Genomic DNA, 126,740 nt, shown 5'->3' on the forward strand with positions numbered 1-126,740 from the left:
TTTAAAGCTTTTTGATCCCTAATATTTATTTTTTTATTTATGGTATCTCAAATATTATCTAAATTATTTTTTAAAGCATTATCTAAAAAACTTTAAATAAAATAATTTTTTATTAGAGAACAAAAAGTTAAAAAATATTATCAGGTACCGAAACAAAATATTAATAATTTATTAGAAACAAAAATATACTTAAGGTTTTTTATTGTTTTACAAAATAGATAATAATATTCATAATTTATTAAAAAATTTGTTAAGAAGTATTTTTTTAAAGGGTTAAGAAACGTTAATTTATAACTTAAAAAATGTTTTATTGATTATTTTCCTAAGATTTTAAAAAAAATGGAAATAGAAGTTTTTATTACAGCAGGTAAAATTTATTAATGTATCTAAATTATGATTTCACTAAAACATTTCCATATATTACTATCATTATCTTTAAAACATTAATTAACAAAGTTACCAACAAAATAAATATTAAACAACTCTTACTTTTTGTTAAAAAACAAGTTTTTATTTTTCAATAAAAATATTCTAGTATTCCTTCTAACAATAATAACTTTTATATATATTTAACAAGAGAAAATATTTTATACGACAATAAGAAAATTAAATCTAAATTTTATAATCATGAAATTAAAAAATAATAATTTTTTATGTAATTATATAATATTAAATTTTAACTTTTTATATTTGACTGTACTGTTGAGATTTAATCTTTCACCCTTCGATAGCATAACATCATCCTATGTACTCTCTATAACATAACTTCCTATGTACTATATATATATATATGAACAAACAATAAATCTATGCAGTAACAGCACACTTTTGATTTCATTTTGCTCAAGAAAAATAGAAACACACGCAACAAAACCAAAGCATGTGATGATTCAGTGCATAGTTGGCGAGAGAAAAAGCAGGAAAGCTTGAACTCCCATTCAATGGGGTTTGGCACACATCCAACTTGTCTTGCTGGAGTCAGCGAGAGAGAGAGACAGTTTTGCTTTGCTGAGTTGCTGCCAACTCCCATTCAATGCTCCTATCTTTCACAACCGATTACGCGCGCCTTGTTCTTCACGCTTTACTTTTAGTTCTAGTTTAGTTTTATTACTCCCTAAAAATCCACTCTCTGTGCTCCCGCACTCGAACTCGCAAAACCCTAATTTCTTCCTCGTAACGAAACCTTCTCTTCTTCAATCTTCTCGTCCCTTCCTCTGCCATCCCCGATTTCATTCCCACTGCTTTTTTCTTCGCTAGGGTAAGTTCTTTCACTTTCCACTGCGATCAATTTTCCTGTTGACGAATTCTGACTATTTTGCTCGAGTCTTAACACTGATGTTGATTATTGAATTTGTTGCCGTAGTTGCTTCAATTGCGAATTCCATCACATGTGCAGATGGCAGGGGCGGATATTAATAGTGACGGGAACGGGAGTGAAAGGGAGTTAGCGGGAAACAGCTATAACGGTTTTGCGGAAGCTCCAGAGGCTTCTGTTAGTGCTAGTGGTTGTGAAGGAAACGACAGCGTTTCCTACGCGAACGTCCTGCGTTCGAGGAACAAGTTTGTTGATGCTCTTTCTATCTACGAGCGTGTGTTGGAGAGTGATGGTGCGAATGTAGAGGCGCTGATTGGAAAAGGAATATGCCTTCAGATGCAGAATAAGGGAAGGCTTGCGTACGAGAGTTTTTCTGAGGCTATCAAGGTGGATCCTCAAAATGCTTGCGCTCTCACGCATTGCGGTATTCTGCATAAGGACGAGGGTCGCCTTGTGGAGGCTGCTGAGGTATGCCTACCTTTCACAACTCTCTGCTGAAACTGTTGCATAGTTTTATTTATTTTTTTCTTCAATATTATCATTTGTTGGAAAGGATAATGCAGCTCTAAGTTTGTAGTTTATGACCAGAGTCTTATTGTGCCTTGCATATGTGCTTGTTATGAAGTTCTCATAGTTGTAGTTCGATTGAATGTGACTGTTATACATCACCACAAAGAAATATCAGTGTTTGTTGAACTTGGATATTTATGAGAGTTTCTGCTACATAAAAAACTTCGTGCCCCATTGCCCAGAGGCTCTTCGCTATGCGAAGGTATGAGGGAGGGATGTTGTACGCAGCCTTACCCTTGCATATGCAAAGAGGTTGTTTCCGGATTCGAACCCATGACCAACAAGTCACCAAGGCACAACTTTACCGCTGCACCAGGGCTCGCCCTCAGAGTTTCTGCTACATAACTGAAAAATATTGTTTTACTATTTGACCATGCTGTTAAATTTCATTCGCAATTCAAATTGTTTATCATAAATTGAATCAAACTGTAAGACACGATGAAAAATAGATTGAACTTTATCATATCAAATTACCAAATGGAGTATATAGAATAAGTGAGTGCTGGAGTGAAACCCCTGTTGCAGAAGAATGAAAGCAGGCTAACAGAGAAATGGAATAATAAAATAGGGAGCATATAGTAGTGATCTTCTAGTTCCTTTTTTATTTAACAATTTGTGCTTATCAGATTTTCAATTTTTAATGAGAATTGTAATTGGTGAAAGAAAAATAGAAACAGCAAAAACTAATGAATTGGTGAATCATGTGATTCACATCAAATGACACAGAATCACGCTGATTCATTTATGTATCTCATGATTCAAAGTCATCTACTATTCATTACACGATGCAAATTGATCTTTACCATGGTAGTGTTTCGTAGAAGTTGAAATTTGTGTGGAATTTATCACTGTTAATAAAGTGATTTACTTGGAACAGTCATATCAGAAGGCTTTACAAGTGGATCCTTCATACAAAGCAGCTGCTGAATGCCTTGCCATTGTTTTAACAGATATTGGTACCAACATAAAGCTGGCAGGGAACACTCAGGATGGAATTCAAAAATATTTTGAAGCCCTCAAAGTAGATCCGCACTATGCTGTAATTTTCTTATTCTGAATACTTTGCTTTTATTGTTACACCATTAAATTTTATTAGCTTTCTGTTTGCATGATATATATTTTATTTTATATGGACTTTACAGCCTGCATACTATAATCTTGGTGTGGTCTATTCTGAAATGATGCAATATGACACGGCCCTCAGTTTCTATGAAAAGGCTGCATCAGAGAGGCCTATCTATGCTGAAGCATATTGCAATATGGGTGTGATTTTTAAAAATCGTGGTGATTTGGAATCGGCTATAACTTGTTATGAGAGGTACTCTATGTATCTTGAGCCCGGTCTTCTTTTTCTGAACCAAGTTTTCCATGTATTTTGTTAATTGTTATTTTAATGACTTGACTTCTACTGTTGGGCCTTATGATCAATTGACGTTTTGTGCCAGGTGTTTAACTGTTTCACCTAACTTCGAGATTGCAAAGAATAACATGGCTATAGCATTGACAGATTTGGGAACAAAGGTGACACATCTGAAATTCCACATAATGCTAATTTTTTTCAAAGTGTAATAGCTTTTTTTTTGGAGGTCCTCTTTCTTTTTCGACTAAAGGGTAAGATACTTTCATAACTTTGTTTTTGTATAAAACTTTTCTAGGGGAATTTTATTGTTGATATCTTGATGCAGTAGTGATAAACTTAACATTATGGACATTGTCAGTTTTTTAAAAAGATGAATATGTTGCAATGTAAAGTTTTGTGCTTGGTAGGGGTGGGAACAGTGGATGTGTTGCTTAAGAACTGACACTTTTGACTTGTGTCAGCTTAATTTAAAAGGGGCTTTTGAGGAAATGCAAATAGTTTCCTTGATCCTTTGGAATTGAGAATCAATTTTTGTAAATTTTGAAGTTATGACTTGAGAGTTGAGAACAATAAGTTACTGCTTGCCAATTAATGTTCCTATATTCCCTTGGCACAACAGTAAGTTGCTTCCTTGTGACTTGATAACTGAAACAGCCTCTTCACCTGTATACATTGGCCTTTCTAAACCTAACAGTGGTGGGAGTCTTGTCACTTGTGCACTGCATTGCCCTTTTAACTGCACCTATTGATGCTCTGTTTTGTTGTTCTCCTTGTTTCCCATCCTTAATGAGATACCATGACATCTTTGGATAATTTCATTTCTATCTTACAGAGATAATTATTTTGGTTCATAGGTTAAATTGGAGGGGGACATCAACCAAGGTGTGACTTTGTATAAGAAAGCTTTGTATTACAACTGGCATTACGCTGATGCCATGTATAATCTTGGGGTTGCTTATGGTGAGATGCTTAAGTTTGATATGGTATGTCTAGGACAAGCATGCCTATATTTTACCCACACTTTGCATGTATTTTATTATGATAATCACATGTGCATATTAGTCTGTACTAATTATATTGGTTGACATTCAATATACTATTTAGGCCATTGTATTCTATGAACTTGCCTTTCACTTCAATCCGCATTGTGCGGAAGCCTGTAACAATCTCGGAGTTATATATAAAGATCGTGAAAACCTTGATAAAGCTGTAGAATGCTACCAGGTAACAGTGATGATCATGTCATTTTGTTTCACTATTGCTGGATTGCATAGATTTATAATCACAATCTATTATTTTGGTTATGCAGCTTGCTTTGTCAATCAAACCTAATTTTTCCCAGTCATTAAATAACCTTGGTGTTGTATACACTGTCCAGGTTTAAGTATTGCAAAATTGCTGAATTTTGGAGTTGTTGAATATCTTCAGTAAGTGATTATCTTTTCTTCCTTCTCCAGGGTAAAGTGGATGCTGCTGCAAGTATGATTGAGAAAGCTATTATTGCAAATCCAACATATGCAGAGGCATACAACAACCTAGGTCTTTTTATCTCTTCTTTGGTTTTTTTTTTTTGGTTATGTGGTTTCACTGCACTTAGAAGTTATTGTCTTAGTCAAGGTTGTGCTAATTTAGGAATGGCAACTTACTGGCATAATTTTAGACTAGGTTATTCATCTTTGATCAGATGTGGATTGCATGATTAATGCGTTTTTTTTTTTTAAGAATCAGTTTAATGGTCGTTTATCTTCTAATGTAACCTGAAAACATTGTAGCAATATATTATTATGTTCAGATCCACTTGCAAGGTATGTGACTTTGGTCCTACATTGGAAGTATGATATTCAGGGATGGATCTACTTGGTGGAATTTGGGGGCAACTGCCCCCACAAACTTCAAATTGTTCCTCAATATAATTTACATTTATAATTACAAACTGTGATTATAATTTGAATGGATAAAAAATTAATCCATAATATGAATATTATCCTCCCCCCGCTATCTACACACCTACACACCTACACACCTACAACATAAAATTTCTGAATCTGTCATTGATGAGATTCTAGTATAGGGTTTATAAGGTCTTGAACTCTCCAACCACAGTGACTAGCTTGTGATGTGGCTCTCCCAAGGTTCTTATCAATTATATTGAAACTTTTCACTTCACCATGTCTCTCACAAGTGTCACCGGTGGCGATGTTGACGTTGTAGTGTTCACTTGGGAATAGTCAAAGGGCTAATGCATAGGATGGAACTTGAGTCCCACACTGGAAGTATGGAATTTTGATGTGGGATTTATGAGGCCTTAGGTTCTCTAACTTCAAATGCAAACTTTTGTGGTGTGGTTCTCCCAAGATTTATATAATGATTGAATTCCAGTTTAGACTTTGATCATCATGGTCAGAAAAGATGGCAAAGCATGCTCATATAAGTAAAGTTTGTTTGCTTTCTCTATGGTTAGGTCTTTTCTATGGTAGTTAAATAGTTATTTAATCGATATATTCCTAGAGATTAACCAAGTAGCTGGTTATATATGTTATCTTGAATTATCTAAGGTAAAATATAAAAAATCTTATGTGGAGATGATATTAGTGCTGTTGAAGCAAGGGTAAGATAACTAAAATTGCTGTGAAACATTATTTTGAGCAATATAATGTTCTGTGCAGTAGTTTTGAATAATGTATCTTTTTGTGTTTGTATTCTTTATGTTGATCCATGGAGGGTTCTGCAAGTCCTCCTTCCTTGAAAAAGCGTTCATTGGTTTTTCTTCATTGTCATTTCCTTTATATTTAATTACAAAATAATGATTTATTGCATGGGGATATGACAGTGAAATTCCGAGCACATCTTCAACCATATGCTTATCCTTTCTATTGATTTTGTGCAGGAGTTCTTTATAGGGATGCTGGTGATATAGCTCGAGCAATTAATGCTTATGAGCAATGCCTTAAGATTGATCCTGATTCTAGAAATGCTGGCCAGGTGTGGTGCATAATGGATGATTGTCTTGTCCTGTTTATGTTCTGTAAATTGTTTTGATACGTGCTATCATGCATTAAATACACAGCACTCTACCTTACAGACCTCTGCCTTCTATTAGGAATTGGTTTATATCTGAACCGGGATTCATGTTAAGCTAGATATACTGTGATGGTGCCTATTATGTAAGCATATTATGGTCCCTGTGATGTAGAGTGTAGAGGCTATGTTTTCTTGCTGGAGAGTGACCTTCCAGTTTGGGATCTAAGGTTATAAATTATAGATCTCCATGATCCTTCACCCTTTAGGAATTATTTGCTATGTCTTTGAAGGGCACTGACTATTTTAGAAATCCATGAAAGATGGGTATGGACATCCCTTCAGAATTTAGATTGTAATGATATTTTGTTCTGCTTAGTAAGTGGCAGCCCTGTGTAGTCTATTAAGATTAATGGCTCATTTGGCTGGGTGGAAAGAAAGGAAGGAAAGAAAAGTTTGAAATTTGAATTGAAGAGAAAAGTGGAAGGAAAAAATTGAAGTTTTGTTTCTTATAGAATTCCACTTTTCCTTCCACTTTTCTTTCCAACCAATTAGAAGAAAATACACCATGTTTTCTTTCCATCCAACTAAACACCCCAGAATGTCCCATTTCTGATATGCTTTTAGTCTTTTTTCTACCGGAATTATGTTTCTAATTTATTTAAATTTTGACACAGAATTTTAGTAGTTTAAAGCAGGACATTATATATACTGATACTGCCAAAGCCTATTTTGCCTTTCAATTATTGAACTTACAAAAGGCTGCCTCTTTTGTTTGTTCTGTAATTATCTTTGATTTATCCATTGATGATGGGAACCTGCATTCTATAGAGTAGGGAATATCGTTGAACTGTATCATAAAGGATAGTTCAGCAGCTTCAGCTGGTTGTTAGTGTTAGTGATATTGAGAATAAGAGTAACATTTTTGTTTTTGTTCAAACTTAAATAACTTGCTCATAATTTGAATGTTTATTTTTGTCATATTCAAATCAGTTCTGATACATTGGGTGGTGGATGAGTGGATTTTGTCCTTTGCAAAAATTATCTCACTTTTGATTGTTGGAGCGTTTTCCCTCTGTATTTGTCTCATTTAATGCACCATAATATGCAGAATCGCTTGCTTGCAATGAATTACATAGAGGAAGGACATGATGACACACTTTTTGAGGTTCACAGGTTGCAGCTTTCTCTAATGAACTTCTTTTATAAGTAAATTTTGATCATTGGTAGTTTTTAATAAACTTCATTGATTTTTCATAAATGTTTAATGACATATGTAACTTCCTCAGGTGATGAAAGAAGTTACTATAAGTTTTTGTCTGATATCTGCATAGTTTGTACCGATTTATTAGCAGTGGTCCAGTACTTATAATTATGATGGAAGCATGAATGAGTATTGAGTAATGACTAACATCCTTTTCCGGATAGATTCTATTAGGAAATAAAAGCAATAATATAGAGTGACACCTTGATTAAGTTTTGAAGACAAAAAAATTGTTTTAACTATAGGGATCAATTATATGTCATGCCTTGTTAAGATGGAATATTTTCTGGTTATCAACTTCTGAGCTCAAAAATACTTTTTGGCAAAATTCTGAAGAAAATGTTTTTTTGTTTTCTAAAGTTGAATGCATTGTATGGGACAATTTTTGAGATCTCTTATACTAGTCAATGTGCAGTAAACTGTATCCTGCAGCTTCTCAAATGTCTATTTACACTGAAGGAAGCTACTAGTATGATATGCAGAGTAGCAGGATAGAGTAAGAGTTCTGAATAGTAGTTTGCCATTTTATGCAGAATATAAACCTTAGTTAATATTTAATAGTATATGTTGCTTTATGTTGAATTTGGGAGTAATGCTTCCTGTGTGATTTATTTGTGGCATGGATTGAATGAAGGATAATTTCAATTACCAATTCTTCATTTGTAACATTTACAGTTCCTGTTTAGAAATTTACTTTATGTGCAAAAATAGGATACATAACTTGGAAACTATAAACAATCAAATGTTTACATGCAGGGACTGGGGTAGGCGATTCATGAGACTATATCCACAGTACACATCATGGGACAACTCAAAAGATCCTGAACGGCCCCTGGTGATAGGCTATGTATCTCCTGATTATTTTACTCATTCTGTGTCATATTTCATAGAGACACCCCTTGTCTATCATGACTACTCCAATTTCAAAGTGATTGTTTATTCAGCAGTTGTCAAGGTATCAATTGTGGACTCACATGTGCAAATTCCAATATAAATTATATTAATGCATTTGGTCAATTTTCAAAGCTTTTGCCCTGCATTTGATTGTTGCTCTATGCTATTGAGTATTGACATAACATGTTTTTTCGTGTTCTCTTAAAATTCAAACATTAATTCAGCTCTATTCCCAGTTAAAAAGTTATAAATATTTGTGTATCTTTCACCTCCTTTAATATTAGAAATGTACAACAAAAATGTTGGAAGAGCTTGTTTTTTCTTCACATTAACCAACCAGTTTTTGTTCTGTATGACCTCTCAGAATATTAGAAGGAGGAGAAAGATTCCCTATGGTCTCGGAGATAGAATACTTGCTTTTGGAACTATGATTACCTTTTTGCAAATTAATGCGACACATTGCAAGAATTTTTTTCCCCTGGTTCAGCTAGTTTCGTGTACATTGTTGGTCCTGTTTTGCAATAGTTAAAAGTAGGATGGATCAATAGATGGTTATATTAAAATATAGTTATAGAAAAAATTGGTTCAAGTTTTCATTCCCCATTCTGGTTTCTTTTTTTCAATCATAATTGATTTGTAAGGTTATATAGTGAGCTAAAATATTCAGAGAATTTTAACGGAGCTAAGATTTGTCAAGCAACAAGTGTCTGATATATTGGCTGCTTCCAAAACGAAATATGAAATGGAAGTGGATATTTCACAGAAAAAAGTTCAGTGTCACCAGTACAGCTATCTTATTTGCCTGCCTTTATATCTTTCTTATGGGCTGACAGTGATTCCAGTTACCAGCTGTCTGTCCTTGTAGTCACTGTCCCTGTCCCCCAGCATTATGTAAGAAAACCATTTACATGGGGGATGGGAGATTCTAATTTGGGTATGGCATGGGGCATGTTAATGGATTAATCTGTGTGAATGTGCTTGAACATTATTTTTGTCAGTTCTAATCTTTTCTTTTTCTTTTTTGTTGTCTCTCGTTTAAAAAGTTACAATTTTCTTCTCTTGGTTGAAGTTTGCATGTTGCATTTAGTTTTCTTTTGATACACTCTTGTTTAGTTCGGTTTAGTTTGATTAAAGTTTCATCATGCTTTTGCTTTGTTGATGTTTGATTATCTTGTCTTTTAAATATGACTTAAGCAGTTCTATTTTGTGGAAACAAGAATAGGATTCTTTGGAATCAGTTGTTACAACAATTTACCAAACAACCAATTATCTAGAAACACTTTAAATTGGCTCAGCACTAGTGGCTAGCTGGGTTAATATTCTGACTTTGGTTACATTATCATAATTTACGTGTTTATAGACTTTGTAGCATACATTTCATTATTGTTAACATTCTTTATTTCCTCCTCTTTTCTTGACTTCTTGCACATAATTTGGAATTGATTTTCATTTGATATTGTAGGCAGATTCAAAAACCATTAGATTTAGAGAGAAAGTTTTAAATAAGGGAGGTATCTGGAAAGATATTTATGGAATTGATGAAAAGAGGGTTGCCAACATGGTTAGAGAAGATCAAGTTGATATTTTGGTAGAACTTACGGGACATACTGCAAGCAATAAATTGGGAATGATGGCATGTCGACCTGCACCGATTCAGGTGTGTTACTGTTAAATTTATACTTAGCGTATTTATATATAGATTTGATCTCTTTGATTTTCAGCTTATAACTCTTATCCTTAGCTAGTATATTCTTTTATCCATGTTTTCCTTCCAACCTCTGTTTAGCAGGATTTAGTTTTTTGTGAAGCTGAAAATTTGGAAGCTGCAGCGTGATTGTTAACTTGTCATTTTCTCCCATATTGTGAATTATTATGATTTTTTTTTCTTTCAAATTGAATGGTTAAGACTTAAGAGAAGTGTTTTTAGTTTATCCTAGCTAGTAGCAACCAGTCATTTTATTTTCCTTGAATGTGTTAATATTTAACTTGTCGATGAGCTACAAGGCGAGAATCCTGAAGATGTTCTTGCATACATATATTCTTACATACACACGCACACATCAAGTAAATTAATTTTGAACCTTTACTGACTACTAAGTATATACTATATATGCCTTTCATCTTTGCCTTTTGTTTCAATGCTACATATAGTGATCTCAATGTATGTATGAAGTAGTAAAGTTTTAGTTATCAAGCTGCTGATATGAAGTTGTATATGCATCATTGATAACACCATTCATTATGCTATCATTTTATGCTTTGTGTATTTATTTGATCTTTGCAAAATTGTGACTTGTGTTGCTTGGTAAGCAGGTGACTTGGATTGGTTATCCCAATACAACAGGATTGCCTACAATTGATTATAGAATCACTGATTCACTGGCAGACCCTCCTGAAACAAAGCAGAAGTAGATCTCTTCAAGAACTTCTGTACTTTCTTGTCATTGACCTATACTAGAACCCTTTTATATAACTCTTATTATTAGTTATTTTCTTATGATACTTTTCTTAAATTACAGGCATGTTGAGGAGTTAGTTAGATTGCCAGAATGCTTCCTTTGTTACACCCCTTCCCCGGAGGCTGGCCCTATTTGTCCAACTCCTGCTCTTTCCAATGGTTTTGTCACATTTGGTAGTTTCAACAATCTTGCCAAGGTATCAATTATGTCAAACATGTTATATTTTTGTCATTTGTTTACCAAGAACAAATTAGTCATGTATCCCCTGATGTGTGTACTTTTATTTCATCAGATTACACCAAAGGTATTGCAGGTTTGGGCAAGGATACTGTGTGCAATTCCGAATTCCCGCCTTGTGGTAAAATGTAAACCTTTTTGCAGTGACAGTGTGCGACAGAGATTCCTTTCAACACTAGAGCAGTTAGGTTTAGAACCACTACGTGTTGATCTTCTGCCCCTTATTCTTCTTAACCATGATCATATGCAAGCCTATTCTCTGATGGACATCAGGTAATATCTCTTTATTGTATTCCTTGAGTTTTTAACGATCCTGCTTAAGCTTGGATTTTCTTTGGTGTGCATATTTTATGTGTTGATTGCATGCCTTGTTTTTTTATTAATAGCACTTCCATTTATCTATGTATGTCATGTTATATGGGCTGTGGCTATGCGATACTGGAACTGTGTCATATTACAAGGTTATCAGTTGGTTACTTGGTCGTTCTTCTAGCCTATTATTCAATTTGCAATAATATAAGCTGTTTAATATGTTAGAAATATATCTTTTTATTTACTTTGTTGCATATTAAGTGCATAATTGAGAAAACTACTTGCATTTTCATTTAGCTTATGCTTATTTCTTTTTTTTTATCATAGGTTTCATACATGCAGTGGGTTTAATCTCCATTAATCATGATCAAGTTTCTATTATTTTATTGTTTATTATTTTTGTATTTCTTGAAAAATGGATACCAATGCTACGTATATCTCTGAAATCCAATAAAAGGATGCCATGCACTTTGTGTGGTCTTACAATGCCCTGCGTAAACTCTTATGCCTTGTTTCATGTAGTTTGGATACATTTCCATATGCTGGAACAACAACAACATGTGAATCTTTATACATGGGAGTTCCATGTGTCACTATGGCTGGATCAGTACATGCACACAACGTTGGTGTTAGTCTTCTTAGCAAAGTTGGTAAGAAGCTCTTCATAATATTGTTTATTATCAATTTATGCATATTCTTCTACATGTTCAGAATTTTGTACTATAATCATTCTAATTCATCTGTGCAATGCCAATTACTTAATGCAGATTTGTTGGATTATGAGTTTATTTTGATTTCTTTCTGTTTTGATCAACTAGAGATGGGGAACAGAATGGAAAACAAGTCCAAGAGTACTACTCCTCTTGGCAGGGTACTGTCCTAATAAAATTAAAGTACTCCTCTAAGAGGGAGGGCTTTGACTCTTACGACAATTACTTTTTTAATGGGAAATCAATATTATTCAATAGCCAAAAACTAGTCAAGGTATGGGTCTATATATAGACCAACAAAATCTAAATAATTTAAAAAAGATAAAATCCAATAAAAACTATCCAAATCTAAAAGATAAAGAAAAATCCCTAAGATAAATTTCTTAACTATTGAGGCCATGTTTAGCCTAACATTTTCGTAAAACTTAAAAGCTATTTTAAGTTAAAACTCAAAATAAGAGCTTTAAAAGTAAAGTAGAAGCTATTTGACAGTTTTCATTTCTTTTAGCTTCAAAGAGTTGACCTGAAAAAGAGCTGGAAGAGAGAGGGGAGAGTGGGAGCGAGGAGAGAAGAGATTAAGAGAAACCAACATTTTTCTAAGAGTTCCTTCACTCAGTTTTTTTTTACAAAACTACTTTTTTCCCTTTTCCTTTTATAAAAATTATATTTTATAAGCTTTTAAGAAAATGTTTGGTCTAACTTTTCCTTTTGAGGGGAAGAGAAACCCCAAAAAAAGTTTGGTCACACACTACTTAAAGACAAAACACTCCTAAATAAAAAATTATAATTTTGAATTCAAAATCCCTAAATAATATCCAGCAGATAGCAATCCAATGGAGGGCGAGCCCTGGTACAGCGGTAAAGTTGTGCCTTGGTGACTTGTTGGTCATGGGTTCGAATCCGGAAACAGCCTCTTTGCATATGCAAGGGTAAGGCTGCGTACAATATCCCTCCCCCATACCTTCACATAGCGAAGAGCCTCTAGGCAATGGGGTACGAAAAATATCCAGCAGATAGCAATCCAATGATCCAATCTGCATAGTGTGTTTAGTTTCACGTTCTATTCTTCATAATCACATTGAAATATCAGTTAATGTGATTTTAGGTGAATTTTCATATGTTTGGTTCCATGTTGAAAAATTGATTTTGGGTTCAAAATTAATTGAGTTGAAACAACTTTAGGTAATTTTTGCATTAAATAAAAAAAATTATACTGAATTTTACTACTAACTTGTTTTTATAATAAAAACATCAAAATATAAATCACATCACTTTAAAATCAATTTTAACCAAAATCAATTTGTTAGCACTCGACCAAACACTAATATTCTAGATTTTTTTTTTCTGTTGATCAGCACGTGGTTGTTTTTTCTTTATGTTTTTTATTGAAAGAGTATTGGATATGTAGTCAGTCTGCTAAATACTTTGTACTTTGCAAAGCATAATTTTCTTTTGCATTTTTTGCTTCACCGGCAAAACTGTTAAATGTTTCACTTAATACAATCCAGGACTGGAGCATTTGATTGCCAGAAATGAAGATGAATATGTTGAATTGGCTCAGCAGTTGGCCTCTGACATTTCCGCACTACAAAATTTGAGAATGAGTCTGCGAAATCTCATGTCCAAGTCCCCTCTCTGTGATGGTGCAAAATTTATCCTAGGTTTGGAGTCAACATACAGAAAAATGTGGCACCGGTATTGTAGAGGAGATGTTCCATCTTTAAAACGCTTGGAATTGTTACAAGAAGTTGCTACTGGTGACCTGTCAAATAAGAATTCTGAGCCAACAAGGATTGCAAACTCAAGGGAGGACAGTCCTGGGTCTGTCAAGGCCAATGGATATAATACAATTCCTGCATCAAAGCTTAACATACACACTCGCGAAGAAAACGATGGGTCATCAAATCACAGTAGTAAACAAGGAAAGATGAGTTGAAGTTGGATTCCATCCAAGAATCCTTTTGTAGTGATTCATGTTGAATTTCATTACAATAGTTGTACTACTAGGTTGCATGGTTGCTACTGGAAGAAGCTGGAAAGCAACCACAGCACAGCACAAAGTTAACTTGAATAGAGTAACATTGGGGGCGGGGGCTATAGGCAGCAGGTTAGTTATAAAGCCCCCTTCGGTGCAGAGTATTCCAAGACCAAGAGGTGAAGCTACCTTGAGGTGCATTCTGTTACACATTCTTTTGGTAGCCGTGGTCTGTTGCATATTTCCCCCCTCGATTATAATAGTTGTTTATAGCTTATCAATTTGTTTCATGGCATTTTTTTTATCTGCTCAATGTGCAATGCCTCCATATGAAGAACAGGAATGGATATATTTAAGATTGCCGGGTTAAAATGTATTTGAAGGAGATTTAAATATTTTATGAAATAAATTTAAAATTTAAGAATTAAAAAAGTTAATTAACTAAAATTCAAAAATTCTAATTTCTCTCTTCTCAGATTTTATAAATAAACTGCCTTTCAATTATACAATTTAAAAATAAAGGAACTTATTTGTTTTATTAAAAGAAAAAAAATGAAGAAATTTGATTACTTTATCCAAATAGAAAAGTATTAAAATGAGAGATTTCAATTGAAACATTTAAAATTCTTAAAACTTTAAGTTCTTTAGATTTTCAAATACTCCAATCCAAACATACTTAAATTTTTATTTTCTTATAGTGGCAATTTAAAAATGAATAATTTTGTAAGAACAAAGATACATTTATGCCTGAAAGCGCGGGAAGGTATTCTCAATTGCCAGAACCTCTTCTCTACGTTGTTTTCATGAATAAAATTGCACCATCGCTAACTACACAAAATTGAAGTTCCTTTCCCTGTAATAAATAGTTCAACACTACATGTAAAAAAAATAGTAATGAAAAACATACATTGTTTTCCCTGTATCAGTGATTGGTAAATAAAAATACAACTGACAGTTCTGAAGATTAATCACGAAGCCAAGTCTTGACATTCTTCGTCATAGCAATGCCGAATGCCTTAATGTTTTGTTTGGTCCACTACTAATCCTTGACTGAGGTACGTAGTATCTTAACGTCATGGATGGGCCTGAATAAATAGAAAATGAAAAAAAATGCTTGAATAATTTTCTCTGCAAGTTCATAAAGTAAGATCATAGAAAATCCTTTGCTTTAACTTAACATGTTGAACAAAGGATGTAGTTCATAAAATCCGCAATTGATGGAAGCCCCCATTATAACAAAATACATACTACATTAGAGACTCATTGGCCATAAAATTGCCACTAATCAAGTATTGACTATGCATGAGGACAAAGCTATTCCGAAAATAAAAATGGTCAATTCTATCATTCTCCAGGACATCTAGCAAAACACCTTAACCCAATATCAGCAGGTTTATGATCCCAATGTCCCAACTCGTTTATCAATTTGGTGCTAACTGCTAACTTCAGACTGTCACCATTCGTCTATGAAATTGCTGGCAGGAATGTTGGTTTATGTATAGTACTCTTTTGGACTCATATAAGCAAAAATAATTAATTTAATACTAATTAAGAAAGTTGGTCGACACCATTTAATTTTACTAATCTCAAGTAAAAAATAAAAAGTTATTCCTAAAATATCCTTCATTAGAACTTGTTATCATGAATAAAAAAGAGTTATTGAAAATAAAGTTAAAATTAGATTAAAAAAAGTGTTTTAAGAATAATATCATTAAATAGGAGTGAAATTAGTTATATTTACTTATATTTGAGTCCACAAGACAATTTTTTTGTTTATATGAGTCTCGACGGAGTATATATTTTAAATGGCTTATCTTGAAAGATATTTGACATACCTGTCGTTGTTATCTGTTTGGACGCTGCCAAGTCTTTTGATAATTTCCATCCCCCTACACACTCTTCCAAATATTGTGTGTTTTCCTGGTTGAAACAGAAACGGGAATTGAGTATCATTGGACATTCCAGACATTTCATGATATGAATTGGAATAATTAACCATAAACTAAACAACCTAACTGAATCAGTTAACCATTCTGATGCCAAGGTTATGGCTAAAAATTTACTTGAGTTAACTCTAATAATGAATAAAAATATTAACCAGTAGAACTTTAGGTTTATATTTATCTAAAATGCAGAGATTATATTAATCACAAACATCTTTTAAAAGAGAAAATAAGAGTCCCTTACTTAATATGCCTTCTAATCAATTTAGTCAAGGAAACTAATTAACTAATGCAAGAGAGAAAAGAAAAGATGCAGTTGGATGAGGAAATGAGCTAATTATATGCTTGCAGCTGTATCCTCCCAGAAAAGTATAAATACAAGAAACATAAACAAGAAGCTTTCTCGTATTGGCCAGCTATTTTGACATATCTTTGCATGAAAGTTCTTTTGATCAGCAAGTTACATAGCAGACACAACCAGGGGCCATGAGGTTTTATATAGATGTGCTAATTTCTAATACCCCATGCCTATCAGTATCATAACATTTACATAATATGGTTGTGATTATGGGAATCAATTTCTCAAACAAAAGTAAAAAAAGAGAGAGGACAGATACAATTTAGAATCCGATTTTCTTTTCATATCTCTCCCATGAGAAAGAGATGATATATCATTACTCTGACTCTCTGAGTTTCCAAGTGTGTGACAGTTTGTGTACAATGTGGATGCAAGCAACGTTCACAAATTATCCTTTTAACAAATATTCATGCCAGTTCATGTTTAATTTTCAATTTACTAAGTTGAAAAAAAAAGGCTTATGATCTCTAAATGCTAAACAGAAAGAAGGAGAAAATTACCATCGAGAGAGGGGCATGGTGCCAGAGTAATAAAGAACTGACTACCATTGGTATTTGGGCCAGCATTTGCCATGGATAAGATTCCAGCTCCAGTGTGCTTCAACTCTCGTTTTATCTCATCTTCAAACTTTGCACTGTCATAAAATCATCATCATTCATCAATAATCAATAACAATAACAAAAATCAAAAGGTTAAGCAGTATACCCATATATGGATTCTCCTCCCCTTCCTGTTCCAGTGGGATCCCCACCTTGTACTATGAAGTCCTACCCAACAAACCACACAAACCCATGTAAGAATATACTACTATTATCCAAACACAGGGTTGACATCCTTATAGACATCATCCAAAAAATCAAACCTTGATGATCCTGTGGAATTTAACGTTGTCGTAGTAACCTCGGCGAGACAGTTCAATGAAGTTCCTACAAGTCCTCGGCGCATGCTTGTAGTACAGCTAAACCCAAAATTACATTATGTGTACTTTTAAAAAAATAATAAAAAATAAAAACCCTAGACTAGGAAAGTTAACAGAACTCGAAAATTCGAAAAAAGCAAGTACCTCAACGGTGAAAGAACCCATGGAAGTTTCCAGAGTAACCTCCGGAGCACCACCTTCTGCGCTTGCCCACATTTTGATTTTGCTCTCACACACACCAAACACTCCTAACTCTGTCTCTTGTATCGTATATATGAAAAAAAAAAAAGTTTAATTGGGCCGGGCCGAGTCGGACCTTCGCATGGGCTTGGACGTATAAAATTGAAAATCCTCTACATTAAATTTTTTTTTTCCGTCTCATTTGAATTTTGGGAATGTAAACTATGCCGGAGATTTTAGACGGTGCAATTCGGCGAGCCGTTGTCATCGGAAACGGCTTCGCCGGCGCTGAGAATCAGTGCATTGGTTTGGTCCGTGCTCTCGGTTTCTCCAACCGCCACTCCTTATATGTAAGCATTTCTTCTTTATTCTTCGTTTATTTATAAATAAACAAATAGCTATTGAATTGAATCGAATGGAATGATTGGTTATAGCGCGTGACGAGGCCTCGAGGAGGAATCAATCGGTGGCTTAAATGGCTTCCGGTTTCTATCCACAAAAGGTTAGACTCCGTTATCAGAATGATCTGTGGCAAATCGCGTTTTCAAACGCCTCATAAAATCGGTATTTAACTAAATAACTTACGCTGCTTTCCCTTTCACGCTTTATAATTGTTGAGAATTGCAATGATGATGGTTCCGTTTAGGCATTTCTAACGTGTTGGATGCTGATGCTCACCACATTGCCACCATGGCCCGTGAAACGTTTCATAAGTACGTTTATCTTTTGTGATTGTTCTCGTCTCATTATTCTATAGATAAAAGAAAAAAATGAGTTTGATGAAATGCAGAATCACTTTATCCGTAGGGATGGACCCTTGTTGGTGATTGCATCTGGGCGAGACACCATTTCTGTTGCCAGCTCCATTAAACGGTTAGCTCCAGAAAATGTTTTTCTTGTTCAGGTTAAGCTTTTCACTTTTTTTCTTTATGTGAATTCAAAACTTTATGTGATTGTGATGATTGACTGTTATTGAAGTACTTTCTACATAACATCTTAATAAGAACACTTTTTAACCTTTAGGTGCAATAGTTTCTCTTCGGATTTGGTCTTTAACCGTCTGGTAATTCATGTAGCCGGTCCCACTTATTGTGTGTTTTGGTTGCATGGTGAGCAACTCAAAATCACTGTGAAAAACAGGAAGCAACTCAATGTTGTTTTACTTTCACCATGAATAAAAAACTCAATTTTTAATCATAGTGCTGCAGCTCCAAACATTGCTATTAGTAGGATAAGGCTTTTGTTGTTGTAATAATGTAGCCGACCTCACTTTGCTTCAAATTCGTCTTTATTTCTCCCCCATTACTGGTCAGATTTTGTTGCCCTTTGTGGTTAACTGGCAATTAACCCCGTTTTCTTTGAAAATGGTAATAGCAAAAGATATTGGATGTTGCTTGCTTTTGAGAAATTGTGATCAGAAGCATTGTTCATAAATACCCGTTGCTGGGACAAATTTATAATGACTCACCTGTAGGCTGTATGTTATTTTGTTTCTTTTGAGGTTTGATGTGAATTGCCTATTTCTCTTTATTGTGTGTTTTAATGATATGCCCTTTTCCATTGCCCATGAGCATGGATTATCTTTATATGTAATAAATGAAGGCATACATCATGTATGTTGCCGTCTAACTCTCTTAGATGCCCAATACAGATACAACATCCAAGATTTCAACTGAATAGGTTTGATCTTGTGATTACTCCGCGTCATGATTATTTTCCGCTGACTCCTCATGCCCAACGGCAAATACCTTGGTTTCTTCGAAGGTGGGTGACTCCATGGGAACCTCCTGGCCACAATGTGGTAGGTACAGCGGTTGCTTGCGGCTATTGATGTCTCTTCCTAAGAAAAACATTTTATGGCTGTCATGTTTATGTTGAAATACTATATGTTTTTATCCTTTCTTGAGGGTCACTGATTTTACATTACTACAGGTCCTCACTGTGGGAGCGCTTCATCAAGCTGATTCCGCTGCTCTTAGGGTTGCAGCTTCTGCCTGGCATAACGAGTTAGCAACTCTGCCAAAGCCCTTGCTTGTGGTTAATGTTGGGGGACCTACTGGTATTTTATTTTGCATTAAGAAACTTACAAGTTATAATGCTTTTCCCATTATACTTACAACTTTATCGTGTTAATTAAGATTTGCTGCTATTTGATATATGTAGAAAAATGGTGGTTGTATAAAGTATAAACTTTATCTTGAAAGGTTGAAAATGTGCCTTTGGCTGGGTCCAAAATTCTCATACTGTCGGTTGGTCTTTGTTTCTATTAAGTGTTGTCAATTTCTGTGGGAGAAAATAGAAATCTGGTCAATCATATTTCATTTATGTATTATTGGAAACTCCTTTCTTCCATATCTGATTTATGTATCATTGCAAATTGAAGACACCTTGAAATGACTCTAACGTAATACCTTAATAGCAGGAAAGAAAGTGCATTCCCTACATCCAATGTTGGGCTTGTTTTAAACTTTCAAATGTTTGTATAGTTCATAGATGAAAAATTAACAAAGTGTAGTAGGTCAATTTTGATTTTTGCATATATCAATACTGACTTGTTTGAAACCTTAAAGGATTTGAAAATTTATACTTTCAAATGTTTGTATGCCTTACACCAATTATTTTCTTCCTTAAACATTTTATTCCACACGTTACCTTCGATTATATATGCAATATACATTATATGCACAGAAGTTAGTGGATCTTAAGTCTTTTTTATTATTTTTTGGTGGGGGTCAGGTAATTGTCCCTATGATGTGGATCTTGTAAAGAAGTTAGTGGTTATGCTTCAGAATGTTCTATGGAGCTGTGGGAGTATCAGGATATCTTTCTCAAGAAGAACTCCTGAGAAGGTATAAAAGATTATGCAATTAGTAAGAATCTTTTTGCCTAAGTCATGTTTTGTTATAATCAGTTTTGACTTCTAACCATGAGCATGCTCCTGGTTGGTCATTTGTCTGCTTTGGTGTTGGCAAGAATTAATGATGTTGCCTGGGGGGATGGTGGCCTAAGTAAGTGTCCTCTATAACTTTCTTTGTCTGTTTTAATAAATTCATAATATCCATTTGTATTACAGATCTCCAAAATTTTGGTCAAAGAATTTGCCACAAATCCAAAGGTCCAAATATGGGATGGTGAAGGTACTTAGTTTCCATATTCTTAAGAGAAGAAATCTATACTTATTTTTCCCAGTACCAGAGAATACTAGGTGTATTTTTGGTTACATTTAGGTTCAAATCCACATATGGGACATCTGGCCTGGGCTGATGCCTTTGTTATCACTGCTGATTCAGTTAGTATGTTGAGTGAGGCCTGCAGTACTGGGTATGTATGACCAAATTATCAATGATGACAAGCGTCCATCTCACAATAATAAGTAGAAAAATAAAAATATTTCCTGTTTAGTGTTTTATTAAAAGGAAATGCATAGTTTCATGACTCTCCCTCTTTTACCACAGGAAGCCTGTGTATGTAATTGGAGCAGAACGGTGTACATGGAAGTTTGCTGACTTCCAAAATTCTTTGCAGAAGCAAGGGGTTGCTCGACCATTCACTGGGAATGAGAATGTGAGTTGCCAACTGTGCTGTAATGTTATGTGTTGGGTTTTATCGGGTGTGTCTAGATTTTGTGCGTTTCTTTCCTTCTTAACTGAATAATGCAGAAGTATAAATATCTATTGATTATATTGCAAAGCTGATTATGTAAATTGGTTTCTTATTCCATGAAACAATCCCACAAATATACGTAGTTAACGTTAGAAGAACTTTACAAATGGCCCTGTGACTTAGTGGAAATAGTTTGTGATCTGCTTTTAGATATAGAAGTCTCTTCTTTGCTACCAGACTGTGTTCCTGTAGTTGTTGCTGGTAGATGTTTTGTTGAACAAATGTTAATTTTTGCTTACTTTTGTTTAAAAAATTACAGATGACTGCTGAAAGCTGGAGTTATCCTCCACTGAATGACACCGCAGAAGCTGCCAGTCAAGTGGTTGCTGCTCTTGCTCAGCGAGGATGGACTATCCGTGCATAATGGTTTCCTACACCTGATAAGATTCCCTTGGAACTGATGGAATTTATAAATAATACCTAATTGAATAGGAAATATTGTCCAAGGTCCACTGGCTTATGCTTAGTTTCAGAGTGCTTGCTAGCTGAGGCCGTTTCGTTCTATTGAAAAAGTCACTACTGATAGTTCTAACAAGGTTGTTATATAGGTGGTGTGAACAATTGGGCTGATTTCACCAATTTTTGTTTGTAAGAGAATTTTGTTGTTTAGCTGTCCCCAATAATTTTTGGATCTCTCCTTTTCCTACTTACTGTTATTGTTATGAGCTTTGGAATAATGTGAGCTGCATAACATTTAGGCATGCAGAACTGAATCACACATCTCATATCATGTTTTTTAATTTTATTTTTTTCAGTAGAGGAACACTATGATAATGAAAAGAGTAAATTACACTTGCATTTTGTGTTTTTTTCAAATTGTACCCGACACTCCTTCTTTTTTGCACCCTATAAAAATTCCTTAATTGTATAACTCACATTACACCCAGACTCTTTCCCTTCTAAACATCTTTCAATAATTTAACAAAAAATAGGTGCATGCTTGTTACATGACTTTTAATGAAAATTTATGTATAAAATATCTTCAATAATCTAACTTGCATCTCCTTTGTTTTTTTCAAATTGTACTCGATATTCCTCTTTTTTTGCACCGTACAAAGAACCTTTTAATTGTTTAGCTCACATTGCACCTAGATCTCTTACTTCCTAAACACCGTTTAATAATTTAACACAGTAGGTACATGCTGGTCATATGATTTTTAATGAAAATTTATGTTTAAAATATTATTATCTTCTTTCTCTTGATACCCTTAGGCAAAAAAAATTTAATACTTTCTTTTTTTTTTCTTTTTTCTCCAATTGGACATGAACCTAATTTTTTGTTGGACATGAATTCACCTTGTTGGTACGCATGTGTTAACACTCTTTTCTTCTTCTTTTTTTAAGTTCAATTTTTTTGTGCGTGTTGGGTTGTTTGGTTGTTGCATTTTTGTTGGACATGTTCCTAGCTATGCCTATTGATTGAATATGATCTTTTACTTCAGATTTTAGTGTTTCACTCTTGTATTTGTATTTTTAACTCCTTTCTTTGAAATATTTATTTTTTACGGTTAAGTTTTTTATATAATGTTTCAATCAAGGGTTGCATCTTCTTCAAGTGTTAACAACAATGAAGTAAGAGTCAAATATTAAAGGAGAAACTGTTATTACCTTGTTATTGAGTATTTAACAAAAATGTTAAAGATAATTTTGTTTACTCACATATTTCAATTGACAATTAGTTAACGACGTTAAGAAAAGAGAGGTAAAAATAATATAAAAAAAGGAGTATTGGATGTCATTTGAGAAAAACACAAGGGGTATGAATCTAATAAAGATGTAAGAATAATTTTATCTGTTCATATATTTTAATTGACGTTAGTTAACAGTAAGAAAGAATAAAAGTAATATAAAGAAAAAAAGTGGTATCAGGTGTAATTTAAGAAAAAATATAAAGGGAGAGGTATCGGATGTAATTTACTCTAATAAAAAAATAAATTATATTAAATGAGATAGATTTACTCCACTTTTTGTTGTTTATTTATTTCTTATCCTAGGCTCTCCTGATAGCCATATGTTCTTTGTTCATGCTTCCGATGTATGGTAGGATAATCTATTTGTTTGTGTTGTATAACAAAAGTAAGTTATAGCTTACAACTTACTTTTAGCAAAAGCAAATAGATTGATTATGAATCATAACATACATATAATTACTTATTAGATCCAAAAAATGAAAATTAATCGAATATGCTTTGAAGAAAAGGAAAGCAGGTAAAATAATTAGTCTACAATATAAAAAATTTCACTTAAAAGTGTCTGCTTAAATACTATCTTGATACGCGTCAGGCAGGTTTCCTAATTCCCTATATTAACGTGTATCAAATATTTTTTTCATCCCAAATCTTTTTTTTATCTTCCAATATTTCAGCATTAGAATTTGATTGGCTTGATATTAATTCAACATACAATAACCTTTTTGTAGATGAACTATTTATATGACTATCCTTGTGTATAATTTTTCCAAATATATATGACTAAAATATATTTTTATTCTTCCAAGTTCCAAGTGTATTTTATTTTAGATTTTAATATGTTATTCTTTTTATGATATCATTGTTAGAAGTTAGTCTTATTATTCCTACGTGAAATTTTATTCGGAGGATTAAGTATGGATGTTAATCTAATAAATGCACAATAAACTTAAAAATAAATAAAGAACTATAACTGAAAAATAGAATATCACTATCTTTATAATTTATGATTGTACTAGAACAAAAAATTCCACCCAAAATAGGGGCATTATTGAGAATTAAAAATGAAGTTAATTTGGCTAGTTTTTTCACAAAATCAATGCATTATCCGTTAATCACCACAAGGGTTTTAAGTAAAAATACAATTAAATCAGAAAAAGAAATTATCTAGCTCAAATTGAATAACATTGATATTTTTTTGGTACATGGATCATAACATTGGCCAACTTGATGGGAGCCCACCCCTATTAATAATTCACTTACATATTTATAAAAAATAATTTAGTTGCCAAAATTTCTTGCAAATCCAACCATAGATTATTTGTACTTATAATTGAGAAAAAAATATATGCAATAATAATAATCTTATATTGCCATCTACTTATAAATTATCGAGTTTAATAAATTGTATAGTAACTATCTAAAAAATTGTATGTTTAGATGATATACTTTAAAGAGTTGAGTAGTATTTGATTTGGGTCGGAGTAGATTCAACTCGGAAGTTTGAGTATAGATAGGTTCTTTGCTTGGAGTGAGTGCGAGTCAATTCTTCTTGGTTTCTTTCGTTAGCCTTGGAACAAACAAACATACCAGTCAAAAATCAAAATCTCAGAGTTGTTTGAACGAGAAATTGAAATGTCTCAGACCAAGAAATTGACGCCGAATCTGGATCAGCAGAGCACGAAGGTGCTGAATCTCACCGTGCTCCAGCGAATCGATCCGTACATCGACGAGATTCTCTTCACTGCCGCGCATGTCTCCTTCTACGACTTCAACATCGAAAGCAACCAGTGGGTTCGTTCTTTTCTTTCTCTTCGCTTCTTCTCACACTTTCTTCTCTCATCTTCTGCTTTCTTCATTGTAGAGTCGCAAGGATGTTGAAGGATCTCTCTTCGTTGTCAAGAGGTGAGGTCATCAACAACTCTCTCTCTCTCTCTCTCTCTCTCTCTCTTTATTCTTTGTATGCATTGATGCATTCATACGCACTTGGATCGTTCATCGATTTTACTGTTCTTGTTCAGGAATTCACAACCACGGTTTCAGTTTATCGTAATGAATCGCCGGAATACAGGTTCAGATTTCTACCTTTTTTTATTAAATTATTATTATAAAATAGTCTGACTGATGAAAGGAAAAAAGGTTTAGGGGCTAATTATTACTAATTATTGTTGTAAGTAACGTGCATTTTTTGGCAATGCTGAATTTATTCAGAGTTTAATTTCTGTGTAAAATTTTCTACACTTCCAAATTTCAATTAATCAGAAACAAGTCATGGTTGGTGTGACTTTGAAGGTAATAGAAGTCAATAAACTTATACATGTAGCAATTTGTGATCGGATTACACCTTAAGTGTATAGACTATTTAGTATTTACTCAATTATTATTGCCACATTTCTGAATCTGTGCTATCGATTCTCTACTTTAACTGCTATCTTTCTGATCTTTGTCCTGACAGATAATCTAGTTGAGAATCTATTGGATTTTGAGTATGAACTTAAAAAGCCGTACCTGTTATATCGAAATGCAGCTCAAGAAGTTAACGGTATATGGTTTTACAATCCAGATGAATGTGAAGAAGTTGCAAATCTCTTTAACAGGTATGGTAGTTTATGAATTTTCTCCACTCAAGTTATTCATATTGTGTTTTTCTTTGCCTGTTTGTGCTCAAACTTTTAGTTACAACTTACAAGATGCTAATTTATTACCAATCTGGTCTAAACTGTGAGGACCTTTTTTTTTTTCTGGTTAGTAATATACTCCATGAAATTGAGATGTGGGATGCTTATCTTGCTAGTCATATAAACCTTTATAATTTTTCAAATTCAATTTACAGGATACTTAATGCGTACCCAAAGACACCTCCAACTACAATACCGCCTGTTAACATAAGGTAAGGATTTTTGTAAATTTTATAAAAGATGAAGTTGTTTCTATTTCTATCTCTTTGAATCATATCAATCACATTGCTATCGCAGTAGAGTGTCACAATCTTTGTCAATTCAAACTATATTTATTTATTTATTACTCCCACTTAATGATCTCTCCGTAGTTAGATTTATAAGTAAAAAAAGATGCATATCTTATGCCTGATGTATATATTATAGTGAGTCTGAGGAACTTCAGCCAGTGTCAATTATACCGGAAAGCCCTCTAGAGTCATCTTCAGTTGCTGCTTCTGCAATTGATGCTGTTGAAGATCCTGCATTTACAAACTTCTTCAGTGTACGTAATGTTGTTGCATGTCAATTTTCTATGCCTTTTGGTCAATACTTCTGCAATGTCTATATTGACTTGCACTTTTTATTATATGATGTCTGTGGATTTAGAATTTTTTTAATTCAATTGTTGCAGACATTGAAGGTTACTGGAAATTATGCTTCCAATATGGAAAATTTTAGACAGCATTCTGCAACTGTCACTTCTGCTCCTGGTGGTTTGTTATCTACTGCACCTACTGTGCAAATACCATCTGCCTCTCATTCAACTTCATCGATATCAGGCTTCCCCCTTGACTCTCTTGAAACAGCCAAGAGTGGCAATCAAGTCATTAATCTTGTTAAGCCTTCTACTTTTTTTGCATCAACGTCTTCATCTTCACTGTTAGTTCCACCTATTTATTCATCTGTGCCGCCTAGTGCAGTTGTTCATCATTCCCTGAATGTGCCACGCCAATACGGCACTCCAGTACTTCAACCCTTCCCTCCCCCTAATCCTCCTCTTTCTCTTACCCCTATTTCAAGCTCCACTCCAAATAGACCTGTAATCAGCAGGGATAATGTCCGTGATGCACTTTTATCATTGGTTCAGGTATTTCATGATTTTGCCATGTTTGTTGACCATTATTAATTTAATTGTATTTTTAAGTGGTCATTCAATTACTTCTTTTAGTTTGGGGTTGGGTGGGTCAAAATAAAGGGGAAATAAGGGATACTATTGTCCTGATTCTCATTTGGTGTTGTTTAACATAGGATTATAGGAGTTCGTCCCCACTGAAGAAAGTCCAGTTTGAGCCATAGCTATTATATAGTTAATGAACATTTAGCTATTAGACTGGAAGTACACCTAATTATCTATCCAAGTTATTGAGATTTTGAAAAAGATTGTGAATAATTGGAAAAGGGAGAAACTTTAACATGAGGTTTTTATAAACCTGACATGGGAAAACACCTCTATTGTTATTCTTGCTAGTATGCAACTTTAGAATTTTCATGTTTTAATTACTTTTTTGTGTTTATGATTTCAATATAAATTGAATCTCTACTCTACAAGAAAATTGAAGTAACAAAATATTATTTGTTTTATCCTTTTTGTCTAATGCTTGCTCTATTTGAACGCCTCTCTTGTTAACTTGTTAAATTGTTGTATTCTAATGGAATTTTCCTGTGTCAGGAGGATCATTTCATTGACATGATGTTCCAGGCATTACTGAAGGTGAGTCATTCATGAGTAATCAAACTCTGAAGGTTGGATGGAAACTGCATATAAAGTTAGTTCTGTATATTGTAGTTACACACCATCACATCTAACAAGAGGTGTAACCTAGTAGTCCGTCTTTAGCTTTAGCCACAACTTTGCACGATACATCTGAAATGGCCTATTGCACAATATACTAACAAATCATATGGTGCATTAATACACTATAATCTTCACCACTGAATTTATGTGTGTCTACGTGAACAAGTTACAAGAGAAAACAATGGTAAAAATATAGAATGATCTTAATCGCTAAGTTGATATAACGATTGCTCCACGTTTACACACAAAAACTAATGGTGAAGGTGCTGTGTATTCTTACACTGTAACTCTGTTGTGTATTGTAGAAATAGTCGTCTGTATCTGCAAAATGATAAAAGTGTTTCGATGTCAGTGTCGCCTTATTACCCTTTGTTGTCTTGTCTGTACTTTGTGGTTTTAAATACTGTCATGGTTCTGTCGATTGAGTCTTTGCATTAAGTTGGACAAGTCCTCTCTATCGACCAATGAAGATGCATGTATAATCCCATGCTTAGTATGCATTTTGATATAAATAAATAAAAATTTACCTTTCAATTTAGTCCTTAAATTTGCCTATTGTGAAGTTTTGAAGTGCGAGAAAGTCTATTTCTCTGGAAGTGCCCAAAGCCGCATAGTTTTAATCTCCATTCGTTATGAACTCGATCAGGAACCTTTGTTTATATGTGAGCAAGGGCATAGGATTCAGCTTCAAAAGCAAATTAATAAAAAAAATATATTATACTGCTTTTTATTTGGAGTATTGCATTCAAGTGAAAATAAAATAATAATAAAAGGATAAATATCTAAATTCGTCCTGAAAGTATAACTAAATGAGTTTCTGAAACATGAAAAATTATATTTTTGTCGTTAAAAAATTTGACAGATTAATCTTGTTGATGTGGGAACTTAGTAGTCCTCAATTGTGACACCAACAAAGATGTTAGATTTCACGGACAAAAGTAACGACAAGGTTAATATATCGATATTTTTGTACCTGCAGGGAAAAAAAAATTAATTTTTCATTTTTTTCAGAAACTCATGTCAATGAATTATACTTTTAGAGACGAATTTGGATATTTATCATTTTATTTTATTTTCACTTGAATGTAATACTACAAATAAAAAGCTAATTAACGAACAAAAATAATACTTTATTTTGATGTAATAATCTGTTTCTATGGAAAAGAAGGTAGGAGGGAGAAAAGTAGGCATTTTGAATAATTTTATATTCTTTTTATGATGGCTTAAAATACAATCAAAGAAAATGTAACAGAAGTCAAGTAAGTAGCAGTGAGGCTGAGACCAAAACCAAATAAATACTAAAATGATAATATTTTGTATGAGTATAGTTTATTATAAACTACATATCATGGAACGTCTGTCAATTATATTTTTTTATTTGTAAAATTTAATTAAATAATTATAAATGATATTTTGTATTTTATTTGTATGAATATTAAATTAATCCAATCTAAATCATTTTTTAATAGGTTATATTTGAATTTAATTTTAAAAAAATCTGTTCAACCACAATGTACTTCATAGTCCATACAGAATAGAGGATTTTACTTGTTTTTTTTTCTTAAAAAAAAAACACAAGATTTTGCTCGAGGAAAAAGGTAATATAAGATGATTGAAAGAACATATATAAACTTATTTAACTTTATAAAATGAAAGCAGTTTATGATATTTTTACAACCTCGTTTTAGTCTATCAACAAATTTCATGCCAAAGTCGTTAAAATGAGCTTTTTTAAAAAGCTTATTTTAATAAATCCTAAAACTAAATTTATATATAGTTCTATCATTATTATAAATAAGTCCCTATATAATATTATTTTATTAAATAAATACTTAATTAAGTTATTCATTTATCCAAATATGAGTAATGCAAGGTAGAGCTAGGCTATGGCAGAAAAGCCCACTTATGGTTTGGGCTTTGGGTGTACATTGAGCCGGTTTACTCTATGAATGAATATGGCGATGCAATACACACGCTCACTTGTTTTCCTTCGTCTCTGCAATTGAATTCCATGGCGGCCGTAAGAAAAATAATTGAGGTCAATAGAAATAAAATCTTGTCGCCATCTCTTCTCTCTTTTCGCCGGGGAATTGCTTACAAGCTTTTTGTTGGAGGTATGTACTCTCTCTTTCTCTTTCTTTTCCACACACTGAAGAAACCACTTTATGTTTTGTTCCTCCACAAAGTGTAATTAATTTGTCCTGTTCAATTTGCTTTTCTTCTTGTTGTCGAAATCATATAACTTAGTTGCTTACTGTGTATATTCGCTTCCTGCTGTGAATGAAAAGCTAGCTTCTTGACACTAGGTGAGCAATAGATAAACTTAATTAAGACTCATACAAAAAGAGAATAATTAGTTAAAATAATTAAAAATTAACTTATGCATAAGCTTATTTTTAAAAGCTCTCGTCTACCTTCTTTGAATTTTTATTTTTATTTGTCTGCCAAAGACCTTCCTTGAAAGTTGATTTTAACTTATGCCTAAGCTAATTGTATCTCACAGCAGAAACTCATTTTACCCTTCTTTTTTTTTTTGCTTCTGTTATAATTGTTTATTGAAAAGTTATCCAAATAGAAAATTTCGTTATTTACGGTCATCGGAAAACAAAATTCGAACCTGAAAATTGAAAAATGGAAGAAGTTTTTTTTTTTTTTTTTCTTGTTTCCTGAACTGAGCATGACCTATGGTCGAGTGCTGTGTCTTGCATAATCTTTTATGCCTATAAATGGGAAATCACATTTGTCCAATCATTATTTAAGTTATTAACTTATGAAAAGTATGCCCGTTGCTGCTGTTTCAAATTCTTATTAATTTGAAAGCATGAATCCGTATTAAGTAATTATTAGCCTTTGGAAAGGGGTTATTTATCCATGGAGCTGTGTTCATCATTGTTTTTCAGGATTGTCCTTCTACACCACAGAGAATGCATTATCAGAGGCATTCTCCAATTACGGGCAAGTTATTGAAGGTATCTTAAAAATGATAAAAATGCACCAACATTAATCCATTTTCTCTGTCATCTCACTATATCAATATGGTTTTTGTTGCTGAATTCCTTGTTTTGCAGCCAAAATTGTAACAGATAGGGTGTCAGACAGATCTAAGGGATTTGGGTTTGTCACCTTTGCTTCTCAAGACGAGGCTGAGAATGCCATAGAAGATATGAAAGGAAAGGTAATCATCAAATCAAACTTGGGACTCTCCTGTTTTCTTTGTTGGGTTAGAAGTGAGGACTAATAACAGAAACTTTTTTGCAGACATTAAATGGACGTGTTATCTTTGTTGATTATGCAAAGCCCAATATCAACACTCGTGGTGAAATTCCAATTGCCAGAGGACCTCCTGAGCCAACATCAACACCAGATACTTGATTTTCCCTCAGACTATATGATATATATAATGTTTAATATGTACTTGAGCAAGAGATATGTAGAACTGAGTTTTTTTGAGGATTATAGATGCATTATGCACCCAACAGTTAGAAGCATTGCTCAGCACAAGTGTCAACTGAAGGGTTGATGATCTGGCATGTGGAGAATTTTTTGGTTGTTTTTAGCTGAAGGATATAAACGGGGTGTTACGCAAGGCCGAATTATGACTGAACTAAAGGCTGGTTGTTCTTGCCACATCTTTGTGGCAAAAAATCTGATTCAACTATTTTTCATAAATTGCCGGTGTAAAAAAAAAAGTATTATACCAATTAAATCCTGAAATTATTATTACTGCTATACAGATTACTTTTGCCTAAAAAGAAAAAATGTAACGTGTAGCTTGTATATTCCACTTATAAGAAACAACTTGATTACTACAATGATTTAATCACAATTTTTTTATATTACAGCTTCAATCACAATTCTTAGTGACTGAAAAACTGTAATGTAAAGTTCTTTTTTTTTTTTTTTGAAGGAAGAGATAGAAAATGCGAAATATGAGACCCCCCACCTCAATACTATATTAATAAATAATAACTAATGGTTGATTACTACAAGGGTATTAATCACAATTCATAGTGACTGAAAAACTGTAATGTAAACTTAAAACTATTTCTTTGAAGAAGGAAGAGACTGAAAATAAGAAATGACAGAAATGCACATATTCATATGATATTTTTATTTAAATTTTAAATATATTCTATGAATAAAAATATATTTTGAGATGTTATAATTTAGTTTTTTAATTAATTTTAAAATATGACTAACGCCGTCTGTGGGGATCGAACCCACGACCACGTGGTTAAAAGCCACGCGCTCTACCACTGAGCTAAGACGGCTTAATTAATAAGCTAAAGCAAATTATTATATATATTCAATACATTTCTTTCGACCTAATTTTCTATATCAAAACTATCGTAAAATTACCTCACTATCATCGAAAACGCCAAAGTATTTAATTTGGCCATATAATAAAATACTTATTTTTCTTTTTTTTACTGAGGCCATATAATAAATATTAAAAAAGTAAGATAACTTTTGTTGTTTAATTTTTTATTTTTTAAAACTTTAAAATTATTACCATTTGTTATTTTTTAAATCTTTATTGTTTATATAACTAAAGTAATTATATTTTTTTCTATGCTATTTTTTTTCAAATGTTACATGTTTATTTTTCATTTTTTAAATTTTTTTCCATTCACTTAAATCCCAATCGTCTACTATTATATATGAAAATAGTGTACACTATTTTAAGGATGGTTTAACTTTTTATTTTATTATCCCTTAAAGAATGACACATGCATGTCATACTTAACTCATTTTTTGAAATTTTAATATTTAATTATTTTGACTAATCATTTATATTTTTTAAAAATATATATATACACTTTTAATTTTTTTTTTGGTAAATTGATATTACTTATATAAGCACAAGACAATTGTTAATTTGTTGTTTTAATAATAAATAAAGTGCTTGGATCTATTAAAGATAATTTTATATATTAGAATTTGATTAACACAAATACATGGATAAGATGATTAAGATCTATTGACATAAGTATGTCTTTTTTAAAATACAAGTTTTATCGGTTTGGCATTAACTATTAGTATTTTTTTTAAAATGACAAATTTTATCTATTATCATGTGAATGGTGTCTAGTGGTAGGAAGTAGTCACTATTAAGGTTATGTGGATTTATAGATGTCTAACTTTTAGTTATTTTGTGTGTATCTTGATGTGAAATTTTTATCTAAGGTGAATGGAATTCAAACACACATTTAATTAAAATGAAAATATTATTATTCTTCATTCAATTTCTATTTTGTTTTAAGATTGCCTTTTCAATATTTTTATGCAAAGGTGCATGTTGTAGCCTTGTTTGTAGGAGCATATCTCAAGCATAACTAAAATAACCCTACTTAATTCCCTATTAATACCACCCTTTATTATCAGCACTCCAAACCATGAAATTTCAATCTATTTTAAAGAAATGTGAAAAGCTATTAGAAAACCAACAACTTGCAACATGCTCAGTTGGAGCTCGCCCCCATTCCCTTAAGCAAAGTGCTTTGTGCCGCTTTTTATGAATTGTTACCGTCGCCAATGCAAACGAGACTGCCCACGAATGAAGGTGCCACAAGTAGTGACCGATCTAAGATCCTGTTGCGACCAATTATTTTAAAAAATTAAATTTTAAAATATATACTTAAATAGAAAATAAAAAATAAAACAGAAATAGAAACAACGAGTTCAAATGTATAAAATTAAGGAGGACAAAATATAAAATATTTACATGCAGTTTTCTGAAAGTCAGAGTCTGCGACTGCAATTGCACTCTTTTTAGTTTTGTAGCAGTGACGACCATGATTTGGAACATGGTGGGTTCGATTTGGGATATGATTAATAATTTAATGTCTCTGCTACAAACTTCCTTTTTATTTCTACATTTAATACCACGCTAGCAGGTTTCTTTCAAAATTCGGCTTAGTAGTTGGTTGTTTACTCGATCTAAAATGTTAGTTGGATCGGTTATCTCATATCTGACTAGTATAGCAGTCCATAGCTTAGTTCATCTGAGTTTTTTTTTAACACTATTTGCAACAATAAATTGTCCATGTCAATTTAAAAAAACATAATTTTTATCCTTTAGTCATTATACTTTTTAATTTTAATAAATTTCAAATTTAACCAGTTTATTTTATTAACTTTTAGTTTTAAGTTCCCAACTTTTCAATTTTTAACTAATTAAATTAGCTCAACTATTTTTTCAACTGGTCATATCAATCACTATGTGATTATTTTTTTTAAAGAGATAATCCAATTCAAGTTTGTTAAGATGAAAAGTAAAGCCTTGGACACTATATTATATTAATTTAACTAACGTGTCCAGGCCTCCAAGGAACATGCTAGCCATCTGTGTATAGAAGATACTAGGACATTCTGAATGCTATCACTGTTGTAGGTATTTTGAGTACTTGTATGTTGCATGTACGAAAAATTAAGAGGTCAAAACTCAAAAGTGTTTCTTATGTTTGAAGTTTAGATTAGAGTTGCGTAAAAGTATTTTTATTTCCATTATAACATTTTTTCATCTTGTGCATTGGTTTTTTTTTTCATAGGCAAATGTTACTTTTTTGAATGCATGACCCTTTTATCATTTTAATTTTGATGTTCCCAATCATTATACCAATTGACGACTCCTTCGTTATATTTTATGATTGTACATTAAAATTTGCAAAAGTATTTTCTCAATTTTAATTCAAACATAACTTGAATGACGATAATTTTCTGTTTTTAGTATATATAATACCCAAGTCTTTAGTTAAATGATATATTTCGTGATTTTTGTCAAATATGATCCTTATATATCTACATATTTGTATAAAAAATGATTAAAACATTTTTTTAATATTAAAAAAATAAAAAAATAACAACGTGGGTTTCATGCACCACGGGTAAAGCCACCGTGGTGTACATTAGACGCTACCAAGTTTCAAATTCATTAATTACCATCAAATGACAAATAAGTATCGCGTTGGCTATGGGACATCTAGGCTCTGTTTGTTTGAGCCCAAAACTCAAGAATGGAGTGCACTAACAGCCTCTTTGATTTACATGATTCTTATCCTTTCCAACGTTGAAATACTCGTCCTAGCTTCTAATTCATTTTGTTTTTTATATCAGAAACAAACCCACTTAAAAAATGTCATGGTGCACTAAATTCACGACAACCATGTTCATGTTTCGTGATGGAAGATTAGTCAAAAAACAATAATAGTATTTTTATATTGTCACCGTATAAAACAAAAAAATCAGTGATGATGCCAAAATACTTGCAGCTACGGGAAGAACTCATTCACTATTCATTACTGTTTTAAAAAAATAAACATTAAACAATTAATAACTAAACTAGTATGCGACCTTACAGCATTGACAGAGAGACAGACACTTAGTTTGTACAAATTGTATATTCAGAAGAGAAAGAGTGTTGAAAAAGCCGCAAAGGACAAAACCGCGAGAGCCAAGCAGAGCATATCCAACCTCCTCTCATCTCTTTGTTTCTTTTCTTTTCTCTCCATCTTTCTGTTCATGAATTCCAAGTATCTACTCCTTCCTTCTTCCTTTCCGTCCTTCAGTAATGTTCCCCTTTTACCCTCCAACGCCCGCTTCAAAATCCCCAAACTCTCCCTACCATTCAGGAACATTCCATCCATGTCCTCCATCTGTAGACACGCTTCCCTCACCTGCATCTCATTCCCGAATGTCACAGTCACGCTGCACAGCGCCACCTCCGCCGGCGTCCCCCTCTCACCGCCGTCCACCACCGTCGCGAACCGCACCTTCACCTCCCCGCTCAGCCAGTGCCGCTCCACCGACACCGCCGTTCCACTTGACACATTCACCGCACGCTTTCCCTTCGGATTCACCACTATCCAACTCAACCTCAAATCCTCACCGAGAATCTCACATGCTCCATCGCTCAGTGGATACTCCATCGCCGTCGCCACCGCCTCCTTCTGATCAAGAACATCGATTCTAAACGGCGAGCACCGGAACCAGCCGGACTCCGTCTCCGTCTCCACCACTCTCGACAGCACCACCCGCCGCCGGTGGAAGATGTCCACCGCGGAAATCAGCTCCGGCGCGCGATCGATGTTCGAACCTTCGCGCGCGGCGAAGGAAGGAAACGAGTCGGAGAAAAAGGAGCGAGACGCGCATGGGAACGTGGATATGACGTGGCGGACGCGTGGCGAGTTCGTGGAGGGCCACGTGGAGTGGCAAATGTTCTCCCAGAGAGGCTCGTGGTCTGAGAGCGCGTGGAGTTGAGAGCACGTGCTGGCGACGGAGGCGAGTGCGCGACCGTCCAGGCACGTGAGGATGTGGGTTTGGATTATGTCGGGGTGCACGGCGAAGATTGTAGTGGCTCCGCCGCCGCTAGCTTCGTCGGTGACGGTGGCCGTTTTATCAGTGCAAGCCATAGTGTGGTGCTTAGTTTGAAGTTAGTTAAGAGATTTTGGTTGCTACTTGTTATATATAGAGAAGGACAAGCAGCAATAAGAAGCAATCGCGAATGACATGGACCATTGAGGAGTCAAAATCAGATATCAAATGCCCCTTCCATTTTTAGCTAATTACAAGACTACCCTTCTACCACCGTTGCATCAACACGGTGACACTGACTTTACTTATGGCCGATTCGGTATTTTTTTATTTGCTCTGCTGAGCTCACACGCTTGTTAAAATTATCTATCTATTTTTTTTCATATAAAAAACATGGACCATGTTGTGATATAATAATGTAAAGTGGACAGTGGTTCCAATTAGAGTACCAAATTCCTTCGGATTTTAATTTTTGTATTTTTTATTTACAATGATTAGAGATTTGATGAGTATTCTGATTTTTAAAAAAATGCTCATTTTCCTATTTGAACTGACTATCGATCAAGTATTTGAGGTGACTTATGGATTATGCATATCCTAAAAATAGAGAGACGACGTAGTTTCATGGAAATGCGACAAAAAGCTTTAAAAACTAAAAAGATGGATTATGAATAGGTTACGCTACGCATTTCCATCCCCATATAATGTCATGTCACATGCTATTACCTGCCTGAGCGTCAACCTTAAAAATTAAAATGTTTACCCAAAACATAAATAGAGTTCGTGCCTAAAACCTGTTACATTAAATAGCATTTACTCTATATTTGATATTTTTTTTTTTACTTTTAAATGAAGGAGAAAAATTGAAAGTAAAATTGATTTATTATTTATTATTTTTTAATTAATAAAATAAAAATATTTTCCTTTATTTCATAACAGTGCATGATATAAAGGAACATAATTTTTTTATATTACTAAATACCACTTCATTATACTTTGTTATATCCATAATTAAATATTCCAACTTATACTAAAATTTAATGACACTTGTTTAACAAACCATGAATTAAGAAACTCAATCTAATTGACAAATAGTATTGATGTAGGCATGTAGCTCTATAATTATATTGCATAGAAAACGAATCCACCGGCATACCTTAACAGCCTCGATCAGATGTGAATTTAACTAAACGCTTATATTTTTTTATTTATAAATATTTAAAAAATCAACATCAAATATAATGATATACTAATAAATGATATAATATCTTGTATTAATTAAATTAAAAATTATATTTTACATATACTCATAATTCGTGTAATGTACGTAAAAGATATTCATTAGTACCATAATAGAAAAATTATTGTATTTTAGGCCGTCGCACCTTTTTTTATATATATTATTTTTCGCACGAGGCACACGATTTTTATAATGCTATACACGCAGACAATAAAATAAGATAAAAAATAATAATGTGAATAGAAACGTCCATCTGACCTGCTGCTCAAATTCGTTAAGCTAATTAAACTTCAAAACATTCGTTCTTGATAAGTTTATTACGAAGTTTTTCATATAAATAAATAGTTTATGAATTGATAATGCAAAAAGCATTCAAATTAATATTTAATTATAAAATAACATATATGTGTATATATATATATATATTAAATTTATTAATTTTATAATAAATAATATTATAAACAATAGTGCATATTATTAAACTCTAAATAGTAAAGAAATGCTCGTCTCATTCGTTCATTTTTTTTCTTCTTTCCTTTTCGGACCCCTTTCAATCAATAGAACTAGATATGCGTGATTAGTTTCCTTTCAACTTCTAAGATGTGAAGAAAAGCAGAGAATAAATTACGACCAGACGATCATTTCAAGAACATGAATCACGTGGCTTCATTTCAGTGAGAAGAAAATAAACAACGAATGATCACTCAGATCTTAAAGTATGTGAGAAAAGCCATGCTAATATATTATTCACTTACTGAGAAATTTAATACTGTACTAATACTTGAGATATAATAAATCATTCAAATTTTAAAGTAAAATTTCTTTTAATATGTATTTTACCTATTCATAAATCTCCAACAAATATTAATCATCAACAGAAAAAAAAAAACCTTACGTACGATAAAGTGTTAAAGAACCTAAACATTTTCCCTGCATGCCAACACATGTGTTCATAAACATTCATAATCTAGATTTGAATTTTTTAAAATTTAATTTATAAATCCAAATTTAGTATAATTTTTTTGTAACTGTGTAATTATTAGGTGAGCAAAATTTAGTATAGAGATTCATTAATCTTCAAAACCTGTATAATTTAGGAGAAAATATTCATTGATCTTAAAAGTATGTAAAATTTAGGAGAAAAGGTATATCGTTTTCAGTCAAATTGCATGTCTCTTCATAACACATAAAATCAAATTGCATGCCTATTTTTTTTTTTTTTTATGTTGTGTTTAGAGATAGAATATTAAAATAATGGAAGGGGAATTGAAGATATTGAAATTAAAGGATTAGCTTAAATTTGAAAGATTTTTTATTTTTTTGTAAATAGGTAAGATCAGCAAGAAGAACTGGTCTATTAACTCTTAGTATAATTTCACTTAAAACTCTATAACTATTTGTTAGAGTCCTAACTGTATTTTTTTTTCTTGAATAATGCACAATTTTATGCTGAAAAATCATTGTAATTACACTTATAACGTGTTCATCCATTTATTTATTTATTTATTTTGATCGACAAATGTATATGCGCCTCCCCCAATCACCTTATGACTCTCACGTCAATTCATATAAATGGACAATCCTAATTTTTTCTCATATTTATCTTTCCTTTTGAAATAATATTATTCAAAGTATGGATGAATATCGAATATGAATACTTTTTATTAAGAAAGATTTGAATCTTAATTCATGATATTGTGAGAAACTAATAACTTTTGTTATATTCAATCACATTTGGTTTAACTAACTTTAGGTGAAAGATAAAAAATTTGTTTGAAATTTTTTCTCTCATAAGGGTGGAAGTATAACATTAGAGGACAAATTGCACTATAATTTACCAACATGATCTAATATAATTAGTAGATAGCAAATTTTTTTAACTACACCAATAAATGTTTGGTTTTGTAATCGTGCGCATAAAATTGAGAGAGACCCAAAATTTACTTTTGATAATTTTTATATCACCATAATTTACCAATAAAGTCCAACATAATTAATAAATAATTAGATTCTTTTCTTTAAATATGTTAATAAGAATTTAATTTTTTAATTTTGTGAATTAAGAAAATGTTGAGAGTGATCAAACTCACTTTAGTAATCTCTCGACGAATCAACTTCCATAAGTTAATCTCATTGCTTTCAACCATAAAATATCTCAATTCAAGTTCAGCTGGATTCAATTGATTGCCTATTTTCATTTTTATTGCTTTTATATATCGTCTACTACTATATCGTTAATTGCAATTGAAAGTTTGAATTAAGGGTTAGAAGTGAAGTTTGACAACATAATTGGTGATTCTTTATGGATAGAGATTGTCATCTTATAAGATGTTGACATATTTTTAATACTAATGCTTGCTTTATTTAGGGATTGTTTGGGAATTAGTTTTTTTTAGTTAGGAGAAAGAATTAATCTATCAAGGAAAAATATAAAATATTTTAAAATCAGTTATCAAACTGTTGGTCTAGAAGGTATTTGGTGATTACTAAGAGATTTAGTAATGTTAATACTATGATATTATGTTGAATTCCAACCGATCTAAAGAAGGTATCTGGGGAGTCGTGACTGGTGTGTCTGTTCCGCTAGTTAGTGTTTTCCACATATTATTACTATTTATTTATACTGATAAAGCCAACAACTACGTCACAGTTACATTTCTTTCCATCTTCCCGTCTTTCCCTCTTTCTTTCTCTCGGGACTTCTCTCTCATTTTCAAACTGCTCTTTACATGGCGCTCAGATTGCACCACCACAACTTTCTCTCGTTTAGGTGATCAAATTCAATTCTCTATTCTTCTTTCCATTTCCGAATCCACTCTCCTAAAAGCTTCAGCCATTAGGTGAAGACACTTTAATAAAATATTACATTCTCTTGCACACTCCCTCATGCAAGAGTCCTTTGGGGAGGCAAGGATCCAATTCTAAACCTCTTAGTCACAGACTTTGGTACCATGAGATGAACTAACTCTCCCAATAGCTTAAATTGTTAGATGGAGGAACATGAGTGGCTTTTTTGTATTGCATCTCTAACAGAATTTCTTATTACTTGATGATGGTAGTGTTTTAAGTGTTTGCTATACAGTTTTTGCGCATCTGATCTGAGTGTTAAACTTCTGAAAATTGAAGTATGTATTCTCCCCCCTTCCCCATTAAATATGAAAACTCTTGAATATTATGATGACTATGAGAATCATATTGTTTGAATTTCTGGTCTAGTGTTTAAGGTAGAAACTTGTGTTGTAGCTTAAGTAAGAAAATGTCATAAAATGACTGCATACTTGAAAACTAGTTAGACTGTCTGCTGATCTTTGATGTACTTTTGTTCTATATGTTTCATGGTTATTTCATTACTTATTATTTCTTTCTTTCTTTATTTAGTTTTGATATTTTATTCTACTCCCTAGTTGCCTTAAAATTGTTAAATATTTTATTGATCTAGTTTACTTCAGCTATCTGCTCCTCTGGAGAGTTTAATTAGCAAAAAACTATCAAATAAGCAGCCGAAAGCATATGAATGGTTTTGGTCCAAGCAAGTTCCAGATGTAGTGACATCCTTTGTTAATAAGTTTGAAGGGGATTCTTGCATTACTGCTACCTCTGCCTTTTATGTTTCACCTTAAAATTTGTTTATATTGAAACATTAGCTTTTATTTTCCTATTTCCTTCAAGCTTTGTATTTATTCTTAAAAGACAATGCAGAAATGACCTTTTAATGGATTTCCCAGATCTGGAAAAAATATCTCCCTGGATTTAAAAAGCCCAAGTAACATATCAGTTCTCATGCTTGCACTGACAAGCTTTGCTGTAATCACTAAACTTGGCCCGAGCTAAGTTTCCTGCTCATAATTCTTTTCCATGAGCACGGAGATAACTGGTAATTTGAAGGACATGCTGGTTGATGTACTTTCTATAAGCCGAGCTTACGATACTATAAAGTATGTTGGTCTGCACAGAGAATTTCTTGTTCATTTTGGTCCTCAAGCCGCAGCATGTGGAGAAAAAGTTGAGCAAGGTTCAGAAGGGGTTGCTTTCTGGGTTAATATTGCTCAGAGGCAGCTGCAGCAAGCTATTGATAAGGAGAGAATATGGTCAAGACTGACAACATCTGAAAGTATAGAGGTTAGTTATTGACTAATATGGTTCTGATTTCCTGTTCTTGACTTGTTTAGTAGTATTGACATCTGCATTCCATAATAAAGTTCTTGATATTTGTTTTATTTCTGAAAAGTATGTGTTAACGTGTACAGATAATTTATTACAATTAGTTAAATAAGGCTAAGATTACTTTATATTAAAAAATGAGAAAAAAATAAAATACTTCATTTAAATTAATAAAAGAATTGAGAAATGAGTTGAGTATGGTAGAAGTATTGACCATCATTTGTTCATCTATATAATTTGTTATAAGTGAAGCATCTATTAAAAGTTAGCATATTGCAGGTTTTGGAGAAGGATTTAGCTATATTTGGGTTTTTTGTTGCTTTAGGCAGAAGTACACAGTCTTTTCTTTCAGCAAATGGTTTCAATACGCTAGATGACCCAATTGAAGATTTCATAAGGTACAAATTCTGTTCTATAATATTCTTTTTTCTTAAATTTATTTTGGATTTCTTTGTTTTTTTGTATTTCTCTATTTATATATCCTTTTGTTTCAGGTATCTTATTGGAGGAAGTATTTTATATTACCCTCAACTCTCATCCATAAGTTCATATCAACTGTATGTGGAGGTTGGTATTTATGATCATTCCATCTGACAGATACGCTTCATTATTTAGTTATCTCACTTATGTCAACTGATAAACTCCCTTTAACTTCTTAGGTGGTTTGTGAAGAGTTGGGTTGGCTTCCTTTTTATCCCGGAATCATCAGCACTACAAAACAGTTACATATGCATAAAAATAAACAAGAATGTCCTCCAAATGATGAAGTAGCGCCTCAAGCACTAGATGTTTGTTCTCATTGGATGGAGAGCTTTATAAAGTATAGTACATGGCTGGAGAGCCCTTCTAATGTAAAAGCAGCTAAATTTTTATCAAAAGGGTAACTACCCAAAACCTCAATTTATTGTTTAACAAAAAAACGGTCTCAGTTAAGTTCTTATTAGTCTCATCCTCTTTTATGTTAGGCACAAGAAGTTGGTGGAGTGCATGGAAGAGCTTGGGATGATAAAGTAAGCTATGAGGGCTAAATTATGTACAGTTTTTAGATAAAATAAACAGCATGAAATTATGAGATATAAGTTATAGTTAGTTGCATTTGCTTCTGTTGTGGTCATGCAAGTAGATCATAAGCATAATACGTTTGCGTGAATTATCAAATGTGCTTCACTGTTCATGTTTTTGTATAACTGATTTCAAAGGACAAGGAGTGTGGGGATTTTCACAGGTTTATTTTGGCTTTTGCAGTAAACATCTCATTACTTATAAAATTTGTTATATTACTGGATTTTATGCTACACCTGTTATCTGGTGGATAATTTGCTTCGACTAAATAATCTTATTCAAAATATTAATATGGCATATGAGTACTCTTCAAACAAGTGAACAATTGCATGGCGAGGGCAAATTACATCCCAAATAAAGACCTTGAAGATGGGTGACAATTATTATATTTTCATATTCCTCACATCTTCTAATGCATTGAAATTACTCCCGTTGAGCATATGTGCTTTTGAGCCTTGCATCTTAAGTAGGCAGCAGTAGACAAATATATCATGGCTAAGTCTGTGACAATCCTTTAGGAAATGATCTTTAGAGGTAGTTCAAGGCAGAGTGCATTTTACCATTATCTATATGATTATTATGTGGCTTATGGGGTTGTAGTTGTGGTATGGTACTAAAATATCCTGTTTCTCCCAGATCTAGTTTTGCACCTGTGCCCTCATAACCTATGTAAGTTGCTGATTTAGATTTTTTGAAGCTCATTGTCTCATATCATACTAACAATTTTGTGGAAATGATTACTGTAGTTTTGTATTTATTTGCTGATTTGTGGTGCAGGGATAAGACATTGGAGGTTAATACCAAGGAATCTGTTGAGAGACAAAGATCTACACTTCACTCAACTGCAAAAGTATCGGATTCTTTTAATGAGGTTTAATTTCCAATTTCAAAATTTGAATTGCAGCCAATTGCAGTTCCAAGTTAGTCAAATTAGTAATTTCCTTGAATGTCAATCATATCCATATACTCAATGAGCACAACAAAAAATATAATTTTTGTAGCTTCCATCCTTTCTTGTTCAGTGTTTTAACAAATTACTTAGTAAACACACTTTCCATTTTCTTACTTCTTACTCTATTGCACAGACCTTGAACCTTTTGTTTTGAAGCTTCTTTTTGGCCTTTATTTTCAGGCTTTGAAAAAAGTTGAAGAAGCTATGCTAAGACTGGAGAATTTGCTTCAAGAATTGTATGTATCAAGTACTAGTTCTGGAAAAGAGCATTTGAACATCTGTTCTGATCTGGAAAAAATCCGTTAACTTAAGAAAGAAGCTGAATTCCTGGAGGCATCCTTTAGAGCAAAAGCTGATTCTCTGCCACAGGTATGCCTTCAACTTCTCCACCTCCTTTGTAAATTCCTTGGAACACTACATTTTTGTTAAATGTCTAACTTGTGACACCTTTGGCTTTCACTCCTGTACATTTTCATATGATAATATGTCTTTTGCTTATTTTCCCTAAAACTGAGTCTTTTTTTTAACCTCAAGTTAATTTTGTAGCTTTATTATTGTTATATATGTTTCTTGTTTGTTTCTGTTGCTAATAGATACTTTGATTGATCAAATATAAATCAAATAAGGCTAAATAAAGTTTGGGTTTCTGCATTTGCATCTAGTGTTTATCAACTTGGTGAATATTGTATTCAATTTTAGTTATCTGTGTGGGATATAGCAATTTGCTTCTTGACATGCCTTATAAGTGTCTTGGTATTTTTCTTTTTCAAAATAATGAAGTGCTGCTGCAGGAGTTATACTAAATTTGATAATTTCTTTGCACAACATTTCATTATTGTCTTGCTTGACTCATATTTATACTTGTCACATGTTTGCTTTCTGATAATCTATACATTTTTTCCTCTATGGAACTTTTGTTATATTCATTCAGGGAGTTAATGTTGATCAGTCCCACACTCGAGTTGGTAAAAATGATGAGTATGTTAAAAGGAAAAACAGAAAGAATGCTACTATGAATAGGAGCAAAAGGTATTAAACTTTTTTGATGAAATTGGGCTTAATTTGTTTTATATCCAGTGTTTGATTTCTGAAAAGTTATGATTGCCTGCTATTACTTTCTGTTTTATAGGAGCAAAATGATTAGTGTTAATTTGCCTTGACTTGCTTACTTTGTTACTCATTGATATTAATTGCTTTGTGTTAACTCATTGACAAGTGCACCAATTTGTCTCAAGTAAAAATATTCAGAAGTTTGAGTTTTGAGTCCACAATGTTTGTACTTAGATTGGTGCAAACCCAATTTACAAGCAAGAGATAAAGAATTTAAAATAGAAGATAAAGAGAGGTAAAAGATAAGATAAAGATTTAAAGTAAAAGATGATAAAGATAGAAAATAAAGATGATGATAATGCATTTGAATGAGGTAAATTCAGAATTTAAAATATGTTGGGGCAATGTTAAGGTGTTTCTCTATTTAATGTTATTTCAATTTTCACTTACATCTACTAAGATACTCAACCCTGATCCCTCATGATGAAGAGCCTAATTTATTCTCTCCCAAATATAAAATAGTAAATTGCATGAAGTTTAGAGATGTATGCATAGACAACCAACTCTATCCCTAGCAATGATTTGTTTAGATGCCCTTTCTTTAGAAATTAAATACTTCCTAATGCCTAATCCCTATAAAATGATGCATGGATGATCAGACCATACAATAACAATGAAGCACAGGAAAGAAACAATAAAAATTGGCATTGCATTAAATAGATAGTAAGAAAATATTACATTACCAGGACATTTGACTGTTAGGCTTGAGAGGCTTTACACTTTAGGAGCTGATGTGGATAAAAGAAGAAGAAGGATGGATAAAAGAAGATGGGGAATGGCTATAGAAGGAGGGTTTCCCCTATTACACTAGAGATGTTCAGAGTCTTGGTGTGCCTTTTTCTTTTGCTTCCTACTCCTTTTATAAGCCTAAGACACCTTAAAATTCATGCGACCTCAAGCTAAGCGGACCTCCTAGGCTTAGCGACACTGATCACGCGTGTGGGATTTGCACTCAGTGTGTCTTTGGACTTCTTCGTGGGTTTTCTTCGCGTTAAGTGACCGCTAAGCGAGGAGGCGCGCTGAACCTGTCTTCTGAATCCTGTTGGTAAAAAATTAACCTGATATTAAATTCCTAATTATTTCATTAAAAACAACAGTAAATTAAAGGAATTATAATCATTCTTAATTAAAATTAATTAAAATTGACTATGAATTAAATTCAAATTTCACAATTATCACTTTGTCATGATGTATATGTACTTATCATAAAGTTTCTTTACCTGGGATTTGCTTTTAGATTGATCATTGTATGTTTTGCTTTTACAGGATTTGGTGATTATGGACAAAGGTGCCCGTTATAGAGATGATGTTGGAGTTGTTCAGATGGTCCAGGTTCAGAAGAAAAGAAATATCATTGAAAAGTCTTTGGGCAAGCTAAAAGAAATAGGAACAGTATAATTTAGTCTGAGACTTTTCTTTCCTTTAAAACATTATGTTGGTTATTTAGTCTATGTAGATGAATCTGACAAATTTTTTTCCTCAATTTCTCTGGAAAAAAAATGGCATAACATACTTTTGTAAAAGGCCTACGATAATGTTAACAATGCCCTCCTCTCCTTATTCAAGAAAGAAATGTTAGGAATACACTTTTTTGAACACACTATTATACTAAAATTTATTGGTAATTACAAATTTGTGTGGCTCTCACTCCTAATTTTAATGAGTCTCACTCATGATTTTTTAGTTTTTAATAAATTTTAACCAATAGTAGAAACTAGAGAGTGTATTAGAAGTAGTGTGTTGCTGACATTTATGTTCAAGGAAAAATAAAAGAAAAAAGAGATTGCAATTTTGAAGTGAAGTCCATAATTGTATCTTTTTTTTTTTGTTTTTTTATTGATGCTTCCTGCTCATTGAGCAGGATATCTGGCAAGGAACTCAACTTCTAGCTATTGATGCCACTGCCGCCATGGGTTTACTTAGAAGTGTCCTGATAGGGGATGAATTGACTGAGAAAGAGAAGAAAACACTGAAAAGAACCTTGACTGACATGGCTTCTATTGTTCCCATTGGAGTTTTAATGCTTCTTCCATTAAATTTGTTCATCTACTGTATATGTGTTTGGGGAGCATCAACACTCCCCAAAAAATGCTATATATCTGTGTACCAAGGGAAGGTTCTGTTGGTCCTGCTTGTATGTTAATTGTCAATTCTTGCTAGAGTGGCTACCATTTTTTCCTAGTTACAGAGGTCTCATTTAAAGGAGAGTTGGGGTTTTACAACATTTTCTCCCCAGCCAATATGATGCGAGTCCCAACCATTTAAACTACATGTTGGTAACACATTAGTTTCTGTTATGAACATGCTGTCTGGCTTTTTTGACAATATTTACAGAGCAGTCTCTACATGTTGGTAACATCATTTTCTACCATTTTTGTCAAGCTGATGTATTTTACTAATCATCTTTCTTATTATGACGTATGTCTGATTGAATCTGATGGTTAGATGTGACCAGAAAAACTTATTTCATAATATTTGAGGGCTAGTATGACTACGAGTAGTATCTATGATCATACAATTAGTGAATTCTTACTCCATCTTTTCTCTATTGAATTTGATACTGCCAAATTTGTCATGGTTTTTTATTTCTCTTTTAATTTTCCTGCTACTTCTTACCAGTGAGATCCCAGGAGTAATTTAGTTTGTTCTTTTATGAAATAATAAAGAGAAGGAAGGAGAAAGAAAGTAAAATAAACTGATTGGTATTCCATATGCTTGTTTGGTAAATTATCAAACATTGGATGTGGTTCTTTTCCTGGGGATTTTGATCGTGAGTGATGCTCTGAGATGGACAACGTTGATTTCCTACAGGTTACTGCAGTTGGGCATGCAGCCATGTTGGCTGCTATCAAGAGATATGTACCAGCTCTTGTATGTACAGCTTTTTGTTTGATCTCGGATATTAATCGTCATTGATGATGTGGAGTCGGATGAGGAAGTGGACGTGGACAAAGATAAATGATCAAGAAGCAATGCAGTTTACGTGCAGCTGGCAAAATTATCATTCTTTGTAGTCGAAGAAAAGAACGTAGGGTCTAGCAAAAATGGAAAATGTTAACGTGTCATCCAACACCTACGAAGAGAAAGAAAAAAGAACATTGTGTAATGTATTTATGATCTGACAGAAAGGAAGAGATAGAAAAATATGTGTTGGTTAGGTTAAAATGAGAAATAGTTTGTGTATCATTACTTAGCAAAATTATCATTCCACAAAGTGTATGACACCCATCAAAGCACCAATTGTTTACAATCCAAGCATTGGGTGGTGTGCGTGATTCCCCAATAAGTGTATCCTGACAAAAATGTGATGTTAGAAACTGGAATTTTCAGGTTCCATAAAAACTGGGAGGAAGATTTGGATAATTTGAATAAAGTCTTAAATTTAATTTTTTATTGTTGTGATTGTACCTAACAAATTACTCCGGTAAGAATAAATAGTATATATATCAATAGTAAATATTCTTTATAATATTCATTAATAACTAATTTTCTATCTATAATAAATTTGTTAATTTTTTAAAAGACACGTAGTATGATTAATAGTATTAAAATTTTGATTCACCGCAAAAGGAAATTGGAGCTCCACTTCTTTGTGTTCAGAAAATAAAAATTTAGTTTAAAGTAGTTTAATAATTTTAAATTGGTAAAATTTTATGTTCATTTAATTGTTTAAAATTTGATAAATTCAAATTAATAGAACTATAATTTTTGTTGTTTTTATTCAGTAATAAATTAATAAAATTTGAAAATTAATTGTAATTTAAAAGCATTAAATATGTTATTTTATTTTAATTTTTTACTTTGTGATGATCTTAATTTCAACTGATTTACTGGTGATTTGAGTTTTAAACGAAGTCGGACCAATGAACGAAGTCGAATTCTACGGTGGGAAACTCTGATAGGTTTCCACCATGGGAAATAAATTACAACCATTAGATCTATTAAGTTTTAAACGAATACTAATGGCTGTAATTTTTTTCCACGAAACCTGTGAACGTTTCCAGCGTAGAACTCGTCATGAACGAATTGTAACTCAATTCAGTGCAGTGATAGTTGCTACGAACTGTATTCGCATTTTCTAGGTTTGAAATGAAAGTGAGGGTTGTTTGCAGGAAAATTTACGACTACATACGCTATGATCTCAAAGAAATCTCTTTTCCCTCTTCTTTGCCAGACCCTCCTAACATCAAAAAGCGCCGCATATTGACCTGGGACGAACGTATCTGGGTATGCCCCTTTTCACGGTTTATTTTTACCTTCACTTGAGGTGTGACCATTTGTTACTTTTTTTTTCAATTTGATTCTGATGATCACCATAAAACTTATTGTGGTTGAACATGATTTTATAGTTGTATTATCGATGTTGTAGTTTGGAGATACTTAATTGAAGGGATGCCACTTGTCTATTTGTTTTCTAGATTGTGCTGAGAAACATTCCATGTTCAGGTTTTTAAGAGAGCTGCCAGGCTTTATGCCGCAAGCTGGGTTCGTGACATTGGTCCTGACCTTCGGCCTGATGATTATAAGAAGGATGATGACATGACTGATGAAACAAATGGTGAAAAGAAAACAACTAAAGGAAAAGAATCCTCAACACTGGAGGACCTTGGTACCAACTTGTTCTCCACTTTAATATTACCTCCGGTCCTAAACAAATTGTAGTGTATTTTTTTTTATAAGAAACAAATTGTAAAATACACTACAACTTGTTTCTTATAAATAGGACCAAAGGTAGTATCATTATGTTGTTTTGGATTTAATGGTTGTTGTTTTGTCAAAGTTACGATTGTTACAATCGAAGTACAATGGTGCTTCTCGCTGTGAATTTATCGAAGAGTAGTTATGATTATGATATATGGATACTCTTTGGTGTGCTCATGTAGTTGTGTGAATTGCTTAATCAAACTATTGTGAATTAATGACTTGCGCCAAGAGAAAGCAATTAGGATGTTGCTGAATATTAAGTCAAAAGTGCTTTAGATAACAAACAACAACTTATGATTAACGTGAACTATTAGTCAAAGATTTTTTTTCACTAACTAGAGTACCGCTGCCGCCGCTTGCTTATTCAGCATTGAGTAGAATTCTCTGTTCCTGCTTTATTTGCAACTCCAAATTCTTAGTGATTTATAATCTTCTGCTTTTTTTAGTTTCCTTACCATTATTTTTCTGGTTATGTTTTGCTAACACTTCTTTGAATAATGAGTTTGTGAAGGTGATTTTGACTTTTGACCAAGCATATGATCATACGTATTTTTTACTGGAAAATTTACAGCTGTAGCTGCAAGAGGGGGAATGGAGACTCTCAGACCGGCTTTGCAGCGTGTGTACATGACCAGAGCATCTGCATACAGAGATGCTCTTAAAAGTTTCATAGAAGGGTATCAAGAGGGTGTTCAGCAAGTAATGGAGAAGAAGGAAGATTCCAAAACTCAAGAAGATGCTGATCTACCCAAAAAATCAACTTGAACTTGCTTGTAGGAGGCAGGGTGTTATTTTTTCTCTTGCAGACCTTTAGTCATTTAGACTCAGGCATGAAGATTTGAGAAATTAGAGACAGTCCTCTTGATTAAAAGGTCTTAATGTACATTGCACTGAACAGATATAATCGAATATTCCAAAATGGGTGTATTTTGGATACTAAATATCCAGTGGTAGTCCTGAATTTTGTTTTTGCAATTTTGTTTCCAAGTTTTCAATTTTGTGTGCTTATTTGTGATGTTAAAGGTTTGTTTGTTCTGCAAATGATAGCAATAGCATATGTTGATGCCATGTTTCTTTAACTGCTTAGCTAATGATGTATTGTCTATTATTATTTATATTTGCCCCCTAAAATACACAGTTTGAATAGTTCTGACAATAAAAGACTCTGAAAATTTGTATATATGAATTTCCAGACATTGGCTTATGACAGCTAGGCTGATATCTATCTTATTTGTTCCACATACGTGAATTTTAACAATTTGCAAGTAATCACATCAAGTAATGATTTCAATCTTCTTATAACCTGTGGTTGCCAAGCTTGGTCATATATTTTGTGAAAGACTTTGGTAGAGTGGTGGAGGTGGTGGGTTTTTTTTATTTGATCCTCCCCATTTCTTCTCGTGGATGCTTAGTAAAATAATCACTATGTATTTCATTCATTTAAAGGTCACTGTTGCATCTTTGTTTCGTTCACTTAGATATGTGAATTCACCTGCTAAAAGATGATATAAGGTGAGCTTCCTATATGATTGATTCTGGGTTGGGTACTTGGGTTGTATGATATCCTTGGCTAATTCTATTTAGTGGAGATAATGTTATCATTTATTCTAGGTAGAATTACTTTGGCATTCTAGAAGATTTTCTTGCCATGCAGGTGGGCTGAATTATCAGCTGAGGCTGTGGAGGTAGCACTTCTACCCCGGGGTGTTACATATATATTTTTTATTGAAACATGTATGTGGCAGACAAATTGGGTCATGAGATGCCAGGTTGAATAGTTGTGGCTTCATTGTGGAGATTGAGATGACTGAAATGACTTGCACAATGTGAGAGATAAGATATAAAATTAAGGTCCCACAAAATATTATTGATTCCGTCTTTTGAGTGATAAGCCTGCTATATTGGTCCATTTCCATATGAAGATTGCATCTATAGTATTGATCTGAATTATGGAGGAATAGTTCTTACTATTTCAGGTAAGAGTCATATGCTTATCTTTATTGTAACATTATAGGCAGGGTTTATATTTCCAGTCTTGCCTCATGGCCAAATTTGCAGGGAATCTTTTAAATCACAAGTTTTGGATCAGTAGTACTATAACATTGAAGGGCATTATCTACACGATTGACATACATTTTACTATTCTGCAGTGAGAATCAATTTGACCGAATGAAGCCGATGAGCTTTCCATTTGAGTGAATGCAGGAAAGAGCATTGCTCTGTGATTTATCTGTTTAATTTTGTGTTTGGTAGTTCATATGCTGAAACGTGAGGCTCAGGTTGCTGAGATGCAAAGGTAGATTTTGTTGGTGTTGATGCTGATGTCAGTACGTGCTTTATTCTTCAATAAGAAATCAATTCCCATTGGTGTTCTTTATTCTACAGCATCTCCTAAAGGAGGCGCAGGGTGAGATTTATCCATGACCTTTTGAAAGTAATGCCAAGTGAAGTGGCATCAAAGATACACACCCTCAAAGTATTTCTCTCCTATTTTCCCCTTTATTGTCATCTGCACTGTATTATTACTATTAATGTATAAGTGTATCACTTCTGCAGGTCAAAGCCTTTGATTGGCCATCATGTGTAGGCCAATGATAAACACCACAATCTGAGGACCCTCCCACTTGCAGAGAGCCAGTGTGAGCCACTGAGAGAGAGATTGGACTCCTTCTCAAGCAGGAGCTCAATGGGCCTCTTGTGTAAATCTTTATGGGCCCCTAATAATCACATGGCACACTATTTGATTACTCATAAAGGTATTTTGCACTCCTGTCGTTCTTTTGCACAATTATTTTGCATTAACTTGTATGAAACTGGTATCGATCACGTTGATTGAAAGCTAAAAGCTTTCTTGAAGCCACTGTTTAAACACAGTGATCAGTTCAAGCTCTTCTCTCCTCCCCTACTAGGTCCTCAATAAAAGTTGGATTATTCTGTTTCTTCAATTCCTCTGTAAGAGACAAGGGCAATGACTTGTACTCGACTTTTGGCAATTCATTGATCAAAAGCACTTCACTGACGGGTCACATCCTCAACCCCTGCTTGTCGTCTGTACAAGCAGTTAATTGTACGGCAGCTAAAACTTGAGTCAGTGAAACTGTCTTTCTTCACCTGATAATTCCTCTGTTGTACCCGAAGTTTGGAATTTTTTTTAACCTTGGATTCATGTCACCTCAATGGAATAAAAAAAACGCTAGAAAATAACATGTATAGTGTGTACGTGCTGAGTTATAGACTTATTAAAGAGAGAGGTTCAGTGGTGGAAATCAATCAAAAGTGGACCAAAACTATTTCACTCATTGTGCCCTCCCCGTTAATAAGTTAATAAGCCAACAAAGAAAAACTGAGGTTGCCTCAATAACATTAATAACTAAAACTAGGTGTTATGAGAGAACTTAGAAGTTGTGAATTACACAGTTTAGAATTTATAGCAGATTTAAACAGCATTCATTGTGAGGCGTACTGCGTTACCTTGAGTGATATACTGTTTTACTTGCCTGCTCTTTAAGGATATCCTTGCCTCCTTTTTCAGTTTATGGCCTTTATTCTACATTTTCCCTTCTTTGTTTAAACATTTTACCCTAGTCAGTTAGGCTGTGAACGTTTTCTCTCTTCCCTTTTTATTTCATTGCGTGTAGTTTATAGCCTGCAAAAACTTACAACTGCACACAACAGACCATATAAAACAGGTCTGGCCACAACCGAGCTTGGGGGAAGAGGGGGTCTTCAGCTTCCCCATTTTTACTTGGTTTTTCATCCACATGAGTTTGTCATTACACAAATAAATGCATCATCAGAGATTATTACCTGAAAATTTGCATGAAAACAAAATTTGAAATATTGTCTTGGGAAGCAAAACCCAAAATATCCCACTTGGCATGATCACTCAAGCAGCTGTAGGCTGTAGCAGCAAATCTATATCTGTGCATATAATATGAGTTTGGCTTCTCTAAAATAAGTAATTTAAATTGTTGATGATACATTCTTAATTTGTTATGCATAGTATGTATTATTGACTATTAATTTTCTTTTTAGCATTTGAAATTACTTACCTAGTAAGATAGAGCATGTTTGGATTCCTGTTTGGGGTGTTTCAAACTAAGTTTTATGTTATGTTTGATTACTTTCAAAGGTACGTTGGTACACTTGTATTTTGTCTAAAACCAAGTTTTCATAAAAGCAAGATTTTGCAAAATGAAAACTACTTGAAAATTAAGTTTGTTAACTTTATTAACCTAAGCATACAATAATGCACTGAGACTTCTGTTGTTGTTTGTTTTAGATTACTTATTTTACGTACATGCTTACTTTAAAATAGCAGGATCCATATAACATATTGAGATGTGATTGCTGCCACTACCAAGAGGAAGAGGTGGAAGCTGTGTTGCTTGCTTAACTAGAGGAGTGGGCTTAGTAGTATGTATGTATATGTCTTTGGTTGTGTTATGTTATCTATCAAGTCAAGTCAAGTCAAGTCCACCCACCCACCCCACCCATCATAACCCACCAAAGCCAAATAGCAGCACACCTTCAGTGGCACCATACCTTACTTCCCACGTATATTATGATGATCCCTAGTGAAAAATCTTAAGGCAGAATCCCAACAGTGGCAAATTGATTCCTCATTTCTGATTTCCAATGACCTAAATTTCTCCATTTGGCACTGGGATGACGTCATCCCAGCTATCTCAGTGGGGCCCATCAAAACCTCTCCATACCTTACCCTCTGAATCTGCCCTCTGGCTGCAGTCTCTTTTCTTTTCTCATCACTACACTCTCTCCACCTTCGGGTTTACTCATTGTCACTCTTTTGGTGTGAAAGTAGTTTGGTAAGAAAATCAGGGATTTCGTTTCTTTTTTTCTCCCTTCTAGTTTTTCTATCATTTCTCTTTCTTTCATTTCCCTTTCCCTTTTAGGCAGGGTTTGAGGGGGGAACCTGACAAGTGGGTTAATTGGATCAATTATGAGATGTCGCATTCACCTATCCTTGTCCTTGGTGATTTCTCTTCTGCTTGACATCCTGTTGCAATCACGCTCGCATCGACACATTATGTTTAATTCCTACTTTGTTTTTCACTGCAGTTGAAAACATTTAAATGGTTATGACACATTCATACCCCGTAAAGAGTAAGATGTGCTATTGATTTTTAATGAAGAAAAAAGAGAGGAATGTAAGAATAGAAATTGTTGATCAGTTTATGTGAAAAAAGAGTAAATAATATTTTCGAAACATTTTTCATGTGGACTCGCACGATAGCAAGTTAGCAACTTAATGCATTTTTTACGGTTAATTTGGTGTCATTAAAAAAAAAAAGCGGTATAAATGTTTAGGTGGAAACTTTTTGTATGTGGAAAATTGTTTAAAGAATCAATTGAACCTTTTCCCGGATACCAGAATATATGCGAAGCAAGTAATCCCATAAATTCAGGATTCTGAGGTGGGATAAGCTACTTGAGTGTGACTTGAAGAGTCACTAATAAGATTAGTTTTATCACAATGGAAAGGCTAACATTGTTAGTTGACTTCCATGTCTTAAAAGATTTATCGAGTTCGCTTTAGGAAAGTTTTGGATCGACTTCTCAACCATACATATTTATGTTGGAAAGGTGATCCACGGCACCGTTATGCTTAATAATGAAACTTAATTAATTATAAGGCATTTAAGGCCCACAAACAAGTTCGTTCGGAGAAAGAAATTAATTATAATTTGATCTTGTCATCCTTCAAACTTCCAATGTTGTGTCTATTGGTTGGTAGGCCACACTCACAACATGCAAAGTGGGCCAAAAGAGATATGAGGTTTACCCAATAAATCCTGTTCCATGGTGCATTGTTAATCTATTTGCATTCTTCTGCTATCAACTTTGATCACTCATTGAGTAGAGAGAGAACGGTGTTTCCAATTAAAAAAAAGAATGCATCTTAACTCTGTTGGGGTAAAAGGAAACCACCAGTTTTCCATCCATATTTTAATCAAAGATGCAGAATCAATTAATTGAACCGAAAACAACCGTGATGGATAAAACCTCATTACATGATCAAAACGGATTATAACCTTCACGAAGTTTGCTCAATTTTTATGTACTATTTAGATTTCGTCTACATGTATGGCTTTTCCCCTTGCGCCTTTTAAATATATTATATAATAAGAACCGAAGTTGATAAAAAAAAGGTCCCATGATCTGACATTCACAGCTTAGTCGATAATTAATATGCTCGAGTGACAGGGAACAAGAAGATCCGATAAAACGAATAAACAAGGCATTCCCATTTGTATGCATCACCCTAATTCAAGACAAGAAAGATCCTCTATAATCTTCAACGTAAACCTAAATATACTTATAATAAAGAAGGGTTACTTTCATGGGTTCATGTTAACGACACGGTCATTGACTAAAATTAATTCAAGGGCATACTTAACCCTGAAGCTGGAAAAGGAAAAAGAAAGGGGAGAATCTAATAAAGAGGGAGGGGCATATATATCTAATAGATTCTAATTCTATTATGGTTGTTGAGGTACCATGTGATGGTGAGGGTTTGAAGAAGAAGAATAAGAAGAGGTTTGATGGTGGTATAAGTGGGTGTAGGAGCATTCTGGTGTGGAGTTCTGGGAATCATTATGATTATCAGGTTGGCATTCCATGTTCACACCAAAGAGCCTCAGCACCCTGCCACTGCCACTTGAACTACTGTTCCCTCCCGGTGTCGTTTCGTTCTGTCCTTGGGACCCTCCACCTGTAAGTAACAAACATTACCAACACGTGCAAATGCGCACGCCTTTAATCACTCCACATTTCATGTTCCAATCAAAAATCATACCCTATACTATACCACATTCAAATTACACAATAACAAAACCATTTTATTTTATTTATAAACCCGCTGCAATACTTAACAAGCTTTTTAGTAGTAGTATGTGAATCCTATATATTTTTCCCACGTTTAATTCAAAGAAAAGGGCGCGTGTCTCTCACGCGACTTCCTAAATCTGACCGTACAAAAACACTCTTTAGTCCTTCCTAACTCACACATTTGTTCCAATGAATATGTATTTTGGACGTATTGTTGTCCGGGTAGAAAGAAATAGAGTTTCATATGTCAATTAATTAGCATAATAAATGTCTGCATTAAATATCAGATTAATGAAATAAAACTCCAATTATAGTACTAAAAATATACTTAAGAAACCGCGTTTTAATTAAGTTTTGTCCTGAAATTAACAAGAAATAATGTTACTACTACATAACAGAGAATATTATTATTAAATTAGTGATGATGGATGAGGTACCTGGTGCATGAAGAGAGTGAGGTTGGTATGGGAAGGGGAAGTGGTGCGCAGGATAAGGTGGGTGCGCAGAGTAGAAGGAAGCGGAGGATCTGGTGGTGCTAACGTGAGCGGGGACCGGGTTGGGTTGGCGGCGGCTGCAGGAGATGAAGAAGCGTTGAGGGAGGGAGCGGTGTCTGTGGAACAAAACGACGTCGCCAGCGTGGAGGCGTTTGTCTTTGACGTAACGGCTCCATCCTTTGGTCAAAACGTAACTCTGGCTACTGTTCCAATAAGAGTAACGGAAGCGCCAACACTTCCCGGACTCGTCCTCGAAACTCAGCAACAGCCCCTTCGCCGCCGACGAGTCGAGAGGGAAGTGCTTCTCCGCGTGCTGTTTCGGAATCACGAGCCGGTTCAGCTTCCCGACGTCGCTCGGCGTCAACGGCTTCTCGAACATGGCTACCTTCTCCTCCTCTTGCGTCAAGTTATTAGTAGCCTTGTCCGAAACGATAACGTCGTCTTCCTCCTCCTCCTCCTCGTCGTTCAGATTGAAACGCGGGGTGTGGGAATTACTCAGCCACATGGCGGCTTGTTGCTGTTGGTCGTTGGTCCAGTATAGTGTTGTTTCCGGTGAATAGTGGTTTATCGATGACATTGTGAAAGGTGGGGAGAAAATGAAAGAGAAAGAAGGAAGAGGCGTGGTGATGATGATGATTATGATTATGGGTTCATTTTATTTGGAAGCTCACTGCTTCTTTGATGGACCTAGCAAAGATATGACAATGAGTGAGAGAGAGAGAGAGAGAGAGTCAGTACGAGAGTACTTTAAGGTTATTTGCCAAATGCGTTTGCGTTACTATATGAAGAAGAACAAGGTGGTTTCCAATTTCGATGCTCTTTTTCAGTTTCTTTTCAAATTACCCTATTTTTAATTAAATTGTTAAAAAGATTATATATATATATTTTAATGATGTGTTTCATTTTATTTTATTTTTTTGTTTCCGTGTGAGCTTGGTAGAATATTTTGATGATGAAAGTTTGATGAGTTTGGCAAAAGGTGCATGTACACTTGTAAGTGAGACATGGTGAGATTTTAAAATTGAAAAAATTACTGAATTGGACCGAACATGTATGTTTATGAGCCTTGAGATGGTACAGGTAAACATAATTTGGTGTAATTAGGGACATCCCATGTTAGTAAATTGGCTAACAAATCAAGTGATGATGGGGCCCTTTCTCACCAGTCCTCAGAGCCTCACACTAAGCACTCATCATAATTTTTGCTTCATTCATTCTTTCCCAATCCTATCCAATGCCATCGGCCGGCCTACCTATCATCCCTCTTTATTTCCACACCCAATTTCTCCTTTAATTTCATCACAAAACGGTGCCTTTTATTATTGTTATTATTTCTTGATTTGATCTAATAATCAAACTTATAATTCTTGCCTCCTTTGTGCTTTACATTTAAGTTACAAGGATGATTATATATCTTACATTCCCCGGCCCCTTTTCTTTCTTATGTTTACTAATTTTTTAAAAATTGCCATTTAGTAATGGACAACAAAATGCCAATTTTTAATTGTTTTTTGCGTGAAAATTCTGGTATAGATCAAGGAAAAAACTAATTAACGTAAAGTGCTCTATATGAATGTAAGTGTATATAGGTCTGATTCATTTCAAGTCTTGTGAAAATGTGTTGTCTTTAGGATAATGAAAGAATAGTATTTGTGTCACGTGCATGACTTCATTATTCGTGTTTAGCCATTCCTTATTCCTGGTTTTCAAATTAAGGAAGCTACATATACAAATTGAATGCGTCATAGGCAGGGAAGAGAAGAAAACAACAATCAAGACAAACAAACAAAGGCATGGGAGGAGTAAAAATTTTCCACAGATATATGCCTTCTCTTTTCTTTCTAATAAATAAGCAGAGAGTAATGAGATTTGATTTGTCCAATTAGAGAACACACACAAAACTCAGCGCGTTTTTGAATCCCCACCTCCTACATCTCTCGTACACATAATCCATATACTCTCTCTTTACTTATTATCTGGTCCTATAGTTGTCTACTCATCTTAATATTTTATATTATATAGTTGTATTCCATATATAATTATTTCTTTACTTAGATTATGTCTTTTCTATGAGTTGGAGACAAAACCACCTCAGTTTCCAGGTAGATTCAGACACCCTTTTCAGCCCTACAAAAGGTTGAACTCATTTGTTTAGTTTAAGTATATAAATGTTGGGGGCACACCAATAACAATAAAAGTTGTTGAGTTTTTTTTTTCTTTTTCATTTTCTAATATAAATAATTCTCCTGGTGTCGTCAGGGATCGATATATCTAGGGTCCGTGTGTTTTAGTTCTTCGTTAGAACTATTGCACACGTTAATAGAGAGAAAACGCTAAAGCATTTATTTTTTTTACGTTAACCTAGCCAAATGTCAATTAGGCTTTTATTATTCTATCGGAAAATGAAATGTACACTTGTAAATGCTCAGTCATGTCACGAAACCTTAGATGAGACGGTCCCCATATAAACCAGAAATGCTTGGTGGGTGCAATTAATTCCCGGAAGATAACATGAAATTTGCGGGTACTGTAAATAAAAAACATAGTTATAAAAATTGGATTGCAGTTCGACCGAAATCTAATATCCTGGATAGTCCAATTAAAGTAAAGGATCGGAAAAATATTTGATCCGGTTTGGCATGGATTGACATGGCTGAGTTTGATCAAACATGGTGACCCAAATCAAGTTGGTCCGATCTGATCCAATTGAGTTTTTTTTCATTCTTATATTGTATTAAATTGTTAATAGTTAATTATTAAATAACATATAATATACTCTTATAATATTTTTTGTCTTGATGACAATATATGATAACTAATTATCATTGTATTGATCATGATATGATATGATTCAATATTAATGTATTTTATACATCTTCAGCATACTAGTTTATGGTCATTTAATAACTTTTATATTTAGTCCTGAAAAATAAAAATTTTCTTAATAATTTAATGATAATATCCAACAAAATAGTAATAATTTATAATAATAGATGACTATATGATATTTTATAATTTTATCATGACAAAAAATTTAATTTTAAAGCATAAAAATATGAATTGATTATTATGTTAGGTATATTATATATATTTAAAAATTTTAATATATATACTGGGTCCACTTGTTGGACCTCTAATTCATTGATTCAATATCGCAATGGGATCAATGAATTGATTTTCATAACATTGATTAAAAAGACAAAGAGATACAAATTAATATAAGATGCAATTTATAATATGCATGATTGATGGAGAAAGATAATAAGAAATAAAAATATGTTATATAAATTGTGTTATATAGTAAATATTAACACTGACCCAACCCCCGAAGGTGTTATTAGACTACGTGTTGGTATGATTATCAAACCCTCGACTTAACTTGCTAACTGTTATGAGTTTGCGAGTCCACTTATTCTCTTTAAGTTGACTCGTGTGTAAACTCTCTTTTTTAATAAACTTTGAGTAGACTTTATAAACTCTAAGTAAACCAAAATGCAAGTTATTTTGAATTATTTTCTATCTACTTATTCAACATATCTTCATTTAGTGTCTTCTTGAATAAAAAAATTTTCACATTTGATAACATCAAATATTTGTTTTCTAATAACATCAAACCTCGATGGGAATTATCTATCACTGCTATAACATCTACAAATTATTATATAGTAATGATGCATTATCAGATTTGGTTATTTAAGTATTTTGTGAAATTTATAATTTATTATTTTACTTTATTATATTGTTGAAATATTTAATTGTTATGTTATTTATAAAAAATTTATTATTATTTTTATATAAAATTTTTACAAGTTTACATAAATTTTCGAATTTAATAATGTTGTTGAACAGGAAAAAAATACACAAAAGTGATGTAGGTGAGAATCTGACATGCTAATTCAAATCGTCGCCTCGGTGGTGTGTATGACTATGGAAAATCTCAATAGTTTATTTCAGGGGAAACGGGGGCGCAAGACAATCCCACGAGATATTTAAGGAAAGTGGGGTAGGGACAGCCTGATGGAAGAGAAAGAGAAAATTAACTAATAGTAATATACATTGACGTAGTAAAAAAAAACTGTCATCATTTATCAATAAACGAAAATTGTCGTGCATTAAATTTGTCTCTGATAATAGTAATATAATTTTTGTTTAATTAAAGTTAAACTTTTAATTAATATATCTATTACGATTTTTCTATATCCAAATTGTATGTATGTTAATTTATGGTATGTTAATATAAAATTGCGATGTCTATGTTAATGTAATTTTTCTATTTCTCCTTTTTATTCTAATTTTAATATATTGGTAGTGGAGTGTTGCTGGTTTGCGGTTTGCTTTGAGGACGTCAACCTAATTGGTACTCCTCTTCCCGCCTCTAGCTTCATCCACTCAAGTTTATATAAAAGAATAATATATGACCAAAATATGTTAGTATTTTGTTATTTATAATATATTAGTTTTTTTTTTTTACATTATTTGTACATCTGTGTATACTTTGTTATTATTATTAACAAAGAGTGTGATTGACAAAAGCTAATTGAATAGAAATGTTTAATAAAATTAGTTATTAAAAGTTAGTTAATAAGTATAATATTACATAAAAAATATAAAAAAGGATTTTTAATAAGTTAATAAAGAAATTAAAAACAAAGATATATATAAGTTCAAACAGGCATTATATATATAATTAATAAAATATTCAAATTATTGTAAATTTCTGCATTAAAAAAATATACACTACATGAAATTGCCTTCAAACTTCAAATAACATTCTAAGCTAATGAAATAAACTTTTTCTTTTTACTGATTAACTAGGTCTAATTTAATCAAATAAGTTTTTATAGATCACAGTCAAATAAGTTAAAATATAACTTAAAAGTCTTGTCAGTCATACTCATTAACATGTTATTTGATATACATACAATATACAAAACACATTATGTAACTAGTAAGTTAATAATTAATTATCATATTATGATTCGTCACTGATTTATTAATTAAATAGTAAAGAATATTGAAAATTAATACGATACTGATAGATAAGTTTAATAATAATAATAATATTTACATGAAAAGATTTTCTTATTGAATATTTTCCAATTAATTTTGGTTATTTCTTTTTTAGTGACCTTCGGCTATTTTCTAGTTGATTCATCACAATCAAAGATTAATCTAAATATTGAATTCCATTTACAGGATTGATATTTCCCATCAAATTAATATTCTTTTACGATATACTATAGTTGTTTATCAATCATATGATTCATATGACAACAAGTTAATCATAATGTTGATTTCTGCAATACCTATATTAGAAATGGTTAGAATTGAGATGGCGACTAATTCAAGTCTTTGTCTTTCTTTTGGCAATAAATTACATGGGAACATACGTTCAGAACTTGGCCTTGCTAACTAGCCAGCATTTTTATATATTAAAACAGGAATTTGTGTCTCTTTGTTTTAATTTGTTAGTTTCGCTCCACAAAATTAAAGCAAGCGAGAATGGTTTCGTGAAAGAGCTGTTATGATTGGTTTAACTAAATATTTTGTCTTATGCACGAGATCAGAGAGACTGTTCCTCCAGATTGTAATACTAATAGTTCATTGTAGCAGTAATAAATTCCAAAAGCAACTTGTTAACAAAAGGCCAAGAACAATGTACGCAATCTATTATCTTGATACGCATCCTACACTTGAGTTTATCGTACAAAGAGATTAATAAACAACCAGTACTCAGTAATATATAAACACACCTTGTGTTTGATTATAGCTGAATAATGAGCACACTTGTCAACAAATTCAATTTATTCTTTAATAGTTTGAATTGACACTAACTTTGCTAGAACACATGCATATCCGTTGGACAAGTTCAGATTAATTGATCAAATTTCTGTCTAGAGACTCGCCTAGAATATGCTAATTAAGCGCCAGTGGGTGTAAAGGGTTAATTAAGTGGGCCAATTGGAGTGCACCTCACTTTGAAGTTATCACATTAATCATTATAAATACAGTAATATGTTTGCATGTGGCTATATTAAAGTTGAAAATAGTACTAAGGATCTCCAATGCATCAATTATTTACTGTGTGTGTGACCCTATATCTACAACAAAAGCATTATTTATAATATGGTAAAGCAGGTTGTTGAAAGGTATGTGCATATATAATCAAGTCAAACACCAATAAGTCCATGCCAAAATTCAATACCCCCCTCCTCCATGCAATATTAATTCAAAATTTCCGTATTTGTTCCTTCAAGATATCTAATTTAGTGGGGACCCTAGTGTCTATACTTGTCTTATATATATATATATATGTGCCATTTCTTTTAATAATGAGATTTAAATATAGAATTTTATACAAATTACTCGAACCTCTTGTTAGACTGATCCTAGTGAATTTATATACTTAAGATGGAAAAATAGTGCATCAATATTGCAAAGTGGCCGATATGGTAGACTTCCATTACATTGGGACCGAAGTGGGACTAACCTTTTCATTGTCTTTGACATTAATAGCTAATCTTATCCTTTTGAATAGTTCCTGGTAAGTTGAGTTTAACCAGTAACATATGTAGAATTTGATCTGTTGGTGACTTGGAGGAAACATGGCCAATATAGCAATAAACCAAATATAGTCCTTGTGAACATGTAATGTGTCCAATACCCGTGAGAAAAAAGCAAAGTAGAAAACATAGGATTCATAGGATTGATAATTACCCATAATTAAAAACATTGAACCTAAGAATATACCATACGCTGTTTTCAGAATGCGTTTCATCATGCAATATTTTGGTCTCTATATCTATTTGTGGTAATGAGTGGCTCAAATTCCTGTTAGTAATCCCTTTTGTGATGTTTGATTATGATGATACATTCCTATGATTTGGCTTAATTATTGAAAAGATCACTAATCATAGGTTAACAGCATTCAATTGTAGGCATGCAAGTCTAATCTTGAAGTGCATGATGTCATATTTATGCCGGCATATTATATCAAGTGCCCCCACACTACACCGATTCCTCTTTCTCTTTCTCTCTCCCCTAATTTGTAGTTGTAATAACTCCTTTAGATACACGAAGGATCAGGATAGGACATACAGAAATTTTGTAGTCCACTATGTATTTATCATTCTATATAGTGTTTTATATTTTATTTATGAATTTTACCAAAAAAAAATAAAATAGGATTCAACAAGAATTCGTTCGATTTGCTTTTGTAGTTATCCATGAACTGACCTGATTAATTTACCTCTCAATTTGAAGTAAAATAGAAAAAGGAACATACGATAAAATAAATAACGCATAAACAAATTATATATTGTATATTTATTTTATAAAAGTATTTTTAGGTGCTAGTTTCCTGAATTTATTTATTAAAATATACATTTTTTTTCAAGTATTAAGGCAAAAGGTTAATTAAATAAGACATCGACAATTATATGAACTTTCCACGAAACAGAAAGCTATATACATGCCAGGGAAGGCGGGGAAAACATTACGTACGTCGTATGGCGAAAATACGAAAGTTTAATGGAGTTGCATCAACATTCAACATGAAGTAACTAAATAATCACTACACACCGGCCAAAATATCAAATTCATATATAATAGAGTACAGAAAAATGATTTATCCCGAGAGCATATTAATTTTGTATCAGCCCTGAGAATTTTAAATATCGATCAGGAACCAAACAGCAGAAGATGTGGGGTCCTCAATTTTTCTCCATAATAAGGTAGGTAAAGGAAAGTGCATTATTATGTCATGAATCCAAACAACAGATGAATATCTGGCAAGATGGAACCACTGGGCTATGAACTCTAATGCATAACACTGGCTATACCTAGCTACAGCAAGAAATCTACTTACATAAATATATGTACAATAATCTAGCTAAATAAACACCCCAGTGACAATTTCCCAAGCAATAAGTGTATCAGAAGCAGAAGCAACCTAGCTCTCAAAAGATTAAAAAGGCTTATATATAACTCTCTCTTTGACACACAAATATTAGTTCTATACAGAGAAAATTGTAGCCCGTAAGATATCGAATATAAAAGTTACTTATTCTCATGTTTGATTCTTATATAAGCCATCGAATATTTCCTGCATGATCGAGATTTAATTTAGTCTAGTCACTTAATGTGTTGCACTCTGAGTAAGTTTGGATGAGAAATTAGCATTACATCCTAGAATTTTATTTTTAACAACTACTATTCAAATTGAAAATGTAAAAATGATGTTTATTCATAATTACTTCTTTAATTAAAATTAACAAGAAGAAAAAAAAACTAGTTTTTTTTTTCCGAGAAATCATGTTTAGTCAAAAATAGTAAAACAGTAAAGTAAAGGCTCCACAGATAAACAAACACAGAATGAAATGCAAATAGTGTGGGTTCCTAAACAGCACAGAAAATGCCACGTCACCTAATATTTTTTTTCTGGCTTGTCTGTATTTATTTATTTTCTCACCCGTCAGGGGAAGGCATGCGGGTTGGGCTATGGCCCACAACGTCAATGTGTAAATGTATGTGGGCCCACCACACTTGCCACATTTGTCAAACCGTCTTAATTCTTTTTTACTTTTTTTATGGCAAGGAGCATTTCTTTCTCTGCTTCTGTGGTGTGAAAACTGCAACAACAAAAGGGTTGGACAGAAATGGTGATCGAATCGGGTAATCGGCACGTGCCACGCGATTGGTGTAAGTAATAGCCTAACAGGTTTGTGGTATAGTGGGGGTGGATCTAGACTTGGGACCATTAATTCCACCATTTTGACTTACGTAGGAGGCCCAATAGCATGGTCCACTAGGCCCTAATTAACTAACCCTTCAACTCCATGCTTTTTCACTTTTCATTTTACTCTCCTGAGAGAGGGATAGAAAATGATGCACACCACCTCTTGGTTGTTACTTGTGACCAAAAGAACATCAACTTTGAACTTTGACTTGCCTTTTAAAGAGAATGGTAAATTTGTAATGCATGCGTTATGGCCTTGCAGCTCATCAATAAATGAAAATGTACCATGTATACGAAAAACCGGTCACTTTAATTAGTTTCCTTTTGAAGTGAAATGGTGGGTCTTACTTATTAATTAGATGGATGCATGCAAAGTTTTTTAAAACAAAATGATTAAGAATGTGATAAAATTAATTAATTCATGAAGAACTTCACTCTGCCAATAAGCTTTTAAGATAGGATTATAACTGGTTTGATTAAGACACACACACACATATATATATATATATATATATATATATATATATATATATATATATATATATATATATAGACTTGTACACGTAATCTTGATTACCAAACATAACAAAGTACAAAGAAGAAGACGAACGGTTTGGATTATGATGATACCTATCCATAGAAGAATATATGTAGCATTTTCATTTTTTATGTACAGTGAATCATACCCCTAAATTGATTATGATATAGTCAATGCCAGTAAATCTTATCCAGTCATGTATGACCGTCCAGACCATTAATAATTATAAAATATATAATTAATATCAAAAGAAAATATGAAAAAGGTGTTTGGTGGAGTTTCAACAAGTACTACTATAAACACTTGTTGGGTTAAGTCAAAGAATGTTAAACTTTTGCTGATTAACGGGACTTGTGTTGGTGATTAATTTCTACGGAGAACTCTTATAATTCACATTGGCACCAAGCCTTTTGAGAGAATTCATATTTTCCTCTAAATAAGCCAAGCCCAGTGTCAAAAAAGTATTGTGCAATATATAGTTGGACTAACTGATTATCATTATATGAAATTAACACTCCTTTAGATTTTGGAAAATATTTTGTTTACTTTTTTTTGGTTTGTTAATTAATATGGATATGGATACTGAATTGAGACTCATCTGCTTCCACGTGTAAATATTGGTGTGTTGTTAATATTGTAAAGATTTCGTATCGATTTAAAATAGTTTTTGAATTAGAATCCTTAGGAGTGAGATGCTAACCTAGTTGAATTAGAAAAAAAATAATTCTTTTCTTAAAAAATAGTTTTTGAAATTGAATTAGGAATTATTTGTTTTCAAGAGTAATACAATACTAAACTTGTGTTAAATTACCTGCGCTCTGTTTAATCATGTCTCACTTATTAAGATGGGAAAAAAAGTGAAGAACTGAGACCACAACGTCTAATCATGTATCACTAATTCATTAGTAAAAGAAAATGTGAAGAATCAAGACCACCGACCCTGTCATAATCTTGGCCTAACTTCTGAACAATGAAAGTCAATAGATTTGAGACTCAATAGAAGACCGCGTGTCTTGTTGATTTTCATGTCTATTATCACCGCAATTATGTATGCCAATTCTAACATGAATATTGACAAAAATGATATTGGACCGTAATGGCCGAGTGACATTGGGGAATAGACCAGATAAACTACTTTTGTCTTTTGTATTTGTTCACATGATGAATTGATGTTCAAAGTTACGAAAGTTAAATCATGATCACTGAGAAAATCTAAATTGATCAAGTGAAATCTCATTAATTAGATTTAGAGGGCAACTTCATTAACTTTTATTTAATACATGACTATTCTCTGTGGCTATTACTCAAGAATTTATATAAGTTTAAGGTTTTAAAAAATGATTCGGGATCGTGTTTTCAACAACATCAAAGTTTTGAGTGGAGACTGCAATGCCATCACAATTGTAGTAATACCAACCGTATTTAGGTCCTGTTTGAAAGATTTTATCAACACCTTATGTTTACTTATTTTTTAATGTAAATACTTATAGAGTGTTTGGAAAAACTTTTATAAATATCTTATAAATTATCCATAAGATCTTTTATGCTTATTTTCATACGTTGTAGAAGATAGTTTATAGATAACAAAGTCAGCCCAGGGTAAGGTTATTAAAGTAAGCTTTAGACCTATCAATAAAAAATATTTATTATTAGTTTTTATAAAACAGAAAAAAAACACATTAGTTGTTTTTAGTTTTGAAATATGTTTATAGACGATTGGTGTCTTACAAACGGCAAATCAAATACACAGGAAGTCTTTTATTTTACTAAAAGTAGCACAAAAAACAGAAATTCAAAATTCTGTTCGGCAACTTCACAAGTCATTCTAATCATCTGTTTGTCTGTCTTACTGAGAAAGTTGAATTACTCATCAATCATAAGGTGAAAATGGGGGGCTATTTTGCCTCGAAGATTGCTAAGAATGCCCTAACTATTGCTCACATTTTTATTGTTTTACAGATGACTACCTTATTTGTCAAAGCTAAAACTACTCTAACTTGTTTGGTTTTCCTGGTGCTGGATGATATCTGTACTGCATTATCTAGCCAAAGTGAATATGGATATATCTAGATTTTTAGCATGTAGAAATAAGCCTAGCGTAAAGCGACAAAAGTTTACTGATATTACCTCTATCTAATGGGCTAATAAAATTGTGGCCCTATTTATTTAGGCTTCCTTTATCATTCAGGATTGAGCTTCCAAACAAGATTGAACATTGTAGAGAAATTGCAGTCAAACTCAAGATAGACAGGTTGGAAGTGTACACTAGTACTGAACATTGAACAAACCTCTTTGACCAGTTTGGTCTTTACCGTTGTTCCATTTTATTGCATGCAAAATTTATGTCTGCCTTGGGGATCGATCTATGACACACTATTGATGTGGTTGTTCAACATTTTATTTGGTCAGTTTGAACACCATTACTCAACCTAAATGGAGATGGGGGGGTCTTGGTATTAATCAAGCTAGGACTAAGTTCAGCAACCCCTACTTGGGAAATTAATTTGGACCTTCATTAACTCTCCTCATAACCTTTAGGTCTATCTAGGAAATTTCATTAAAACATTTGTTTGCTCTATAGCATTAAGAGTCTATTGGGTTCAGATTGGACCATTAAATTGGAGCATAATTTATGAGATGAGCAACAATTGCGCAGACCAATTAGCCAAGGCAGGAGCCAAGGACGATTTTCAATTCCTTGCAAGGTTTGGGACCACCCATCTTAATTCCACTCTCTAGTCTTGACCGACAATATGGGTGTCGTTTTCGTCAGGGGCTGGTGTTGCTTCTTGTTTTTTCACTTGTATAAAAAAAAATATTTATCAGTTTTACAAATTAACTAGACGCTGTGCCCCAGTGGTAAAAATCAGCATCCAATCAAAATCACCATTTTGTGCACCAGAATTTAAAAAAGAAAATGTTACTGTGGCTAAAAATGAAACAAAAATGGACATTGTAAGAGTACAGAGATTATGACTTTTAACTTTCCAGTGAGATTCTTAGGTGGCCGAAGCTTGTGGTCTAGACAGATTGAAATATAATACAGGATATTGATTTTTTTTTCCTAACTTAATTGTTATCTTTTAAATTGATTAAGTGAATATTGTAATCAGATAAGCCTATAAGTTTTCGTATTGAGAATATTTAGCAACCTTTATTTTAAAACTGAAACAGTATTTATCAAATGAGCAAGATTGTTATGACTAACCAGCACTTATATGTTATTTTTATTCTCAGTATCCATTATATAATTTATATTAGTTTGATTTGACAATAACAACAATTGTAGTGCCTCCAAAGATGCCCAAAAATGAGAGCAACCCCTTTAGCTATTGGATTGTAGGTCTTGATGGTATTGTGAGATCCAACTTGCTATGATATTTACCTCTAGTTTCCTTACATCTTTAAGCCACTGTGGATCTTCCTTACTTGAGAACCTTAAGTCTACATGATGAGCTCCTGCTCACAAAATGTCCAAATAAGTAGAGCAAATAGGGAAATGGGAGGAAGAGAAAAAGGATTTGAAATTGAAACACAAAGTATATAGTATTGGTTTGGTCCACTAACCTTTTTTTGCAACTATAGCAACTAATGTTTTTGATATAGTCTTCAACACCCTGCAACCAAACTCATAAATTAGCATGGTTGTATAATTGCTTGCTTTTAGCATTGGTGAAATTATACTAATAATAATAATTGGGAGAGTAAAAAGAAGAGATGGTATGCTATACCCTCCACCACTCCAAGGATCTCTTAAACCATTAAAAAATATAATGTTGCTGGCAGACCTTTTCAGAACTCTCTCTACAGCCTGCAGAAAAACATGAATAAGTAACAACATTATATGAAAATGGTTGGCAATGTATGCAAAATTAAAATGTATTATCCGAGATTTGAATTGAATAGTGAATAGTACTACTAATACACACATGGCCGCCAAACTCAGTTGTAATCCAGTGTGGTCTTGGCTGTACGTTGTAGAAAAAGTCACACCAAGAGGCTCTGGCTTCGTATGACCACTCATATTCTGGAAATATGCTCTCCTTGTTGCTTCCACCTACGGGCATTATCATCTCCGTACAAGCCTAAACCATGCACAAAACTATATCTCGTCATTAACAAAAAATTAATAAATCACATTATCATCTCCCTTTTCTTCCATCTCAAACACTGGGGTGAGTTTTGTAAAGACACAAATCAATCATGTAGCTCATAACTTAGCAAAGGCCTCAAGATTTTATACTCATGACTTTAGTTGCATCCCAAATTGTATTGTTACTCACGTTATGAACGAAATGCAATAACTTTGTTTCCTCTAAAAAAAATGTCATATGGTCCTATATTATTGGAGTCTCCAGCATAGGTTATGGAATTGAAACAGACCGGGAAACTCTGTTATGTCTATTGGCCCTAAAAGAGATAAACTATGTTATGTATTTGACTAAAGCAAGTGGTAGGAATAAATAAATAAATAAATTGTCGCACACATGAGAATTATCAGCACAAGTTTGAAGGGTGAATGTGATAGTACTGAAGCAATTAAGAAGAGTTCAAAAACTAGAAAATAACCGGGGTTTTGGACAAGAATGCATTAATGCAGTATCAATGTTGCCTTAATTTTGAGATGAAACATGCCTAAAAGGCTAAATCAAATCATAGAAAAATAATAAAATGTCATTTTCTTAGTAGTACGTAAGGCTACAATAATAATAAGACTGTACTGAAATTGTTGTTAATAGTATATGATACTGCAAGTTGGTTCAATAAATTATGCCAAATAAGTGATGCTGCACGTAATTATTTATTTAAGTTGCTGAAGATTGTAAACGTTTTAGAAGCATTGATGAATAATTAAAAAAATTGCATAATATCAATACTAAATTTTTTTTATGACAGTATCAATACTAATATTTTGGACAAGGTTTTAAGGGATTTAAATTGAGTCCATAACAGACATAGACAGGTACATAGTTTTGTAGAGGAAATAACTAACTAAATTTTGTTCATGCTCTCCGTATAAACAGTAATAATCTACTCGTATTATAATTTAAAATACTGTATGAGAATTCTATTTCCTCAATTAGATATTTTTAATATTTTCCCTCTCTTTTTTATGTGGACTTAACACACATTACTCCTACAACTAACGTGGAAAAAAAAATCTCTCAACCATTTTAAGCTACTTATTTTGTTCAATTTTTTATGTTTTATCTTTAAATTTAATTTCAATAATTTTTAATAGAAAATATTAATAATTAAAAATAATTATTTATCACAAACTAATTATTTATTATAAATGCAAAATATAGTATTAACATATTTGATATGACTTTTAATTATAATATTTTTTATATTAAAAATATTTTTATTATAAATTTTAATTATGTAAAAATATGTATTTATCCTATACAACATAGGAAATAAAATACTAGTTATATTATGATTAACATTGAGAGAGTGTACAAATTAAATGTACGTGGATAGGGCTACATCATTCTTTTCAAGCTCGGCCTGCTAAATTTGGAAACAATTGGGTCTATAATTTTTTGTCTCGCGTTTATACGGCGAGCTTGCAGATTCCACCATAGACTTTAACCTGCATTTTTTCCCCTCTAAACTATGAACTGGCCGAAAAATAAGGCAATTGTTATAGATACCTCCCTTTATTAAAATTATACACCTCCTATTTTTTCTTTCAAAAATAGCCCTTTTTCTGGAAATTATGTTCTGAATGTGCTACCATGAGGTGGGGGTACACTCAAGGTGTGAAATTATTAAATATGTGCTTAGCTTTCTTTATTATCCGATGGCACTCCGCTTGGTTGTTGTACCTCATTACATCGGTTTGGTGGACTTTGCACACCATCTGTTTGAAGATTTGCTTATTTGTAGATTTCAGCTTCATTCACAATGGTGTATCCCCACCTCATGGTAGCACAAAACTTAATTTCCGCAAAAGGGTTATTTTTGGGAAAAAAAATATAAAAGGGAGGTATATTCGTATATATGACAATTGTCAAAAAAAATAAAAATAAAATATTTTTTTTCTTTTAAAATGTCCATGGTCTCAACCATTTAATTTAAAAAAGCATCTTAATTATTTCATTTTCCCCAATTATCTCAAATTATTATTCTTTGATCTTATAAACTTGATTTTTTTAATTGTTTATCTATTTCGATTTGTCATGTCTAATCTTTATATTTATATATTTTTTTAAGAAAATTATTAATATTTAAAAATAATCTTATATCATAATTCAAATTATTTCTTATAAATCTAAAATTTACTTTTTGTATATTCAAATATATTTGTTTATTATGAATTTTAATTATAATATAATTTAAAATTTTAAAAATATTTATTATAAAAATAAATACTACTTATCTACAAATACGTACTAAAATATTAGTTTTTAAAAATTTTGAAAAAAAATACATAGAAAAAAACTAATTGAAAAAGTAAACTATAATACTTAAAAATTATAAGATTAAACTCATTCATTGATCATAACAGTAAGAGACGAAATTACAATTAAGCCCGAAATATTTGATCTCAATGTTGGACAATGCAAGACCCTGGAAGCTCTAAGTTGATGATGTCTGGTTGGGTAATGGAAAATGAGGCACTAACAATCTAAGATTGGAATATGATATAATATTAACAACTCTGAGTCAGGCTTGACTTGACTTCTCCGTTTGAAGCTGTCACGTGCACATGTTTTCCTTGGATCCCTAGCATTAGCATATATATGCTGGAAAAATCCAAAAGATAATTGGCGTTTTCTAATCCAAGTTGGCTACTCCTTCAATTTTTTCCCTCTACTCTACCCGGATTGTATTTCTAAAAGATTTAATTTAAGCAAAAGATTGGACAAAATTTAATAGTATATTTCAATGTGTTATTCACAGCACATGTAAGTTTTAGTAACACAAGAAATATGGAAATTGAGAAGAATCATGAATGGATAGGTTACCTGCCATTGCCATCCTCCAAGATCATGAGGATCAGAATTGTCATCCAAATCGAAACATCTTGCTTTGCCTGTATAGTTGTAGTAGACACTGGCTGCTGCATGCAACTTGGCTAATCTATTATTTCCCGTTACTGAGCTGTCAATGGCCTCGCACATCTAAATTTCCCACAATTCTAAGTCAAATATTTCTTTGAATCTTTCCTACCCAAATAAATAATTTAAATGTTCGTCTACTCTGCCCCTCTAGTCTCCCCTTTTCATATTCAATCTCCAATAAAATAATAATAATAATAATTTTAAGATATAACATTTGTATTAACTTTGTTTATCTTTAAATACATAAACTTATTAAAAATGAAAATATAAAATTATTTATGTAATACTATTCAAATCCAAATGATAATATATTTTTTATCATTAAAAATAAAATAAAAGTTTAAGACTCTAGTAATTGGAACCTTTTTCACCGGATATGCTGGCAAGGGATTCAGGAAATTGGATGGTGTCGGGTAATCTGTCATGGCTGTATAAATCCACGCCGCCCGAAGCCAACCTTCCAAAGAACCAGGCCCAAAATCATCGCTCCTGAAAAACATTAATTATAACTAAACTATAGACATAGTCACCTTAATTAATTGATCATTCAATTAAATCATTTTGCATTAGTAATTAATCATGCTCTCACTTGCATATTCTGAATGTTTTCCGCAGCAGTTCCATTCCTCCGGGTTTATTGGCCGTGTCGTCTATCAGATCCCAAGACCCTTTTATCACTTTGTAACAATTCTCACTCTCGCTCTGCGGTAGTACATCAAACGAAATTTTTACTTCAATATTAGTACTTAGCATTCTTCACTAACCATGGCCTGGGCCACATATGCATGTGCATATTAACTGCAAGTTATTGAGAGAATCAAACCCTGAAGTCTTGTGTGATGATGTTGTTGAAGATATCTGGCGAAACCAAACCCATGAAATGGAGAATTGGAGCTGAGGATGCTAGAGCTCCAATTGCAACGTGTGGATACTTCATCCTGAACCAAGCAGCCAACACTGCAAAACAAAGCCCATTTAGATTTTATTCTCATCTCAATTTAGTGGCCGGATTGAACTATTGAAATCAATAGAGGTAAATTAAGACTTAAAATACTAATATTAAACAAACAAACAAAAAAGTGATAGGTTTTTACTTCCTCCATAGGATCCTCCGAAAACCACAACAGGAGAATCAGTTGCTGACAAATTCTTCTTCAAATCAATGATGAGAGTAGCATAATCAGCTAATGCCTGTGTTGAGCTCAAATACCCAAGTGTGCTAGTATTTGCATATGCAACCGTCTTGTTTCCCCCAAATGGTATTGATTTTCCATAAAATCTATGCTGCAGCTCAGTTTGTGATGCATGAAATAGAGTAAGTTAATAAATCAGTTGTTAACAGTTAAAAAATCCTAGTTTGAGATCTCAGCAACATAGATATTGGACAAGTAGCATTTTAACTTCTAAGACAGAGATCAATCACTAAAATCATGCCATGATAAAGTTAACTCTTTTTTTAGTGATCAAGCAAAAAGTTTACTTTATCAAATTAGAGACAGAGATCTACTACCCTTTACAAAAGGAGAAAGATTACCTCGATGAAAACCAAAAGGGCTTGAAAAGAAGGAGCATTTTCGAACATAAAGCCTGTGTTCTGCGTGAACCATTCTATGTTCCCTTCATTGCCAGTGTAGACAAAGATTGGAGCATTGTTCTTGGCACCACCCCAAAAGGTATCGTTGATGAGATACCTTTGTTGAAAAGTGTGATTGCTTTGGGGATTAAAATTGAAGTGGTCGAGTATTTGGGTGAAGAATTTTGTTCTGTAAAGCCCATTTTGGGAAGAATGAGAGCGTTGCTTCAGCTCTGCACTAACTGCTGAAGAAGGAAATCTGGGAAGGATAGGGACAAAAGCAAAAGTGAGTGAGGGAGCCGAAAATAGAGAGAAGAGTGTGATTATTATGAACTGAAAGCCAATTGCCATTATTTTTTTGCTAATGAACTGTGGCTACAAATGAGATGTGTATTTAAAAGAGGAAACAAAATGAAAAGAGAGAATCCCAGGAATTCAGAGCTTCCGCAGAATAAAGCCTACTTGGTTGGGCTACACATCAACAATCAGTGGACCATTGCAATTATTATTATATGTTTATCCACATTCTTCAAAGACAAGTTTAGACTGAGATTAAGATAGATTAGATTTTAAATATCACAATTATAGTTTTATTAATTCTTTTCAGTAAAATAGATTAATGTGATTGCCGATTGGTGTTTATTATCTTTAAAATAGAAATCTATAGCTTTCATACTTTTTTTTTTTATATTTTGAATGAGTATAGCTTTCATACTTAATTGTAGTTTTTATTAACACAAAATCAATAATTGGTCATTTCTACTTTTGCATATTAATAAATGATCTTTTTATTAGTTTTGATATATAAGTTTAAACGATCATTTAATTATGTAGCAAAAGAATAGATTGTGTGACGAAAAAAAATCATTTACTTCTCTGTCTATTAGTAAACCGTAAATACATGTAAGTATAAAATTTTGGTGGATGAAGGTAGACATAATATTTTGTTATGTACAGCTAAAATAAATAAATAAATAAATTTGTTTTGAATTTAATCAGCCGCATCAGTATATTAAAAAGATTTTTATGAAAATTAAATACTACTACTATAACATTTTAAATGCATGTTTAGTGAACATCAAAATTTAGAAAATGACTACTTTTAAAATACTTTAGTTATAAATATTAAAAAATAAAATATTCGAAGGCCTATTGATTCTAATAATTGATTAGAGAATAGATCATTCGGACTTTTCAATTTATAGACGTGAATCTTGGATCTAAATAAAAGATTGTTAACATGAGTTTAGATTAGTTTATTTTAAAAAAAATGTTTTTTAACTTCTTGAATTTTTTAAAAAAGGTTGTCAAACACGAGCATATTGTGTGTGTGTTTTTACCATATATGTATTAAAATTATCAAATAATAAAATTAAAGAACGGCTTATATCTTATATAATTTTGTAAAAAATAGTAGAGAACTTAATCCTTATATTAAGACAATGGTTAGGGTGGCAAAGGGGGGTCTGGCCACCTTGATTTGGCTTGTCCCACCACTAGTTTGCCCAAAAAACAAGTTGGGGTGAATTGACTTGCATTTATTTGTAGGTTTAAAGTCTTGGGATGACTAATTTATAATTGGATTGACAACCGACTCATCAAAAAGAAAAATAAAAATAAAAATCAAGCTTCTTAATTCATAACACTAACTTGAATTAACAAATTAAATTAAAGAATCTAAAGTATATTAATGACCTAGCCTAAATTTGAATATATTTTTTTATTAGAGAAATTATTTTTATAAAATAAACTACCAATGAGAATAAGTATGTAATTCGCAAATATGCTAAAAACTTTAATAAATAAATAGGTGTCAATCATATTAATTGTATAGTTTTCCTTAGCATTAAATATTTTCTTTTTCAACCAGTGAATCTTAAGTACTAAAAATAATAACGTTAGCCCAATGGGGTAAGCTGGAGAAGGTTGGTGGGTTAGATATAAGAATGAGAATGAGTAGTATCGAGCATGGATATGGATTATTTATTACTTGTCCCTCAGAGAAAATTTGTGTCCCTTATCCATTCATTATTCGTTGAATATTTATTTGAAAAAATATATATATATATATATATATATATATATATATTAAAAAATGTGATTTTTAACGTCAAGTAAAACTAGTGAATTAAAAATCAAAAACAAAAAAGAAACATTAATACAACAAAATTAAACACAAAGTAAGTATCTCTTAAGTATAAATAAATGTAAATTCAAAATACAAATTGTAATACCTCAAAGCATAAACTCAACAAATAAATATCAAAATTATATTTAAAAATTAGAGATTTTTCCTATAATAAAATGATCTATTATAACTTGAAGAGTAACAGATATTCATAGATAGGATACTATGATACGATATCCTACCCATTAATAAATGGATAGAAAAATATCCATACTCATGAATAATGAATACTCATTTAAAATATCTATTATTTATTCATAACAAATTTTTATCTGCAAATATTTGCTAGTAAGATTATTTTTTTTCATCCTAGTTAGATAGGCCCTAGGCAGGTCCGCCAAACCTAATGTGCATTTCCATCCTTAGCAGCGAATATGTTTTTCAATTTAGTTTTTAATTGTTTTTAATTAAGTTGATATACTAGCCTTGTAACTAAGAATACGGTGTTGTCGGGTTTGTCCTTGTACATTTTTGGGTCTCGTGTTTGGCATTTATCGACGACGGTCGCAGAAGTAGCCATGAGAATGAAGTTGAGGCTTGTCCATGCTAGCACCCGTCTAGCCTTATAAAAGGGCACCAAACTATTGAATAAAGAACTTACCATGTTTTGGTTATAGCAATTACATTCAGTCTACTCCATCTACATCTTGTTGTCTAAAAATAAATTGATTTTTTGAAAATTATCAATTTTCTGTAATAGAGGTTATTAGCAAGATTAAATTTCTTATATATAGACAAGCGCACATGTTACATTTGTTTTAGCATGATATAGGTCTTGTTGTATTAGTGAGGTTTTTTATTTTCTCTAGTGACGAGATATGCTCCGTTTATTAGTGTATCATTTTGAGTTTAATATAATTTAAATTTTTCCAAAAAAAACCTTTCCTTTATTCTTTTTAAGTTCGTTACTTGTTATTAGTTTTAAATTTGTAACAATATTATATTATTTTGTGATGATTTTTATCTTATTTTTCTTGTTTTTAAAATATATTGAATAATATTTTTATCCATTATTTTTTAAACATAATAAACCACTATAACTTTGTGTTAGAATTTATAAGTTAAAGCATTTTTTTTCATGTTTTTGTTTTTTTCCTCTATAATTTCAATGAATAAAACATTTTTTTTGTTCAAATTTGCAGTTGCGTGAAGGATAAATAAAGGCATGCCAAAAACTGAAAAAGGAGGAAATGGTAATGGAAGAGAAAGAGAAACATTATTTTCCTGATAAATAAAGGCATACCAAAAACTGAAAAATGAGGAAATGTTATGAAAGATGAATGGATATGAAAAATTAGTAAACCACCAAAATATTTATTATTTGATGGGAAAATATTTGCTGAAAATTAACATGCGCAAGGCATAAGATTCTCCGTTGTTTTTTTTTATTAGGGTGAAGTTTCTCCCTCGTTAATAGTACCGATACCAAGATTTTTTTTTCTTGGGTATTTTTCTTCCTATTCCGCTTACGCTCACTAGTCACACCTTTTTAGAGTGCACAATCATAATTATCCTAATCACGCGAATTACTACTGATATAGACATATATAGATTTTTTTTGACATATATAAATTTCTTTAAAAAAAATCGTTATATATCTTTTTCAAAGAAAAAGCCATTCAGCTAGCTTTTGAAACTGGAGTTTTATAAGAAATGGATAACAAAAATGCGAAATCCGATTAAGATTCACTTCCGTGTTCCCCTGTGCTCAATGAAAGAGACGTTGATTCACGTTCTTTTATCACATCACTAATTCTTTTATCACATCACTAATTAGTTTTTTATTTTATTCTTTATATTCTTCTCTCTTGAATTAGTATAGGTCTTGATAATATTGAGAGGTCCAATTTTTGCTATGATTTTTATCTCTCGTTTCCTTATATCCTTTAGCCATTTTGGATCTTCCGTAGTTGAGAACCTTAGGTCCACATGATGAGCTCCTGCTCACAAAACACGAATAAACGGCGATCAAAACAAGAAAAAAGAGAAGATATGATATTAACTAATTTGGTTAAAAACTTAAAATAAACCTTCTTTTGCTACTATAGCAACTATAGTTTCTGAAATATTCTTCAACACCCTGCAACCACACACGACAAAACCTTATAGTTAGCTGCTGTCATATGAGACCTTTCAGTATATTATTAGTCATAGTAATGAGAATAATTAATTAGCACATTAGAACCCCGTAATTAATTAGCATATTTACATGTAATAATCTATATGTTTCGAAAATAAATAAATAGAACCCTATCAAATTAATAACTGGGCTTCAGGGAAAATAGAAAAATTAACTAACATAATATTTCAAAGTTCATTTAGTTTAGGGAATTATCACTTTTGGATATTATCACCAATCTCCCGATTGGCTAGTGTTATAGTATTGAGTAAAATTTCAGCCAAAATGATGAAGAGATGTTATGAGACCTTAAAGTCTTGAGTGAAGATGTTAGTCCAGGTATAAGGTGAAACCAAATCCAGAAATTGGAGGATTGGGGCTGAGGATGACAAGGCTCCAATGGCAACATGCGGATACTTTAATCTGAACCATGCAGCCAGCACTGCAAAACATCCATTCAGACTAATCATCAAAATTAGGGGTGAATGGGATTTAACTCTTGAGTATTAAAAGAGGTAGACATTGTCATATATAAAAATAAAAATAAAAAGACATTGAGTTTTGATAAAATATAGATAGCTGTATATGGAGTATATAGTATACTTCCTCCATAGGATCCTCCAATAACAATGACAGGGGAATCTGTTGCTGATAAATTCTTCTTCAAATCAATGATGAGAGTGGCATAATCAGCTAATGCCTGTGTGGAGCTCAAGTATCCAAGTGTGCTGCTATTTGCATTTGCAACCTCCTCGTTTCCCCCAAATGGAAATGATTTTCCATAGTATCTATGCTGCATGAAGTTTTATTTTGAAAAAGGGTTATCACTTATCATTTATCAAGCACAAAGACATAGTACCCCTCATCAAATTAAAGAAGGGTACGAAAATGAAGAAGGCATACCTCTATAAAAACTAAAAGGGCCTTGAAATAAGGTGCTGTGTCAAACATGAAGCCTGTGATCTGTGCAATCCATTCTATGTCCCCTTCATTTCCCATGTAGACAAAGATTGGAGCATTGTTCTTGGCACCACCCCAATAGGTATCATTGATGAGATATCTTTGTTGAAAAGTTTGATAGCTCTGGGGATTATAACTGAAGTGACCCAGTATTTGGGTGAAGAACTTTGTTGTGTAAAGCCCATTTTGGGCAGAACTAGAGCCAAGATCTAGCGCTGGATGGAGCATTGAAGAAGGGAATCTTGGAATGACATGGGCAAAAGTGACGGTGAAACGCAACAGAGAAAATAAACAAAAGCATATGATAAACTGGAAGCTCGTTGCCATTGTAAACTGAAAACCATATGAATGAAATCAATATGGGTTATATCTCCATATTCGCCACACAAATTTTGTTTGCAGGGGTCACATATGAAGATAAGAAAATGTTTAAGACTTAATTACGTTTTTTTGTCCCTAAAAAGTTAATAACTTTAGTAACTAAATTAGTCTATGACCATTCATTAATACACTAGACTACTTAGAGCCCCTAATCTTGAGCATCTTCCGTTAACGGACATTACAATGTTACCACTTCTTAGGCTTTTCAAACCAACCAGCACTTCTCGTAATAGGATGCAATTACAAAGAGCCGGCTGAAGCTTTTTTGTTTTTTTCTTTTAAATTCTCTATCGCAATTTCAACTTTTTTTTACTTCATCAATTTTTTAGAGTGTGTTTATTAGAATAAAACTGTATTAAACTTATCATTAAATTTATGTAATGATAAGTCCTTATTTTAATTCTGACATTATAAGCTAGCTATATTCATTTTAATGATGACAAACTTCCATAGTTTCATGATTGAATTCTAAGTATTTTAAATTTTCATTACTAATGAACACATTATTAAGAACATCAATCAAAAATCAGGAAGCATAATCAGATTGTATGCAAGAGTCTAGAAATGCAAAAATTTGAAATATGCTATTTCTAGAAACATAACTTGTACACAAATGAAGAAAATTGATTCAAATGGCATGCATACACTTTATGCAATACCAAAAGCTGCACTTGAACAGAAATTGTAAAATGAGTCATTGTTGTGTTCTAGAAGCTGGAATAATGCTATAATCAGGGGAAATTCTTAGGCATGTGTTGAAGCTTGCTCCAAAACATCATAAGACTTCATCATTGACTTGTGCTAATGTGAACAAGGCAAAGACAATTTTGGAAAAATGTTTTGTATATAATCTTTAGAAGCAAAACTAGAAGTACTAGTTTGTGAGTGAAATATGAGCTTTGAGCAGCATTGTCTTCAGCTATCTAATCCTAAACAAATCTTCAATTATTCTTCTCAATGACATTGAAAAAGGAATATCGTTTCTTGAATCTCCAATGCCAAGTAATGTTGAGCTAAAACACATCATTGATTTAGTAGGTCTTGATAATATTGAGAGATCCAGTTTGCTATGATTTTTATCTCTCGTTTCCTTATATCCTTTAGCCATTCTGGATCTTCCGTAGTTGAGAACCTTAGGTCCACATGATGAGCTCCTGCTCACAAAACACGAATAAACGGAGATCAAAACCAAAAAAAAAAAAGAAAAAAGAAAAAGAGAGAAGAAATATTATTAATTAATTTGATTCAAAACTTAAAATAAACCTTCTTTTGCTACTATAGCAACTATAGTTTCTGAAATATTCTTCAACACCCTGCAACCACACACGACACAACCATATAGTTAGCTGCTGTCATATGAGACCTTTCAGTATATTATTAGTCATAGTAATGAGAATAATTAAAAGTGGATAGAAAGAGATGCCACAGTACCCTCCACCGCTCCAAGGGTCTCTTAAACCATTAAAGAAGATAATGTTGCTCCCAGACCTTTTTAGAACCCTCTTAATGTCCTACAAAAAATAATCAATCAATACCATCTTAGAGCATGGAATTGTGTTGCAGTGTTGGCAAATTTCAAAATAATAAAACTTAATTGGACACTATTTAGTATTATGTGTACACGACAAAAAAAAGTATTTATCAATAAAATAAGAATTATCAAGCATTAAAAAACTTCGTTAATGTAGCTTGATTTAACCGACTACGCACATGGCCACCAAACTCAGTGGTAATCCAATGAGGTCTTGGCTGTATGTGATAGACACGTTTGCAGTAAAACTCTACGTCTCTGAGCTTCCATTTGTAAGGGGGAAACATGCTCCCCTCATTGTTCGCACCCAAGGGCATTATCAACTCCGTACATGCCTGCATACACAAATTAAAACTTCATCATTTGATATATATATTGTTGCTCATTTAACTTGCAACGTCATAAAAGTTTAAATATGATTTTAGCCTTTTCTTTTCAAATCATCAAAAATTGATCAAAAGAGACTAAAGCAAGGTATTTTGTGAATTTAAGGCACTAAAAAATATAATTTTAATATGAAAAAGTAAAAAAAAAAAAAACTTTAAATTTGGAGTATAAAGTAGGATAGAAGCAATGGAGAATACATATAACAGTGCTTAGATAAGAATATTTGGTACCTGCCAATCCCATCCCCCGAGAGGAGCAGTAGTATTATCCAAAAAAAAACATGTGGCAGTCCCAGTATAGTTGTAGAAGATATTAGCTGCTGCATACAATTTAGTGAACGTTTCATTTACAGCGGATAAGTTATCAATCGCCTCGCACATCTGGATTCAAAGTATGACGTTAAGGTATGCATTCTTTGTTACATCTATTTATACTGTACTTGTGTTTTAGTGTTTCCATGAATCTGTTTCAGTGTTTCATCTCTTAAAAAAGTTTAAACTATATTATTGGATGTCCAACATCAGGGGTCTGGGGTCTTTAACAGGATTAACTAGTAAATGGCCAACAGTCTAAAAGCAAACTCAAAAATCAATCCCACTTCAATAAAAAATCTCAATATTGGATGACAATTATTAGATCACCCATCACTTAACCAGACTTAAAGACAAATTTTAAGATAAAATCTCTCAAGAGATGTCTAGTAGGAGAAAAGTGTTTTTAGTTTGTTAGGAACTTTATATAATTAGAATCGTTTTCTTAGTTTGGTATTTATATTTAAAAAAAAAACAATATTTTAGGAAATAATATTTTTAGAGAATTTTTTTCAACTATGTTTCCCACGAATTACTCTGTCGAGATGGAAATATAACTTTTCTCTAGTTTAGAAAAGGCGTTAAAAAGTTCACATTAATCATTTCTTTATCTTATTCAAGGTTCAAAATGATTATTACCGGGAATGTGACGTCTGTTAATGAAGAAAACGAAATTAAATGATTCGAAACAAAACTAATTTAATCAAGTTCAGATTGGTTCTTCCACTTTTAAAATAAATTCATTATTTCAACTATTTAAATATATTTAACTTATGCGTTCAAATAACAATTAGATCTTTGAACATCACGTGTTGAAGTTGAATATTGGAAGGAGCACTTTTAAAAAACAATAGTTTAAGACCATTAGTACCTTTCTCACTGGATAAGCAGGCAAAGGAGCTAGGAAAACGGAAGGTGTTGGATAATCTGTCATGGCCGCAGAACCCAAAGCCATTTGAAGCCAATATACCAGAGCACCTGCGCTTATATAATGCCTTAAGGAAAACAAGAACAAATAATATAGCATCCGTTATATATGGATATTAAAACAATCTGAATAAAAATTTAAAAAAAAATTAAAAGGATTAGTCGATTTGAATAAATCATGCTCTCACTTGCATATTCTGAACGATTTCCGTAGTTGTTCTAGTCCTCCAGGTTTTTGGGCTGTGTCCTCTATTTGTTTCCAAGACCCTTTAATCACTTTATAACAATTCTCACTCTCGCTCTAAAGATCATATTATATGCAACAACAACAACAAAAAAAACAAAAATTCAGCGCATAATTCTTGACTAATCAAGAGCTTGGAGCCTAGGACTACTAGGTGCATGGAGTTAGTTATATCTTATATCTATAGTAAGACGTTTTCTTTAAAATGAAAAAACAAACGAATTTATTTAACACAAGGTGAGTTATTGCAGAAAGCAAAACATAGAGAACTGCATAGTTACTAACCTCCCCACCACAACCCGTATTACAAAGTACATGAAAGTACCATTAACCATTGCATTTGCATATAACTTTTAATTTTTTGTCACACAAATAGTTATATAAATATTTTAAAATGTTTATTTTATTTCACGAAAATAGAAAATTAACAATCATAATATATAATCCAAAATTAAATAGGAAATTATCACTTTTAGACAATATCACCAATCTCCATATTGGGGTAAACTTCACCCATAATGATGATGGAGATTGGAGAGTGGCTAGGCGACCTTATAGTCTTGAGTGATGATATCAGTGTAGGTATAGGGTGAAACCAAATCCAGAAATTGGAGGATTGGAGCAGAGGATGCCAAGGCTCCAATGGCAACATGAGGATACTTCATTCTAAACCATGCAGCCAGCACTGCAAAATATCCATTCAGATTAATTATCTAAAAGAGGTAAACATTATTGTCATATATAAAATAAAGACATTTAAGTTTGGATAAAACATAGATAAGTATGGAGTATAGTTTACTTCCTCCATAGGATCCTCCAACGACAACAACAGGGGAATCTGTTGCTGATAAATTATTCTTGAGATCAATGATGAGAGTGGCATAATCAGCCAATGCCTGTGTGGAGCTCATATATCCAACTGTAGTGGTATTTGCATCTGCAACCTCCTCGTTTCCCCCAAATGGAAATGATTTTCCATAGTATCTATGCTGCATGCAGTTCATTTTGAAAACATTTTAAGAGTTATGTTAACATCTCAGCTGCTTAGACTAGCAAAGTTGCATTTAAAGGTTTCCCTTTGTGTTATCACTTATCAAGCACATAGACATAGTATCCCTCGTATCCCTCATCAAATTTAAGAAGTGTACGAAATTTAACTAGTCATACTCATGTAGTCATATATACCTCTATAAAAACCAAAAGGGCTTTGAAATAAGGTGCTGTTTCGAACATGAAGCCTGTGTTTTGTGCGAACCATTCTATGTCCCCTTCATTTCCCATGTAGACAAAGATTGGAGCATTGTTCTTGGCACCACCCCAATAGGTATCATTGATGAGATATCTTTGTTGAAAAGTCTGATAGCTCTGGGGATTATAATTGAAGTGATCGAGTGTTTGGGTGAAGAACTTTGCTGTGTAAAGCCCATTTTGGGCAGAAAGCAAGTTAACATCTAGCGCTGGATGGAGCATTGAAGAAGGAAATCTTGGTATAACATAGGCAAAAGTGATGGTGAAACACAACAGAGAAAATAAACAAAACCCAATGATTGTAAACTGAAAGCTCGTTGCCATTTTTCCTGTTAATTACGTGGAGTTTAAGTTGAATGAAATCAACATGAGTTATATATACTTATATCTACGTGTTCGGCACACAAATTTTGTTTTTAGGGGAAAGATATAAAGATAAGAAAAATTTAAGACTTGATTACGTCTTTCTTTTTATCTCTGAAATGTTAATAATTTAACTGTGACCACTCCATTAATACACTAGAGCCCCTGATCTTGAGCATCTTCCGTTAACGGACCTTACAAGGTTACCACTTTTTTGGCTTTTGTAATTATCCAAGCATCTCTTGTAGTGGGATACAAAGAGCCAGCTGTTGCTTTTTTATTTTAAGCTTGAATGGTTCCATGTCTTGGATGTGATTTTTCAAAATTAAGAGTTATAACTTTTACATCAAAAACACAAGCTAGTTTTAAACACATTATTTATCTTTTGAATTCTCTATCGTAATTTTCAATGCTGACGAGGACTTTTTCAGTTTGATCAATTTTTTGAGTTTGTGTTTATGACTTATGAGAATACAACTGTATTAGAAATTAAGTTAAATAGTTTCACGTCCATAATAATTTTACCAATCTTGACATGAATTAGTCGGATTTTCGATGTAATATTTGAACACCGGTGATTTAAAATAAATAGCCTATAAGAATTTAACATATATTATATTTGCAATGATTTTTTTTATATAAAAAAAATTCATCATTAAATTTATGTAATGAATATGTCTTTATTTTAATTATGAAATCATAAGCTATAGTCATTTTAATATTATTTTTTTTACAGAAAGTCATTTTAATATTTAATTTCATAAAACATCATTAAATTTAATATGTATCCTCTGGTTCTCAAGTCATTTTAATATTCCACTACATTGATAAAGTTACAATTAATACATTTAATTTGTTCTAAAATATTGAACATAATGTAGTGTACCTGAAGTGATTTTAGATTGACTCTTTTATACGTATAAGACTATAGGTTGTGAATTTTTAAAGTGGTGTGAAAAAAATACTGAAGATGTGTATCAAAAACTTAAGATGGACATGGATGAAATGAAGACAGTAATTTGCAAACTGAAGAAAAACATCAAAGTCTTTAAAGTGAAGTTCTTCATTTTAATTAAAACAAATTGCAGGTGCTTTATTTTTTTCAATAAAATTCAACTTTACTTTTTTATCAAATGAATAAAAATGTAATAATTGACCAAAAATAAAATTATTTTGTCCTTTTTTTAAAAAAAAAAACTTACGAGTATTTTTATCTGAAATTACAGGCGAAACTTGTTATTTTGTTAACTTCCGCATGATGATGAAGGTGAGAAAGGTGAACAACCCCCATGTTTATTCATGGACATTAAAAGAAAGGCCTCAAACAGATATTAATTCTTTCTTCATTTTCAATCTTCAATTCTACATCCCATTTACAAACATCATGAACTCACATTGCCAAATGCCAAATATATAAAGCCGTGTATCATCTGATTGGGAGGGATATAGACATATAGTGTGGGCTTCATAAGTTTTTGCCCAAACTGTTGGGTCCATATGAATTGCAGTGATAGTGGGAGCTCTCTGAGGGGAAATAAAGTATATAGAATAATAGGAATAGTAAAAGGTCAGATTCTAAAATATAAAAAAACAAAATAAGCGAAAGGAAATATACAAAAAGAAGGGCGAGGTACCCAAAAAGGAGAGAGGGAAACATGATGCATGTGACATTAACTGGAGAACTACATGCTTTAAATCAAATTTGCCTTTTTCTCTCCTTGAATTTCTCCTTGTTTAAAGTTTAATTAATGAATATGGATTCAATCATTGCGAAAAAGTGATATAGGACTGATAAATTGTAGTATACGTGTAAGTCCAAATCGGTGTGCACTCCTTTCATGATAGCCGAGTGTGACAAGTACTGAGTATATCGGGGGGAAAACAAACCAGTAGAATTTGATGTAATTTTAAATCCATATGATGCTTAAATACATAAATTAGGTCAACATCTGAATTTGATGTAAAATAGTATTTTAACCTCTACAATATATAGAACACATATTTATTTTATAGTTTATATAAAATAATATTTTTTAACATATAAATTATATTATAATTAAATTTTAATAAATAATTTTTTAAATATATAAATTATATTTTAGATTTATGATGAATTATTTATATTATGATATAAGATTATTTATAACTATTATTAATTTTTAAAAATATATTAAAAAAGAGAACAAGTTAATAAAAATGCTTTTATTCTATTCTTAAAAAGTTCTCATTAAATATAACTCTTAAGATAGTAGATTTCTTTCTCTTTTATTTAGTATTGCATCGGTCAATGCTTTAATGTCAAAACAAAACGAAATTATCAGTTAACGATCACCATTATTTTCAAGATCATGATTATATTTGATAAAATGAGCTAAAAAAAAATAGAAGAAAGCCGAAAAGTTAATTAATGATTAAAAGTTGATAATTAGAAACTCAATATGGAGTTATTATATTATAAGTAGAAAAATATAAAATGATAAAAAAAATAATAAAAACATGATTAATTCAAAAAAGATATAAAAAAATTAGAAGTTAAAAGCATTTTAAAAAATATTATTTTAAATTGCGTTTCAAAAAATATTAAAAATTATTTTAAAAATTATTTATCAACCTCTCAAACAAATTTTTTAATTAATATAAAAGATTAAAAATTAACTAAAATATTTCCACACTTAATTTTATGTATATAATAAATTAAATATGTGTATCCTGAACATTAAAACGGTCGGTAGATAATTTAATGTAGATATGCAACGGACTATTTTATTTTATTTTTATAAAATATATAATCATTAATTAAAATTTAATATTTATTTAAGAAAAAATACCGATAATGATTGACAAGACAAAAAATTATTTTGTGGCCGGGACTCCCGGGCCAATATATTACTGCTGTTGTTTGATAGTTTGTTTTTTCGCTCCTGAACGCACAAAAAAGATTATTTGTTACCATGATCTTGCCAAAAGTGTCTTTTTCATCTTATTTTATTTTTTAAAAAAAAAATTAAACTACCATCTTATCCTCAAGGTCTCAGCCTCAATTGAGAGTATACATAATCAAATCAATATCTTCATTCAAGTATTACAGGGACCGGAAGGGATGATTATACATTTATGCATAACCAAAATTAAAGTCATGACCCCTAGCTTAAATGAAGGGCAACATCATAAATAGTGCCCTTAGTAGTTTGTGAGATTGACACACTCAAATTAGGGGATGTGATGTGATTTTTGTTGATCATATTCATGCATGCCCCCACTTCTCAATATTCTTGCTCCGTTTTCCATGTAATTGTTGTTTTTTTGTCTAATTTTCTGTAATTGCCTTTGTTAGTTAGTGACTTAGTGTACTTTCGAGTTGGAGTGGGGGTGGGGAAGACGAGGTTCGAGGGTTTGGGAGGAGCACTTGTGTCTGTGTGAGGTTGTATTTGTGACATGAGTTGACCACGTGATCTGTTATATACTTTCTTCTTTTGTAATCGATCGTTTTAAGATTACTACATTCATATTAAAACAAGTACGCAAACAAGCTATACATTTATTTAATTTTTATGTTTAAATTATTTATATTTATATTCTTAATATGTTCATTATTTATTTTATTTATTATTTTGATATTTTATGTATTACTCCGCTCAAAGGATGGCTGATCAAGTAGATGCCCTTGAACGACCATTAGAAAACATTTTATATTCTATTTTGTTTTGTTTTTGATGTGGGTATAATTAAGAAAATAAGTACATAAATAAAAAAAATTTATTTGAAAATGCCCAATAAAAATAAAAGAAAAGAAAAATCATTTGGAAAATATTTTAAAAAAATTTTCCATTACTCAATTTGGCAAGTCTTAGTAGTGCATAAGATATCAAAATAATTTGGATAAGATTTTTTAAAATTGTCCATAACTCAATTTGATGAAAATGGTTGTGTGAGAAACAAGAGCTGTCAAATGATTCGCTCCGTATAGATTGAATTTTGTATATGTTATGTATTTTTTGTTTTACCGGACTCATAAGTATGTCAAATTAGGTCAAATTGGCCCAATCAAATTAAAAATCGTCAAATTTAATCTGTTATTAACCGAGTCAAATTAGTTTAATTTTTTTTAGATCAATTTTTTTTATCGTCTGATTTAACCAAATCAATTTTGACCGCTTCATTTTTTTTTACATTGACAACTCTATTTAACACAAACTTAATTCCATTAGTTTGATTTTTATTTATTACATTTTGATGAAACAATTTAAGCATATATTTAAATGTGTATTCTATAAAACTTTTTAAATTTGATCAATTTACATGTATTTATATTTTATTTTAACCTATTAGGATCAATCTAACGATGAGATAAAATACATAAAATTACAAGTTTAAAATTCAGTGTGATGATTGTAAAAAAAAAATAATCAAATTTTCATTTGAAATTGAATGAATGAAATGAAATAAATAAAATAGTGTGTGAAAGAAGCGGAGAATTAAATGGGTGAAACTTGGGTGGCCTAATAATCCATGGCATGGTACATAGATGTCAAAGTCAAATATGATTAAGATGTGAGTGAGGTTGGCAACTACCAAAAGCGGCGTACATGGTGTCCCTATAATACCACTCCACCCAATCTTCGCTAATACATTCCCTTTCTCTTTCTCTTCTTTCCTTCCAACCCCACACGTCTTCCCTTCTCTTGCTACTTGCTATGCTCATCTTCAAAACTCAGCCTTACTCATACTCATGCTGAGCCAAAACCCAAACCCAACCACCATGGACATGATTCCTGGGAAGATCCGAAAACGAGGCTGTTCCTCCTCGGCCTCCTCCTCCTCCTCCGTGCTCCACAACTACCGCTTCAAGAGGACTATTCTCGTCGGAAAGAGGGGCGGATCCAGTACGCCCGTGCCCACGTGGAAGCTCATGAGCTCGAGATCTCCGCTCCGGGCATTGGCCTCCCCCAAATACCCGCCGTCGCAGACCGGTAACAAGCCCCGCCAAGCTCCGGTCTCCGCCAGGAAGCTCGCCGCAACGCTCTGGGAGATGAACGAGATTCCTTCGCCCAGCCCCAGCGTCAGGTCCAAGAAGGAACTCAGAACCAGAGAAAGAGTTCCCAGGTCCATGCGTTCTGGTTCCTTGCCTCCCCATTTGTCCGATCCATCACATAGTCCAGTTTCCGAGGTACTTTCGCCAAACTTCATGTGCTTTTTTGTTTTTGTTTTATTAACTAACTTGGGTCTTTTTGGAAGAGACGGTTTGAATTTCTGTGGGGAGAGATATTCATATTTAGCATCTGATCGAGTCTTGAACAATATGATTGTCTTGGATTTGTCTTCCAAGGAAGATACTTGTGGGAAATAAAAATAACTAACCAACTACAAATTATATATGTGTTCTCACATTTTTTTTTCGTAGAGATTGGATCGATCTGGAACTGGGAGTCGCCAGAAAAGAACTCCGTCTATTTCTCAGGGGGCTAGGATCACTGAACACCATGTTGGCCCTTTGGATTCTCTTAGCAATGTCAGTCTCATGGAGGTATTCTAATCTAATTCCAATACTCATACACGGCCTTTATACTTTGAGGACGATTTTCTCTATTGGAATGGACAAATTGCATACTATTAAGGTTAGGTGAGAATTATGTCCATCTCTCTTTATCATCGTTAAATAGGTGGGCTCCTATCAACCTTTGTTAATCTTTATGGAAAGAGGGGGATGGACCCTCTCGTTCACATATTTATATGAAAATGTCAATGTGAAAATTGTGTCTGTCTGTCTGTCTCTTCGTAGATGATGAATGGGTCCTGCAATATAATGTCTGTAAAGAGAGAGATAGACACAAATGTGAGGATTCATTCCCACAAATTTTACATGACCTTATCAGGTGAAAATATCAACCGAGAGGATTCATTTTCATTGAAGTTAATTTATGCTTTGGATAGAGATTTTCTGTTTTTGTGTTGTTAAGTGTTGAAATCCATCCCTCTAGCATGAAATGCCCTGTCGTGTTAGCAGTATTTTTTGACAGCTCTGTTGCTTTCACTATATTTTGGACAAATTAGGAACTTATTTCAATGAAAACTCTGTGTAGGTGTCAGCTGCAAAGGATATGCATGCAGTGCATAATTGCACATGGTCCCTTTTTGCTGCTCTTACTAGTAATTAATGATATTATTAATACATCTACTAGTACTTTGATGGTTGCTAAATAGAAGACATACACCGAAAAAGATAATAAGTATAGCATGCCAAGGTTCTATTCACATTTGAGTGGCCAAACTACATGCCAAAATTAATTTACACATTTTTCTGTTACTTTGGATGGAAGTTCAGACGTTTAGTTTTGTTCTTTATTTTGGCATGGTTTGAAATGTACCCTGACGAAAATGCAAAACACCCTGTTAACTGTCATGCACTTACCTATTTCAACATACAATTGCATTTCGTTTTTCATTCAGCCTTTATAATTTTAAATTCTTGAGAATAATACTTGATGTGCGTGTCTCCTAACAGTCACATCTTGGTTTTCTTGCAGATTGAAACTAGATCCCGAGCACAGACCCCTGCTTCATCTGCTGTTGCAGTTAAAGCACGTTTAAAAGATGTTAGTAATGCTTTAATGACATCCAAAGAGCTACTTAGAATTATAAACCGCATGTGGGGTCATGAAGATCGTCCTTCATCTAGTATGTCTCTTATCTCAGCTCTGCATACTGAGCTGGAGAGGGCTCGCCTACAGGTCAATCAACTTATCCAGGAACAGCGCTCAGATCAGAATGAGATAAATTATTTGATGAAGTGTTTTGCTGAAGAAAAGGCTGCTTGGAAAAAAAAGGAGGAAGAAATTGTTGAGGCTGCAATTGAATCTGTTGCTGGTGAACTCGATGTAGAGAGGAAACTCAGGAGACGATTAGAAAGCTTGAACAAGAAGCTTGGGAGAGAACTGGCTGACACCAAAACATCCCTTCTTAAGGTGGTGAAAGAGCTTGAAAGTGAGAAGAGAGCAAGAGAAATTATTGAGCAAGTATGTGATGAGTTAGCAAGAGATGCTGATGAAGATAAGTCTGATATTGAGAAACAAAAGAGAGTGTCTACAAAAGTTTGTGAAGAGGTAGAGAAAGAAAAGGAAATAATGCAATTGACTGATAGGTTACGCGAGGAGAGAGCTCAAAAGAAACTCTCTGAGGCAAAATATCAGCTTGAGGAAAAGAATGCAGCTGTTGATAAGCTCAGGAATCAACTTGAAGCTTTTCTAGGAGGCAAACAAGTTAGAGAAAAGAGTCGCAGTTCCACTCACTTGAGTGATGAAGAAATTGCTGCTTATCTCAGCAGAAGCCGATTAGGTTCCCATCTCATTGAAGATAAAGAAGATGACAGGGGAGAGGTTGACAATGGAGTAGAATGTGAGGAGGAATCTGCTGAAAGTGATCTGCATTCTATAGAGTTAAATATGGACAACAACAACAAGAGTTATAAGTGGACCTACCCTCCTGAAAGCAGATTTGATACAAGAAGATATCCAATTGAGGAAGAAGTGAAAGGTAGTAGGAGGTCTACCTCTGGGAAAGCTTCAAGGAAAAGCACATCACTGCAAAGGAGTATATCAGATGGAATGGAATGGGGAGTCCAAGCTGATAAGATTCAAAATTCAGGAGATGGGATAGATTGGGAAAGCTTTTATGAACTGGAAAAGCAAGCTCAAGGAAAAGGTTATGCAGATGAAATGCAAGGCTATAAATCAGTGAAAGGTCTAAGGGATCAGATACTGGCTGGTTCTAGGCTTGCATCTTCCAGAGGTTATGCCAGTCCAACTAGACAATTTTCCCAGCCATGGCCATCACGAGATCTTGCAAATAACTTCCAGGAAAGACCTGCTACAGCACAGGGCAATGGTCTAAAATCAAGGTTAGGGGAAGCCAGGGGTGAGGGCCAGAATGTAAGGAAGTCCAAAAGGTGAGTTAATGCTCATAACTTTTGAGACAATGCTTTGTTTGTGAAGGTCCATACCCGTTTGCTTCTGCTACCATGATGGCTGGTAAAAATGCAGGGCAGCGATTATCATAGATCCGCTAGCCACTAGGTGAAAGCTGAAAGAAGCTTTTCTCCTTCTAAGTTTTATCTTGTTGATAGCCCATGGCTGCTTAAGTTGCAGCAATCACTGCTTAAATTTTCGTTTGACCCTATGTGTAGGTATGATCGTGTTCGTAGAGTTCAGAACATGTGTTATATAAGTATAACAAGCGAGTTTTTGTTTTCTCCTGTAGCATATGCTGAAGCCCGAAGGTGATCAAGAACATTTTGTATTTTCTTCTTTCGGTATCTAAGGATACTACCACTGTCTCCCACAAGGTGTTTAATCTTTAAAGAGTCCGGAAGATCCAGTTTATAGTTATGTTTTTTCTATTAAAAATTATAAATTTAAATTATATTTTATATAAAGCAGTATATATTAACATATTACAATATTTTTAGAAAAATTAATTACAATTAAAATACAAAAAAACATGAGGATTGAGGAGAAAGTTCTGTGGTCCTCTACAATTCTGTTGCACTTTATCAAACACGTGAAATTAAACACATTAACAATCCAAAAGGGTGTATAAATACCGAAAACTTAAAATCAAGCCAAGGAGGAGAAAAACTCAGAACCCAATTCGGGCGAAAAGAAATTGTGAAATTCAGAAGTCGAGGGACACATCAAAGATCAAACATCGTGCGAGGATCATAAACTGAAATTAAACAGGACCATCCACTAGCCAGCATCCTCAATACACACATAGCGGTTACTGGTTAGGGCTCGAATCGCCTTGTGCGCCAAGGTTAACGTTTTTGTTTTTATGTTATTTTTATCTTCATTTTCTCAGGTTTTTCTTCTTTTCATTTGACAGATCAATGTTGGCTTGACCCAATTCAATTGTCTTTCATTTTTTTTTATTTTTTTTTCATTTTCGGTGCACATGATGGACTCGTAGTTTTGATTATTCATTAATCCAGTCAAGACATTTTAGTTCCACTGTCTACTTCGTCTTCATTACTAATTAGACTTCCGAAGCCAAAAAATTTCAAAGGCCAACTTTATCAAAAATAGTTTTTTTTTTAATTATTTCTATTAAAATAATAGTTGGCTGTTTGGTCGATATTTTGTTATCAAATTTTGTTTCTTCACTCATCATGACTCCCTTTGGACATGATGTGACACTCCTTATATTCAAATTGGGAAGTATTAATAATAATAAAAATCCTTACTGCAACTTTTCTGTTAAAATTAATTACATTGCTTTAATTTTTTTTTTTCCAAATCTATATATACTTCATCTATTTCAAATTAAGCAAGCAGTGTTCGTCTTAAAATCGAAGATGAAAAATGAACTCCCCAGGATAAGATTCCAAGTAGATTATTCCTAGTAAGCAGCGAGAGCTAACCTTGTCGTATTACCTTAAGATTCTGAAGTGGAAATATATATAGTCGATGTAACCAGGATTGTTTGTATCAACTTTTATTAACTTAAATAAGTTAACCCCTATAAAAAAAAAAAAAAAAAAAAAAAAAAAAAAAAAAAAACTTGACTACCTAGTAAGCGCGGAAACTAACCTTGTCGTATTACCTTCTGAAGTGGAATTATATATAACGAATGTAAGGGTTGTAATTTGTATCAACTTTTATGTACTTAATTATGTATAGTTGTTCCTTCAAAAAAATTTATGTATAGTTGTTCACTGATAAATAAAAAATTATGTAGTTGTTATAATTTTTAATCCCTTTATACTAATAATTCATTGTTTTTAGTTAATATTGAACCCGAAGATACACATGCAGCGTAAATTCCAATAATATTAATAATAAAATATGAGCCAGGACTTGGCGTTGGCCTACCTCACCGTTGCTATTTGATAGTATTAAGCTAAAGCTTGTCTGTATAATTTCATATCGTAACAGGTTGTTCCTTCTATCCCTTTCTTTTTCTCTTAGGTCATATCAATGGCAACTTCAACCTCTGCACTCAATAAAAGGTATGTAAAATGCTTCAGTTTTGAGAATTTGATGATGTAGTACACAATACAACAGGATGTGAATTCTAATATTTGTGTTGTATATTCAAATATGTATCAGTAGTATCCTAAAATACAGCTCTCCATACTTATTCACATATATGACAATGAAAATTTTCTACGAAATACATATCGTAAGCTTTTAGTTTGGATTAAAAAAATATATTGAAAATAAATTATAGCTTCGTAACTACCTATTGAAAATACATATCGTAAGCTTTTAGTTTGTATTCTTTTTAGTATTTAGATCCCGAATTTAAATCCATCTAACAGTTATCAACGGATATCGATGGAAATGAAGTTGGCTATATGTATTTGAATTTTGGTTCAAAATACTATACACAAATTCTAAGATAAATATAACAGTCCACAAATTCAATTTTATAAAAAGAAAGGTTTAATTTTTGCAAACCTCATTTTATTCCAAAAAATCCATTTGTAACCATAAAACAAACATACACTTCATTGTTATGTTTCTCTCTAACTTAAGAAATAGGAGTCTGACTCCTTTAGTTACTAGAGGTCCAGTAGGGCACAGACACATGAAACTTGTGCGACCCACACTAAGTAGGATAGAGCCAGATATATCAGATTTATGGTATATGGGTAGCACAGACCTCATATATATGTCCCTGTACTACTAAAACCTCTAGTAAATAGAGATGATGATTTTTCATGAAAATAGACTGTTGTCAACATTTAATTTAAGAACGAAGTGTTGGAATTAAGGCTTAATTATTGTGAATCATTTTCTTTTGTGCAGGTTGGAAGGAAAAGTTGCATTGATCACAGGAGGAGCTAGCTAGTGGCATTGGCAAACGCCCTGCTGAAGTTTCTGCCCAGCATGGAGCCAAAGTAGTGATCGCTGACATCCAAGACGAACTGGGACATTCCGTTGCTGAGTCCATAGGGACATCAACATGTTGTTATGTCCATTGTGATGTTACCGATGTGTTAGAATTAATGTCTCATGTGAAACACATCTGACTTAAGAATTAATAAATAAATAATTAATAATTAATAGACTGTTGTCAACATGTGACTTATGTACGGATTGATAATCCGTATGTACGTCAATTTTGTTTTTGTACTCCGGCGATAAAAATCAATCAAAATTCATCGTATACTACTCACAAATACATGCACATTATCAAAGAATAAATACGCTTTCAAACCGTCTTTAATGGTAACAACTTACACTAAATCACGAAAATTTTGTGAAAAAAAAAATGACACTACAGAAATGAAAAATTGAACCTGTTATTTGCAACCATTTGACATTTTCCTAAATTGTTGGGTGTCCCAAACAATTTCCATATCCGAAAAGTATCTCCCTCCATGTGAACCTAATCCAATTATACAGAAACTGAATAACTTTGGTACAAAAATGTGTGATTTTAGGATTGTTTAGTTTGATTTTCATGTTTTGTCTGGATTATGAGTGAACTAAAAGAAGAAGAAAATAAGAAGAAAAGGAAAAAGAAATAAAGTTAAAAAAAAACTGTTTAATTTGCGTGGATAAAATTAAAGAAAAAAAGTAAAGAAATTTCTCTTTGCTTGTTTAGATACAAGCGAAATGCTTAAATACTTTATTAATTCGGTCCATGTAGTTTTTTTTTTATATAACTTTGGTCTTTCAAAAAAAGAAATTATTGCTTTTTTTTTTACACAAGGATCGAAATTTTTATTGCATATTTAGTTTCTTATGTTTTTAAATTTTTGTAATTTTGATCCACTTTTAGTCTGTTATGAATTTTTTACAGAAATTACTGACATAACATAATGTGTTAACGCACAAATTTTTTTATCATTATTAATATATGTCATACTAAGCTAAATTCCGATTTTTTGTAGTGAGTGCTGAATCCATATTTGTTTAATTTCTTTTTTGTTTGTTGCTCCCTCAATTTCATGCAATTATCGCATGAAATTAGAGCCTCGTATATATAAGAGAAAAAAGATGAAAACAAAAAACTACACCACCACAAGGTGGGGGAGAGAGACATCTAAAATGTCGTTTAACAGAATAAGAGAAAGAAAAGAGGTAGGATGATAAAAACAGATAAGTCAAAGCTTCCTTCATGGCTAGGAAATCAGCTAGCCTCTCTAAGAACATGCACCACATAAGGGACTGATCATTAGAGGCAAGCTGCCCCATATATATATAGCTTCGCGATCGTTTACTATGGATTGGAGAACCTTGGATCGCGCCCTCCCAGTATGAATCATGTGGACTACAACCAAATAATCCATCTCAAAGATCACATTAGAAATGTGAAGCTCTCTAGCAAATTAGACCCTCTGTTACGCTGCCATGACAACCTTGACATAATTTGGCAACAGCTAACGTTAACACGTATATACATAAGTATTTCCTTATGCTAGACTAAGACTCCCACATGATCGATGCAATTTCAAGCCGTTAATTGTCTACTCTGGACATAGAAACATCTACTCACAATCACAAATTTACATTCTATAGGTAGCATTAATAATAATAATAATAATAATAATAATAATAATAATAATATAAAAACATAATAACAATGACAATCGAAAAAAAAAATTCGGGCCCTCTAGGTAGATTTCTGAATCCATCTATGGGGACAGTATATGGTGATCTCAAACTATATATGTAATTGATTTCTTTTTTCTCTCACATTATATGATATATTATGTTAATTAGAATGTAAGCACATTTGTTTCCTTAGAGTTAATACATAGTAACAAAGTATAATTTTCTTAAAAAACACGGAAAAATCTGTAAAAGGCAAGAACGTACCATCATGCGGGGTTGCCCAAAGCAATCATTTAGAAAATGTTTTTTGTCACATTGTTGAATAGTTGTGAGATTGTGTCCACTAGACAGAGAAGACCGAGTACATACTCGGTACTCCTAAGGCCCCATAAGCTACTGTTTCATGAATAATGCAACTTAAGGCATTCCCTTGTTATCCGATAAGGCTTGAAGAAACATTCAAGGGTGCTCTCCACACACACTTCAATGACTATGAGGTAATCAAACCATGCATACACCATAATTTAAACTCAGTTATTCTGTAAACATATATACAAGACACCGCTGCATATATGATTCAAACTCGTATCATATGTATATCACTCACTAAACATGACTATATTTTTGGAGCACTTACCTTTCCAAGCATGCAGGTTAGAAGGCAAGGTGGCACTAATAACCGGTGGAGCCAGTGGCATCGGCGAAGCCACCGCAAGGCTTTTCCTTTGCCACGGTGCCAAGGTCATCATCGCTGACATCCAAGACAACCTCGGACACTCCCTCTGCCAAAACCTCAACTCCTCCGACAACAACATTTCCTACGTTCACTGCGACGTCACCAACGATAACGACGTCCAAAACGCCGTCAACGCCGCCGTCTCGCGTCACGGCAAGCTCGACATCCTGTTCAGTAACGCCGGCACTGTTGGCCGTGTGAGCCCTTCCATCACGGCGTTTGACAACGCTGACTTGAAGAGGGTTTTCGAGGTGAATGTCTTCGGTGCTTTCTACGCCGCCAAACACGCGGCTAAGGTAATGATTCCTGAAAAGAGAGGGAGCATTGTGCTCACCTCAAGTGTTGCTTCGGTGACTCACGCGGTTTCGCCGCATGCATACACTGCGTCGAAGCACGCGGTGGTGGGTCTGATGAAGAACCTGTGCGTGGAACTGGGGAATCATGGAATCAGAGTTAACTGTGTTTCACCGTACGCGGTGGCCACTCCTCTGATGACACGTGGAACCAGGATGAAGAAGGAGATGGTAGAGAAAGTGTATTCTGAGGCGGGGAACCTGAAGGGAGTGGTTTTGAAGGAAGAGGATTTGGCAGAAGCAGCTCTGTTTCTGGCTAGTGATGAGTCAAAGTACGTGAGTGGGGTTAACCTAGTTGTGGATGGAGGTTACAGTGTCACCAATGTTTCTGTTAAAGAAGCTGTGAGAAAGTTTTCTGGTAAGCCCAAGTTGTAATTAGCTTCAAATTCTGGGATACTTCCACACAAAAAAAAATGCTCTTTTTTTTTTTAATTTGTGAAAAGGAAGCTGAAGGCCTGAAGGTTTGTTTGGTTTAGTTTGTTTCATGAAAAAAATATTATTATTTTTACTTTTCTAAGAGTTTTTTTCTGTGTGTGTAATGAAAACTGCAGCACTAGTTACTTCTTAGAATAAAGTTGCAGATGTATAATTCTCTGTATGGATCTATGAAGCAAATCTGTACTTATAGATAGGGGGATGTATGGCAAGGAAAATTATCATAAATGCGTCTTGTAATCATTTATATTTATAAAAAGAATTTAATGTGCATAAAATAATCTGTTATTTAATTATAAATTATCGTTTAAATTATTTTAAGATAATTATTTTTAAAGTTAATAAATTTTTTAAGTATAATTAATTGTGATTAGATATATGTATAAAAAAAATTACACTGTGTATAATTCTTTTTTATTATAAAATTATATTAATATCTAATTGTTATTGAGAATTAAATAATAACATTTTAAAAAAAAATATGGTACTTATTGTGATGAAATGGTTTTAATATTTAGGAAACATTTATGTGTTATTGTTTGATTTGTAAACTCAATAATATGAATGCAAATGTGATCCTAATCCGGTTTATCTATATCAATAAATCATACACTACTCATCATATAATATGTGAGATGATACTTCATCTGCATGTGTTGTCAAACTGATATATATGTTGCCCCATATATATTCTAATATTCATCTGGAACAGACTGGTAATGTTTTAAATTATGGGCTTGCAACGAACGTTTCGACAAGTTTTTCATTTCAAAGAGGATGAATCGTGTCCTCTTGAGAAACCTGTAAGAAGAAGACCATTAATTCCCTACAAAATATCTCGTAAATCTAAGTTCTTGCCACAAGCTGAAATTCGAAATTAACCTTTAATTTTCGTGGATAATATAGATGTAGAATCTAAAACTATCGCGCGCTTTGGAATAAGCATGAACTTCTGCCATTATATATATAGCATGAGTAATTAATTAAGATCTCTATCTAATTAAACTATTATAACCATTTTTTTTTTTTGTCAGCTTATAGCCATTTCTTTGTTCATACAGAAATGTTGTATCATACTCATTTGGATCTTTAAATTAATACAACAAATCTTGAGCATTTAGTTTCAAAATCAAGCGCTAATATATTCATAATCATCCCTATAACCCAAGTTCGATGATCTCCATCCCAATTCATCATGAACGCAAAAAATCAAATCCAAGGGATAATTCTCACCGCTCTTAAATCTCCATGACAAAATCTGATGCAGTTACTTGTTAAGCAGTATATTAAGCGTACTTTATCAAGGGATACGATACTACGACTGATTTTGTTTTGATGTTCCATTATCTATTTTCTCTAGTCTGTACGTACTATGAAGAATTTATTGTTTGCTTTGTCACTCTGACCGTAATTTTATTTTACAATGCTTCTTTGTTAGCCATCAGCAGATTGTTTTCGTGCAACTTCCTTAAAATGTATGTCACGGTTAAAAACAAAAGTTGTATCGATGTAAGTACATAAATTTCCCAAACTCGTGTAATTTAAATATAAATCAAATTACTGGATTTTCGTACGTTGTTGAAATCTCTAGTTTGTCATAGGCTCATAGCTAGCTACCACATTTTTGGCAGAGTTTATTTTTTAGATATGAATCTAATTACAGGTTGTGTGGTGACATGAATTGGTCTTTTAATTGATTAAAATTTGCCGGTGGGGCTTCTCAATTAACTTCCATTTAGTAGTGCCAATTGAAAACAACCGCAAGACAATAATTCCCCACCATAAAATGATCAAATATTGAAACTTAAGAATGCGTTTGGATAGAGAATTTTAACTGAGAAAAGTAATTTATCAGAGAATTTGAATTTTTGTAATTTAAAATTCATTGTTTGAATATTTTTTTATGAAGAATTTAAAATTTTAGAATTTTAAAACAAAATTTTAAACAACTAAAGATTTGAAATTTCAATTTCTTTCTAAAAGGTGAGAAATTAAAATTCTCGTTTTCTTCATGAAACACCGTGTCAGCTCCTAAAATATTGATCGGATGTAAACATAGAGGGAACACGTATAACTAGCACACCAACCATATCTTTTTTTTTTTTTCATCCTCATAATTTTAATTTTTTTTCATCCAAACACAATTTTGAAAATAAAAGAATTTCAATTGAAGTATTTAAAATTCTTAGAATTTAAAATTTCTCCATCCAAACACACTCTAAATGTGTTGACAAGTAATTGATAAAGAAATTACTTGTAATTGGATGAGAGGATTTTTTAAGAAAATTTGAGGAAATTGATAAAAGAAATTATAATAAAGACTAAAATAGAATTTTATCTTCAAATTTATGATTTTTTTTAAAAAAATATAATCATTGTCACGTTTGTGATTGTCAAAATATGTCCCGCTACTTTGTAAACCCCGGCATTAGACAGCCATAAAAATTTCATTATAATCGTGTCAAGATTTGCCGTATTTATTAATTTATCCATAATTTATGATAGAAACCTGTGGTCTTTGTCTTGTCTTTAACTTTTCTGTACACTACATTCACATGTCGCGCCTTGTATAGCATTAGCAATTCTACTGTTATTCAATTAGAAAACTCTTTGCTACACATTAGACTGGGTTAGGAAAAAAGAATAATAACTCTGCGTACACATTAGAAGGGGGATAAAGTTGGTTGTGCCTCAGCTCGGAGGTTGATTCGTGAGATTAGGAAGCTTATGGGAATTGGTAAAAAAGATCAGATTGGAGCATATTTTCAGAGAAAGGAACAGATGTACATATAAGCTGACTGATTTTGCTTGTGGTTTGGATGGGGATTTTTTGATGATGGAGCTTCAACCTTCTTTCTTGAGTCAGTTGTTGATTAGTGATGCTTTGGGAGTTTCAACTCCTGGTTTAGTGGCTGTCTAGTCTGTTTTCTATGGGCCTTTTGGCCCCCTCATTATATATATATATTTATTTATTGATAATTGTGAAATTTGAGTTAATTTTATAATTAATTTTGGTTAAAAATGATTATAATTTTTTTATTTTACTGTTGTTTTTAATGAAATAATAATAAAATCAATATTTTTGTCGTTTTTTATTAGCAGAATTTAAAAGAAGATTTCAAGTACTTTAAAAGAAAATTAATACAAAAACTTAAAGAAAAAGCCTTGAAGAAAAAAAGTTGAAGATTGGGACAGCTCACTTAGTGTGCAATACAAGCCCAGCGCGTCTCGTCGCTTGACGACCAACTCACGCTTAACGCGAAGAAGACCCACGAAGAAGCCCAGCTTTCTAATGAATACATCCTAAGTCTGAGCATCTCTAACGGGAGAAATCCTCTTTCTATGTCCATTATCCCCTTTTCTTCTTCTATCTCTCCTTCTTCTTTTATCCACATCAATCCTTAAAGTGTAAAGTCTCTCATGGTAATGAGAGACTAAACCCTCTTAGTTAGGGCTTGATCGGCCTAAAAAAAGACAAAAGATATATTGCTTGTTTCATATCTATCAAACAAGTATTTTTTTTTTCTTATTATCCTTTCTTACTTTAATGTCGTGTATCATTCATCATTACATTATCTTTAGGGGTTAGGCGCTCGAAAGAGAATAATCCTTAGTAGAAATACAAGAAATGTTTTATACACATCAGTTTTAGGAATTAGTTGCTCGAAAAAGGATAATTTCTAATAAAACTCAAAGGAAGGGGTATTTTAATAAAATCATTGTTATACATACAGTGATTGTATTATGCTCATGCATAAAAGTAAACATCTAGAATTAGAACTTCATGCATTTTATCTATTGAGTCTTTGCAAAACATTTAAGAGATAGATAGGTAAAATAGACTTGTCATTGTGAGACATCATGGGCAAGTATTGTAATAGATGTGGGTAGGAAAAATTCACCAAATTGATAAGAAAAATCTAAAATAATACATCTTAAGCAAATAAGACATGCTAGGTCTTAACATTATTGCATTCTGCATTCATCTTTTTTATCATTATCTTTATCTTTTATTTTTCTTATCTATTTTATCTTTTACATTTCTTATCTTTTATTTTAATCTCTTATCTCCTAATCTTTTACTTTAAATTTCTTATCCTTCCTCTCTACTTTCTTTAAATTTCATTTAAATTTCTTATATCTTGCTTGTAAATTGGATTTGCATCAATTTAAGTACAAATAAAGTTTATGTGGATTCGACACTCGAACTTTCGAGTATTTTACTACTTGTGACAAATTAGTGCACTTGCCAACGAGTTAACAAGTTTTTGGTCCCGTTACCGAGGACTTTGTTTTTTTTACTTGGTTGTTTGCATATTCTAATTTTAAAGCAATCAAATTTATCTTTTAACTTTTATTTATATTTTTTTTCAAAAAAAAAAGCTATTTTTCAGATTTTCTTTATTCACTCTTATATTAAAAGAAAATTCTTATGAGTTCATGCTTGCAAGGTGGAACCTCAGAAGACCTTGATCCATGGAATACACTTTAAAGTTGGAAGATCTTTAAAAAGGGTATCTTGAAAGCACACGAGAAGGGGGTCACTCACCCACCACCAATAAATTGTGATTTATGTGGAGGAGAGCATTTCAACAACAATTGTCATCTTTACTCCATGAAAAATTCTTGACAGGAACAAGAGTTACACCCTTACAATCAATATGAAGAAAAAATAATTTCTAATCTGAATAATGTGTTTATGAAATTCATGGCATACCACGCTAGCTCTAAAGCCAATCAAAACTCAATTCAAAATCAAGAAATTTAGGTTGGCAAGAGCTACTCCATGGAAAATTGTCACTGGGAGCAAGAGTTACAACCCTACAATCAATATGAAGAAAAAAGAATTTTTAATCTAGATAATTTGTTGATACAACTCAAGAAAACATATGAATCTACTCAACACGTATTTAAAATTCTAGAAATTCAAGTTGGTAAGCTAGCAAAAGAAGTGGCTAAATTTGTGGTCACCAGGGAAGAAAACTTTGTAGAGGTTGAAGCTCATGAGAAAAGTTTTGTAGAAGAGCATGATTCAAGAGAAAAAGATGAAGAAAAAAGTGAGGAGAGAACACAACAATAATAAGAGAAGTGTTCACAAGTAGATATTCAACAATAAAATATTCTCCAAGTCAAGACCCCTCCTCATTAACTGATTGTTAAGGAAGAAAGGCATGAAAGACATGATAAATCTTTTTAAGTGTCATTCTCTCCTTAATCACCAGCACTTCTCTTGCAATGATATGGAAGGTGTTTCCAGAATACATGAGTTTCGTGGAATCTCTAGCTAAGAGGCGAAAATAGAAGGAAGATGTATTCTATGTGACCTTCATGCCACCTTGAAGACATTGGACCCGTCAAGCTAATGATGTTAAAGAAATGTTTAATGGGAGGCAACCCAGTATTTCTTACCCTATCTCTCCTTCAGTTAATTGCATTGTGTTTTTTTTTAGGATAGTTGTGTTATTTATTTTCTTTATTTTATTTTGATTTCGTGCAGTTAAATTCAGCAATTTAATTCCAATAATTTAATTTCAGTCATTGAATAAAAATTATATGATAGAGACATAGGAAATCAATAATTGGCTATGACTTGTTCTGCATAAAAGTAAATTATGTATAATTACCTTATGTGCATAAAATAATAATACATAATGTAATTGAATTACATACCTAAAAAATCAAATTATCTTAGTTTAAAGTGACAAAAAAAAATTATAAGCACTATTTTGTCTTGATACGATTTTAAATTTATGCAAAATAAAAAAAAATAGATCAATTTGACCTACCCATTTTTTTACATAAACCCTTGTGATAGTTTTATGCATTTTTAGTAGTTCTTTGGGTTCCAAGATAAATTCTCCCGTTTGTACCTCTTAAAAAGAACTAGCGGGTTGGTGGATCATTACCCTAATTTTATAACTTAATAAGTATTTTCCTTATTTTGATAAAGATTTTGATGATAATTTATCCTATCCATATTTCCAAATAAAGGTAAAAATAAAATTTAATAACCGTACAAGTATTTTCTGTATATTAATGCATATGACTTTTTCATCCCTTCAATGACATTTTTGAGAGACTGTTAAAAGGCACAATGTAGGTAGTGCCAATAGCAACTCCCTACATTCCGAAGTCGAGTCCTTTGCTATATTTTCATGGACTGGATTCATGTTACTTGCTTGGATTTGAACTTTGTAGAGATATTGGACTTGAAGCAATGAATTTTTTGGTGTTGCTACGCGCAACCAGTGAAATTGTTGGTACACCCGGTAATTTTGCATTTTTCCAATTTTGCCCTTTCATCATAGTTCGTCCGTATAAGCACAACGCTCTAACCAACTGAACTAATGAGTCAATTATATTATAAAATAAATAAAGTTGTTATACATAACACTAAAATTTCTAATGTATATTTAATGCGTATGTAAATTTAAATAATAAATTTTGTGACAATTAATTTTGATATAAATCATACGAATTATTTAATCCATATATTTTTTTATAAATAAAAAATATTTACTATTACAAAATTTAATATATATATTAAATTTTATAATAGTAAAAAAAATTAATGCACAAATGAATAATTTAACATATTAATAATTAAAAAAATAAAACTTTAAGGAATTAAAAAAAACCAAAAAATCAATACGGATAAAGTTCATCAGTATGATTTATACGGATGAAGTTCATCCGTATAATTTATACAGATGAAGTTTATCCATATAAAACATACAGATCAAGTTCATCTATAAGTATAAATTGAACCTTACGATTCATCCATATAAATCATATGGATAAACTATATTTGTATGCTTTATACGGATGAATTACATTTGTAAATACAAATTGAAGCTTACGAATGTAGTTCATCTGTATAAATCATACGGATGAACTACATCCTTATGTTGTACTTTGTACTTACGAGTCAAGGACATTTTGGACATTAATAAAAAATGTTGAGTGCACCACCAGTACTGCTGGGTGCACCCAGCAACACCCTAAATTTTTTAATGAGAAATATTATTAACAATACAGTTTGTTACTTTCAAACACACTTTTAATTATTAGTAAAAATTTATTAAAAGCCACAATTTCGTAAAATATATTTTATGAGGCTCCATTGTGATTTTGCAGATTTCAACAAGTTTTAACTAATAATAGAGTGTACTAAAATAAATGTGTTAAATAATATGTTGTTAGGATACTGAAAAAATCTTCGCAGGTATCCATCATGCAAGATTGCAAGTACAATGTAGCCCCAATGTATGTTAATTATTATTCTCAAGGTACCAAAAAGAATTATAAAAAAAAAGGTTTCACAATATGTTATTTAACAAAGATTACTATGATATTAACAATGATATTAAAACGCCAATGGGTGGATTATATCACACGCATGCAAGCAATACTTTACTCGCTGGAATTTGCTAGGCCTACCATTTTGAGCATGTTGCGATCTTCCTTGAACCTCTCCAGAATAGTGCCCTTGACAGCATCATTCTTGTCTTGTGTCGCATCTTGAGTGACTCCCCAGCATTCTATTACTTCTGGTAATATACGGTTAGTCTTGGAGAGGCAAGGGCTACCAAACGTGGTACACGAAAATGTATGTCCTTGATCAAAGTTTGCTGATATGAACAAACCCAAGTGATTCACTCGTCCCCCAAAACCAATGCCATTTGGAATGTCCTCTGAACTGAAGTTGATAGCGCACTACACAAATACATGGACACTCAAGAGTTAAACAAGAATAATAAATCTATAACAAATAGGATAGCAAGTAGCTATCTAATTCAATAAAATCCAATACAGGGTGTAGAAAAGTGATCACTATTCTGCCTGTGTGATCACTATTGCAGCATCAGTGTTACTTAATCTTAATCTACTTTGTAACACTAATACAAAATGAGAGCAGAGTTTAACAATAACAGTTCAGCATATAATAAGGGGATGTTGAAAGCAGCATTTTGTAATCTTAGAAACAGGTAAAGACAGTAGTTACCCATTGTAGGTTATTGTTTGCTCCAGTTGGCCTGAATATAGATGCCACTGGATTTAGTTGAAAAAGGAAACATTTCAGGTCTCCGTAAAAATCAGCATGACGCTCCCATGGTTGAGAAGCATACCCTCCATATATATAACCTTCTTTATCCTTAATAATTAACACAGTTGGGCCTGCATGGTTTCTGCATTTGAAAGTAAGAGTTAAATATGCATTTCAAATTTCCAATCCTACATAGAGCTTAGTTAGAGCAGTGCAGAAACAGACATAAATATTTTGTAGATAAAAAGAAACTGAAATGAATTTAACTGGCATTTTTAGCATTTACAACCTCATAAAACAATAGATGTTGACAAACTGACAAACTATGCTTCTTTCTAATCAATCTTATCATAATCATAATAGTAATAAGAATAAGTTACAAGTTACTTCCAATTTTTACTCGTATGATAGATAACTAAGTCTTTGATAAGTCTTTAGCTATGTATTGTAATTACAAGGCTCCTAACATATAGTTAAACCTATTCATAGATATTGGCTTGTAAAACTAACAACACAATAAACCCAATTGTAGTCCATGTGTGGTACCAAATTCAGGCTAAGTTTAAGTATCTCAAATTAACAGTCTCTTTTTTTCTAAGAAATATACCATGCATTAAACAACACTAAACAGAAACTGCAACAGCAATCAGCCCATGAAGCAGTGTTGTCAAATGGTAGCGTCATGCCTCTACATGACGGATTTTCTGCCAACTGTCATAGGCAATTTCTGAAGGGAGACCTTCTATGGTGTGCCAAAGGCTGCAATGGCATGTTTATATGGCAGAATTTTGGCCATCCGCAACTGATAACACTGCCATGAAGCTTGCAACACTTCAGAGGGTACTCAATATTTAAATATGCTGGAGATATCATTAATTCATTATAGTAAAAAGAATGTGTCCATCCTGCAAGTCGTCTTGTGTTCTGTTTCTTCTAGATTTAACCTCATTGATTAATTAAAAGGCCAAGCCATTCACAATCTCCTCTAGGGTTAATTTCTGCAATTTTATGAAGTTGACATAAATCTACTAATTTAGAGAAGTAGGATGCTTCGAAGGCAAAAAAACTGTACTTACGAAATGTTGCCCAGGAATGTATTAAAACTAAGACCATTAACAGAACTATGATACAAAAGATTCCAATCTTCCAGGTCTTGGTGAGAGAGTGCGCCTCCAATATGCCAAGTATATTCCTTTCTCAAAAGTATAATGTTAGAATCAATAGCCTTCGAAGTCAATAGTTTAGGAATCTGATAACCAGGTCGTCCTAGAAAAAAGCAAAAACATTGGAATAAGAAAATATACTAATCATTTACCCTGGACTTTACTCAGAACTAATTCCACAGCATTTTGTCTTATTCATTTAAACAGTAATGAAATGAATACAATCAAACTGTAAAGCACATTGTTTAATGAAATTGCATGTCTGTGTAACAGTCTAACAGACATATATGATATATCAAGTTCAATGCAAACACAGAAGAAAAAAAGTTGCAGTTTACACAAATGTTTATGGTAACTAGCAGAATGTTTTACAAGATTCAATATTGTGCAAATAATTGCTCTTAGGTCACCAGTATTCATTTAGTCAAGCTTCTAGCATGTGTTTAGCAGATCATCGCCGCCAATTGCTATTTAAAGTTAATATTGTTCAATAATTATTCTATTAGAAGAAAGATCATAACTTGGGTCAAAATATTTTTCATTTTAAGTAGGTCAAATAAATTACAGAAAAATTATTTTTGCCTGGCTAATAAGAAGCCTACAACGACACCAACCTATTGATTGATGAGTACAAAGCCTACTACAACTGCTACAATAACAATAAAAACAACATCAACCAAGCCTCATCCCACTAAATGGGGTTGGCCACATGAATCAATAAATGCCATTGGTTTCTCCTCCTAACATTGACCACATGATTCTGTCAAATCTTAATCAACAATAGTATCCAGCCTATTTCTTCTTCTAACTTTACCTGTGCACCAGATTTGAAATCCTAAAGTGTCTAGCTCCATAGCATTTTTGTCATCCCACATGATTTTTTGAAGGCACATAAAGTTAATCCTCCTAATCATGGCGTCAACTACTTCACCTACAGGTGTTTCAATATTTCAAGTTCTGAAACAAATTATACTATTTAACACTACATCTAGATGATAATATAGTAGCAATAGATTATTTAACACTCAATTTGAGCTTGAGCTATACAATACATACTTAATAGTGACAGCCTAACTTAGCATAGTAGTATTGTTGACCCATGCCACGAAAGGTTAAACAAAGTTTATTGGTTGTTGACTTCCCAACACAGCTTCCTCACGTATCCCACTGGGACCAACTAAGTAAAATTTGGAGGAGGAAAATCATAATCATAGTCGAAGGCAAAGTTTGATAAACATGAAACTTCAAATCGGACCATTCTGGTGATCATCTGCTCATAAGATAAACTTGTAACAAATTTAGTCAACAACAAAAATGTTGGAAATAAAGTGAAGCAATACCTGAATCAGGTGGCAAAAGCAGGCTTCCAAGAAGCTTCCTCACAGAGGGGAGATGAGTACACCAGCTTCTGAAATCTTCAAAAGACATTGTCCCCTCAGTGCCCCCTCCATCTTGCTTGGAGAAATTTGCAGCATTCAGAAATATGTTGACAATATCCTCATGTGAACTTGATCTATCATCAGAACCTTTTATGCGTAATATATCATTAAAAATGGCAATCATAACAGTTTCCAAATCAGACCTGCATATCCAATGTAACATATATTAACAAGAATATAAAAGGGGGAAAGTAAAGCAAAATAAACCCATATGGCTATATTCATAAACTAAAAACTCCAACATATTATAATCCTTTGTCCTTTTGTTAGAAACATAAACAGAACATCAACCAGGCAGACAGCACTACTTCTAAAGAAGTATCACTTGTAGAACTGAATCGCATAGTTCAGCCAACCAAACTAATAAGAAAAATGTTCAAATCCAAGAAATGAAACTCCAGTACCCAAAAAAGTATCTATAGAATAATTTCGTGGGTTGTGACTAAAGTTCAGTTCGCCATGAAGAACAATAATGAATTCAAACTAGCAGATTGGTAAACTAGCTCCAATGCTTAATTATTTCGCAGAAATGGAGGCTTGTGTATGATCAGACCCGAATCCTACCTCCCTACAAAATTATCTCCAGATACATCTAATAAGCGAAAGATGAATTCTTCAATTTCATCTTTTGTCCCTTTCTCATAAGTAGCCTGCAACATGGAAAATCAAACCAATATATATAGTGGGTACATGACTCCAAGTTAAATATGTCATAATTTTGGGACAATACCAACAAAAAACGATGATGAAAACCAAGAACTCACTTTAGCAACCACGAGGTCTTCAAAGGTTAGCTTCTGATCCTTGCGCTCCTGAGTAACTAAATCAAACATCCTCTCCCCAAGAGGGCCATGAAATCCAAAATATGACTACAAAAAAAGAACCCAAAAAAAATACGGGTTTTAGAGGATTATAACAAATGGGTTATGAATTGAAGGCGATAAGATAATCATTGGATTGCAAAAAGAACCTGAAAAACGGAGGGAGGGATGTATTTCCCGTTGCTCTGGGATTGATTAGCCAGATTGTTGAACCGAGACCTCAAGTCTTCAAGTTCCTTTTGAGTAAAAGCTCTACAATGATTATAGAGATTAGTCTATGGAAATTGATTTTCTGCCACAAAGTGTGGGAAAAGAAAAAGAAGAAGAAGAAGAAGAAGAACCTGGTTGCTGAAACATATCGAGGATCATTGTTGGAAGGTGACTGAGCGTTGCCCATTGCTTGCTTCGACTTCGATTTCAGTCCAGACTCCAGAGTCTATAGGTTCCGTATAGTTTTGTGGCACGTCTTTCCTTTTCATGCTACTTCTATACCCACACCCATCATCAAGTTTCTTGATTTCTGAAATATACTCATACGTGGGTAATTTTCCATATTGGGTACTCTCTATATATTTGTCCTGTATCTCCTTAGTAGTTTTGTTTACTATTTTTTTAATAAGTTATCGACACATAATATTCATCTTTATTGATTATATTAAGTGGAGTTTTTTCTCTTTCAATCATGCATTTCTATCCACAGATTTAAATTAATTTTGTTTACTATTGAAAGTAAGAAGGGGAGTTTTTTCATTAAAAAGTGTGATATTAAATGTTATTATTATTACATTATCATGTTGAAGGCAATAATTTCCACTTAATCAAAAATAATTTATTATAATAAATAATAAAAATATATTTAAAATATGTTGATATTTTAATAACTACAAAATTTAACTACTTAATTCATGCATCAAATGAAATAGGATTGTTTTGGTCTGTTTTGGTCTAATCAATGATTTTAAGTTTAAATCTTAAGAAGTTACATCACATAGATTCTATTAGAGTAGAGAATATCTTTAATCTCTATAAAAAAAAATTGATGTTTATTGAATCATTAATATAATTAAATTTAATAAGTGGAAACTAGTATAAGATTAAATTATAATTAGGTGCATGAAAAATAGGCTCTATGAAATTTCAATTTGTTAAACTTTTTTTTTCTTATTAGTTGGAACCATAAATATGTTAGGGCTCATTTATTAAGTTTAGGAAAAGAGATTTTGTGATACCTTTTTTATTTCATTTTTTTAATTTCTAAACTTTATTAATTACAATTATTATAATTGAGAAAACACATTGTATATTGATAAATACTTTTCCTTTTAAAAAAAATCTCCAATATCCTAAGGGGATAATTTCACCACAAAGTTAATTTGAATCTCGGTAATTACTTTCTTGTGGGATGTATTATGTTTTTTTTATGTTTCTTAATTAATTCAAGTTTTTTTAGGGGCTTAATTAATTTAAGTTATTTATCATCTATCCTTGAAAAAAGTTATTAACTATCACAAAAATAATGTTTTAAATTGATTAAAGTATTAATCATGATCATTCGTAAATTTCAAATTATAGTTATTCTAACAAATTTAGATAAATAAACTATGAATATTTAATATGTCATTGGTAACAACTTACTGTAATAAACAATGAAGGCAGGATGCTGTAAAAAAAAAAAAAAAACACTGAAGGCTGGGTACTTTATGTTCTGAAACTTAGAAATAAGACTAAAATAGAATAATGTAAATTTTGGAAATTTGGATTAGGAAAATAAAAGTATCGCAGAGGAAAATCAGTAGAGACAGAAACATAACCTGAAACTGCGATGAAAAGTCACCTAACAGCAAGTGGGGCTATCCTCATTTTGCTGCGCTTCACCTCCCAGGTCATCCTCTGATTCACTACATGGACTGTTTTCCAGTTTTCTCTCTTTAATTCCACTTATTTTTATTTTTAGCTCTTGATACAGTTTCAACTTTCAAGAAAGGAAACCTTAATGTACTTAATATATGACACAACACACACACAAAATCTTGATAAGAAGGCTTCAAAGAAGCTAGTGTGTTGGAGACGTCATCTTCAAAGAATTAAGTCTTTTCATTGAGGTCAACCCAGTTCATAGCAAAACTTGGCCCAACTACGACCAAGCCCTTTTGGGCCTATCCTTCACTTGGTGGATCGGGACATTTTTTTTACGCTTTTTGAAAAATAATGTCATTAAACAAAATTCTATTTTTTTATATAAAAAAAACTTCTAATTGTTTTGTTTTTGTTTTTTGTTGAGGTGTTATGCTTTAATTAGAGGGATATGGAAGGAACAAAAAACGGGAAAAGTGACTAGACTCTTGACACCTCTTGAAAGGATGATTGTGGATGCCATTGAAAACCTAGATGATGTTGAATAAGATGAAATTGAAAGCAGTCGTGAATGAGAAAAAGAAAGAATTGAAAGGAGATACCCCTTAAGATAAGACAATGCTAGAGCCGAAGCTCCTTTCCACACACATAAAGCATATTTTTCTTAAAGAGAAAAATATACTCGGTTAATTATAACAAGCAACTAGTTGAGAAAAGCAATTCTATTTCAAAATGGTTAAATGTTTTTTTAATTGTTTAAAAATGTGATAGATAATTAGTAGATTGGAATGTTTTTAATAGGATAGCTTCATATATGTCTAACGTGAAGACTAGTGCATTACTAATCATAATTACTGCCCATTATATATAATGCCTTTATGACCAATATTTTTAAATTAATTGATTAGAGTGAATGTAGCTTAAACCAAAGCATATTGTTATTGGTTTATTATAAAGGGACTTCTCAAAAGAGTTTTTGTTAAATTGAAGATATGGCAAAAGCTTTGTTATAATCATGTGTGCAATGCATTGAATATCAATTAATTGATGATAGTGGAAGAGTAAATTTGGCTTTGATGGTGCGAAATCCTCCCATATAGGGCACACAAAGAAATTTTTGATGTAGAAAATAGTATTTGTTAAAGAAATTAGTGATATTGTTAATAATTATCCTTGTTTACTTTTGTTCAGCCCTTTATCATGCCCACCTCGGTATAAAGAATCAAGCAAACAAAGTAAACATGTTGGTTCAATGTTTATCAGGCTCAATTATATACTGTACTATTTGACCACAAATATCCCTCGCCACTTGAGAACCTACCTAACAGAAAACAGAGCTCGATTATACTCCAGACAATATATCACAACCATAAATTATTAATAATAGGTACTTATAAACCTAGAGATGAGATTTAAGGGTCCTCACACATCATCACACAGGAAACAATATTCTTGCTTAATGAGTCTTATAACATGCACAGCGGAAATTGTTTAATGAGTTATTTATAAAAAAAAAATATTATTTTAATATAACATATCAGTTGCTAAAATCGAAAAGTTATTTATATGAGTAATTATTGTTTATGAGTGGTTTAACTTTGTATTAAATATAAGAAAGAGAGAGAAAATACTTATGAATTAAACAACTTGTTAATAGAAATTCTTGTTTAAGAAAAAATTAATTGAGTTGTTTAAGATTGAAATGAGATAGTGGAGATGGTCTAAGATTGACAAGTAAAACATGCAAACATTCATGTAGTGTTATTTTTTTTTAAGAAAAAAAATGTTTATTATATATATATATATATATATATATATATATAGTTGTAACAAATAAACTATACTTTAGGTTATGTTCCGGAGGTAGCTTGGGTCTACCACGTGGTCCATGATCCACAATAGTCACTTAACCAACTTTTCCTCCATCTACTACTATATATAAGGCATCGCATGCTTACAAATATACATCTTAACCTCATTATTCATTTCTTACACTCTAACTTAGGGCATCAAAGTGCCTATGCAGGTGAATATAAGTCTCGTTGTTCATCAAAAACCATCGTCGCAGTCTATGCTGGAATCGCCTACTTTGTCTAATGTGTTTGGATCATCCCGAACAGATTAGTTAATGACTACCATAACTTTTGTCTGAAAATCTTTAAAATACAAATAAAATAAAATAGAGGGAATAATATAAATTTTTTTAAAAAAAAGGAAAGTTAGACCCAATTGCATGTACCTATTTCCGTCCTTGGTTAGCAAAGAGCGGATATGAAATTTGTATGAATGATGTACATATGTACATGCATAAATACATTGACATGTTATACAAGAGCAACATTAATTCAATGTACTAAAAAACTTGGCGCAACCTAAAATCGCAGTTAATTTTTTAGGCGTAGGCTAAGTTGTGTATAATAATATCTGCAAGGTGGAGAATCTAATGTCACGTGAAAGGATGGATCTTGGAATCTGTCAATTTTTTTTTATGCTTGCTGTGTTTAATGTGAGCATTGAAGGATTTCTCATTGAAAACTGCAACTTCAATTAAAGTCCAATGTTTATGTAGCTTCGTCCTACATTAAAAATTATAATTATAGTAAGAAGAAATTGGGGAGAGATTTAAAACTGGGTATCTTGAATGGTATCTTAATTCTACATAGCAGAGGCATTCGATTTTGCTGAGAAGTTTCTGGTGAGTTTGGTTGGCACATGAAATGGATCCGTTAATGGCATTTGAATGCTGCACTCTGCTCCGTAAGAGTAATCAAAGAAAAGTAACAGAAACCCTCTCTCTCTGAGGCTCCATATTTAGAGGCTAATCTGTAGGTATGCAACTAAATGCTTCGCATGCATTTCAATGAGGGGGGGTTGAGAATTCAATTCAAAGTTTCATCAATAGGGTATTAAAATTTATGGCTTCGATCTGCATCGATTGTACTATATAATATCTGTGTAAATGCAGCAATTTGATTCCCTACGTTCCATTTGACTCTTTTATAATGAAAATTAATTTCGCTTTTGACAAATTTGTATCATAATATAAGCTCTATTTCCTCTGGAGGCTCCGTTTGGTATGGAAGTTATGCAAATAAAGTCAGCTTCCTTCCAGCAGTAACCGCGACTCAAAATTCTTATTTCAAAGTTCCATCCACCAAATTGTTCACTCTCATTATTGCTATTTACTAAGACCTATGGGTACATAATTTTCCTATTTTTAACATAAACAAAACTACCATATGTGGCATGAAAATTTTGAATTATTCATCTACCAGTACTAGAAAAAGGAAAGTTAAAAATTAACTGGCTAATCGAGTTAAGAAAATCAATTTCAGACTATCGGCTTTAAACCACAAGTTTGACTTTCATTGATCCACTTGATGGTTTTGGTCAAGTCAAGCGCCCTAAAATTTTATAATTTTAAGAAAAGTATTGTCAAGGAAATCTTTATCACAGTAGGTTTGAGAACACGTTAGGACTTGGAAAACTTGGATCTCCAATATAATTAATATAATACTCCTAAATGTACTTAACAAATCATTAGTAACTATTTTTGTTTTTATCCTAGTTACTATGAGTTTCTTTAATAGGTTAAAGACTAATTATGTTTATAAAATGTGATTGTTATGGACTTAAGAGAATTTTGTATATGAAGAAAATTAAAGATAATTTTTTTTACTAAATATATCATTATTTTTTCATATAAACAAAATAAAACCTTATTGCTAGTTATCCTATACGTATGACATGTAAATCCAATTTTTCTGTCACTCACAATTCACATTTATATGATATAACATGACCTCCTCAAAGTTTCACAGTTTTAAATACTATAAGGCTGATCTTTAAGCATTTAAAAATAGTAGTTTTTTAATTAGGAAAATAAATATTTATTATATTAAAAATCTAAAAAGTGTAATGAATATTTTTTTATAATTAAAAATATAAGTTTAAAATGCTTTAAATTAGCCTTAAAAGTCAATGTTAACATGTTCTTAAAAAACTATGCATAATTTTTTTAGAATATCACTTGAACAAGAAAGGTGCATGAACCAGAAGGAGTCAAGTGCAATCTCTCGGAGTAAATGAGTTAGAAATATTTGAAACCATAATTTGACTTAGTATCAATTATCAAAACAAACATGGCTGAGACAAATAAACTAACGTGGTTAGCATACTAATTAATGCCAAGTTAAAAGCTGGTAGGCCATGCTTGTTTTGACATTGATTTAAAGGGCACATTTTCTCACAAAAAATTGATAGATTCATATACTACTAATATCTTCGCATTTCTCACGTAAGATTGACTTTAAAAATATCACTATCAAACATGTAAACGTGAAGAGTTATGACTGGTGGTGGGAAAAGGATCTAAGGATACATTATTTTAATGTCGAATAAAATTCATTTTAATAAAATTATAATTTATTTATTTTGCACCAAAAAGTAATCTACATGTTCTGATGTAAAATATTTTACTAAGATTAATTTACAATGTTTAATCATTGAAAATTAGTTATATTAAAATCAATTTCACATAATTTTAAAACAAATAGATACATAATTTTAAATTATTAAACTTAGTAAAGACATGTATTTAAAGTAATCTTAATAATCAATTTTATATTAAACCATATACTGTACCAAAAAAATATTTAAAAATGTACTACGATAGAAGGCCCTGATTTTAAGCTATCACATGCCCGAGTGGAAAATTTGGTCAATGGGTGCCCAAAGCCAAAATAAAAATAAAAATAATAAGAAGCGTTGAATGGGAGCCAAGTTTAAAAATAAAAACACTTTACTTTAAACAAAACTTAAAGCTTAAAAAAATTAAGAGGAACCAAGGCCCCATTTGGACATGGCGATTTGGCGGGTTTTGTTACATTAAAAACATGTATAAAGCCTTTAATGTTTTTTTTCCTCCTGATAAACAAAGACTATTCAAATTTATGAATAACTCGCAAAATAAATTCAAATTTATGAACAAAAAGTATTTGTGTATATCATATATGTTTTAATATTTTGTTTATTCAGATAATATTATTTTCTAATTAAAATTAAAAATAATTTGCATATACCTTTAAAAACAAGTTTTCATGTATTAAGGTAATATTAGTGTTAACATTTAATTTTATTATAAAATCATTGAACATATAAGTTAGATGCCTATTCATGTTAGTACTGAAATGTCGTCTTGCTGGAAAAAAATTGGCCATTCATTATAAAATTTAATTATTTCAAAATGTAACATTTAAATATAGGAATGTAATATTATGTTTGTTATAAGTCTTAAAAAATATTCTTGGAAATTGTTTATTCCTAGAGAAGTTTGCAACTTTTATTTTTACTATTCTTTCTTACACTGTCATTCCCATGAAAAGGGAAGAAAGAATTATATTCTTATAAGAGGATGCTGTAAGAAGTTATTTCTTTTTAATATACATGTAACTTTCATTTTTATTTATTTTTAATTTTAAAGATATTTTTAGGAATACTAAAATATAGCGAAGCACGTTTATAAATATATATATTCAGAAATAACCTCCCCAATTATAATATTCCCAAAAATATGATTTTTTATAATACAATATTCCGTGAAACAAATCCTCCTTTATGGTACTACCTAATTTATGTACGAAATTAATTTATTTCAGTTAAAAGAATCGTTATTCGTCACACTGGATGATTTCTGTTGTCAGAGTTTCCAAATACTATAATCTACTGAAAAATAAATACCGGGAGATACATAAGATTAAATATGAGTAATAAAAGAGGATTTTTTTATGGGAGTGACTACTGCGATGCGACCTATGGCCCAACTCAGGTTCATGATCAATCCTGTTCCTCTAGTGCATTCAATGAACCCTAAATCCTCCCTTAAAAGTTATTGGCACCCAATCTGCCGTTATGTTTATGGGTAAATAATAATTTTTTCCTGAATGTATATAATTAATAAATTTGTCCCAAAAAAAAATGAATATTCAAAAAGTTTATTATCAAAAAATGAAAAAATATCATAAATTCATCTATTTATTAACTTTCTTCGTGACACATTCAAACACAAAATTGTGAGCATTTTACATATTTAAAAACAAAAATGATTATTTATCTAAAATACAATTTAATCTTTATTTTTCTCCTTTTTAATTACAAGCAAACATTACATTAAGTACTTAAAAGAAGTCATTAAATTATATTTTGAATAAATATTTATTTTCGTCTCTTAACATATATAGCATTGACAAATTTGTCTCTAAATATATCACATATGCTCTTTTATTAACGCTAATATACAAAAGTTAACAAATGTATACATTTGTTACATTTTTTTTTATTTTTGGAAACTAAAATTTAAATTTTATTTTTTAGGAATAAATTTATGAGTACTCTATAAATTCAAAATTTATCCACAACAAAACAATACATTGGACTTTCATTTAATTATACCAACTAGTTGAAAGAAAGAAAAAATGTGCAAAAATAAATAGTTAATATTTTATTGGTTTCTAAAATAATAAATACTTTGAAACAAATTAAAACATTCAAAAAGACAGAATATATGATACAGTCATAAAGAGAGGTACATGATTTTTCATTATTCGTATCAGGCTGGCTGCGCGTGCATTTGGTGTATATCTATTTCACGTTCTTTTGTCGGTACACATACTTATGAGTCGTGTGATAATTAGACATAAACTTGCACTGATGACTGATCAACAATATATGCATACAGTCATTTGTCCAATGCTTTAAAAATCAAATTGGAGATTCTTTCGAGAGAAAAGAAAACAAATTGGAGATTAAACTTGTGAAACCTCTTAATCTCACTTCAATTAATTTAATTTATAATTAAACGGCAATTAAAGTGTACTTGGACTACAAACATAGCAGTTTGTCTGATTTTTAAAATCAGGGACTGAAAGAACTAAAATTAAAAGATATATATCAACGCAGCATTTAACTAAATTATAGTATTATAATATATCATAGTAGTATATCATATCATATATATACAATTGCGGGGTTATTTGTACATATACATATGTAAACGGGACTCTACAATTACAACATGTGTGACTAGTTAGAGAAGTTAAATAGCACTTAGTTGGCACACGTGATTAGTAAAAGGTCATTTCTTTACTCCACTATATATAAGCCACCTAATTATATTCGATTTTTTTTTTTTATCAATCTTAAATTTCTCCATTTTATTTTTTCTTAACTCTGTTTGGCCTGTAATTCGTATCATGTTTCTCAACAATTATTCCATATCATTGCACATAATACAACTGAGCGAGCATATGTTGAATCCTATTCCTACCTAAGCAAAAAAAATAAATAAAAGGATTGTACTTTGGCCATCTTAAGTAAACTAATAAATCATTACCAACTATAATTTTTATTTGAAAATACAACGTATATTGTGGAGAAACTTTTTTTAATATTGTAACAAAATTTAAAACCACTTTCAATAAGCTGAATTCATAATTTGTTGTATATGAAAGAAGTTTGGAGTGCATCTCTAAAGATGTGTTCGAAACAGTATTTTCATGACATGGTTTTTTTTTTCTTTTAATTAAATTACTTGTTTTATCTTATAAAATCACATCCAATTATCTTTTAACGAGGGACTATACTTTAGATATTTTGCTATATATTTTTTTAAAAAATGATGCAATTGAATTGATGATTCGGATTGAATTGAATTGCGCAATCGCTCTCTTAAACTTTAATTGATCTTTTTTCGCTTAGGGACGACAGTTCAATTGCTATAAAGATTTGATCAAACAGCATACAACGTTACTGTCCCTCTTAATTTCTATTTTATCTCATTGACTTCGTAATAGTGATCGAGATCGAGTGCCATATTTAGAAAACCAGCAAAAAAAAATTCTTCAACATGGACTCGTCTGGACGAGGTGTTTCCATAAATGTGAAGCTTATTATTATTTAGATGATTATATAAATAGAGCAGCTTCCATTTGAGATGAATAATGTAATGGATTTTTCATGTGATTCATTTTCTTTCTGCTGCCTATTTTATCATATTAAGATCTGTTTCTGTTAATGTTGCTATAGTGATATTTTTTGGTCTCACATTTTCAGAAATATTATTATCGTAAGTAGTTTTTATTTTTATTTTACGAAAAAATAAAAATCTAGCTGCCAATTAGTGTCAAGATTGATAATCTTATTTAGTATAAATCACATATATGTATCTTTCAAACAATTTTATTCAAGTCAACTAAGTATAAGAATTCAAGGATCAAATTTGAGATTTCAAATTAAACTAAAACAATCATACCACATTGATCTATATGGTCGATAGATATTTAATATTGTTTAAATAAATTAAATACTCATAATCCTATAGCCAACATTTATTTATATTTTAAAAAGTATATCATACTTTAAAATAAAATTAATTGATCAAATTTCAAATAATTTATAAATTGTATGAATTTGTACTTTTAATCTATTTAATTAATGTGAATTCTCAAATCAACAGTTAAATCAATGAAATTTAATATCTAAAAAAATAAGTAAAGTTAAGCATGACTTATTCCAAGAGCAAGTTGGTTCTTTCTTTTTAATTTATATAATTTCTTTGTTTGTCGATGATATTTTGTAATGTATCAGTATTATCAGTACGTTTCATGTTTTAAACCCAATCCACACAAAAAATGAAAATATATTTGTAAATCATATATATTCCTTCAGGTTGAGTATAATACCCAAGTCCCACATCGGCTGCCTCAATTTTTGGAGTGCAGCTTATATACCTGTTGGACAACTTCACTTAATGCCAATTGATTTTAAGATGAAATCTAACATGGTATCAGAGCAGGTCCTGACCTTAGGACCTCGTCTTCGCTTCCGCTGCGACGAGCACCTGCAACGTTAGCCAGAGGATATATATAGGAGTGTTGGTAATTCAATTTGGTTTGATTTGATTTTCATTTAAAATAAAATTCATACCAAATCAAATATTTTACGATTTACTTTGATTGTGTTTTTTACTAAAATATTTTTTATTAAAATTTATATATATATTTTTAATATTTTAAATAAAATTACATTAAAAAATTATTGATAATAATCTAAAAAACTTATTAATATGATAAACTTTCTATAATAAAAGTCTGTAAAAATTTCATCTATTTTAAATCAAACATATTTAAAAAATTATTTTAAAAAAAATGGTATTTATTCTATAAATTTTATATACATAATTCTATAAAATATTATTAAACTGAAATGATATACACATAAAATATATGTGTACAAGTGTTTTGGATTGATTTGATTTAGATTGATTTCAAAAATATAAATGATAAATTGAATTGAATCAGTTGCTCTGAGAAAAAAATAATTAAAAAAATTTTAAAAAAAATCAATTTGGTTCAATTTTCTATTTTAAATGGTTTTTTTTATTTATTTTAAATCAATTTGAATTTAAACACCTACTCTTAGATATAAAGTAAAACCGATGGTTGGAATATTTGGTAAGGGTGAATAAAGAGATTATAAATACAAATTGTCCTACTAATATTTTTAACAAATATTAACAAACAAAATTTGTCGAAAAAATAATATGACAAAGTCCCAATTTGCAATCCCCGCCCCCTTTTATAGCACACGCATTCATAGACTTCTTGTCCATCATTGACATCCAAATTCTAGGTACCCTACATCCTCTTTATCCGTAATGGCGGAAATTGAGCTTCTTATTTGTCCTGTCTTTCCTCTTCGGAAGATTACGGGTCAAAATCCCTTATTTAGATTTTACTTGCCTCCATTTGCAGAAATACATTGAAACTTGAATATTAGGTTTGGTATTGTCGTGTTACATCCAAATTACTATATACATATATCTCTCTCGAAGATTATTATAGCAATAAAAGGAAGAAATATAAATTCCACCGATCGAAAATGGAAAATATGTATAATGTATCCAATGGAGATTGATAGATCCACAAAACTAGGGTCAAATCTAAATAATACACCCCAATTCATGCCTTTGGAAGCGTCAAGAAATCATACTCTTTCCTCATACCCTAAAGGTCACTTTTAAATATTTTTGGTTCACTAATTGGTTGCAACTTGCTAGATAACGATTAATAACACTTAATAAAGACATGCAGAGAGACAACACCTTTTCTTTGAAAGCATAATGAACTCCCTATTTAGTATTTGATTAAGTACACCTAGTCCATCTTCAAATTACGGCACATTGGTTGCAACTTGCAACATCAAGCCAAGTTTAATTCCCCTGGAGTCACATGAATTTCGAAAGTAATGCTTCTGAATTCCCATTATTAATATTAATATATATGTAGAAATAAGAGTCTGGGTTGAGAATAGAACAAATACATGTTGAACCTACACCCTTGATTGTGAGGTGAATTCCTCGTTTTTAAAAGAAATGGAATTGTTGCTAATATTTTACCTTGGTAGCCCCTGGTTATCATAAGTGATCGATGGCACTCTAGTGAAATTATCTACGATGTTCACAGTAAGATATGATGGTTTAAAAGTATATGTTGGGGAGATAATTTGTTCGCTCACAGAATGCGTTTGATTTATTAAAAAAAAATATGATATTAGATAGAACAATTGTAATTATTTTATATTTGATTGAAAAGAAAAAAAATCATGAACAACAATAACACAACGTAAGTGAAGATAGACAGAACAAAAACTTCCATTTTTGTTACCGAAAAATCCCGATGGTGAGATAACTTTTATTTTTTTAATCTCAAATATACTGTAAAGCGTTCAAAAGATAAAAATGCTCATATATCTCTTTTTACTCTCTCCCTCGTGTCTTCACCCCCCACTTTGCTGTTTCCACTAACTTAAATAATAACTTACGTAAAACTGTAAAATTGTCATTCCATTTAAACTTTATTTATTATATTATATCTTTCTTTTCTCCCCTCAGGCCAAATTTTCACCTCCCCTGCCTTTCAATCGACCACAGGTGAATTTGACCCGACATTTATGTAATCTTCTCACTTATTTATTACTCGATCTCAATCTGTCTATTTTTATCTAATGTAAAATTTTATATTCATACTTACACTCCAATAAAAATGACAAATAAGAAAAAGAAAACTAATTAAAATATCTATCACATTCAGGACTATTTTGGTGTTATCATGTAGATATGTATTGTGTAAAAATTCAACTAAGAACGATGCTATGACAACTTAATCTATGAAATGATCATTTTTTAATGTCAAGTTATTTTTGGTTTCCCAAATTAAAAAAAAAAATATAGTCCCTATAAGTAAAAAAAAAATCTATTTTTATCCCTAACTACTAATGACGTCAGTGGTATCACTGATGTAGCTAACAAAGAATATGTAAATTTATCTCAATAAATATTATTTCCCCCCCAAAACTTATATCATTCTATGCAATAACAAAAAGTATATTGCTTTAGAAAAAGTGTTTTCTCTTAGTTATTTTATTCCTTTAGAAAATCTAGAAAGTAATATAAATATTTTTCTAACTTTTTTCCCTTTTTGTATTTTTACTCAATGACATGAGAACATTATGGAAGATGATATTTTCAGTAATTTAATAAAATATAATTTTTTACAGAAATAAAAGATAATTTAATTAAACGTTGTTACATTTTTTACTTTACTCGTGTCAAATTATCTATAGTTTTAGGAGTTTTAATTTCTAAATAGTTGTTACTTTGAACAATTAAAATAGTATTAATTGTTGTTTATTAAAAATACTTTCACTTAATATTATCTCACTTAAACGTTAATTAATTTATAATTTTTTAATGAATACATTTTAGTTAAAGAAGGGAGTATATAATTTTAATTTCAATACAATAACGCCGTTATATTTTTTTTTAGAAACTTGTTTACATTGTCGGCAAGTTATGTTTAATACTTCGTCTAATGAATTTGACCACGATAACAAACACTATAATTGCATTTCAAATTTATTAATTACACAACAATTTATTAAATGCCAATATGAAACTCTTTTATGCTTACGTTATATAAAATTAAATTCTTCACTTAAATGAAGTTCTCTAATAATAATTATCCAATGCTTACGTTATATAAAAAATAATTTTGAAAAAATGATCGTTTAACAAATACATAATATTTGTTTTCTAAAATGAGTAGAATTTTTTTAAGTAAAAAAAATTAGACAAACAAACTTAAACAGAAAATTATTTATTTTATTAAATAAGTGTTTTTTGAACAAATAAATTTATTAAGCAAATTGACCCAATGATCTCACAAGTAAGAAAAGGAACAAGCTTGTCGATCCCTCTTATTTTATATTTGTCAAGAAGAAGGTGTGTCTAAATTTCAAATTGAAAATTAATATGTTCAAATGATCGAAATATTGTAGAAATACTTTGAGATTCTATTAAAGAATCGAAGACTATATTAATCAGAGTTGTTAAAAAAAAGTGATAAGTGAGTTTTCTTTTTTTCTTTTTTCAAAGTCTTCCGATTTTTCAATTCAAATGAAAGGCACGATTGGTAAAATGGTTCAAACGGAGATACGCGTCCTTCTTATTTGTATGTCATCGATGAGATGCTGAACTTTAAAGAATGGGAGTGTCTATTTATAGTAAGTAGTAAAGCATCATTTAAAGAATGTTTCATGAACCCATGCCACGTTGACTAAAAAAATTCTACATAGAGAAAATAATACTGCCCTTTTACAATTGATTTTCTCTCTTCACCAGATTTCATTGTTTCCTTGACCTAGATTCAAAATAATGCCGAGATAATCACAAAAATTCACACGCAACCTTTCACGTTGTATCGTTTTAAACTGATAGTAACATTAACGTTTATTTGCTAGAGTATGAACAATGAAGAAATAAGGATGTGAAAAAAGAAATGGGTGAGAAATAAAACTGGAGTTATTTGATTCTACATAAGAATAGATGAGAAGGAAAAAATATATATAAAACTAACTTATTCTTATTTCCTCCCAAAACAGCGAAGAAATTTAACAGTAATGACATTTTAACTCAAACATAATCGTTTATGACAATTTTTTTATATATGAATTGATCCATTTTTCAAAAACCATTGATGTTCTTCATAATCGATTATTTAACTTTAAAATTGATTTTAATTTTTTTTTTATTTTAAACTAAACATTCTTATTTCTATATATTTCTCACATATTTTCATTGTAAAGGGCAATTTTGATTTTGAATCTCAATGAGCTGTCACCTAAGAAAGCAAACCCACACAAGCTATTTAGAAGTAAATTGGTTATTAATTTATCCTAGCAGAATGGGTGAATTCATTTAATTAAACTCTCTTAATGTTTTTTTAATAAATAAAACTCATAAAAATTTTATGAAAACAATATTGGCACCAAGACTAATATTTTTTTTTAATTTCTATCATTTATTGCTTAAAATAAAACCATTTCTTCATTTTTATATTATTTAAAATTTTGTAATTTTGGTTCATCTTTAGTTTATCGTCAATTTTATAATACAAATTAATGAGTACACATCTAAGTAATGATATGACACTAATATGCTAATATGATAGATATTGTGAAAATTTAACACATGTGTTAACATAACATTAATAGTCTATAATTTAGTTTCTATTGTAATATCAAGGCATTGTTACCATATTAACATATGTGTTAGACTTAGACTGTTATGCAAGCAGTTAGTGTTATGACATTACTTATGTCACGCCAACAATTTTTTTTGTTGAAAAAGTAATGACATATTAAATGTAAAATTAAAAATGCTAACTTTAAAAAACTTAGAATTAAATGTGTAATAAATTTTTGAAGAACTAAAATTACACTATCATAAAACTATACTAACCCAAATGTGAATTTAAGCTTCTTTTTTTAAATATTAAAAATTGTTTAAATACCTTTTTAATTCTTATAATTTAATGTTTTTTTCATCTTTATAAAAAAATTGTTTTTAAGCCTTATAAATTGTATTCATTTTATTTTTTCGTTATTTTAAAACTTTACATAACATTTTAAAAAATGATAAAAGTATTATTTAAAGCATTAAAAAAATAAAAAATAAAAATAAACATAATTTATCATAATTAAAAAAAGTATAAGAACAAAAAAGTAAAAAAAATACTAAATTATAAGTACTCAGAAAATATTTAAATCTGTTAAAAGAATTAAAATGTCGGGTTCTTAGTATACAATTTAAAAAATAACTTGAAAATAATATCATGGTTAAATGTTCCTTCGCGATCAATGTGAATCAACAGTGATCAATGAGTAAATGTTCCACAGCCCTCTTCCCGGCTCTGTCGTTGCTTTGTTAAATCACGAATCAAGATTCATGGCAGAAAACATTCTTTACTTTGTTTTAATGGTGACAATAATGTCTTCAGAAGAATCAATGGTGCCGTGACAATAACACCACGAGATCCTGTAATGTCTGTTGGACGATGGACATAGGTTGTACTTTCCAAAGTAGTAAGAGGGAAC

The 126,740-nt window shown here is 32.0% G+C and overlaps 15 protein-coding genes and 1 non-coding gene across 23 annotated transcripts; 8 read left to right on the forward strand and 8 right to left on the reverse strand.

Moving 5' to 3' along the window:
• Positions 1 to 806: 806 nt before the first annotated feature.
• LOC100785784 (probable UDP-N-acetylglucosamine--peptide N-acetylglucosaminyltransferase SPINDLY) lies at positions 807 to 14,486 on the forward strand. Of its 2 annotated transcripts, none has more exons than XM_006577022.4 (18): positions 807 to 1,258; positions 1,364 to 1,783; positions 2,763 to 2,924; positions 3,028 to 3,203; positions 3,331 to 3,406; positions 4,100 to 4,228; positions 4,350 to 4,469; positions 4,555 to 4,623; positions 4,703 to 4,784; positions 6,133 to 6,227; positions 7,375 to 7,439; positions 8,284 to 8,482; positions 9,884 to 10,078; positions 10,735 to 10,829; positions 10,941 to 11,076; positions 11,173 to 11,390; positions 11,952 to 12,079; positions 13,648 to 14,486. In XM_006577022.4, exons 2-18 carry the CDS (start codon positions 1,397 to 1,399, stop codon positions 14,073 to 14,075), a joined length of 2,760 nt encoding a protein of 919 aa, XP_006577085.1. In that variant the 5' UTR covers positions 807 to 1,258; positions 1,364 to 1,396; the 3' UTR covers positions 14,076 to 14,486. The 2 variants fall into 2 exon arrangements, with proteins under 2 accessions (XP_006577085.1, XP_003521476.1); XM_003521428.4 differs by having other exon boundaries at positions 1,397 to 1,783.
• Positions 14,487 to 14,889: 403 nt separating this feature from the next.
• On the reverse strand, positions 14,890 to 17,583 carry CYP13 (peptidyl-prolyl cis-trans isomerase CYP13). Its single transcript, NM_001255449.2, has 6 exons — positions 17,479 to 17,583; positions 17,278 to 17,373; positions 17,121 to 17,182; positions 16,916 to 17,049; positions 15,950 to 16,034; positions 14,890 to 15,199 (listed from the first exon to the last, which is right to left on the reverse strand). The coding sequence occupies exons 1-6, from the start codon at positions 17,548 to 17,550 to the stop codon at positions 15,154 to 15,156; spliced, it is 495 nt and encodes a 164-aa protein (NP_001242378.2). The 5' UTR covers positions 17,551 to 17,583; the 3' UTR covers positions 14,890 to 15,153.
• LOC100801126 (mitochondrial fission protein ELM1) lies at positions 17,562 to 21,893 on the forward strand. Of its 2 annotated transcripts, none has more exons than XM_006577023.4 (11): positions 17,562 to 17,864; positions 17,949 to 18,078; positions 18,161 to 18,227; positions 18,322 to 18,387; positions 19,153 to 19,315; positions 19,447 to 19,573; positions 20,251 to 20,363; positions 20,588 to 20,651; positions 20,742 to 20,835; positions 20,970 to 21,078; positions 21,437 to 21,893. In XM_006577023.4, exons 1-11 carry the CDS (start codon positions 17,739 to 17,741, stop codon positions 21,539 to 21,541), a joined length of 1,164 nt encoding a protein of 387 aa, XP_006577086.1. In that variant the 5' UTR covers positions 17,562 to 17,738; the 3' UTR covers positions 21,542 to 21,893. The 2 variants fall into 2 exon arrangements, with proteins under 2 accessions (XP_006577086.1, XP_003520704.1); XM_003520656.5 differs by having other exon boundaries at positions 17,698 to 17,864; positions 18,322 to 18,418; positions 19,166 to 19,315.
• Positions 21,894 to 24,269: 2,376 nt separating this feature from the next.
• Positions 24,270 to 27,918, forward strand: LOC100786833 (mRNA-decapping enzyme-like protein). Its single transcript, XM_003521430.5, has 8 exons — positions 24,270 to 24,659; positions 24,730 to 24,770; positions 24,887 to 24,936; positions 25,321 to 25,462; positions 25,699 to 25,755; positions 25,970 to 26,087; positions 26,217 to 26,672; positions 27,255 to 27,918. The coding sequence occupies exons 1-8, from the start codon at positions 24,501 to 24,503 to the stop codon at positions 27,309 to 27,311; spliced, it is 1,080 nt and encodes a 359-aa protein (XP_003521478.1). The 5' UTR covers positions 24,270 to 24,500; the 3' UTR covers positions 27,312 to 27,918.
• A 1,444-nt stretch (positions 27,919 to 29,362) lies between these two features.
• Positions 29,363 to 31,118, forward strand: LOC100527079 (uncharacterized). The gene is made up of 4 exons (NM_001251441.2): positions 29,363 to 29,494; positions 30,281 to 30,349; positions 30,449 to 30,555; positions 30,639 to 31,118. Exons 1-4 carry the CDS (start codon positions 29,392 to 29,394, stop codon positions 30,750 to 30,752), a joined length of 393 nt encoding a protein of 130 aa, NP_001238370.1. The 5' UTR covers positions 29,363 to 29,391; the 3' UTR covers positions 30,753 to 31,118.
• A 461-nt stretch (positions 31,119 to 31,579) lies between these two features.
• On the reverse strand, positions 31,580 to 31,651 carry TRNAK-UUU (transfer RNA lysine (anticodon UUU)). The gene has a single exon. It is a non-coding gene; the product is annotated as a tRNA-Lys (tRNA).
• Positions 31,652 to 34,783: 3,132 nt separating this feature from the next.
• On the reverse strand, positions 34,784 to 35,791 carry LOC100801673 (probable F-box protein At2g36090). The gene has a single exon (XM_003520657.3). The coding sequence runs from the start codon at positions 35,789 to 35,791 to the stop codon at positions 34,784 to 34,786; it is 1,008 nt and encodes a 335-aa protein (XP_003520705.1).
• Positions 35,792 to 39,531: 3,740 nt separating this feature from the next.
• Positions 39,532 to 47,603, forward strand: LOC100802202 (uncharacterized). Of its 4 annotated transcripts, none has more exons than XM_014773919.3 (10): positions 39,532 to 41,052; positions 41,374 to 41,492; positions 41,589 to 41,661; positions 41,754 to 41,974; positions 42,060 to 42,104; positions 42,934 to 43,027; positions 43,289 to 43,477; positions 44,040 to 44,137; positions 45,485 to 45,610; positions 46,080 to 47,603. In XM_014773919.3, exons 1-7 carry the CDS (start codon positions 40,789 to 40,791, stop codon positions 43,412 to 43,414), a joined length of 942 nt encoding a protein of 313 aa, XP_014629405.1. In that variant the 5' UTR covers positions 39,532 to 40,788; the 3' UTR covers positions 43,415 to 43,477; positions 44,040 to 44,137; positions 45,485 to 45,610; positions 46,080 to 47,603. The 4 variants fall into 4 exon arrangements, with proteins under 4 accessions (XP_014629405.1, XP_014629404.1, XP_014629403.1 ...); XM_014773918.3 differs by lacking the exon at positions 46,080 to 47,603 and having other exon boundaries at positions 39,532 to 39,703; positions 40,659 to 41,052; positions 45,485 to 45,816; XM_014773917.3 differs by lacking the exon at positions 46,080 to 47,603 and having other exon boundaries at positions 45,485 to 45,816.
• A 502-nt stretch (positions 47,604 to 48,105) lies between these two features.
• LOC100527875 (uncharacterized) lies at positions 48,106 to 50,126 on the forward strand. The gene is made up of 3 exons (NM_001248076.2): positions 48,106 to 48,445; positions 48,665 to 48,827; positions 49,494 to 50,126. Exons 1-3 carry the CDS (start codon positions 48,308 to 48,310, stop codon positions 49,685 to 49,687), a joined length of 495 nt encoding a protein of 164 aa, NP_001235005.2. The 5' UTR covers positions 48,106 to 48,307; the 3' UTR covers positions 49,688 to 50,126.
• Positions 50,127 to 55,162: 5,036 nt separating this feature from the next.
• On the reverse strand, positions 55,163 to 57,074 carry LOC100802734 (B3 domain-containing protein At2g36080). The gene is made up of 2 exons (XM_006577024.4): positions 56,212 to 57,074; positions 55,163 to 55,658 (listed from the first exon to the last, which is right to left on the reverse strand). The coding sequence occupies exons 1-2, from the start codon at positions 56,843 to 56,845 to the stop codon at positions 55,426 to 55,428; spliced, it is 867 nt and encodes a 288-aa protein (XP_006577087.1). The 5' UTR covers positions 56,846 to 57,074; the 3' UTR covers positions 55,163 to 55,425.
• Positions 57,075 to 68,740: 11,666 nt separating this feature from the next.
• LOC100803257 (lysosomal Pro-X carboxypeptidase) lies at positions 68,741 to 74,665 on the reverse strand. Of its 3 annotated transcripts, XM_006577025.4 has the most exons (10): positions 74,148 to 74,664; positions 73,708 to 73,897; positions 73,437 to 73,570; positions 73,203 to 73,315; positions 72,976 to 73,102; positions 72,518 to 72,673; positions 69,473 to 69,628; positions 69,275 to 69,354; positions 69,111 to 69,160; positions 68,741 to 69,002 (listed from the first exon to the last, which is right to left on the reverse strand). In XM_006577025.4, the coding sequence occupies exons 1-10, from the start codon at positions 74,535 to 74,537 to the stop codon at positions 68,869 to 68,871; spliced, it is 1,530 nt and encodes a 509-aa protein (XP_006577088.1). In that variant the 5' UTR covers positions 74,538 to 74,664; the 3' UTR covers positions 68,741 to 68,868. The 3 variants fall into 3 exon arrangements, with proteins under 3 accessions (XP_006577088.1, XP_040870091.1, XP_006577089.1); XM_041014157.1 differs by lacking the exon at positions 68,741 to 69,002 and having other exon boundaries at positions 69,120 to 69,160; positions 69,460 to 69,628; XM_006577026.4 differs by lacking the exons at positions 68,741 to 69,002; positions 69,111 to 69,160; positions 69,275 to 69,354; positions 69,473 to 69,628 and adding an exon at positions 72,022 to 72,295 and having other exon boundaries at positions 74,148 to 74,665.
• A 3,358-nt stretch (positions 74,666 to 78,023) lies between these two features.
• LOC102659874 (lysosomal Pro-X carboxypeptidase) lies at positions 78,024 to 79,995 on the reverse strand. The gene is made up of 5 exons (XM_026127906.2): positions 79,397 to 79,995; positions 79,097 to 79,286; positions 78,802 to 78,935; positions 78,405 to 78,454; positions 78,024 to 78,314 (listed from the first exon to the last, which is right to left on the reverse strand). Exons 1-5 carry the CDS (start codon positions 79,778 to 79,780, stop codon positions 78,188 to 78,190), a joined length of 885 nt encoding a protein of 294 aa, XP_025983691.1. The 5' UTR covers positions 79,781 to 79,995; the 3' UTR covers positions 78,024 to 78,187.
• Positions 79,996 to 80,399: 404 nt separating this feature from the next.
• LOC100787376 (lysosomal Pro-X carboxypeptidase) lies at positions 80,400 to 84,896 on the reverse strand. The gene is made up of 10 exons (XM_041013954.1): positions 84,420 to 84,896; positions 84,034 to 84,223; positions 83,786 to 83,919; positions 83,179 to 83,291; positions 82,935 to 83,058; positions 81,983 to 82,132; positions 81,545 to 81,700; positions 81,266 to 81,345; positions 81,098 to 81,147; positions 80,400 to 80,988 (listed from the first exon to the last, which is right to left on the reverse strand). Exons 1-10 carry the CDS (start codon positions 84,804 to 84,806, stop codon positions 80,858 to 80,860), a joined length of 1,515 nt encoding a protein of 504 aa, XP_040869888.1. The 5' UTR covers positions 84,807 to 84,896; the 3' UTR covers positions 80,400 to 80,857.
• A 4,462-nt stretch (positions 84,897 to 89,358) lies between these two features.
• LOC100787903 (uncharacterized) lies at positions 89,359 to 93,226 on the forward strand. Its single transcript, XM_003521432.5, has 3 exons — positions 89,359 to 90,012; positions 90,247 to 90,369; positions 91,370 to 93,226. The coding sequence occupies exons 1-3, from the start codon at positions 89,575 to 89,577 to the stop codon at positions 92,789 to 92,791; spliced, it is 1,983 nt and encodes a 660-aa protein (XP_003521480.1). The 5' UTR covers positions 89,359 to 89,574; the 3' UTR covers positions 92,792 to 93,226.
• A 4,569-nt stretch (positions 93,227 to 97,795) lies between these two features.
• On the forward strand, positions 97,796 to 99,204 carry LOC102668408 (secoisolariciresinol dehydrogenase). The gene is made up of 2 exons (XM_006577027.4): positions 97,796 to 97,899; positions 98,056 to 99,204. The coding sequence occupies exons 1-2, from the start codon at positions 97,889 to 97,891 to the stop codon at positions 98,864 to 98,866; spliced, it is 822 nt and encodes a 273-aa protein (XP_006577090.1). The 5' UTR covers positions 97,796 to 97,888; the 3' UTR covers positions 98,867 to 99,204.
• A 6,978-nt stretch (positions 99,205 to 106,182) lies between these two features.
• On the reverse strand, positions 106,183 to 110,947 carry LOC100788439 (MTOR-associated protein MEAK7). Its single transcript, XM_014773922.3, has 8 exons — positions 110,738 to 110,947; positions 110,546 to 110,648; positions 110,340 to 110,444; positions 110,140 to 110,225; positions 109,477 to 109,718; positions 108,050 to 108,239; positions 106,932 to 107,115; positions 106,183 to 106,642 (listed from the first exon to the last, which is right to left on the reverse strand). Exons 1-8 carry the CDS (start codon positions 110,791 to 110,793, stop codon positions 106,340 to 106,342), a joined length of 1,269 nt encoding a protein of 422 aa, XP_014629408.1. The 5' UTR covers positions 110,794 to 110,947; the 3' UTR covers positions 106,183 to 106,339.
• Between the last annotated feature and the right edge of the window lie 15,793 nt (positions 110,948 to 126,740).

This window comes from Glycine max, chromosome 3 (genome assembly GCF_000004515.6).
Source record: "Glycine max cultivar Williams 82 chromosome 3, Glycine_max_v4.0, whole genome shotgun sequence".
NCBI classification, from domain to species: Eukaryota; Viridiplantae; Streptophyta; class Magnoliopsida; order Fabales; family Fabaceae; genus Glycine; species Glycine max.

What these genes read in the sequence shown, in the direction of transcription:
- LOC100785784 (XM_006577022.4), top strand. Translation starts at nt 1,397, where the DNA reads ATGGCAGGGGCGGATATTAATAGTGACGGGAACGGGAGTGAAAGGGAG. An exon ending in GTTTCAACAATCTTGCCAAG is followed by an intron (nt 11,077 to 11,172) that starts GTATCAATTATG and finishes TTATTTCATCAG; the next exon opens with ATTACACCAAAGGTATTGCA. An exon ending in TATTCTCTGATGGACATCAG is followed by an intron (nt 11,391 to 11,951) that starts GTAATATCTCTT and finishes TGTTTCATGTAG; the next exon opens with TTTGGATACATTTCCATATG.
- CYP13 (NM_001255449.2), bottom strand. Translation starts at nt 17,550, where the DNA reads ATGTGGGCAAGCGCAGAAGGTGGTGCTCCGGAGGTTACTCTGGAAACT. An exon ending in GGAGGAGAATCCATATATGG is followed by an intron (nt 17,050 to 17,120) that starts GTATACTGCTTA and finishes ATTTTATGACAG; the next exon opens with TGCAAAGTTTGAAGATGAGA. An exon ending in CAAACAGATAACAACGACAG is followed by an intron (nt 15,200 to 15,949) that starts GTATGTCAAATA and finishes CTATTTATTCAG; the next exon opens with GCCCATCCATGACGTTAAGA.
- LOC100801126 (XM_003520656.5), top strand. Translation starts at nt 17,739, where the DNA reads ATGCCGGAGATTTTAGACGGTGCAATTCGGCGAGCCGTTGTCATCGGA. An exon ending in GCCCGTGAAACGTTTCATAA is followed by an intron (nt 18,228 to 18,321) that starts GTACGTTTATCT and finishes CTTTATCCGTAG; the next exon opens with GGATGGACCCTTGTTGGTGA. An exon ending in CAAGAAGAACTCCTGAGAAG is followed by an intron (nt 20,364 to 20,587) that starts GTATAAAAGATT and finishes TTTGTATTACAG; the next exon opens with ATCTCCAAAATTTTGGTCAA.
- LOC100786833 (XM_003521430.5), top strand. Translation starts at nt 24,501, where the DNA reads ATGTCTCAGACCAAGAAATTGACGCCGAATCTGGATCAGCAGAGCACG. An exon ending in TCTCTCTTCGTTGTCAAGAG is followed by an intron (nt 24,771 to 24,886) that starts GTGAGGTCATCA and finishes GTTCTTGTTCAG; the next exon opens with GAATTCACAACCACGGTTTC. An exon ending in GTTGCAAATCTCTTTAACAG is followed by an intron (nt 25,463 to 25,698) that starts GTATGGTAGTTT and finishes TTCAATTTACAG; the next exon opens with GATACTTAATGCGTACCCAA.
- LOC100527079 (NM_001251441.2), top strand. Translation starts at nt 29,392, where the DNA reads ATGGCGGCCGTAAGAAAAATAATTGAGGTCAATAGAAATAAAATCTTG. An exon ending in TTACAAGCTTTTTGTTGGAG is followed by an intron (nt 29,495 to 30,280) that starts GTATGTACTCTC and finishes ATTGTTTTTCAG; the next exon opens with GATTGTCCTTCTACACCACA. An exon ending in TTACGGGCAAGTTATTGAAG is followed by an intron (nt 30,350 to 30,448) that starts GTATCTTAAAAA and finishes CTTGTTTTGCAG; the next exon opens with CCAAAATTGTAACAGATAGG.
- LOC100801673 (XM_003520657.3), bottom strand. Translation starts at nt 35,791, where the DNA reads ATGGCTTGCACTGATAAAACGGCCACCGTCACCGACGAAGCTAGCGGC.
- LOC100802202 (XM_014773919.3), top strand. Translation starts at nt 40,789, where the DNA reads ATGAGCACGGAGATAACTGGTAATTTGAAGGACATGCTGGTTGATGTA. An exon ending in CAACATCTGAAAGTATAGAG is followed by an intron (nt 41,053 to 41,373) that starts GTTAGTTATTGA and finishes AGCATATTGCAG; the next exon opens with GTTTTGGAGAAGGATTTAGC. An exon ending in GCTAAATTTTTATCAAAAGG is followed by an intron (nt 41,975 to 42,059) that starts GTAACTACCCAA and finishes CTTTTATGTTAG; the next exon opens with GCACAAGAAGTTGGTGGAGT.
- LOC100527875 (NM_001248076.2), top strand. Translation starts at nt 48,308, where the DNA reads ATGAAAGTGAGGGTTGTTTGCAGGAAAATTTACGACTACATACGCTAT. An exon ending in CCTGGGACGAACGTATCTGG is followed by an intron (nt 48,446 to 48,664) that starts GTATGCCCCTTT and finishes TTCCATGTTCAG; the next exon opens with GTTTTTAAGAGAGCTGCCAG. An exon ending in CTCAACACTGGAGGACCTTG is followed by an intron (nt 48,828 to 49,493) that starts GTACCAACTTGT and finishes GAAAATTTACAG; the next exon opens with CTGTAGCTGCAAGAGGGGGA.
- LOC100802734 (XM_006577024.4), bottom strand. Translation starts at nt 56,845, where the DNA reads ATGTCATCGATAAACCACTATTCACCGGAAACAACACTATACTGGACC. An exon ending in TCACTCTCTTCATGCACCAG is followed by an intron (nt 55,659 to 56,211) that starts GTACCTCATCCA and finishes TGTTACTTACAG; the next exon opens with GTGGAGGGTCCCAAGGACAG.
- LOC100803257 (XM_006577025.4), bottom strand. Translation starts at nt 74,537, where the DNA reads ATGGCAATTGGCTTTCAGTTCATAATAATCACACTCTTCTCTCTATTT. An exon ending in TCATCACACAAGACTTCAGG is followed by an intron (nt 73,316 to 73,436) that starts GTTTGATTCTCT and finishes GTACTACCGCAG; the next exon opens with AGCGAGAGTGAGAATTGTTA. An exon ending in TTGGAGGATGGCAATGGCAG is followed by an intron (nt 69,629 to 72,517) that starts GTAACCTATCCA and finishes TGCATGGTTTAG; the next exon opens with GCTTGTACGGAGATGATAAT.
- LOC102659874 (XM_026127906.2), bottom strand. Translation starts at nt 79,780, where the DNA reads ATGGCAACGAGCTTCCAGTTTATCATATGCTTTTGTTTATTTTCTCTG. An exon ending in TGGAGGATCCTATGGAGGAA is followed by an intron (nt 78,936 to 79,096) that starts GTATACTATATA and finishes GATGTTTTGCAG; the next exon opens with TGCTGGCTGCATGGTTCAGA. An exon ending in TGCTATAGTAGCAAAAGAAG is followed by an intron (nt 78,315 to 78,404) that starts GTTTATTTTAAG and finishes TTTTGTGAGCAG; the next exon opens with GAGCTCATCATGTGGACCTA.
- LOC100787376 (XM_041013954.1), bottom strand. Translation starts at nt 84,806, where the DNA reads ATGGCAACGAGCTTTCAGTTTACAATCATTGGGTTTTGTTTATTTTCT. An exon ending in CCCTTTTGGTTTTTATAGAG is followed by an intron (nt 84,224 to 84,419) that starts GTATATATGACT and finishes AACTGCATGCAG; the next exon opens with CATAGATACTATGGAAAATC. An exon ending in CCACTGAGTTTGGTGGCCAT is followed by an intron (nt 81,346 to 81,544) that starts GTGCGTAGTCGG and finishes TATTTTTTGTAG; the next exon opens with GACATTAAGAGGGTTCTAAA.
- LOC100787903 (XM_003521432.5), top strand. Translation starts at nt 89,575, where the DNA reads ATGCTGAGCCAAAACCCAAACCCAACCACCATGGACATGATTCCTGGG. An exon ending in CACATAGTCCAGTTTCCGAG is followed by an intron (nt 90,013 to 90,246) that starts GTACTTTCGCCA and finishes TTTTTTTCGTAG; the next exon opens with AGATTGGATCGATCTGGAAC. An exon ending in GCAATGTCAGTCTCATGGAG is followed by an intron (nt 90,370 to 91,369) that starts GTATTCTAATCT and finishes GTTTTCTTGCAG; the next exon opens with ATTGAAACTAGATCCCGAGC.
- LOC100788439 (XM_014773922.3), bottom strand. Translation starts at nt 110,793, where the DNA reads ATGGGCAACGCTCAGTCACCTTCCAACAATGATCCTCGATATGTTTCA. An exon ending in ACATTCCTGGGCAACATTTC is followed by an intron (nt 107,116 to 108,049) that starts GTAAGTACAGTT and finishes TTTCAAATGCAG; the next exon opens with AAACCATGCAGGCCCAACTG. An exon ending in CAAACAATAACCTACAATGG is followed by an intron (nt 106,643 to 106,931) that starts GTAACTACTGTC and finishes GTATTTGTGTAG; the next exon opens with TGCGCTATCAACTTCAGTTC.